Raw genomic sequence first — 144179 nt, 5'->3', positions numbered from 1 at the left:
AACAATTAGGCAGTTTTCAAAGTTAGGGGTTTCCATAGAATTGAACTGTTTTCTGCTTTAGTATAAGACAATACTAAAATGATGTTTTTTTCAAAATAATGGCAAGTATATTCTGAAAATATTATGTAGTTTGATAACATTCCAGTTGATGTCACTCTGATAAAGAAAGAGCTAATTCAAATTAGCAGCCAAAATGTTCATTTTTAAAAGATAATACACATAGAATAATACTTACTATAAAAATACAGTGAAATTATATTTTATGTAGCTCATTTTTAACTTAATTTTATTGTGAAGGTGATGTATAGAAGGAGTTGCAGTAATTATAAAGTATTGAATATATAACATGTCAAAATTTTACCCCCTCCCACTTTTTCTCACACTTTCCCTTCACCCCAATACCCCTCACAAATTGTAATGTAAATTTCCAACATGTTGTCCTGTGAGTGTGTCTATTGTATTGGTTTGCCTTTTGTCCTTTGTCTCGCCATTTTATTGTTCTGCTTCCCTTGCCAAATGAAGATAAATGTACATACAACACACAAGATACTAAAATCAAATTCAACAGTGGACAAACCATAGGGGAAAACAAAAAAGAAAAATTAATCACATAGTACATTAAAAATAACAACCACAAAGAAAAACCTCTCTTTCCATACCTAGGAGTTCATTTTGCTCAGCATCATTTTATATGGTCATTTATACATAGCTATTGAGCCATTCTGCTCATCTTCTAGGACTATCTAAGATAATTCCTAGTTATTACAAATGTGGGAAACCATAGAATCTGTTTCTTTGTGTCTGCTTATTTTTCTTAGTAGGATTTTTCCAAGTCTTTCCATTTCCTTATGAATTGGAAGCATAGACTTACTCTGTACATATATAAACCACATTTTGTCAATTCATTCATCTACTGAGTGGCATATTGGTTTAAAACATGATTGCATGTAAGTATCACTTAAGACCATTCAAAAATGACAGATGGCACCTCACCAGATATACTAATATCATGATTTCTAAGTAAGATAGTATTTTATGATGGTACAAGTGTTGAGATATAGGATGAATTTAAGGTCTATATTGCACTGAATTAGGCAGGAAGATATCCAATACATGTAGGATAAAAATGGTAGTGACAAAATATTTCCCTTGAGAAAGATATAGGAGGCTGCCAGAAGTATGAAGTAGTTCAGATAATTTTGAAGAATTTAGAAATGCAAGCTAAATTATGTCTCCTTGAATAATTGTTATGTAAGTGGAAGGGCAAAAGAAGGGTAAGAGAAGAAAATAACTGACAGTAGATCATTGTCCCAAGTTAGAGTATAAAAAGACATAATCTATAACTTCTAAGTTAAAATGGGACCAATATAATCCGTCCCACTTAGTTTAGGTACATGCAAAATATTTACTTGGCTTTTCTCTACTTAAATGCTCCAAAGTAAATGAACACTTATGAGAAAAGTTATGTGATTGCCATTGCTTCAACTTGAACACTAACTGTGATCAGCCCTCTTTTTCTCACTTTGCACTTGTAAAATAGTCCCTAAGTTGATGATGTTGTGGCTGATTAGAGTCAGACTAAGGGGCCTCTACCTGTACAAATATCCCAGAATAGTTTAAAGAAGTTTTCTGCCCAAGATATCCATCTACGTTGTCTCAACCTTTACTTTGAACACACCCTCACACCTGAGCACATTATTTGAAATTATACTTAAGCTTTTCTTGGCACATTCTACTTTGTGACTTTGTCTTCTTTGCACATTCCTTTTGAGTTCAGAGTTGCTCTATTTCCATTTCATCTGTACAAACTGCTAAGAACATTGTTCAACTACCACTTCTTGTTTGTACATGCCCAGTCTATGAATGAAGGTACTTTGTCCATGTTAAGCAATACGGTAATACTCAGCCTCTGAGGAGAAAAGTTCCACAATATAACTCTATGACCACATTAAAGGATGTAGAATTTAAAGCATTTTCAGACAAACAGTAATATTAGAATTGAAAGGCTTCTTAGGGACATTATCCTGGAGTTCATTAGTTTACCCAGGAGAAATATAAATATCCACAAAATCTGGAGCTATTTAGTAAGTAACCGAATTAACATTAGATCCTAGATGTTGTGTTAATACAAGTTGGGATTGTATTATTGTTAAATCAGAATCCTTCACTTCTTGACAATGTGTATGAGAAAATGAAAGAAAGGCATTAAAGCAAAATGTCTTATCATTTTAGGAATTTAATCCTAGTGGTGAGAGTAATATCAGAACTTTTCCATTCAATAAAAGCTTGAAGTTTATAAGATCATTTTCCTACATATAAGAATTTGTGTCAGGTTGGTTGACAGGGTTATTTCAGCATGGAGATAAACCTAACAAGAATTTGATTTCAATAGTGTATATGACAGTTATGATGTGTCAATGGCTATTGAGGCATTTTCTATTCTAAAGAGGAATCAATTTCAGGAGCCTTCAGTCACATCAGTAAAGCTGTATGTTCAACCTAATACTTGGTGTTACTTTTACTACATTTATAATGAGTAGGCTGATAAGATATCCAAACATATCTAAATATATTTCAATAAAATCCCAAACTGATATGGATAGGTGGGTCACTAATTGGAACTGTAGGAAAAATTAGGCTTGTCTGTGCTGTAGTTCAATCTATAGTCTCCTGGCTAAATAAAGTTTTCAAAAATATTCACAGAATACCACTAAGAAATGTTCATGATAGTTATATGTATATAATATTTCTAAGTTCAGGATTAAAGCATTTGTTCCCAACATTTAGAATCAACAGGACATGTTGAATTTATGGATCCAGAATTGTATGTCTTCACATTCATATCTCTACATTTTATCAGTATGACTTTCACCAAAATACTGTTCTTATTGAACTTGTCTATATCCTTTTACTTTTCAAATCCAAATAGTAGATTTCCTTCAATATCTTCCTGAAAATTCTTTCCTTCCTTTTCTTCTGTAAATCTGTGTTTATTACTTTTTTGTTTCCTTATTTATCTCTTTCCTTCAATCTTCTCCACACTGGTACTCACATTGTTCACACTTTCGTCAAAACTTTCCTTTTCCTCTTCCCTTTAATAATGTGCCTGATTTTATTATTATTTTTCATATTCATGGTCGTGAATATTTTGATGATGTCCAAGCAGACCTATCTTTGAATCTGTTTAAAATAAACCTTAGAACTATCAGATAGGTTTTTTCCTCTAAATCCATCTTTTCCACCTATAATCCTTATCACCAAGAATGTAACTAACACAGTTAGGAGACAGAGATGTGGAAAAACTTTAGATTTCCTCTTACCCCACCACTATCCATTAGATAAGATGAATGATCAAGATTTTCTGTTTCTGTCACTAATGTAATTTCTATGTACTCCTTTATATGCCCCTGACACCAGCCTATTGCAAATACTCAACACCAGTCACTCAGTCCTAAAACAACTGTTTACAAAGTATGCATTTCTCCCCATAGTCTTTTCATATTGATCCTCTCCATCACCCAGTGACACTTCTTGTAAGCACACAGAGTGAAGAACTCAGACAAAAATTCTAGTATCATTATTTACTCACAACATTGATTGTTGGTCTTACATTTCTCATCTGTAAATGGATGTAATCTACCAGAAATATTGAACAATATATTTGTTGAATTCGAGAGCAAGGAAAAGGAAAAGTGAAGAGTCCTTACATTTTCTACTTTAGCTTTCAAATAAGGAAAGAGTCGAATTCAGTTTGTTGGTATAAAGTCAGAAATAGTTTCATGCAGAAGTAAAAATAAATTTTAACTTCTGGCTCTACAGCCTGTGTTCTTTTATGGTAACTTCAGATATGTAAGTAGTATTATGTAAATTGTGTCATGTCTTTACAGCTGTACTGAAGAACATACTCTTAATATATCATTGGAAAACATTGGTTATTGAATGGTATCTAGAGGAGAATGTTATTTGATCTAATCACACTAAGTTGGAACCCACATCTTAGTCCATCAAAATGTGGAAATAGATGATTTTAAAGAAAATAATACCAACAACAACAGTGAGTATACATTAGAATGACTCCTGGAATAACATTAGGGTTTTTACTGTCTCTACCTGTTTATGAGATTTTATTCCTTGATATTCAAACTCTTCTTTTGTTATTCTGTTTTTTTTTTCTTTTTTGGTTCGTCATGGGGCCTGAGCCACAGTGCCACTTCCTCTTATTTCTGCCTATGTGGTGCTGAGGAATCAATCCCAGAGCCTCATGTAGGCAAGGCCAGCACTCTGCCACTGAGCCACCTTCCCAGCCCTTCTCCTGTTATTCTTATTGTATGTAATCCAACGCTGTTTATACCTATGCATTCAATGTGGGAAATCCAGCTTCAAAGATGTCTAAGTTTTTTATTTCCTTTTCAATCACAACATCGTCATTATCAGGCTACACTGTGGTCATCATCTTCTCCATCAAAATTATTATTAGCATTATAAGTGCTTATTATTGAACGTCAGATATATGTCTATGATTTTATTATTATTTATCTTTTGATTAATAAGTTTAATGTTACCACTGTGCATGCATCCATATTGAAATTTTGGACAAATGAACAAAAAAATTAAACCATATCAGGTAGCTTGACTATGTGCTTATAACAAATTATGGAATAGAATTTTTGAAACATTGCAAATTCCTAATCAGTATGATTTAACTTCCTCTCTCCCCCTAACTACAATCAAATATTTAAGAGTTTGGGCAGAACCCTATCAAGTAATATACTGTAAATGTTACTAAAATATCATGTGTATATCTAAAACTCCCTTGAAAGTAATAAAATCTACTTTCTATAGAAATATTAATTATTTTAATCTAGGAAACTTTTAGAAAAATATACTGTATATCTTTGAAATGAAAAAGGTCAAAAAGAGTAGCATAAATATTTTAGAGGGAGTTTGTCTCCGATATATATACATATATATATATGTATATATATATATATATATATATATCTGTCTTCTATATATATGTAAATGTTATGTGTAGAATAGTACATTTTTAGAGATTATTTGTCCTCAGAAATATATACATATATCTAAATTTATGTGTAGAATGATATACATTATAGTGAAACAAGCATCTTAAAATATAATTTTAACAAAAACTTCATGAAACCAAGTGCCGGTAACTCACCCTTATAATAAGAGCAATTCTGGGTTCTGAGATCTTAGAATTGTTTGTGAAACTAGCCCAGACAGAAAAGTACTTGTTAGATTCTTATCTCCAATTAACCACTAAAAACAACACCCACAACAACAAAATATATCACATTAATTTTACAAAAGCATCTTTTTTTTTTTTTTGGTCAGTCGTGGGGCTTGAACTCTGGGCCTGGGCGCTGTCCCTCAGCTCTTCAGCTAAAGGCGAGCACTCTACCACTTGAGCTACAGCGCCACTTCTGGTTTTCTCATGGTTTATTGGAGATAGGAGTCTCAAGGTCTCTCCTGCCCGGGCTGGCTTTGAACCGCGATCCTCAGATCTCAGCCTCCTGAGTAGCTAGGATTACAGGCGTGAGCCACCAGCGCCCGGCCCTACAAAAGCATCTTTTAACTGCTGTGAACATTTCTTAGAAACATGAATACATACCCCTGGAAAATGTTAAGTAAAAAGTATAGAATATTTACGTCTATGTTAAAGACTTGACTATTTAGATTGTTTAAGATTTAGGTAATGATTAGAAGTTAAGAATAATGATAGGTAGGTCATATATTGGGACTGGTTTTTATTATTCTATTTTACAATACTAATAAAATGATATTTATAATGATTATATAAAATTACTCTGGCTTGGTATTTGAATTATCATAAGTGATAAATATTTTTAAATGAGTATCAAAGGAGTATCAATTTTTTTGTAATTTCAAAACAAGTAAGAAAATGATTTCAAGGCTGGTTCACTCTAAGTCTATATTTGTTTTCTTGTTCTAGTTTTCATGTTAATAGAAATTGAAATTCCAAAATTTAATGGTTATTGGCATTCAGGAACATCTTCACATACACTAATATTGGAGTCCCTTAAGTGGAATTGTTTTATTTCATTTGTTACTTTCACAAATAAATCAAGATGATTGTGTATTTTGTTCTTTTCACTGCTTTTGGCTCTTATCTTGAGAATACGTTTTTCATAGCAAAGTAGAGATAAGCAATTGGATTGAGAATTAGCATATGACTTTCAAAAAGTGCAGATGGATAGATTTGTGTCTTCTGTCATTTCCTAAAAGTTTCTTCTAGAAAAGTTTCTCAATTACTTAAAAGTTTTTCCCCTTCCCCTCCACAAATTATACTGACATCAAATACAGTGAAAGCAGGGGTTATACTGTGGGGGAGGGACATACAAAGCAACAAATAAATAACCTTATAAATGTGTTAGAAACAATCTCATGAAAGAAAGAAAACATTTGAATTCATGTCTTAGGGTTCATTTCCCTAACATCACCTTATCTGATCTTTTCTGCTTGACTCAGACATATAGTAGATATTGTAAATAAAGGAAAGCATGGAGGAAAAAATAGGGATACGGGTGGACCCATTGCAACAATGAGATGTACAAGTCGTTATGTCAAAAAGAACTTTACAACTTTGGTGGGGGAGGTAGAGGGGAGGATTGGGTGGGAAGGCGGGGGAGGTTGGGAAGGCATAGGAAGGGGAAACAAAGGAGGAGGCTACAAAGCTTGATAAGAAATATACTCATTATCTTGTCCATATAATTGTAACACCTCTGTACAGTATTTTCACAATAAAAAAATAAAAAAATAACTTAGAAGTGATGCATAATTCCTAGGTATTCCAGTTATCACATATACTTTTGGATTGAGTTATCACTGTATAAACTCAAACGGACAAAATACCCTCAAAATAAACAGAAAACATCTTTGTTTTAAATGCAGTAGTTTACAAAGGGTTTTTCACCAACACCAAAAACATCTTTTTAGCTATTCTGCATTTTGTGTGAAAGAAGTTTTAACAATAGTTTTTTTTTCCTGACATGCAATTCATTTACAATATATTATCTCCTTTTATTGTATACATTTTAGTGCTTTGGAAGTGAATTGTACCTTCATAGGTTTTCAAAGCCTAATTTTCACAAACTTGCATTTCTTCAAATAGAAATGCTGTAAATTTTAGAACAGACATTAAGATAGATATAAAATTCAGATACAGGAATTTGTCCAGCATACATCCTCTATAGTGAGTCTTTTCAAAATATGTTTTTGGGTATCATTTCCAGGGTCTCACACATACTATTCAAGTTCACTGTCAATTAACTACATTCTCTGTCCAAAAAGTTTTTTACTTCTGGTTAATTCATTCATAGAAGTGTAATGCCTGGATCCTTTCACCTTTTGAAGACTTGAAACCTTGTTTGCTAAAATGATTGCAGTATTATACAAATCGATCACTATGAGAAGTATATCAATTTCTCCACAAATGCATGGCTATATTTTGCATCCTCTTTTTATATTATGGTCATACTAGTGAGTTTTCTATTTATTATTTCTTAGACACTAAAGAGGAGATTATTTCATATGCTCCTCCTATTAACTATTAATTTACATATGTTATTTAAAGAAATATCCTATTCAGGAAAAAATTTTATATAGAATTAGAAGATATAAAAATACTTAAGTTTCAGCCAGGCGCTGGTGGCTCATGCCTGTAATCCTAGCTACTCAGGAGGCTGAGATCTGAGGAACGTGACCGTGAGACTCCTATCTCCAATAAAACCACCAGAATGCCGGAAGTGGCACTGTAGCTCAAGTGGTAGAGCACTCGCCTTGAGCTGAAGAGCAGAGGGACAGCACCCAGGCCCAGAGTTCAAGCCCCACAGCAGACCAAAAAAAAAAAAATACTAAAGTTTGAGAATCATTGTAGCATTAACATTGTAGCATTAACAAATATGTGTGCTCTATCTTTTGGATATGGTTTCACTTCTGTTATAGTGGCCTTTGAATTATGAAAAGTTATGACTTGATATAATCTCGTTCTTTCTTTTCTTTAGCCACTAATGTTTTCCATGTCAAATTTTTAGAAACCTTACTGATCCAATGTCATGAATTTTTCCATTTAGGTTTTATAGGTTTTTACATCTCACATTTAGTTTGATAATCATTCTTTATAAGGTTTGAGGTAGGCCAGGTGCCGGTGTCTCACGCCTGTAATCCAAGCTACTCAGGAGGCTGAGATCTGAGGATCATGGTTTAAAGCCAGCCCAGGTAGGAAAGTCCATGAGATTCTTATATCTGATAAAGCACTAGAAAATCGGAAGTTTTGCTGTTGCTCAAGCAGTAGAGTGCTCATCTTGAGCTGAATAGCACATGGACAGTGCCCATGCCCAGAGTTCAAACCCCATGACCAACGTACAAAGAAACAAAGGATTGAGGTAGTAGTCTAAGATCATTCTTTAAATCTAGAGAGGCAATAGTGCCAATACAACCATTTAAGATTCTGTTTTTATTTCACAAAGTCATAGCATCCTTTTCAAAATCTGTGGACAATAAAATTAAGAAATTATTTTTGAAAAATCTGTTACCTTCTTCTATGTGTTTGTTCTTATAGTACAACTATGTTATCTTCACTAAACATGGTAATACGATTCAAAGCTACTATGAAGGCTCAAGCTACACCATTTTACGAGATTGTTCTGATTGACTTGTATTCCTTGAATTTACATATGAGATTATCGAGCAGGTGGATCAATATTCTCCAGAGATATCTAGACGTTTGAAAGTCACTAATATTTCGCACCTGGTGAAAACACAAACCCTGATATTATATATAGAAAAATGTCTTTAGAGATTGCTCAAAGCAACTAAAATTAATTTAGGAATGAGTTAAGATTTAGATAACATTATAGCATAACAAAGTTGAATGATAACGACTTGAACTGTACTGCAGAAGTGAGAGAGAGGGGGAAGAATGGTGGACCACATAGGAGCTGTATTTCATTGGTATTGTTTCAAAAAACAGAAAAACTTTAGAGAAGAGAAGGAGAAAAATAAAGTGTCCTGATTCTAGTTTCTTTTTAATCCACCTGATAGTTTAGACTGAAAGTCAGATAACATGGAAAAAATAAAATAGAAAATAATGCATTGAATAGAGCTGTTACAATGTAAAAAAGTTGTAATAGGAATATAATTAATTTCCAAAGAAATAAGAGAAAGAATAACAATAACAATTGCTAATGTGGATAGAAGATGGATCACATTTTATCATATATAATTTTGAAAAAGCATACTAGGAATGACAATTTAAAAATCATAACGTAAAACACAATTTGTATTATTACTAGACAGTATAGTTCAGTGGTAAAACATTGGCCTAACATATGTGAAGCAATTGTGTGATCTCCCAAGCTTTACAAAGTACACACAAAGCACACACACAAAAAATAAACACACACACACACACACCAAATACACACATTTGGAATATTGTTATTATCATATTAAACAGAGGAAATTATCACAAATAATAAAATTATTTTAATATATGAAATCATAAGATTGTTCATACAATTTAAAAGTTTAGTAGAAATAAAATAGTCACAAGATACTTGGATCCTTATAGATTAAGTAAATTGAAAATTAAGAAATAAAAGACGTGAAATTTGCAAACAAGTTTTAAATAATAACCATTTTGAAACATGTATCCTTTTATTTTAACCAAAGATTGATGTTACTGGTTTTTTAACTCAAGATTTAGAATATGATAACCAGGTGCTCTATATCTTGCTAGGGATGGCTATATCTCTAATCATTTCACTCTGAAAATGTTATGATAAGGTCTCATAGTTTCCCAGTCTCTCCCGAATTACAAACCCTATTTATACATCCCACCATAGTTAAAAAATGGAAACCACAAATCACTATGCACACCTCAAACATTTTTTTTTAATTGAAGTACAAATATTTCCAAAAACTCACCATGTAATGAAGCCTTTTTTAATAAAGTATGTGATTCTTGAAAATACAGTATTTATTACCTGGAAAAATATGTTTAGAACTATAAGAAAATAAATTTATTTAAATTCGCCAACCATATAAAATTTAAGAAAATAATCTTTAAATATTCACATGTTAACTATTTTGAAAGCAAAATATATGTCTGAATAATTTACATGTGTTAAAATTATGCAAAACTAAATTTACTAATCCTACAACTCTGAAAAAAGAATTACCCTAAAGAAACAAAAGAAAATAATTAAGTTCAAAATTTGAAATTTAGAAAATAAAATGAAGTATAATCTTTAGTTGACTTAAGTAACTGTAAGCCCTCTGTATATCAACTTTATAATAAAAAAATGCATGAACAAAGAAAGAAAAGTACCCAATGGGCAATAGCGACAGGAAAAGCATCAGTAGTTTTTTTTTGAGTGTGTAAAAAAATCAATGGAAGAGATAACAATGTTCCTTCCATAATAAATGTACTCATTACCTTATTTATATCATTGTATCCCCTCTGTACATTTCCTTTATAATAAAATTAAATTGAAATTAAAAATTAACTAAATAATATACCTATTAAGAATTTGTAGAGAGCTAGGAAGTTGTCTCAGTGGTAGAGCTCTTGCCTTGCATACTTGAGTCCCTGTGTTCGTTTCCTCAGCATCACATAAACAGAAAAAAAAAAAAAAGCCAGAAGTGGCGCTGTGGTGGAGTGCTAGCTTTGAACTAGCCTTGAGGAACAGCGCCCAGGCCCAGAGTTCAGGTCCCACGACCGGACCCCCCACCTAAAAAAAAAAACAGAATTACTAGAAACCATTTGTTAAAAACTTTTTAAAAAACTGCCCTAAGTACCCAAGTAATATAATTTGATGATACTATTTAAATACTTCAACTTCAGCAGAGAAGCCAAAACTTTAAAAACTGTTACAAAGTAAAGTAATAAATCAGAATATATTACTACTAATAATAATCATAAGATGAATTTATAGTGGTAGTCAATATGTAAGAAATGAGGCAATTTGCCATTCGTTTGCACTTAATAAGTGAGAAAAAATTTTCTAGGTCTTTTTTTCTTTCTTTTTTTTTGTCGGTCGTGGGGCTTGAACTCTGGGCCTGGGCGCTGTCTCTCAGCTCTTCAGCTCAAGGCGAGCGCTCTACCACTTGAGCTACAGCGCCAGTTCTGGTTTTCTGGTGGTTTATTGGAGATAGGAGTCTCATGGTCTCTCCTGCCCGGGCTGGCTTTGAACCGCAATCCTCAGATCTCAGCCTCCTGAGTAGCTAGGATTACAGGCGTAAGCCACCAGCGCCCAGCTCTAGGTCTTTTTAAATATATAATAAGTTTAATGAAGAAACTATTCACCATATGATAATTAGATGAAGCAAAGATATTAGAGCAAAGAGCAGATTGTACTAAGTTTTTGCATGTTAAAGTATATACTTATTTTGGTTGTGGGAAATTGTGTTCAAATTGGGGTATTGTTTTTGGTAGACTGGTGTCATATCAGTGGTTAATTTTAGGATAAGGGTTCCCTTTCCACAAGAACATGCACCTGATCTGTCTTTTTAGCCTACCCATTATCAAAGGCATAGGAGTTGCACACCAACTTGTCTAGATTCCTACCTTGGCTGGCCTGGATTCTGCAGTCCTTCCAATCTTAACCTGTAGATAGTGCAGGGTGGTGGAAATGATCCAATGCACCCAGCTATAGATTGAGAAGGAAGTCCACTAAACTTTTGGCCTGGGTTCTGTTCTCCAGCCTCCTTAGTAGGTAAGAGTTCAGATGGGAGCCCCTGGTGCCAAGCAGTAAGAGTATTTCTTAAAGCAACTAGACATATATATGAATATATATGACTTAGGCATGTGAACACCTCAGGACAAGAATAAAAGAGCAGTGAAGCGTAGAGGATAGCCCCAATTTTAACTAGCTACTTGGAGGCTGAATAAGCTTAGCTAGCTACTCTGGAGGCTTAGATATGAAGACCACTATTCAAAGCCAGTCCAATCATGAAAATACATGCGATTATCTCCAAAAAACCTGAAAGAGAACAATGGCTCAAGTGATAAACCCCATCCTTGGTCACAGAAACTTAAGGATGATGAATGAATGAATGAGCACTTGCACATGTGTGTGTGTATATACACATGCATGTACACACACACACACACACACGTGAGTGTTTCAATGCGAAGTTCTTTTTTTACCTTGCTGTACTCTATTTCCCTGTATTAGTTTACAAACTAACAAAATCAACTAAGCATCTATTTACATACAACTCATCATGTTTCTCTAAGTCAACTCTCTTTTTGGAAGCATGCTTTTATTTGACCCAAATATAAACTATTCAGGAGTTTGATTATTCTCCCTCAATTCTGTAGAATTAGGTGATTGTTTAGCTTCCTCCAAGCTATATAATTTTGTGAAATCCTGCATCAAGCAACGTATTTCTTTCACTAGAAGGGAAGCCTCTGTCAAACAATTAATAATAGGTTTTTCTTCTCTTTGCTTGCATCTGTAGTTTCATTTTCTTCATATATTTCATGATCTGTCTGTGTATGACAAAGACTGCTGTGAAAATAAAAAGACCCTTCACAGCACTTATCATTTACATACCATCCATAGATATGAAGGTGTTTAAATATTACTGAAATTGCTTTGGAAAAAATCATGTTCACCTTGACTATCATGAAAAAGAAGAATTGATTTCTCAGCACTTTAGGTAAGAACTTGATTGAAAGAAACAAAAGGAAAAGTGAGGAACAACTCAACACATACATTCAAATGGAACAAAACAACCCAAGAAAACAAATTAATTCAGTATTCAAGAACTGCAAAGACTTAAAAAAAAACATCAGCTATGACAAGCTTATGAAAATCCTGACTACATGGGAGTCTACTGTTGTGAGAATAGAGGTTAAAGCCCAGACTGGACAGAAATATCTGTAAACAATGCCATGCACCTATTATTCTAAATTCCAGGAAAAATAGCATAACGTGATCTGAGCCCAAGGTCATACACAATTATATGAAAAATAACCAGGAGAATTTAGGGCTACAGATATGACAAAATGGTAAGAATACCCATTTAGGAGGCACAAGACACTCAATTTAAACTTTAATATTTGGGCATTGAAGTAAAAAGCTATGATTTTAAGTAATTGGAATAATTGTAAGGTTTGAGTATTTGAGTGGAAAAATGCATGAGAGAGATAGAATGAACCCATGGTGCAATGCTTTCAAGTTAAGTGAAATTGTTTTATGGTACTTCAGACAAAACAGAGTTACCTTGCAAATGAGCATGGTTGTGCATTTGGGTGATGGGAATATTTTACTTACACAGATGTAAATTAAATAGATTTTATTTGGGTAGATTGTACTTCTTGAACTAAGAGCCTAGATGATGTCCCTGAAATTTTTCTCTCAAGGCTACCACTCTACTACTTTGAGCCACAGTTCCAATCCTGATATTTTGTTGGTTGTTTGGTGATAAGAGGCTCCTGGTCATTCTTGCCCAGGATGGCTTCAAACCATGATTGTCAGATCTCAGCCTCCCGAATAACCAGGATGCCAGGCAATAGCCTCCAATAGTTTTAATAATATTATTTGAGACTATGAATTAGAGCTGAAAATGATTTTAAATATAATAGCTAATTAAATTGCATATTTCTTACTTTTACTCTGTCATGTCCCTCATTCTCACATTAGGAAAGTATATAGAAGGTTCTCACTGAATTATATGTACAATTATGAAAAACTTGTATTGAAAGAATATGGGCATAGTGTGGTTTTAGCTTATTAAGACCTGTAGGGGGAAGTGTGTTTTTGAGGACTTGCAATACATTGTGATGAAAATGAAGGGAGGCATGTGCTTATTCTGGAAAACTGGCTAGAGGATTGCTCCCATAAAGGTAGTGATGAATTCTTCCAAATGTTTACATTAAAATGCACTATTCACCGTAGCCAAGTTACGGAAACAGCCCAGATGCCCTTTGGCAGAGTGATGGTTGGAGAAAGTGTGGCACATACACAGAATTGGATTACACCCATCCATTTTGAAGGCTTACATTATTTGCAATGAAATGGATAGATCTAAAAATATATTAAGTGAACTAAGTCAGAGCCAGACACACAAAGTACCCATGTTCTATCTCATATTTGGCAGCTAGAAATTTATGCAAGTTTACACAAAAATATTAATCAAAGCATGCTATTTGCAGAGGAGTATTTCAAAGGTGTAATTTCTTATAAAATTGAATTTTACTCCAAGAAAATGAATACCAGGAAACTATCACTTGGAAGATGTGAATGGAAGTCAAAAGGAAGGAATAAAGAGAGTTACGGAGGAAGAGAGTGAAGGTATAATATTCAATGCAGATGTATGAAACTAGAAAAAATTAAAGTGGGGTGAGGTTTGGAAGGGTGTGGAAAAGTTATATAAAATCCATTATATTAAAAAAAACTGATTTTATATTTCACACAGTGAATCTTATTGGAATTAATTGGTAATTTGACAAATTAATTGATATTTATTACAATAAATAGATTGGAATATAAATAATCAGGATTAGAATATATATTAGAATATAAAAAGTATCAATGCAATGTTTTTGGTATAAACTTGTGATACCTTCTAAGTGTTCTTGGTCTTCTGAATTCACATGGTAAAAAAAACAATGTTGTTTTCCTCTAATTTATAAGGGATTTTACTCTGCTGCTCTGTTTATTGTTTTAACTCGCTGGTCTCAAACTGTTTTTCTCCATATTTCTGAAGCATTCCTACTGATTATACTCAAATTTTGCTGATATGATGTCTAAAAGGCATTATTCTTCTACAGGTTCCACGGGTCCTAGGATCCCAGTTATCTGCATGATCAGATAACTAGGGCAAGAGATCTCACCTAGGCCCATGCAACATGCCAACAGAAAGTAATTGAAAACCCATTTCAATGTCTCATTTCCTTTATTTCAGGGCCCCAATTCCTTGAAATGCAGGAATTAACAGTAAGTAATTGGGAAATGCAAGGCAACTTAAAATGCAAGATGAAATCACAAAATGTGAAAGTACAGTAATTCAAACTTTCAATTTTCAGATGACCACTCCATATGAGTGAACAAGACCACAAATGTCACAAGATTATTTGTAATATCCCTCTCCTAATGATAAATGAATGATTTCAGTCTAGCATCAACAGGCCAAAAAATAGTTCCTGGAATGATAGATCCATAATTGGTCTACCAATGCTAGGAATACTTGACATAGAGGTCAAATATAATTCAGAAAAATACATTAATTGAGAAGATCCTTAGTGCTTCAAAACACTGGTACTTCAGGAAACCTTGGTTCTGTAGTGTAAAAATGTTGTCATTCTCAAACAAATGATAACCTACATTTAATCTCCTGAAAGTATATTCCTTTTCAAATAAACTTTTTAAAATCACATTTACCAAAATAACACTTTACAAGTAGATGATATTTAGTGACTTTACTTGTTTTTCAAGTGTAGGGACAAGTTACAATAGAGTTGATTTATTTACCCAGCAATAATGCCAAACAGGTTCAACCATTCATTAAAGTGTAGAAATAGGACCCCCTCCCCCACCATTTGTGTTTTTCAGTAGGTGCCTTCGAAAATTCATTAAATAGATCAGCCTCCCATATTTCAAACCAAAACATTAGCTAATAAAGTAAATTTCATCACATAATAAGTACATTTATAAAAGTCATGAATAGTTGCCTTATCATATGGTTTTTTATGTTTTCCCTATCTATCTAACATAGTAAGAAATATGACTTTAAGTCTTGAATATGGGTACTCATCACAGATTTGACAAATATAAAATCTGTCTTCTATTTCTATCATATTCCTCTTCAGTAGTAAATTTCAGTTTTCTTCTTTTTCCAAAACTTATAGGTAGTAGAAAATTTTATCACATGTAAAATAAAATAATCACAAACCACTGTACAAAGCCCTTTATAAAACTGATAGGAATACATTCTAAGCCATTTTTAAAGTTTCTTGTTGACTACAGATTAATCTTCCAAATAGAGGAGAATAAAATCATGTCTAGGTGCTTCATGTCTCCAGTCTTGCAAATTGTTACTTCAGATGAATGAATTATGGAAATATAAGCTGACATCAGTTTAAGTATATGCAGAATTGAAACTCCGTGGAATGTATATAAACCTTTCAAAGGACTAACAGACACTTTAAAAGAATGACTATCAGGAAGTTGAAACCAGAGAGGAATAATAGTCAAGTCATAGAATGAATGAAAAATGGAACAAGGGGCAAGTACAGTTAGAATACTCATTGTACACATGTGAGAAAGGAAGTGGTAAATCGGAAATAAATCTTGTAGAACAGGTTGGTTGAAAATGATAGAAGGAGTGACTCTGATCCAGGAACATTGAACAATTAGATGGACATATTTAATTGTAACACACTAGAACAACTTTTTGAAATTCAGTGAAAAAGACACAACAAAAAACAAAAACTCAATAAAAGCACAAAGAAACAGCAATCTCTATAGAGTATTATTATGACCTCTCAAAATTTTAAATAGTTAATGAAGGACAATCTTGAGAAAAGCATACAAAGTTGTTTAAAGTGGGCAGTTTGGGGTAGAGGCGAAATTTTAACAGATTTAAATAGATTGTCTAAATCACCTACATTTGCTGCAAATATTTTCCTCTGTGAGTTCTCTTGGTCTGAGCAGGATTCTCCAGTCCTGAGCCACACTTGATAGCGTGTGAAGATAGAATGGAAGAAACAAGATCAAGAACCCATTACTCCACTGGAGACGAAACAGTTCTCTATGTTTTCTCTCATTTCTATTGACTACTTTTATTCATAAGTTTAAGTCAAGTGATTTGAATTATATTTTTCCTCCTTTGTTCTGGCAAAGTAATTGTTCAAAATAATTCACTAAATATTATTTGACATTTTTTTTCTTATGCTGTTTACTTATCCAAGCGAGTCGATTAAACTTCCCCCTTGCATTTGGTTGTCACGGAATCCCAGCATCAATACTAATGAGGACAATCTCTAATGTAAAACTTTGTCTCCAAAATACCAGTCCAACAAGCTGTGATCACAAATATTTAGCTATATTTTTTTTCATTTTTCTTTTACCTTGAAAGTCTTCTTTTGTCTAAAGTGCCCTCAAAAATAAGTATTCCACCAATTTTTGGTTCAATCACTTATAACCTCAAAGATATATTTTGCTAACAAGATGCTTAGAGGAAACCGAAGAATACTGCACTTTTATCTTCTCTCTTAAGACTCTCCTTAGATACAATATCAGGAATAGTGAAGTTATTTTTCCAAAATTATTTCAATAGATTATTTTTCTCTTGTCTTGCATTTGCTCAACAAGATGTATGGAGAAGAATAGAGTTAAATTGCCCATATCTTGGATGACAGTGTCTGTTACAAAAGTACAATGCTCCTATGTCCTATTTCTCTGTCCTCCTCTTAGGTCTTGCCTGATTTCCAACTTATCACAGATTCTTGGCTTCAAGTCTAGTGAAGTTGAAGGACTATAAGGCCTCCCCCATTGCTACATTGTAGGGCTAGATCTGCGGCAGGAGGTAAGCATGAACGATGCACACAAGGAACACATGTTGGGAGAACAAGCTTAAGCATATCTGTTTATTTCTGCACAAGGGTTGGGATTTTATAGCCCCAGCTTTCCCAACCTCCTGAGTCCTTCCCAGCCAATTACTTAGTGGGGAGTTGATGATGGGCACTGCTTGGGGACAGGCACTGTTTGGTCCTCGGGGGGCATGTAGGGAGCGTAGACAGCTCATGGATGGCAAGCTAGGCAGACATGCCTGTGGGTCACGTCTCTATGAGCAGGAAGTGTGCTTCAACTGCTACTCTAGCTGACTCAACCAGATGTGACCGGTTCTACCCACAAATTTCCCCTTTTATTTTAAAAGGACCATCATTATGGTGATCCGTCGTTGGAGGCATTTTTGCCAGGAGTGCAAGCATTTAATAATTCCTAGGAGAGTAAGCCCTACAAGTGCAAAGCCTCCCCAGATGACCAGAGAGGATGGCAAAAACCATTGTTGTAACTTTTTAAGCACATCTTCTAAAAAGGAGGGACCTGGAATAAGCTATATGGTGGTCTGGTTTAGGCAGGTAACATCATGCAACAGGTTTTGGGTGAAGTTTAAGTACTTAAGAGACCAAGGGCCTTTGATGTAGTTACTAAGTTCAGTGACATTGGGTGCGGGAGTGGAAAGCTGACAGAAGTAATCATAGCATTATATAGTCTTCCTTGTTGTAATCAAAGAAACGTAATCTGTTCTTGGAGCAAGTCTATTTGTTGTTGGAGCACAAGGAGGCCTCCCCTAACATGATTGGCAAATTGCAAATGTTGTAATTCAATGGATGACAGTTGAGGGATGAGCTGGTTTATCTGTTGCACGATGGGCACGCTTTGGGACAGCAATATAGCGACGGTGGTAGCTGAAGTCACTGTAGCGATGATTGCAGACCTGATTGCAATGATCAATCCTACTGCTCTTTTAGTGTGCAGATGAATCAATTGAACCTGGGAAAACTGAGAGTCATTAGTAGCCAGAGCAATAAATGGGGGACACGTACCAAACCTGCAATAGGATATGAGTCATTGGGTTGCCAGTGATTGCTGAGAGTGCAAGTAGTGGAGGAGTTGTCTCCTAGACAAAAAAAGAACGGTGCTCTAACCACTACCATTCCTGACACCTGGTCATATCCAGATTGGTTACAGCAACAAGTATTGGCCAATAGGAAAGGGATCAAATCTAGACAGGAATGTGAGGAGCAAACAATTGGCATGGGGGGGGGGGCGTCCTAGGTCTCCCAATCGTCCTCTTGAAGAGTCATAAAACTCATTTAGATTTTGAGGTTTGGCTTCTTTTTCAGACTGGTTGTATATATCTGGGTAGAGAGACAATGTGGGGTCCCCAAATACATTGCCTTGCCAGGAATTGGCACAAAGGCTAATCACTAATTCCTCAAGAGGAGTGGAAATAGTGCCAAAGCTATTAAACTCCCTGAGTGGGCACAACTGCATATGAAAAGGTATGTCAGTAGCCTGATTTCAATTTTTTCCAGTGGGACAAATGGGGTAGGGTCATGTGTAGTTCCACCATCCCATCCCATGCGTTACTGTTGCAAGGGGGATGATACAGCCATTAAATTGCTTTATCATCTCGTTTGAAAAACAAAAAGAGATGGCTCCCTTCTATCTAAAAGTAAGGTTTGTTTTTTGATGCCATAAGGCATCTGCTGATAAAGGAAGGCCAACCGTGCCATTGGAAAACAGCATTGGAGGGAAGATGGTGGTAACTTCACCTACCATCATTAAGATTTGGGGGCTGGGCACTAAGGTTATCTTACACTGCCCTGCAGCTGATTGAGAATTGGCTGTAAAAATGGCACACAATAGGGAGAATAGAGTACCATGCCCCGGGTCAGTGTCTGGGGCCATAGTCTGGGCTTGTTCTACCAATCCCTTTAGGTCTCCCCAAGTGATGGCATGGGCTCGAGTTTTATGTCTCCTCCTCCTCGCGCTGTTCTAGCATAGCTGACACATCTTGTTTGTATGTGGAGACGGTTGGTCACACAACTCCAGGTGGGATCCAAACAGGTATATCACTCGTGTCTGGAAAGATACAAGCAAATCCTCTCCCTTGTGCCATTAAGGGAGCAGGGCCCTCCCATTTTCTTGTGATGGGGTCCCTCCATCTAACCAAAGGGAACAGAGTAGGTGTTTTCATGAGTCCCCAATGCAGGGACACTGGCGTCCCACATGTGGTGGGTGTGAACGTTAAAAAAGTTTTTTACTATAAGGCAATAATTTAATTGTGTTTGGGGATCTTTAAGCTGTAGTCCCTCCAGTTCCCCCTTTTCTTTTAAAAGAAGTGTCTTGATTTCTTTATGACTGCGTTCAACAATGTCTTGGCCTTGTGGGTTACATGGAATATCTGTCTGGTGGGTAATGTTCCAAAATGTACAAAATTCACGAAAATGTTTGGAGGTGTAAGCAGGGCCATTGTCTGTTTTAAAGGTCCAAGGAACGCCCATAATTGTAGTAGCATCTAGAAGTGACTTAATAGTGTGCCTTGTTGTTTCACCTGTTAAGGCTAAGACTTTTATAAAGCCTGAGAATGTATCTATGCATACATGGACGTATTTTTGTTTACCGAATTGGGGGATATGAGTTATGTCCATTTGCCATGAGCTATTGGGCCTAAGGACTCGTGGAATTGTTCCCATGGGTTGAAGTGGTCCTAAGGGTAAAAGAGTTGCACAGGAGGAGCAGGATTGAATCATGTGCTTGCATTGCTGGTGTGTTAAATCAGGAAATAACTGCTTGATAGTAGCTGCCGATAAATGACAATGACCATGTAATGTTAGGGCCTGGTCCATGCACATATTGGTGAGTAGTATATTTGGTGTGACAGCGCAATCAATGGCTTCATTACCAGCAGCTAGGGGTTCAGGGAGGTTAGTCTGAGATCTAATGTGTTGAATGTACCAGGGTTGGACACGATTGTCTAATACATTTTGTAGTTTACACATTATTTGTGTTACATCATGAGCATCATCTTTTAATAAAGCTTCAGGAAGAATGGCAACAGTTTGTACAGTATATAAACTATCAGAAAAAATATCAAGAGGTTCTTTGGGAAAAGATGTAAGGGCGAGCAAAATTGCCAGTATTTCAGCAGCTTGACCAGACAGGGAAGGTTGTTGAAGCATATATTTTTTAGTATTGGCATTGTAAAATCCATAAACAGTTTGTTAGCATCGGTAAAAAATACAATGGCTTGATGGATAGGTTGCCTATTGGAACAAGTACAACATTTCCATGAAAGTGGGAGTTCTTGGGTAACTTTTAAAAGGGGGAGGGGTTGGGGCATATGATTATCAATGTTAAAATAGTAGTGGGTGACTTGTAAGGCTAATGCCTCTTCGGGTGTTAGGAAATCAAAGATTGTTTTTGTAATGGGCCATATAAGAAGGTCGGGGAATCCGCCATAAGTTTGAGGGCATCCTTCCGTGCCTTTGATGGCCAGGTTGCATAGCATGGTATTGGGTGTGCTAATTTTTGGAAATTGGGAAGTGGCAAGGTGTACCCATGGTAACACACCATGGGTTTGCGTCAGTGCTGCCATTAGGCCATTATTATTTAATATAATTAGGATGATTCTTTGGGTGGTACCTAAAACACCAAGGGTATTGACCATAATTGATCAGCGACTTGTGAAACTTGTTGAGGATCAGGTGAAAGTATACGAAGGGAAGTTGGGTCAGAGGGTCCCTGAAGCAATTGAAATAACAGTTGGATTTGTTGGGTGAGGTGACGCATAAAATCACATGCCCAGTTGATATGTCCACATAATTGTTGTAATTCAGTTAAAGTATATTCGGATTTAATGACGATATGAGGCCCATTTGGGGTAATTGTTTGATTTAGATGGTATCCAAGATAGGCATAAGGAGCTTTGAGTTGAATTTTTTGGGGTCAATATGAAGGCCCAGCACTGTATGGCTCTCCTTGAGTTGTGTTAAACAGGTTTGGATGGTTGTAGCATCTTTATGTGCAATTAAAATGTCATCCATGTATTGGACACAAAAGCATTTGGAAAGCAAAGGCCTATTAGCATGGGCAACATACATCTGACATATAGTAGGGCTATTTTTCATACCTTTAGGGAGAACTTTCCATAGATATTTATGAGTGCGTAATTGACAATTAAGTTCCCATACTGAGAAGGGAAAATATTCTTTATCTTTGGGATGTAGGGTGGTGGAAAAAAGCAGTCCTTGATGTCAATAATGGCAATGTGCCAATAATTGGGTATTGCAGAATGGTGTGGAAGTCCGGGTTGAAGCATTCCTATCTTTTTCATATGACTATGGAACATAGATCATGGAGAAATCTCCACTTTCCTTGAGCACTTTTTTGGATAATAAAAATGGGGAATTGTGGGGACTGATGCTAGGTTCTATGTGTCCCTTTTTTATTATTTATTTATTTTTTTTTGGTCGGTCGTGGGGCTTGAACTCTGGGCCTGGGCGCTGTCCCTCAGCTCTTCAGCTCAAGGCGAGCACTCTACCACTTGAGCTACAGCGCCACTTCCGGTTTTCTGGTGGTTTATTGGAGATAGGAGTCTCACGGTCTCTCCTGCCCGGGCTGGCTTTGAACCGCGATCCTCAGATCTCAGCCTCCTGAGTAGCTAGGATTACAGGCGTGAGCCACCAGCGCCCGGCTATGTGTCCCTTTTTTAATTGCTCCTCCACTAGAGCCTGGAGATGAGGGAGCTTTTCGGAGGAAATAGGCCACTACTCGACCCAAATGGGTTTGGTGGTGTCCCATTGGAGTGGAACTGGCTCTGGTCACGCAACAGTGGCCATTAGAATTGGGGGTACTGTGGGTGATTAATGGCTTGATCGGTTATGATGTCTTCATAAAAAGCCTTATCCTCTGTTGTTATCAGAGTACCCATATTAGTGAGGACATCTCTTCCCCAAAGATTGCATGGAAGGCCAGGGTCAACAAGATGTTTAAAAACCCCGGTGGCTCCATCACAGTCTTCACATCTTACAGGCCATTGGACATGGAGGGAATCTGTTTTTCCACCGACACCTTGTATGCAGGGACCAGGAATTAGGTTCAATGCCAACCCTTCTACTTCATCTTTTCTAAGGACTGTACAGTCAGCTCCCGTATCAATGATGACCTTAAATTCTGTTCCATTGATTTTAAGTTTCATTCTAGCTTTTCCATTTTGGATAGGAATAGTCCATAACACTTGAGGTGGTGGCTGTTGCCTTTGTCCTATTGGGGTCGGGGCTGAGGACTGCCCCTTATTTAGTTGAAAGGCTGAGTCGTAGAGCAGCATTCAGAGGCTCCATGAAAACTGTTTTTGCATTTAGGACATACAGAAGGAGGTTGTTTTCTTTTGAATGAGCCCCTGCCACATCCCCAACAAAGTCGATTTCCCATTGTGCCATTAGGGGGCGCGCGAGCACTGGCAGTCATAGAGGCGAAAGGCAGCGCAAGGGTACTCATAGCATGAGTTTATGTCCCCAAATCTTTGGTGGCTAGGATGCAATCAGTGATCACCCCATTTCGTTCATGGGCAATGGCTTTTCTGCATTCCTGTGTTGCCCCTTCCCATATTAGGGTCTTGGTTAGGGCATCTCGGGCTCCAGCGTGGGATACTTTCCCGGCCACTGCTTCTTGAACACTGGCAATGAAGTCAGTGAAAGGATCATTGGGACATTGTATGAGTGATTTTAGTTGTTTGTCCCCTTCTTTACAAGGGACTGAGGAGACAGCTCGAAATTCACAGAGGCTTCTCTTTAAGTCTTTCGCCCACTTACTTATTGGGCAGTTGTTTCTTTGAGGATTTGTTGTTGGGTGGTTTAATTTTTTGAGTTCCAAGTATATTTTAGATATGAGACCCTTGTCCGTTGTATGGCTAGTAAAGATCTTCTCCCAGTCCGTGGGCTTTCTATTGATCTTGCTAGCTATGTCATTTGCCCTGCAGAAGCTCTGCAACCTTATACAATCCCATTTGTCCAGCCTTTCTTTGATTTGTTGTGTTTTCGGGTCTCTATTCAGAAAATTTCGGCCTGAGCCAAGGAGACCCAGGGTTTCTCCTATTCCATCCTGTAATGTTTTCAGAAGAGAAGCTTCTCTGAAGAAGAAAGAAGGATGGCCAATAGACACATGAAGAAATGTTCAACATCCCTAGCCATAAAAGAAATGCAAATCAAAACAACATTGAGATATCACCTCACTCCAGTTAGAACAGCAAAAATCAAGAACTCTAACAACAACAGATGCTGGAGGGGATGTGGACAGAAAGGAACCTTACTTCATTGTTGGTGGGAATGTAAACTTGTTCAACCACTTTGGAAAGCATTATGGAGGTTCCTCAAAAGACTCCACATAGAGCTCCCCAACGACCCAGCAATCCCACTTTTGGGCATTTACCCAAATGATCACAAACAAGGCCACACTAAAGCTACCAGCACAACTATGTTTATTGCAGCATTATTTACCATAGCTAAGACATGGAACAAACCCAGATGCCCCTCAGTAGATGAATGGATCAAGAAGATGTGGTATATATACACAATGGAATTCTATGCCTCCATCAGAAAGAATGACATTTCCCCATTTGTTAGGAAATGGAAAGGCTTGGAAAAAATTATATTAAGTGAAGTAAGCCAGGCCCAAAGAAACATAGGTCCCATGGTTTCCCTTATTTGCAATATCTAGTATAGGTATGAGTCAAGCAGAAAAAGTCAGATAATGTGATGTTAGGAAAACAAAACCTCAAATATGTATTTTAATGTTTTTGTTTCTTTCATGCATGTGTTTCTAATGCATTTATAAGATTATTTCTTTGTTGCTTTGTATGTCCCTCCCCCACAGTGTAACCCCTGCTTTCACTATATTTGATGTCAGTATAACATGTGGAGGAGACGGGGACAAACAAGTCGTTTAAGGATTCAGGTGGACCTGTTGCAACAATGAGAAGTACAAAATGTCATGTCAAAACCAGCTTTACAATGTCGGTGGGGGGGGGGGGAGGGGGGGTATGATTGGGTGGGAGGGAGGGGGGAGGCTGGGAAGGGAGGTGAAGGGTAAACAAAGGAGGAGGATGCAATGCTTGGTAAGAAATGTATGCATTATCCTGCCCATGTAATTGTAACCCCTCTGTACAGTATGTTCTCAAATAAAATAAAATAAAATTAAAAAAAAAAAAAAAAAAAGAAATTCACAGAGGCTTACTTGGTCAAAGTACTTCGGAGGTGCCACTGCTTGTGCGGCAGGAGACACATAAGCTCCCTCCCCTTTTAAGCAATCAGGGTCGCCCATGGTGGCATCCTGCTCTCAGGCAGTGATATTTCATGCACTTTGTTGTTCACATTCTTCATAAAAAGCAGCCTTCCATCAAAGGAAGACCCTGAAGATAATGCTGTGCTCCTTAAGCTCTTCCAATCATGGGGGCAGTTAAGATCAATGCTAAGGGTTTCGAGCATCTGTTGAGCATTTGGGGAGTGTAACCCATCTTCCCTGACAGCGGGCCCGGTATTTGTCAAGTACTTTTGGGTCATGGGGGTACCATTGGTTAGGTCATGCAGAGATTCAATGGACGATTACCGGGAACATGAACTGGGGTTCATTTATAGGCTTGGCTGTCGTTGCCACGGTAGTTGTGGGGCCCATGAACAACTTTTGTATTACATGGGGAACAAGGGATTTTTGTTCTTGGGCAAAGTTGGATATCTCTGCCCAAGGATACAAAGTTTTCTGAGGGGAGTTCCCAGGCTGGCCTAAACAGCCAAAAGAAGTGATTGGGCAGGCTTCCTGTGACTGATAGTGTGGGGAAGGCGGTTATACAAGTGTAGCTGGCTGCCCCCCTGCGTCACCTGATAGTGGAAGTTGCTGGTTATCTGTGTTCTTGCTGGAATTGTTTGCAGTGTCATAAGAAGATGGGAGTGCTTGAGCAGCTTCGCAATTTTCCTTTTGTTCTGTTTTTTCTTGCAGCGAGCTGTTAAATGCCTGCAGAGTTTCCCCTTCTTCTTTCCCTGAAAGACAGGCTTCAATAGCTACTATGATGGGGTAAAAGTTTAGGGGCAGCTCAGTGCCTTCACAGACTTCCTTTTTATGAGCTGCCTGAAGGATGTAGGTCCACCTGTCTGGATTCCAATTCCAGAATCAATCCAGAGACAGAATTCACTCACTATTTCCCATATTAAACTAGTTTCCTTTTGTGATACTTTTATCTGCCTACTCCGGAGCAGGGAAACAAGTGCTCGTGATTGAGGCTCTCGTGGTGTGGGGGGAAGATTGCCCTTGGAGACACTAACCTTGCACTAGATCCTAAAACGCCCATTTGCCAAAAGCGATCGAGCCCCTCCTTGGGTGCCACTTGTAGGGTTAGATCTCCAGCAGGAGGTAAGCATGAATGACACACACAAGGAACACACATTGGGAGAACAGGCTTAATCAGTTCTTGTTTATTTCTGCACAAGGTGGGGATTTTATAGCCCCAGCTTTCCCAACCTCCTGAGTCCTTCCCAGCCAATTACTTAGTGGGGAGTTGATGATGGGCACTTGTGATGGGCGCTGCTTGGTGACAGGCACTGATTGGTCCTCTGGGAGCATGTAGGGAGCATGGACAGCTCATGGCTGGCAAATTAGGCAGAAATGCCTGTGGGTCACATCTCTATGAGCAGGAAATGTGCTTCAACTGCTACTCTAGCTGACTCAACCAGATCTGACCGGCTCTACCCACACTACATCTTCATGGTTTTCCTTTTAAAACTCTTTTATTTGGATGTGGAATTTATTTTCATGCCTTCATTAAATCGGTTCTGCATTGCAGTGAGCTAAATACGCTCTGTAAAATCACTTTAGGTAGCAAAAATATTAAGACAATATGTCAAAAAGTTTGGCCTCCTTCCAATGCTGAAGCCAATATGCTTAGCTAGGGCTTCTAAGAACGTGTTTTGTTGTCTTTTCATTTTGCTCAATTCTTTTCTGATCCCAAAACTTTTTGGCTTATGTAATAAGAGAATTCTTCACTATCTCATGATAATGAGGATATTATATTTTGTGAGCTACTAAGAAATGTGAAATCATTTGTTTCAAGTATCAAATCAGATTTTTTTCTGTGGTTCAGTGTGTCATGTACAAAGACATTGTGGAAAGTATTACAAACAGAAAAATGTAAACCCAGTACCTTCTTTCATTGTTGAGGGCACTTTCTCCCTAAATATTTGGACCCAAATTATATTTTTCAGAGAATTACTGTTGGGTAATTAAAGTCAATTCACAAATTTTGATGTCTTTTTTCTAAGAACTTTGAATTTAAATTCCACTACAACCTTGTTTCACACAGTAAGAGTAGATTTCCTGGGTAAAGACAATTCTCAAGGGAACCTACAGGATATATAGCAAGGTTTCTGAGGTTTGTTTGTTTAGTGTGAAAATGAGCCATCTTCACCCACATTGCTCCTTCTCAACTAAGTCTCCATGGATTACTTTGCATGAACACCTATTTTCCCAGACAATTTAAAATTTTCATAATAGGCTAAGTTGTGAAAAAGTTTGTACAAATTAAAATTTACCTGTTATAATTTTAAAACACTTTTGAATTTCCTTTATTAGAACCGCGAATTCACCTATCCTAACTCCACCTTTACCATCAAAAACAGTTAACATGTTGTTTTCATGATATAGTGCTTTGTTATGCGTATATATAAGCATATAAGCTGATTCTGAGCAAAATGAACTCCAAGATATGAAACCGAGAGTATTACTTGCGGTTGTTGTTTTTAATGTACTATGTGATTTCTATTTTCTTTTGGGTTATTCCTCTATGCTTTATTCCCTGCTGTATTTGATTTTGGTAGCCTGTGTATTGTTCATATATTTAACTTAATTAGAGAAGGGAAGAGGAACAACAAAATGGTGAGACAAAGGACAAAGGCAAACCAATGCAATAGTAATACTCACAAGACAATATGTTGGAAATGTACATTACAACTTGTGAAGGGTATTGGGGTGAAGGAAAACTGAAGAAAATGAGGGAGGCGGTAACAAGTTTGAAAAGTTATGTATTCACTACCTTAAAATTGCTGTAACACCACTGTACATCACTTTGACAATAAAATTAAATTTTAAAAATAAGCTGCATGAAATAACATTTCACTGTATTGGTAGAGTAAATATTATTCTTTATGTAGTAACTTTTTAAAAATCAGTACTATTTGGCGTGTAATTTGAATTAATTACCCCATTTTAATCAGAGGACCATTAACTTGAATGCTATCTGACTGGACAATATTTTCACAATATACTTACCAATATTTTAAAAAAAAAGAATAAATATAGTACTAAAAGCGAAAACAGTTTAATTCTATGGAAACCTATAACTTTTAAAATTAAATAAGTTGTTAAGAAAACAGAATATATGTATTCTTCAACATTCCAATGACTAGTAACTACTCATTTTCAAATTCGGAAGATTCCATACCTGAGAGATTCAAAACAGTACCAGCTTGCATGTTCTGTAATTCTGCAATAGATGTATTTTCCAACATGGTGTTACAGATTGAGAGTCAACAGAAAAATAACCACATTCTGGTAGAGGATATAACTATGTAGCATCGGTAATAATTCTTCAAGAGTAAGCAATTTTTTATCACAGTAAGCTATTATTTTTATAACCACCAATCCTAATATTTATTATATAGAGTCATCCTACCCAACAGTTTAGAACTTTTAGGGTACACCTCAAACTTCCCTTAATTCACATCATGGAAAGCTTATCTCTATTGTGAAAAAAATACAACTCTGCTAATGTGATGCCATACATGTTCTGGAAAGAACACCACAATAAACTGGGTTGCATCATTTTTACCCCACTGGTATTCTTGAGATCGGAACACTAGCAAATATTATTTATATTTATACTTTTTTAACGATCATATAAATTCTGGATGCTAAGATCAGAAGATTACAGTTCAAAGCCCACCCAGGCAGTAAGTTTCCCTAGATTCTTATCTCCAATAAACATAAACTTATCAGCAAAAGCCAGACACAGGTGGCATTGAGGTTGAAGTGGTAGAGCACGAGCCTTGAGCATAAACAGGCTCAGAGAGAGTGTCCAGGCCCAGAGTTCAAGCCCTAGGACAAACCAATAAAACAAAAACAAAAATAAAAACAAACCCCACACCTAATATTTTTCTCATCGTGTACAGTGGCAAATAATTAAGGAAATTGCTTCCTGTGTTACATACAGGTAGAAGAAAGATGTCCCACTTTTATTTTCTTCATACCATGTTATACCAAAGCCTCAAAAAATTGCTCTTATTCTAAATTTATAAGTTGATATCAATTTTCTGCAACTCTGTCTACAACACTCACATCATCATTTTATACATGAACTCTTAGAATTATCTATTAACTAATTTCTAAAAAAATTATAACTCTCTTGAAAGAATATTTTAGGCAAAAAGAATGCAAAATCATTTGTGAATTTGTCAATTAAAACCTCTACTTAAAAAGAGTTTTGTAGTATCCTATAGAATATGAAATTAAAAACAAAATGAAAATATTTATTTTAAATGTAAATTCTAATTTAGAAAGATCTTCAAAATCCTACATTAGATGAACTTTGCTATTTTTTCAGGCTTAAGTTTGTGTAATCCTTCATCATTTCTTTGGGATACTACAGAGTGATGATTACTTACTTTTTAAAATTTTAGATGGGAATCATGAGTCATTTTGCATCTAGGAATGTTCTGTAATGAAGAGAGAATTTAAAACACAAGTGAGGATAAAATATGAGTTGCATTTCAACAGGAAATTTGACTTCTCAAAACTTAATGACGATTAGTTCAAACTTCCAACTATGTATTCCTTTCTTGTTTGTTTTGTTTTATTATGACAAAATTATGACAAAATTCCCTGGTCCAGGGAAAGTATCACCATGAAATTCCACTCTCTAATCTCCTGTCTTAATCTCAGTGCTAGAATTCTAGGCTTGTTTCACATTGCCCTGCCATAATTTCTTGGTTTATTTAATCTAGATACAGACTACCAATTCTGAACTTCTCCAGGGATATTATACACCATAGTGACTGTTCAGACTGCTTATCTACTATTTTCAAAGATGTTCTAACATTTGACACAGGATATAAATATTTTCAGATGCACCTGCGGGATCTCTGATTCATTCCTCCATGGATGCGATCCCATTAATAATGATTAATTGACTCTCTGACTATCTCTGGTCCCTATCTATTCAATATTCTCAAACGTTTTTGAAAGAAGTTCACTTGAGGACTTTCTAATATTAAAAATTATCCGTGATTGTAGTCTTATTCAGGACATATATTTATTGTTTTTTAACTTTTCTACACATTCTGAGAGTTGTTTCATTTGTGTATTTGTGTGTGCACATATAAGTGCCTCTGTGTGTGTGTGTATGTTTGTATGTATGTATGCAAAAGCCTCAAACCCTTATTCAGCAATCTTGCTCATAACTGTTATTCCATCACCTGAGCCATTCTTCCAATCCAGCTTTTGACTGCTTTATTATATGTACTGCTGCAAAGACTGTTCTGCCAAGGCTGGATGCAAACTGAATTTCCCAGACTCCTTTACATTCTTAGGTTTTATTTCTCCAGGTTTTATTTATATTATTTTAATTTAAACTATAAACATTTTTGTAAGGTTAATGTCTAAGCTGTAGCCCAGATTTTTAACTCAAGAATTCTCTGGGAAGTATACAATGGATTCTTGCCTATATTCTATCCTTTTCCCGTTCAATTTCCTACCACTCTCACATTGCCCCCCACTATCCTCTCTTGCACTACACATTTACTGGCATTTATTTTGTTGGGCTTCGACTTAGCCTTTTAAGAGAATTATAGTATTTTCACTCTCCATGGACTCTGACACTTCAGATAATGAATTTGTACCTCCTTGCATACCATCCAGTGTGTTTACTTTTACATTTATCGACACTCCTATCTACCACAAGTGAGGAAATTCATGCAAACTAAGTTTCTCTGGGTCTGCGTTATTTCATTTAATATTATTTCTAAGTGTTTCATTTTTCCTTTAGAATGGTGCAATATTATTCTTTCCGATGGATGAACAGAATTCCATTATGAATTTATTTATATGACTTGGAACAAACTTATATTAAGTGAAGAAAGACAGACTCAAATAAATATAGGTTGCCTAATTTCCCTCATTTGTTGTATTAGAATGTGCCTCTTCTACAAATAAACACATTTGGATATTAAAAGAGAAAACATTACACTTGGACATAATAAATTTTGTGGGATTGTAAACATTTATACAGTGAGATCAAAGGAGGATGCCCATTGGAGAGGATCACAAAGGAGTAATAGCTGTACGAATATTATCATATAAAATAATGTTCATTAAAATAATCTCCAAGAAATGATTATGAGAGTTTGTTTATTGTTTTGCTTTTTCCTTCAGTGTTCTGATGCCATTTATTTAAATTTCTGCACATTTGGTCTTATATGTACGTTTGGATAGGGCAAGGGGGAATACACAAATGGTGGGACAAAGGCTTAAATACAGCAGTGCTACTCAATAGACACTACATTGTAAATGAAATATACAACTTATGCGAGAGGGAGGTTGAAAGGGAAAAACTGGGAGAACATGAGTGAAGAGGTGACACTGTTCAAATAGAAATGTGCTCATTATCTGACTTATGTAATTGTAACCCTTCTGTACATCATCTTTACAAATTAAAAATCGACCTCATAAATACGCTAGAGTAGCTATACTAATATTAGATAAAATTGGCTTTAAAATATAGGTGGTATGAAAGTAAAAAGAGACAAAGAAGGACATTTAATATTGACAAAGAAAACTCTCCATCAGTGGGATATAACAATTCTAAATATCAATGTCCTGAATCCTAGAGCTCACAAATTCATCAAAGAAGTGCTACTTACCCTAAAAACATGCATACATCCAAATAAATTTTTGGTTGCTTGAACAAATCATTCTTACGTCTGGACAGGCCACCCAGGTAAAAACTTAGCAAAAATCTTTAGAGCTAAATAACTGTATTGACAAGCTATACCTAACAGATATCTACAGAGTATTTCACCTACCAATGTCACAATATATATTCCACTCAGCAGCACATGGAATGTTCTCCAAAGTAGAACATATCTTAGGTCACAAGGAAAATCTTTCAAAATTCAAAAATAAAAATTAAATTTCTCTTTGTATCCTGTCAGACCATGATGAAACTAAATAAGATCTAGACATCAAAAGGCATCACATAACATTCTGAAACTCACAGAGACTGAATAACACATTGCTAAATCATCAGTGAGTCACTGAAGAGATATGCAGGGAAGTTCCAACGTTTATGGAAGTCAGTGGAAGTGAACACACAAAATAGTACCTCCTCTGGGACACAGCAGCAGCACAGACAATACTCAGAGGAATATTTATAGCTTTGAGTATGTACATCAACAAATTAGAACAATATTAAATCAGCACTAATGATGCACCACTAAGTCTTTGAGAAATCAGGAAAAACAAAACCAAAAACCAGTAGACAGAAATAATACAAATTAGATTAAAGAAATAAATGAATCAGTCTCAAAAAGCATACAATCATAATTGACTTTTATGTACTAGTAGCTCAAAAATTCGCCCAATGAATGTCAATGTAGCTATTTTCAGAGATAGACTCAACCAGCTCAAACCAGTGAACAAAACAAATTTCTAGGATTCTAAGAAACAACATTTTGTTTGCCTTTTTTAACAGAAATTTACTCTGTTTTTCTTATTAAGGTGATTTACAGATGGATTACAGTTACAAGGGTCAGGTAATGAGAACATTTCCTTTTGTGAAATGTCTTCAGTTCCCTCACTTGTTCCCAGTCCCACCCTCCTGTCCCCACCCATGTGTTAAATAGTTCACTTTCATCAATGTTCAATGAACTCCAATGCTGCAATTTTTCACTCTTTTCCCTAAAGCTCTTTGCCCACCCCTCACCTTCCTGAAGACATACAATGAATATACCAGGCATAAGGTAAATAAGACAGAATTTTCACAAACTATAAACAACAACAAAAACAAAACAAAAAAGAAGCTTTCTGTTCCGTATCTCATAGTTCGTTTGAGTATATATATCTTGTTATATAAATGTAATTGTTTTTTATCATGAAGTCAATTCAGAGATTAAGGTGTGATAACATAATTTTGCTTTCTATTTAATGGTGCTTTTTATTTTAATATTAAATTTGTAAGTAACACAATTCAAGTCCTAGTGAAATTTGTAAGTTCAGATTTAAATGTTACAAATGTCTAATAATTCCATTTTGGCAACCAAAATGAAAAGCAGGCACGTTTTATCCTCAAGAATGTCATTATTTCATGTGTAAAAAATTAAAATAAATGTAATGTTAATTCAGTTGAGATAAGGAATCAAATACTTATGCAATGCATCAGTACCATAGATTATGGCATCTATTAACAAAATTAATAAAAATTGTTTTAAATAGATTACTTAAGACATGAAGCAAGCGATAATTTTCTAAGTGAAGTCATATAGAAATCACAGTCGAAAGATTCCAGAATTCTGTGTGCTTTATCCATGTCAATTTACACATATGCTAGGCTCATCTCAACGTTATTTGAAGATAACTGAAAACAGGATTAGAATAAAAAAAATCACGCAAATGGTTAGCTGTATTTTGTGACTAAATAGGTCTCTTTTATATCTCTTTACTTTATTTGAAAAATCTGGAAAATTTAAGTCACATCAAAAATAATGAGAAATAAACACCATTAGCTCCTTAAAAGACAATCAATAAAAAAAGAAATCAACATAGAAAAAAATGAACCTCATTTTGCACGTGGTCTTTGTATATTTTGGTGCTTTGTTATTGTGGATTATGTGACTATCCCATGAATCTGGGCTCAAATCACAAGGGCTACAGGAAGAAAATTTCAAAATCTAGAGCAGCTAATACACATGTGCAGTTGTTTGTAGGTTTCACTAAAGTAGCCGCTGGACATCAACTGTACAAAGGAAATAATTCTACTGCTTTGCAGGCAAGAATGTTAAGAAAAGCATACTGTTATCTTCTTAGATGAAATAAGAAGTCCACACTTTAAAAGCTGACTAAATGATCAGCCCTTTGAATAACAGTGCCATTTTTAATGCACTCTAGATAATTCAAATCCTTCATCCCACCACAACTATTAATGGCATTCACAAATCATTGCTGAGGGGAATTTCCAGTTCTATTTGATATTTCATTTGGATTAGGAGTAACATAAACAATAATTCCAGTTGTTGAGAATATTTAATTTAGAATAAGCAAACAAATCAGATTCAACTCCATAGCATAACCTTTAGGAAAAATGAATTAAGATATATGGCATGTCCTTTGTAACTTAATTAAAGACATTAGGGCAACATGCCAGAAACACTCTGCAAGAAGGAAACAGAAGTCTTTGATAAAATATATTATACATTACAAGTAATTTTACCTACAATTTCCATTATATGATAGCATATTTTTTCTGCTAATCAGAGACAGAAATATTTTGATGATATGAAAATGCATCATCATGAATAAAAGAAATCAGGGAGTAGATGGCACAAGTGCTGGTTGGTTCTGTTAAATATTCTCATTATTTTGAATGATCTGGTGTTTTTGTCTGTGTGAAATTATGAATGTATTTTATGTCTGGGCAGGAAAATTTGATTATTAGATAATTGCTGACACCCAATGTCAGGAATCTAACCTGAGTCAAAGTGGTAAAATATATATGAATGCATTTGTGATTGTGTGTGTGCCTGCAAATCTGTATTTAGAAGGAAGTATCTTATTTCCCTCAGAGTATATACTTAATTCTATTAGTTATACTTCATTAATGACTACAGATAAAAGTAATTAACATTTTGAGAAGTATGTTTATGTTCCTAGGTTTGCATGAACAAACTAAAAAGTTATATTTTGGGTATGAGTTTTGTCGAAGGTCAGCTGAAAGTATAAATATCTTGAGAAAGATGTCAATGGCAATCATTTCAGTGTAGATCAATTTTAGACAACACTTGGAAGGATATGTAATCATATATGAAAATGCAACATTTATTGACTTTCAAAAGCTACACTATTCGAGAAATATTTAGGAAAACAAGTTAAATTATGGAAACATAAAAGTAATGTGATTATTTATTGCATACAGTTTTATATTTTAGTTTGTCAAGTAAAAATGCTATTTATTTCTACTGTATAGGAAGGAAAACCCTAAATATTATAGTTTGTGCCATATTTCACATTGAGAAGCTTTGTCTATATCAATAAGTTTATTTCTTTTGTTTCTGCTTTCCTATTCATAATTCTGCTTCTTATAGTATTCTTCTAAGGACTTTCTCTTTCTGCCAGTTTGGGGCTTGAACATACTTTATGCTCTCAGTTTTTTTGTTTTTTTGTTTGCTAACAGTAGTAAGTCTACTATTTGAACCATGCCCCTGCCAGAAATTTTTGTAGTTAATTGGAGATAGAACCTCATGAACTTTCCTACCAGCCTGAAAAACATTATCCCCCAAGTCTCATACTTCTTAATCACTAGGATTATAGAGATGAGTCTTGGATCAGAAGAGTCAATGACTTTTCGTGTCTTATAGCTTCCACATGTTTGCTAGTAATTGCAATAATAAACTACCACAAATTGGGTAGCATTAACATTGTAAATACATTGTCTCTGAGTTGGTGGCATTAGAACTCCAAGATTAGAGTTGGCTTCTGATTCCTCTTTCCTTAGCATATTCAAGGCATTCTGCTTCTCTTGGAGTAGACTTCAACTTAAATGCTACCTTTGAGATTCTGTTTCCATATACAGTCACTTTGTAAGACAATGGGTTTTTTGTCTTTAGTCTGATTTCAGTGGGACATAACATATTACTTAATAGACAGAAGAAAATCTCTAATATGAAATTATTTGTTTGGGGCAGGGAAGTTATGGTTATAATTTTAAAAAATAGCAAAAGAGGTAAAGGTTTTATTAGAGCTTGTAAGACAAGTATGAAATCTTGACCTTAGACATTCCACATTTAAATTCCCAGCACTACTGGAGATTGAACTCAAAACCTATACTTGTGAAAAGGCATCTCTACTACCACCATACCTGCAGATTATAATTTGATTGCTTATTTTGAGGTAGTACCACCATGCCTGGGTCTGCTTGGACTGAGGTCCTCCTAACACAAGCATAAAACATTTTGCCTGGAACTGGAATTCTCTAAGCTCTGTTTTCCAAGTAGATAATATTATAGATTTGACCCACTTTATCCAGTAAAAGTATACCATCTCAAAATATCTTGATATTACCTATATTTGTGCTTAACATATATAGCTAACCTTAATTTTCTCCCTCTTTTGTTTAGTACTCTGAGTTGAAAATATAGGCTTTCTTGATATACATGGCTTTGTTTGGGATGGAATACCATCACAATCAAAAAAGTCTCACAAAAATTTATGTCAAAAATCATGGAAAAGAAGGCTTCAGGTTGGAAAAAACACTGATCTTTAAGTTATGATTGCAGTATTATTAATAGTGTTAGTCAATGATTGCTTAAGTATCAGGAGGAAGGCAAAAATGTGAAAGATGTCAGGTCTCTGTAGAAATTTTGTAGTTGTCACTTCATGTTATCTTCCTTCCTTAAAGTTTGTTTTATTAAAACCCTCTGGGTGTATATTGATTGGACTGATTGGTAATCATCTCTGGAAATAAAGTTAATTTTAAAAGGATGATGGTGTTGTAAATAAAGGAATGAGCAGAGATATTGTCACAGATTGAGCCAACCAGGTTAACTGCTAAACAGGAAAAAAAAAAAAAAGCAAAGTTTAAAGTTTGATGATCCACATTGGAACATATACAGATAGATAGATAGATACATATAAATATACATATACATATACATACATACATGAAAAATTAAATCTCCAGTAGAATATAGAGAAACTTGGCATAACAGGTATTAAACTATATCAAACTGGTTGCAGGAAAGGTAGAGTAAAATATAGATAGTTTAGCATAGATTTTGCAAATATTTTGTAAAGAATGAAAATTCTTCCTTCATTATATACTTTACAAATATCCTTATTATGTTTTAAGATTTTTTGTGAAAATACCATACAGAGGGGTTACAAGTACAGGGACAATGTAATGAGTACATTTCTTATCAAGCATTGTTACCTCCTCCTTTCTACCCCTTTATCATCCCTTTCCATCTCCCCTTCCCGACCCTCTCGCCCATCTTGAGCCAAAGTTGTAAATTTCATTTTCCTACATAGCATCTCATTGTTGCACTGAGTCCACCTGTATCCCTACTTAAACAACTTGGTTTTTCCCTTCCCCCTCCACAAATTATACCAACAACAAATACAGTGAAAGTATGTTAAGTATTTTTATATTGTAGTAGGAGCATCTATACAATGCTGAAAATTTGAATTACACCAAATATGCAACATGAGTAGGCACTGGTGGCTCAAGGATGTAATTTTAGCTAGTTAAGAGGCTAAGATCTGAAGATCTCAGTTCAAATCCAGCCTGCATAGGAAAGTTCATTAGATTCTTATTTCCAATTAACCACCAGGGCAAATGGAGTTCTAGTTCAGATTGTATGTCGAGCATTCCAGTTCAGATTTTATGTTGAGCACTGGCATAGAACACAAAAACACCAACCAGGCCCTGAGTTTAAGCCCTGGGATCAACAGAAACAAAAATATAAAATAAAACATGGAGTTAGATATTTTATAATGAAGCATAATTTAATATACTCTACATTGTTAGAAAGACTAGACTTCCGTATTAGCTTTATAACCTACCATAATAAGTGATGTTGTCAATTTATCAAACAGAAATGCTTATTCAGTTTTACAAGTTTGAAGGTTTCAGTGTATGTTCAGTTGGTTTTATTGCTTTGGCAGCCTGTGACAAGACAATGGCAAGGTGGGGAGTATGTCAAAGAGAAAAGTTTTTGACCTAGACTGATTAAAATATAAAATAAGAAAGTAGTTGAGAGTGTATGTTCTCATAGCTTTCACGCTGAAGAACTTAATCTCCGCAACTATTCAGATATTCTCCACAGTCTGGGAGGAAATAGAAAGTTATTTTTCTTTAACACATAGATCTTTCTGGGTTATTCTAAATTCAATTGGCAACACCTTCGCAAATGACAATAACTTGTTCAGGGGAAGAATCAAGTAGATATTTCTGTAAATTCTAATCAGAACTCAGTAGACTAAATATTTTATGGAATTCTTATTAAAATATTTTCTTGCAGACGGAGTGGGTCTTTACACTACAAATGTGTGTATCTGTGTGTTTGTATGTGTGTATGTGTGTGTTTGAATAAACTAATATAACAATGTAGCAGAGAGAAATATTAGTGGGGCTGGGAAGTGGCTTAGTTGTGGAGCCCTTGAGTTGCATGCATGAGGCCCTTGGTTCAATTCCTCAGCACCACATAAGCAAAAAGAAAAAAGCAAGAAGTGGCACTGTGACTCAAGTGGTAGAGCGCTGACCTTGAGCTGAATAGCTGAGTGACAACGCCCAGGCCAGAATTCAGGTCCCCCAATTCCCCCCCCCAAAAAAAAAATATTAGTATGGCCTTTCGTTTTTCTTCTTATACTATGAAAGTCTGTCACAATTCCCAATCAAACCCTATCCAAGATTCAAACATTAATGCTGTCCCAAAAGTTTTGCATGCATGAAAGGCTGGGAAGGTGGCTCATTGGTATAGCACTTACCTTACTTACCAAAAGTTTTGCATGCCAACCCAAGTACATCTACCTCATTTAAGATGGGCATGGTATATAAAATTTTAAATCCTCCAATTACGTTGTCACCAAGGAAACAACATATAATATTTCTTTAAAAATACCTAGATTGTAGAACACTTTACCCAGAAAATTGAAGGAATATATTTTATGGGATTTAATTTAAATTTTTAGTCACTGAAATTGATGTTTTATATCCACAACTCAGAGCCCTATTAAACTACATAATTGAAAAATTCATCTATTACCATCTTCCATGAACACAGTCCTTCCTGAAAACAAACCAGATGTGGTAAACAAATTAACATGTACGCCATTGTCAAATGCAGCTGTTCTAAAGCATGGAACTGATAGAGCAATTAATGCCTGTAAACAGCTAGTTCTAAGGAGTAAGGAAAGCGATTTTTCCACTATAAGTGGAAAAGTCCACAGATGTTTCAGATTGTGTTTCATTGTTGGCATTTGTGAGATATATTTTGGAAAGCACAATGAATGAAAGCATGCTGTTTTGTAAAAGTTTGCTGGCTGACACACCAGGGAAGGAAAACTTTTGAAATGTTTCAAATGAAAAGACAGACAATAGGGTGGGTGAGTTGTGGTATGCAGTTTAAATAGAGACTGAAGCAAACCAAAGAATGGGAAAAATTCTTTTTCCTTAAGAAATGCTTTCTGGGTATATTGTGCTATAAACTATAATGATGAAATGATCATTTCTTTGGAAAAGTAAGGAAAAAACACTCACCCATTGAACTTCTTTTTAAAGTGAATCTTAAATGACAAGGATGAAGAAATTTAAATGGGTTCATGTTATCCAAGATTGTTTTAATTTTTGTTTAAAAGTTAAAACAAACTGACAGGCTATTAGTCCATGAAGATTTACAGAGTAAGTTTCTGGCATATATTTTATCTTGTTCCTCTTTTTTGGGGGGGTAATATAAATATTTTATTTCAAAAAAGCAACTTGGTTTTAACCATTACCCACAAAATTTACGCAGTCATAGAATAAGAAAAATTTTTTTGATAAATTTAATACAATAGTAGGCTCATTTTATGCCAACTGAAAATATAAAAACCAATGACATCTTCACTGAACAACCACTCATAAAAATCATGAAATAATATAGTAAAACTCCATGTCATTTTTTTTTGTTGGTTGTGGGCCTTGATCTCTGGGCCTGGGCAATGTCCCTTAGCTCTTCAGCTCAAAGCTACCACTGTACCACTTGAGGCACAGTGCCATTTCTGGTTCATTGGAGATAAGAGTCTCACAGACTTTCTGCCTAGGCTGGATTTCAACCACTATCCTCAGATCTCAGACTCCTGAGTAGCGAGGTTTCCAGGCATGAGTCACCAAAGTCCAGATCCAAGTCAATTTTTAAAAAGCAAGCTTATTGAAACTTCTAGCTTTTTCCAGTAAACAATCTTATTTTTTCAGAATTAACTTATAACTGAGTAATTTTTAGATGTAACCGTCAATTTTTTATAGAATCAAATATAATTCTATTACTCAGTATTTCACAAAAATCCACTGTAATTGACTTTCCCCAAAATCAATTATTACATACTACCGGACACACTATAATCATTACATTCCAAATAGTTTGGACCATTTCATATAAATTCTAGGTGCTATTTTACATTATAAATTCACATCTGTGGTTTTAAACTAAGGAGAAAAGATTTTAGAGGTAAAATCACATATGAATATGTAGTGTAGCTCAATTGAACCAAAAATTGTGAATTCATACAGACAAAATTATTTTCTTTCCACTAAATACGTTGAAGTAATACCATTGGAAATATTGAGGCAGGAAGTGGCAGAATTCAAATCTCATCAATGTCTCTCTTATTCTGCTAACCCCTGCACTAAGAAGATGTCCCTTTTCCCAGTTGTCACAAAACTTGCAGTGTCTCTCTGAGAATTCTATTTGGAAAAGTTCTAAATCACTGATTCTTTTTTTTGTATTTTCTGTTATATATAACAAAATATAGGCACAAAACAATTGAAATAAAATGCACACATATGTTGAAGTCATCACATCTGGAAAAACAACCAACAAATTGGAACTTCCCCAGAACAAAAACATGTTGTGCCCAGTTTATTTTTTAAATTACAAAACCTTCAAGCATACGTTAATTTAAGTAGAGCTATAACTGTCTCTCAGAAATAAGATTGTGTTAATTTGTAATTAAATTCATCTGGATCAACCTAATATAGAAAATCCCTTGAATGGATCAAATTGTTTAAAACTAATGTAACTGTATGTAAAGTAAGATCTGCACATATTTAAAAGAAAAAATGCTACAGTATTAAATCACAAAAATCATAACATTCTTAAAAATTCGGAAATGCAATTAGTAATTCCAAAATATCCGTAATGAGAACTAAATACTACTGACTTAACAAGAACAAAAAGTGCAAATAATAGAATCTGAGCAGTGTACATGAGTGTACATAATTTAATAATACTCCAAATTATACTGTTTTTAGAACACTGAATTTGGATTATCTAAAGGAAAACATCAGCACATTATATAAATGAAATTAAAAATCTCATGAAAAGAGAGAAGAGTAGTAGTTTCTGGATAATAATATTTTAATAAATGGTGGTCAAAATCTATTCCTGACTAAATTGTGTACCTCATTAGTTAGATCTAAAGAAGACCGAAGTTACTCGAGCTGATTTGAAACTTTGGCAAATTAGTAGAATACAACTGTAACATTATTATGGATGTTGACTCTGGCATGGAATTCATTTCCTCTTTGATCTGACAAATGAATATATGAAAGAACATAACTTCTCCAACTAAATATCAAGACCTAACTAAACATATAACTAGAAAATTCATCATGTAATCCACATTGCAACTGGGATAAAAAGAAAAATCTGTCATACTGATTCTGTATTTATTTTAAATGTTAGCTTTTTTCAAAATTATTTCCTTTGTCTTGCATTTTTAAAACATTGTGTTAAATGATTTATATCTTAGTAACTAATTTTGGATGCCTCCTTAAATTTTGTTCTGGGTATAATATCTCACTTCAGTTCCTAACCCATGAAATGATGTTGTTTACAAAACAAATGCTAATAACCAGTGTTTATAATACACAAAATCTCATAAGAATGATTTCAGGAAGCATAGGTTAACATTTTGATATCGTGGTCTCATGACTGATGAGGCCTATCTGCATGAGTAGTTGTACCTAGATTCCTCAGCCTAAATTTAGCTACTGTTAAAAAATGTTTATACCTTTATCTGTCACCCATCAGAGGTTAAACCTGAGTATAAAGTCTAAGGAAAATCATAAGGCAAGAATTGAGCTCTTCTGGATATAAAGTAAACCAAAATGCAGCATACAGTAACTCATTGGACTAAAGTCAACATATTTCTCTAAAACATGTTAAGTATTCCCTTACAATATGTATTATTCTCAAGAAGGGAATGAAGAATGTGAGAAGAGGATTAAGCAAGTATTGTCTTCAAATATACATAATTTGGATTCAGGTCTTTATTTCGTTATAGGAATTTTTGATAAAAATTGTTTGAATAATTGATTTCCTGGTCAGGTATAATATATCCTAGTTACATATACCAAACCGCATTCAGAAAATGGTATATAGCAATTGAGTAGAAAAATATTCTATAAATAACAAAAAGTATATACCTATAGGATAATATTTTGAAGAGTCAATTGGAAATACTCTAATATAATAATTTGAACAATTTCACATTGACAGTAATTATCTAGAATACTTTAATGCTAATTGGACAAGATTGTCCTTCTAAATGAGCAAAACCTATTTCTCCTTTTACTTTATCAGGGAAATATCTAAGCTAAAAATGGAAATTAACATATGAATCTATAACAACTGGAATGAATTTTACTTTTTATTAGCAAATATTAATTTCACAAAAGTATTTTATTGTATTATACACATATGTCCACGTAATGTAGCTTGTTACATTTTATTCATTTTATTAATTTTCTTATCTAATTTTTATACTTATATTTTATTATGTCATCATACTAACTTTTGAAATATTTGAACATATTTACTCCACAATATTTCTCTTCATCTCCTCTGTTACTTTTTTCCAAGCTTAATCAGTTCCATCTTTTACACCTGGGTCATTCATTTTATTTTCTGGGTCTAGAGTCTGCATAGGAGAAATCTAATATTTGTTTTACACAGTATCGCTAACTGCTTTTATATGAAGGTTTCCAATTCTATTTTCTTGAAGATGATATGTTTTCATAATTATGTGTGGCTAAATAGTATATCATTGTGTGTGTGTGTGTATATATATATATTACAGTTTCTCTCTTCAATGAGTGATTAAGGAACATGTAGTTAATTCTGTACTTATTTATGCTTTTTTATGTGGGAGAAGGAAGGATGGAAATAATGATGTTTGGAATAAGAAACATGCTCTTTAGACAGGCACTCTTCTATTTGAAACATCTCTCAGCTGCTCTTTCATCAGTATTTCAATAATGCATTGTATTTAAAAATAAAATTTGATTACATTTGCAAAGGTGTTCTTTTTCAGCATATATATTATTTTTTATTTTAATGTCACATTTAGTATGTCATATGAGTAGGGGGATGTATGTGAGCATGAAAATCTAGGCATGTTTGTACATGTAGCTGACTCAAAGGAAACTGAATATATGTGAGATACAGGATTCAAATAAAAGTTTGAGACCTGTAAGTTGCTAAATTGATGTATATGTCCAGTTTGTGGAGTGTGATTTCAAGATCACATTTGGGTAGGTTTTATACCAAGTAAGTAGATGTTTCTAATCCAAAATGGTAACAAAGAAAACAGCAACTCTGTTTCATAATCATTCAGTCTTATTACTCCATACATTGTAATAAGTGGAAAAAATGATTGAAAGTATGGTGGGTTAGTAGTAAGCCTTTAGACACTCTACATTTTCCCCAAAATATTCAGATGTACTCTTTGGATATAAATTACAAGTATATTTATAAACATACAGATATAATATGATCTTATATATGTAAATATATGTATATATTATAAATACATCATATGTTTACTTGTATTATAAATGTGTATCAAATATTGATTTATATTTAAATGTAATTCTTCTCATCATAGATACATAGACAGACAGACATATAGATAGATAGATAGATAGATAGATAGATAGATAGATAGATAGATAGATAGATAGATAGATAGATGGATGGATAGATAGATAGATAGATAGAAAGATAGATAGATACTTTTTTTTGGTCAGTCCTGGGGCTTGAATTCTGGGCTTAGGTGCTGTCCAAGTGCTCTTCAGCTCAAGGCAAGAGCTCTACCGCTTGAGACATAGCGCCACTTCCAGTTTTCTGGTAGTTTATTGGAGATAAGAATCTCATGGAATTTCCTGCCTGAGCTGGCATTGAACTGTGATCCTCAGATCTCAGCTTCCTGAGTAGCTAGGATTATAGGCATGAGCCACGGGCACTGGACTATACTTATATCTGAGATTTGTTAGTGGAACAAAGGGTACAGAAACTATTATTCTTATCATGAAAGGACTTCACACTGAAAGGTATAATTACAAGAAGAAAAACAATAACTATTTACAGTGGCACAAAAATCCCTTAGGTGGCTAGCAAGACAGCATGTGTTTCCAGACACTGCATGTGGTGTGAGCAGTTTGCAACCCAAGCGACTGAGGAAGATATTGGACCCTAAACAAACCTGACAATTGCATAAACACCACCCTCTATGACAGATGTATCAAGGCCTATCTTAGAGATTCTTGTTAGGGATATGATGAAAAAATTTATATTTTAGTTGTGATTACAGAACTCTTTTACACATAACACTCAGCCATTAACTATATTTAACATAGTTCCTATTGCTCTAACTTATGTTTTCTTGGCTCAGTAAACTGTTTTTTGTTTGTGACAAATTAGCTGTTCCAAACATAGACATGGGTTTTTAATATTTTTGAAATTACTGTCTGCAGAGTGTTGCATGAGTTGAGCTTCTTTCTCTTTACCATATCATAGGAATAAACGTAATCTGATTCAAACTTGGAAAAAGGTAGCTTGTTCTCTCTCCTAGAAAACCATCTATATGGACTTCTTCACATGAAAACAGACCCTCATTTACTTGCAAAAGTCTGTCAGTGAGCCAAACCTAACTCACCCATATGAGGTGAATTCTTCTCCCATGCATCCTTTACATTAAAAATTGTAAGAACTGTTCAGTAATGTGCATACTTTTTAATATGAAGTGTGACTCCTATTTTCCATAATATGAATCAAGCAGAGGAATCAGTTTTACATGTGAAAGAGCCTTAAAAAGAGTCTTAGACCTTGAAAATTGTCCTAGGTATGAATTTTTGGAGAAATATCCCATTTCAAAGACAAAGGACTCATTTTTTTTAATCTTGTGCTGGTACTGGGGTTTGAACTCCTGGCCTTGAGCTCTATCTGGGCTTTAATTCTCAATGCTTGCTCTATACCAGCTGAGCCACACATTCACGTCTTCCTTTTACCACAAGTGCAGAAAAGAATCTCTTAGGTTTATCCACTTGTAATAGCTTCAAATTGCAATTGTCAAATTTGAACCTACCGACTATATAGGTGCAAGCCACTGGTGCTGTGCTAGAACTCACTTCTTAAGAATAAAAAATCACAAAAAGAGGAAAAAAAACTGTTCAATTATTTATGTATTGTCTGATAAACCAAAGCACTTGCTACTGGAAGAGAAAAAGAGAGAAGATAGAGATGAATATGCAGGAGAGAGACACAAAGAAAGAAGAAATGAAGGGAGGTTAAATGAGAGGAGGGGAGTGGAAGGCAGGATATGAGAGGAGGGCATAGCTGAGTAGAATTGTCTACTCCTCACTAAGGTTTTGTTGGACAATCAGTACCTTTGCTTTTATGTAGCCAAAGCTTTTTATTTTTGGTAGTAGTAAGCTGAGATATAAAATACCAATTTACGGGTAATAACCTGTTAGTGTGCTTCCTTCTGCACCAAGGAAGCCACAGTTAGGTTACTGTCAGAGAGATGGCAAGAGTAAGCAATTTCAGTGATTCTGAGAAACAATAATTGACATGCCAGGAATGCCCCCTTGTATGGTGAAGTCAAGCATCACTCTTGTTCCCTGCTCCAGTCTTCTTCTTAACAAGAACAGCAGAAACAGAAGAGGAAGGAGATATCTGAGTAATGATCATCTCTCTGTTTACCCTCATTCCTTGGTCTCTCAAAAAATAAAGCGAAAGGAGACTTAACCTGAACTAGTGGGGAACATGGGAGGAAAAAGTTCAGTCTAACTTATTGTGAAACTTTTAAAATAATTGGAGCAGCATTTCAAATACTGAAATACAACTTTTTAAATTATTAACAAAAGGTAACTCGAAATTTATCGAAAGTTTAGAAGACTACAGGGCTCACTATATAGTGGAATCTGAAAATTAAAACTGATTCCTGCTTCTATCATAAGAAATTAAAGATCATCCCTAAACTTCCAATATTAGGTAAATTGCCCTTGATATTCATTTATACTGTGTGAATATAATGCAGAAGATATGACTTTAAATTTAGACTGCTGTAGTGATAAGTGATGGGAATTCATGATGGATAACATAATGCTGAGAGCATGGAAATTATTTCCCTTCCATCTTCAATATGTAGAGAGTAAAAATGCTCTATTGGATGTCCCTGAAAGTCCAATTCTAAATTTAGGACAGAAGGTGAATAGTAAAGGAGATCTATCTTAGCCATTCAGAGATTAGAAATGTGGAGAAATATACTCATTTATGTAGGTCAAACATGGAAGAGAAGATGTGGCAAACCCATCGCCAAATGCCAAAGTAGAGATATTTAACAAAATAACATGAAGTTGAAACAACTATTAAAAGAGGATCTGGGCAAAAAAAGAGTAGGGTAGAAGAATGGAGAGGGAAATGCTGGACTAATACAGTCATAATGTTCAATGTACATATGTGAGAATGTAAGTAGGAAACATGAAGGGGTAGGTGGGGTTGGGGTAAGGGAAGGAAGAAAAATGTGAAGTTTGACAATGATCCAGATGCACTGTATATTGAAATGCACATACATTCTATTCAACACTGACTTGAAGAAGCAAAACCTCTTTGCACAACTAGCTAAACAAATTTTTTGAAGTTTTAATATTCAGAGACCAGAAGCATAAACCTTTAGAGATAAATAAGAAGAGAGAATTGACATATTTTGAGGCTTGTTTCCCTTTCGATATACAAAATTTAATATGTCAAGTCTGCTGAAAATGTAACTTTAATTTTGCCTATTCTTTTAAGCAAATCGCTTAAAATATAGAGAATCAAATTCTAATATCCCTTCATTTCCAATAAAAAAAATCTTATGCACCTTTAAGTTTCTCAGTTATTTCTAAATACCTTAATGCAATGCATTATTGGAACTAATTTCATTCCATATTTAAATTTATTTTTCTTTTTTTGTTGTGGAAATACTGTACAAAGGGGTTTCAATTACAAGGGCAAGATAATAAGTACAGTTCTTATCAAGCATTGTAGCCTCCTCCTTTGTTTCACCTTCCCATAACTTCCCGTCCTCTCCCCGCACCCCACCCAATCCTCACCCCCCACCACAAAATTTTAAAGTTTGTTTTTGGCATAATGACTTAGACATCTCATTGTTGTAATGGGTCCAACTGTATCCCTATTATTTAAACCATTTGTTTTTTCCCTTCCCCTCCACAAATTATACCAACATCAAGTACAATGATAGCAGGGAAGGTACAGTAGGGGAGGGACATACAAAGCAAAAAAGAAATAATCTTATAAATGTGTTAGAAACAATAGCATGAAAGGAAAAAAAAACATTTGAATATATATCTTAGGGTTCATTTCCCTTACATCAACTTGTCTGAGAGTTTCTGTTTGTCTCAGACATATACTAGTTATTGAAATATTTTCGATCTGAGACCCTTGTCCATTTTATGGCTAATGAAGATCTTCTCCCAATCCGTAGACTTTCTATTAATCTTGCTAGCTATGTCCTTTGCCATGCAGAAGCTCTGCAATTTTATGCAATCCCAATTGTCCAACCTTTCTTTGATTTGTTGTTTCCGGGTCTCTATTAAGAAAATTTTGGCCTGTGCCAACAAGGCCTAGGGTTTCTCCAATCCCATCCTGTAATGTTTTCAGAGTGTCTGCTTTGACTGCGAGGTCTTTGATCCATTTGTAGTTGATTCTGGTACAGGGTGATATATAAGGATCTAGCTTTAGTGTTCTACAAGTTGTTAACCAATTTTGCCAGCACCATTTACTGAAGAGGCTGTCTTTCTTTCATTCTATTTTTTAGCTCCCTTACCGAAGATTAGATGGCTATAGGTCTGTTGGTTCATTTCTGGGTTTTCAATTCTATTCCATTGGTCCTGAGGTCTGTTCTTGTGCCAGTACCAAGCTCTTTTGATTACTATGGCTTTGTAGTAGAATTTGAACTTGGTATTGATATTCTTCCAGCACTGTTCATTTTGTTAAGGATCATTTTTGCTATTCAGGGTCTTTTATTGTTCCATATGAATTTTTTGATTGCCTCTTCTATTTCCTTGAAGAATGAGGTTGGAATACTGATAGGTATCACATTTAATTTGTAGATAGCCTTGGGAAGTATTGCCATTTTCACGATGTTGATCTTTCCCAGTCCAGGAGCCTGAGAGTTTTGCCACTTTATAAGTTCAGTTTTGATTTCCTTTTTCAGTTTTTTAAAGTTTTCATTATAGAGGTCCTTCACTACTTTGGTTAAGTTAATTGCAAGGTATTTTATTTTTTGTGGGGCTATTACGAATGGAGTTGCTTTCCTAATTTCAGCCACACTTTTCTTATTGTTGGCATACAGAAAAGCCATTGATTTTTGAGGGTTAATTTAAACCCTGCTACTTTGCCAGAGTTTTGAATCAGCTTTAGTAATTTTGGAATGGACTCTGTGCGATTCTTTAAATAAAAGATCTTGTCATCTGCAAAGAGGGAGCGTTTTACTTCTTCTTTCCCTATTTGGATCCCTCTTACATTTGCATCTTATCTTATTGCTGTAGTTAGGGATTCCAATACTAGATTGAAGAGAAGTGGAGAGAGTGGGCATCCTTGTTTCATTCCTGAGTTAAGAGGAAGTAGCTTTATTTTTTCACCGTTAACTATAATGCTGGCTATTGCTTTGTCATATACAGCCTTTATTGTATTGAGAAATGTACCATGGATTCCTCATTTTTCCAGAACCATCATAATAAAGGGGTGTTGGATCTTGTTGAATGCTTTATCTGCATCTATTGAGATAACCACGTGGTTCTTATCCTTGCTGCTGTTGATGTGCTGAAGTATATTAATTGATTTGCATATATTAAACCAGCTTTGCATCCCTGAAATGAATCCTGTTTGATCATGGTGTATGATTTTTTGGATGAATTGTTGAAGTCGATTGACCAAAATTTTGTTGAAAACCTTTGCATCAATCTTAATCAAAGAAATGGGTTTATAGTTCTCTTTCCTTGATGAGTCCCTTCCTGGTTTTGGGATGTGTGTTATGATGGCCTCATAGAATGAGTTCAGTAGTGAGCTTTCTTTTTCAGTTTCATTGAAGATTTGGAGGAGTATTGGTGTGATGTCTGCTTTGAAGGCCTTGTAGAATTCCTCTGTAAAACCATTTGGTCCTGGGCTTTTCTTAGATGGGAGGTCTCTTACTGTTGTTTCTATTTGAATGCTTGATATAGGCCTTTTAAGATAGTTTGACTCATCTTGGCTTTGTTTCGTCATGTCAGTATTTGCTAGGATAAGGTCCTTTTCTTTCAAGTTCTCAAAATTATTAGTATGAAAGTTTTAGAAGCATTCCCTTGTAATGTTCTGAATCTTAATTGATTCTGTGATGATGTTTCCATTTTCATCTGTGAGTTTATTTGGGTACGTTCTCTTCTTTTTCTGATAAGATTTGCTAAGGGTCTCTCAATTTTGTTAATTTTTTCGAAGAATCAACTCTTTGGATTCTTGAATCTTTCTATTATTTTTTTACATTTCAATTCATTTAATTCTGATTAAATTTTAATTATTTATTTCCATTTTCAAGATTGTGTTTATCTTGCTGCTCTTTTTCAAGGAGGCTCATTAAATTGGTTTCAGATCTCTCCAATTTGTTGATGTAGGAACTCAGAGCTAGAAACTTGCCTCTGAATACTGCGTTTGCTGTGTCCCAGAGGAGCTAGTAATTGGTGTGTTCAATTTTGTTGAATATCATGAACATTTGAATTTCCTTTCTAATCTCTTCCATGACCCACTCATGATTCAGCAGTGTGTTGTTCAGGATCCATGTGTTACATGACTTTCTTTGGTGGCTTTTGGTGTTGAATTATAATTTTATTCCCTTGTGGTCTGATAGAATGCAAGGTATAACTTCAATGTTTCTGAATTTGGACAAGTTTGCTTTGTGGCCAGAAATGTGGTCTATTTTGGAAAATGTTCCATGTGTCTTCTGAGAAAAACGTGTATTCTGATGCTGCTGGGTGAAATATTTGATAGATGTCTGTTAAATCTAGTTGATCTATGCAGTTGTTTATATCTGCGGTTTCTCTGTTGAGTTCTTGCGAAGTTCATCTATGTAGTGGGGAAAGTTGTGTGTTAAAGCCCCCAACGATTAATGTCTTTGGATCTATGTGGGATTTGAGGGAAATTAGTGTTTCTTGGATAAATTTGGGTGCTCCGTTGTTTGGCAAATAGATATGCAGAATGGTAATATCTTCCTGAAAGAGTGATCCCTTAATTAGTATGCACCATCCTTTTCACTAACTTTAATTAAAAGTCTATTTTATCTGATATTAGGATTGCAACTCCTTCCTGTTTATGGGGGCCGTTTGCTTGGTAGATTTTGTTCCAGTCTTTAAAATTGAAAATGTGTTTGTTTTTGTGGGCAAGATGTGACTCCTGAAGGCAGCAGATAGAAGGATCTTGCTTTTTAATCCAAGTAGACAGACTTTGTTGCTTAATTGGAGAGTTAAATCCGTTAATGTTGAGAGATAGAACTGAGAAGTATTTGAGAGTTCCTGCCATTTTATCCAACTTCTTCGGGCTGCGGCAACTGTGTTCTTCCTATGGTTCTTGGATTCTCAGTTTGGGTGCTGTTTCTTGGCCTTTATTGTGGTCTTGTTGGTTTTCTCTGTGGAGGATATCTTTAAGATTCTTTTGTAGGGTTGGTGTGGTGGAGATATATAGTTTCAATTTTTCTTTGCCATGGAAGTGTTTTATTTGACCTCGAATTATTAAGGAGAGTATAGCTGGGTAAAGTATTCCTGGTTGTTGTTTGTCTTTAGGGCATTGCTTACATCATTCTAGTCTCTTCTTGCTTTGATTGTCTCTGCTGAGGAATCTGAGGTGATTCTAATTGGTTTCCCTTTATAGGTGATTGATCTTTTCTTCATGACATCTTTAAGGATCTTTTCCTTGGTCTGAATTGATCCTGTGCATATAATGTGACAATGGGAAATCCTGTTCTGGTCTGGTCTATTGGGAGTTCTAAAAGCTTCTTGTATCTGAATAGGCCTATCTTTTTGCATGTTTGGGAAGTTCTCTGCTAGGATCCTGTTAAACAAATTTCCTAGACCATGGACTTCTGGTTCTACGTGCTCCTCTACAACAATTATCCTCAGATTAGACCTTCTAATGGTGTCTTCCAAGGGTTGAATGTTGAATAAATCTATCATATTTCTTAGATTTGTCTAGGATGGTTTTATGTCCTTTCTCTATAATATCTAGGATGTCTTCTATCCTCAGAATTCAATCTTCTTCATGGTCTATTCAACTATCCAGATTTTCTACTTTTTCCTTTCTTTTCCTTCTAGTTGGTCGGCTTTTATGACTTCAAATTCTTTGTTGGATCTTTGTTTTAGATCTTGTATGAAATTCTTTACTTCCTTAATTTGGTGTTCAATGTTTATTCTCAATTCACTTAGTTGATTGTTATTATTTCCTTGGAATTCCATTCCTTCTGTTGGGATCCATTCAGCATTCCCTTTGTGGACTCCCTGACTTCTTTCAGCTCTCTGTTTATGGATTCCACGAATGCCTCTATTGATCTTTGTCTATGCTCATCCTGCTCTTGCAATTCCTGTATTACTCTTTGACTAGCTTCCTCACGTTCATGCAATTACTCTAGTTCTCTTTGACTGATCTCAGCCTGCTCACACAATTCTTTTATTTCTCTTTGAGTGTTCTCAAGCTGCTCATGCAATTCCTTTATCTATCTTTGAGTAGCTTCCTCACACCCATGAGCTTCCTGTTTTGATCTTCGGTTTGCTTCCTCTCTCTCCCTATCATGCTCAAACAGAGTCCTTTGCAGGTTTTCAATCTTTTTATTTATCATGTTTACCATTATTGTTTGTAGAGCTTTTTGGGAGTTCTCCTCTGGATTATTCATTATCTGTTCTGTCCACTGATTATCATGAGTGGGAGTTGAGATACCAGGACGTGACATTTTTCTTGTGTTTTTCCGGGTTATTTTGCCCATTTGGGATGAGAGTAACAGCAGTTTGTGCTAGAAAACTATCTTAAGGCAAGCATCAGCCAAGTCTGTAGTTGCACAGTCAAAAGCATGCAGATATAATCTAGTTCAACAGATATATTTTTCAACATCAAACAACTATGCATTTATAGGCTACGAACAGCAAAGAAGAATTTGGCAAACCAGAAGTTATTAGTTTTAGCGAGAGATGTGGGTATAAATAGGAATAGAGGGATGTGGAAAGGTAGAGGGAGAGCTAACTTAGTCCTAATCTAAAAGCAGGGAATAGGTTGGATAGAATGATTGTAGAGCCCGGGGAAAAAAGAAAGAGAAAAAAAAGACAAGGAAAAATAGTAAAACAAAAATTAAAAACTTAAAAGTGAAACACTTAAAATTATGCAAATTAAAAACATAATATTCAGAGAAGTACGGGAATAGGATAAGAGAAAGGGAGGGATAGAAAGGAGACGTGAAAAATTAAAAAATAAAAATGCTTAAATTTTATACTGGTATATAGATGTAGTACTGCTATTTAGGAATTTAATTCTAAGAGGTTTTGAATTCAGTAATGAATTTCTGGATTAAGTGTGTATACAATGGGGGATAAATTTTCCTTGTATGTTTTTAATATATATTTTTATTATAAATACTGTACAGAGGGGTTACAGTTACATAAGTAAGGTAATGAGTACATTTCTTATTGAGCATTGTTACCTCCTCCTTTGTTTTTAACCCTACCATCCCTTCCCTTCACACCAGCCCACCTCCCCCCTTCACCCATCCTCTGGTAGAGTGTCTTGTATATTTCATTGTTACAATGGGTCAACCAGTATCCTTTCCTTATATCTTAAATGAAGAAATGCTGGCTTGATTTATGCTGATTCTACTTTTGTAGACACATCTAAAATCACTGGCCAAGTACAAGAGCACATAAATGAAATGCCATCATTTTTTTTTATCAGTTGGTATAATTGTGTTCTACACATTTATTGACAGGTTAAACATTATTCTCAAACTTTAAAACATTAAAAATACTTTCTTTTTTTTCTTATTTTCTTGGCCAGGAAATCAGCAAGAACTCAGTCAGCATTTCTCATATAGGAATTTTCACATGGGTTAGTAAAATGTATATGTAGAGTCCAGTTTTCGGAGGACTCACACATCTGCCTAGGAATTCATGCTGGTTGTTGGGAAAAGAGCTCAAGTAAGGATGCCATTTAAAGCCTTATAACTTTACTCTTTACCAGGGTATTTTCCTGCTACTTTGGTGGTTGAGAGTGTCTACAAGAGTAAGCATTCTGTGAGGAGCAGGGAGACACCATATCACTTATACTTACTGAGGTTTCCAAGTGACTTGCTATCACTTGTACTGCATTTTGTAAATCCAATCTCTCTAAAACTACCAGTTTTAAGAGATAAGAGGATTGGTAAATGAACTATTAGAGACAAATACATCTTCAACATATATTGTTCCAAGTATTCCGTTTAAGGCATATTCAACAACTGGTGGAAATTGTGTTGGCTGTAATTATGTGTCTTTCTCCATGTGCGCATGTATACATGTGTATATGTATGTGTGTGACTAGTAACATACATGTGTACATTATGGCTTATATCATCAAATAAAGTAAGGAATCTCTAAATTTTTAACAAAAACTGTATAGTTAAAGTCTTAACTCTTCACTCTGCTTCTTTACACAAAGACTTTGCAACTTCTCATTAATAAAGTTTCCATATACTCTAAAATGTACATACTTAGTACTTAATGTCTACTACCATAAATCTTAAATACTTTATCAAAAAGTTTTATACCTGCCAAACAGTCCTATTTTTGGCATATATAAGCAAAATCTCAAAATTAAGCATATTTAAAACATTAAAACTGTTTTTTTGGGGGGGAGGGTCCGGTTGTGGGGCATGAACTCTGGGCCTGGGCACTGTCCCTCAGCTCTTCAGCTCAAGGCTAGCACTCTACCACTTGAGCCACAGCGTCACTTACCGCTTTTTTCTTTTTGCTTATGTGGTGCTGAGGAATAGATCCCAGGGCCTCATGCATGCAAGGCAAGCACTCTATCACTGAGCCACCTTCCCAGCCCTAAAACATTAAAACTTTAACAAACCCAAACACTTGCTGCAATGTTTATTTTGACAGGTGCCTTGTATAGAATAATTGAATCCCTCCTCCTACACATCTCTTGAACTACAAATATCTGGAATTATTTTGTTTTTGGCATGTCTCTCTTGATTTTATTCTTAAATGTGTGCTTATGTAAGAAGTACATGATTCTAAAATTTCACAATTCTTTTGAACTTATTTTTGTTGAATTGTCTAGTTTCATAAAATCAATACAAATTATACTTTATATATAAAAAATGTTCTTTGCTCAATTTAGCATCACATGCACTAACATTGGAACGATACAGAGAAGATTAGCATGCCCCCTGCGCAAGGATGACATGAAAATTCGTGGAGCATTCCATATTTTTACAACAACAGATGCTGAAAGGTATGTGGCCACAAGGGAACCGTACTGCATTCTTGGTGGGAGTGTAAACTTGTTCAACTACTTTGGAAAGCAGTATGTAGGTTCCTCAAAAGACTCCACATAAAACTCCTCTATGACACATTAATCCCACTTTTGGGGATCTACCCAAATGATCATAAACAAGACCATACTAAAACTACCAGCACAACTATGGTTATTGCAACATTATTTACGATAGCTAGTATATGGAACCAACCCAGATGCCCTCACAAGATGAATGGATCAAGAAAATGTGGTATATATACACAATGGAATTCTATGCCTCCATCAGAAAGAATGACATTGCCCCATTTGTTAGGAAATGGAAAGTCTTGGAAAAAATTTTATTGAGTGAAGTAACCCAAGTCCAAAGAATCATAGGTCCCATGATTTCCCTTATTTTCAATAACAAATGTATGTCTGGGATAAGCAGAAAAGTTGAGAAGTTATGTACATAGAACCAGATAAGATGATGTTAAAGAAATTGAACCCCAAGATAGTGACACAAGTGGTTTTTTCTTTCTTGCTATTGTTTCTAACGTACTTATAATGAGCGATGGCCTTTTTTTTTGTTTCTTTGTATGTTTCTCCCCACGCTATAACCCCTGTTTTCTCTGTATTTGAAGTTGGTGCACATACATCTTGAATGTATGCTTCTCTAATTTGGGGAGGGGAAGGGAAAAATTGCTCAAATAAGGATACAGGTTGACCCATTGTAACAATGAGATGCACAAGACACTATGTTGAAAAATGAGCTTTACAATTTAGGTGGAGGAAGGAAGGGGGAAGGGAGTGTACTTGTGGAGGTGGAAGGGAAGGGATGGTAGGGGAAATATAAAGGAGGAGGTAAGAATTTTTGTTAGAAAATGTACTAGTTTCCTTGTTCATGTAAATGTGACTCGTCTGCACAGTATTATTACAAACAAAAACATATAAAAATGTTCTGAGATGGAAGAGTTTATTTCCTCTATTTTACCCATGTAATATCGCTAACAAAGAAATTAATGCAGAACACTGATATGAAGGTAATTTGAATAAATGTACGTGATATTGAGTGCCGCAGCGTTCAAGCAAACACACATGTACCTGCTAACACATGTCATACATGTATATCATCATGCTCAGAGATAAAAATCAGGGCTTCAAGGTCTTGCTAGGCCTTTCCTATCTAGATTGGTGATCTACTATGTAAGCTACATCTCAATTCCTGGCACTTAGCTAGTTCATTAAACATTTTGAAAAATAATTTCATGAAGTTTTTTTTTTTTGGCCCTGATTGGCTCCCAAGTATAATCCACAGACCTCAGTCTCCTGAGCAAATATTCAGAGTAGATAGGATTATAAGTGTGACCAGCCAGCACAATGTTTATAGAAAAATTTTAAAAATAAAAGAAAATTTACTTTATAGGTGCCTGTTTTATCATCTCCTTATTTGAAAGCCTTTTGGAGTGATTATATGTCAATTTAATTCGTTTGGGGATTGTGAAAAGATAGTAAGTGATGATATTTAAAAGTTCTGGTACGTTTTAAAAAAGAAACTGGAACTGTGGGACAGAAGAAATTTGGCTGTCTTCGGACCTCAATTTGTAAGCTCAGCTCTGTGCATGATACCCCAATGTCACCACCACAGTCTGTGTTGAAGACAAAATGTGATAGAAAACAATCACCATTTGTAATATTTGCTACGCTATTATTTCTTGGGCAATATGAATATTGAATTGAGAGTGTAAGAGAATGGAGAGATTTTATCCACCTTTTTGGTATTGCTGAAAGACTTTTGGAAACTTTGACTCATTTTCTTCCTCACTGTGTGTGTCTTTGGGCCATGCACTTACTGTCTTTAACTATAATTTTTCCCAACACTACAATGGTAATAACATTAGCATTATAACGAATGTTATCTTAAGAATTAAGAGCATAAAACTTGTGAAACCCTTAACGTAAACCTATGAATGAGCTTTGAGTTTAGCCAGCATTCTTTTTTAAATACCAAATAGAATGTGATAAGTAGTACAGAAACCATTACATGTAGTGTGAGCAACCAGAAGTAATATCTATTGACCATGCTTTGCTTCCAAGGAAGCCCGTGGATAACTTATGCTGTAAATCAAACTGGTTATCTTATGTTGTGATAATATAAAAATAACAGGGACAGAACGATGAAGGAATGTTGTAGACTGAGGTGAAATCCATATGAAAATGTGCAAAACTGATAAAACATAAAAGTATCTGAGCAGTATAGTGTTTTGTAACATTTAAGTTACATCGCAAAGATAAGGAAGACCTAGAAGAATAAATTGTCTTTTTAATATTCTATTGTTGGTCCTTAGAAGGATGAACACTTTCCTCATTTTTGTAGAGGCATCATCAGATGAGGGGAACTATATTTTTTGTTTGCTTCCTTCCATTTATTCTTCAGTTTGAAATCTGAATTACATGAGACTGAAACAAACCAAGTTAAATTATTCATGCAGGAAAGAACAAAGTAAAATAAATAAAATATATATAGCCTTGTAAAAGATCTAACTAAATTGAGTTATAAAGTCTCAAGCGTCAACAGAAAAATGATTTAAGCAATATCATGTTATTAAAAATTTTAAAATCTTAGGAGCTGCTTATTATTTTCCTTTCTACTACCTTGAATTAATTATTGATTTTCTATAGAGAGATTAAAGATGAGATTAACAAGAAACTTGATTAAAAATGGACAAAAATTCTGAATAGACATGTTTTCCAAAAAGCCCTGAAAATCGCCTGTGGATTTACAAATTTGTATTTAATACAACGTCTATGTTGGCTTAATGCTTTGTGAGCAGAAGTCATTAGAGAAATGCAATTCAAAATTACTATGATACTACTTCTTAACTATTATAACTCATAAAAATAGCCAAAGAACCAGGTGTGGTGGTAAAGGCTGGTAATTCCAAGTGATTGGAGGTTGGAGTAAAAGGATTTGAGTCTAAGGCCAGTCTTGGGTACTGCACACAGTAAAAACATGTCCTTTAAAAAAACTAAAAAGGTAAAAATGTTGGCTGGTGACACTGTGGAGAAAAGGAAATTTTCTACACTCTTGGTCAAAATACAGGTTAGTGTTCTCGTTGTAGAAAGTTGTATGAAGTTTCCTAAAGAAATCCAAAGTTGAAATATTGTCTGACCCACCAATCGTGTGATTATTTGTCTGTGGGTAACTCATAAATGTATCTGTAGTTCATTGTTACATTATTCACCACAACAGCCAAGATATAAATCGAAGTCCAGTGTTCAACTACAAACTAGTAAAGCAACTGTGGTACATGCACACATATCCTTTTCTGGTGATCCCAAAGTAAATTTTTTATTATTTTCCTGTTTCCATGTGATTAAGCTCCAAATCAGAAATCCAGATATATGATTTAATTTAACCAAAACTATTTATTGAGTATAAGGACCTTCTACTCTCTACATTCTTCACAATAAGATCACCAAATATGATGAGTCTGAAATAATTAGTTTCTTTTTGACCTATGTTAATATTCTTTACAATGTGAGTGAAATGTTTAAAAAGTAGTATTTGTTTTAGCTTAATTGCTCTGAAGAGACAATAAATGATATTATCAAAGCTTAAAAATGATTTGATTTAAAATTTAGAATTCAAGAAATTGTTTTAACCAGTCTGGTTACTGGAGCCTTCACTACAAACTCATGAGAAAATTTATATTGATAAAGGAAAAATCTGGGGTTAGATATTTATGAATAAAAAATCATCTCATTCTGAATATGTAGAGCTGCATATAAAACATAGAAAATTTAGCTTTTAAATACCTGAATATGCTAGTACATTTAATTGCAGGGTAAGTACTTGTTCTGAAAGGAGATAAAATTGCACTTATTTTGAAATGTAAACCTAAGTATTTATTTGAATAAAAGACAATGTTTAAAATATCACTCATTCAAGAAACAAGATATACAGTTAGTTCTCTCTCATGTCAATTATGTTCTCTAAACTTACTACAAAGACTAGATTAGTAAACCTAATTCATTGCTTTGTAGGGAAATATCAATTCCGTTTCTTAAAACTCATAAGAATAACTTTTTCTCAAACAATTGCTAAGTAACTGTTTTATATTTTTTGTCAAAGAATCTTATTCGATAAATTTTTATTCATCAAGTTAAATAATTGGCAAACAATATAAATTATGCATGGACAAATTTTATCTAGCACGAGTTTTTTTTTCAAAAGTCAGATCATGGCTCTCTTAAAGAACACTAGAAGGCAGTGTGTTCTTTATTAATTTTTAGTTATTTTGTTAATGGATAGTAATTGTCAGAAGTGACAATTCCATAATATATTTAACGTATTGGATTTTACTCCCTCTATTTCCTTCTCATTACTCCTTCCTCCAAAGATCTTCTGTTTTTCACATAAAATTACATCTTTATAGATGCGCATATAAACTAATTTGGAAGATTGAAGCTAAACTGCAAGTTAATTCAAGATGTACAGAGAATTAATAGGATGAATAAAAACCTGAATATTTTTTGTTAACTTTTGAATTGAGTTATAATTATTATTATGGTTAGGATCCCCGGATTAGAGAAATAGAAAATTTAGGTTCATCAGAGGATGACCCATTGCAACAATGATACTCACAAGACACTATGTTGAAAATGAAGATTACACCATGGGGAAGGAGGGGTAAGTGAAGTGGGGAGGGATCTGATAGTGGGAGAACAAGAAAGAAGTGGGTAACAATGCTCAACAAGAAACTTACTCCGTACCTTACACGTGTAACTAATCCTTCTTTAAAGCACCTTTTCAACAAAATAAAAAATTTTTAAAATAATGAACAATAAAACCTGACTGGAAATAGAAAAACACTTAAAAATATATTCAAAATGCAAGTAAAATTTAGACCTACAGGTTGAGCAAGAGTTAGGATAAATATGAAAAAGTGGCTTGCTATTAACATGATGATTCGGTTACATCTAGGCTTAGGATTAGGAAATGTGTGCCAGTTAGAGCTGGGTTAGGATGAGAAAAACATGTAAGACATTGTGTAAAACTGCCACATATTTTAAGAAGAATGAATGGCAAGAATGAATGAAAACCAGTCTGTGTTACTTTAAACATTCAGATAAAATTTGGTTTAAAGTGAGAGATACTTTTTTGTTCCCATTAGGGTTAGGGAAGGATAAGCTTTACGGTAAATTTTAGTTTTCCAATAAGAAATAGAAGCCAAAAAAAATGTGCGATTGAATAGAATCTAGACAATTTTCCTTACATTAGCCATTTGGTGTTAAATCAGAATGTGATTTGGATTAGGTTTCTGGTTAACAGGGGTTGAGGATAGAGTAAAGAAATGGGTTAAACTAGTGGCTCACGCCTATTATCCTAGTTACTCAGGAAGCTGTTTTTGAGGATCACAGTTCAAAGGTAGCCCAGGCAGGAAAGTCCATGAGATTTGGTTATCTCAATAGATGCAGAAAAAGCATTCGACAAGATCCAACACCCTTTCATGATGAAGGTTTTGGAAAAATTAGGAATCCATGGAACATTCCTCAATAAAATAAAGGCTGTATATGACAAACCTACAGCCAGCATTATACTCAATGGTGAAAAACTAAAGCCATTTCCTCTTAACTCAGGAACAAGACAAGGATGCCCACTCTCTCCACTTCTCTTCAATCTAGTATTAGAATGTCTAGCTACAGCAATAAGACAAGATGCAGACATAAAGGGGATCCAAATAGGGAAAGAAGAAATAAAACTCTCCCTCTTTGCAGATGACATGATCTTGTATTTAAAGAATCCCATAGACTCCACTCCCAAATTACTCAAGCTGATTCAAAACTTTGGCAAAGTAGCAGGTTATAAAATTAACCCCCAAAAATCAATGGCTTTTCTGTATGCCAACAATGAGAAAAGTGTGGCTGAAATTAGGAAAGCAACTCCATTTGTAATAGCCCCACAAAAAATAAAATACCTAGGAATTAACTTAACTAAAGAAGAGAAGGACCTCTATGATGAAAACTTTAAAATCTTGAAAAAGGAAATCAACACAGAACTTAAAAAATGGCAAAACCGTCCATGAGATTTTTATCTCAAATTAACCACCATAAAACACAAAAGCGGTGCTATGAGGTAAAGAACTCAGGGATCATGCCCTGGCCCAGAGTGCAAGCCCCACGACCGACAAAAAGAAAAAAAAAAAGAAATGTTAAATACTAAGTAAAGCTGAAACTTTTTAGGTTCTAGGAATTTAGGAAAAGCTGGGATAATGGAAGTACAATGCATTTCACAATATCAGGGTTTGAGATCAATGGGTATAATGATTCCTATTATGGAACAAAATACATTCAGAGTTAAGAGTGAAAAAATCTGTAGGGTTTACAGAAAACCTGCAATTTATTTCAAGAATTACCAGTGGAATTTCAGTTAGGCTTGCACAAAACGAGCATTTTTCACACATTTTAGAATTGGGATACGAGTACTGTCAAGGTTATGGTTAGGATTCCAGCCATGGTTAGGCTTAGAGTAAAGGAGAAAAAAAATGAGGGTCAAATTGAAGGTAAATTTTAATATATGCCTGGTAAGAATTAGAATGAATGTATACTAGAGTATTGATATTAATATATGAATCTTCTTACAATTAGGCTGATGGTTATTCTCAATGTTCCAGTTAAGAAAGATTAAGTTTAGTGTTAGAAAATGACTAAGATATTGGAAAAAATTGAAACTTATGTTTGGAAGGGTGAGTGAAAACTAGTGTACTTGTGTTAGTGTTAGCATTGCCATATAATTTGGATTAAGATTAGGATCAGTATTTTCTTCTGATTTATTTACTGTTACGAATAAGAAAGCTTTTAGTATAAAATTTTGTTCACTAACAAGTAGAAGCAAATATGTGAGGCTGAATAGTAACTAAGACATTATCATTATATGTATTTCTCAGTGATCATTCTTGTAGTGATTAATGAGAGTTTTCCAGCCAGGTTTAGGTTGAGAGTTAGCGGTAAGTAATGGACCAGATGGTAAGTAAATCTGAAACTTTTCAGATACAGTGGTTCAGGTAAAGGTAGAATCAATGAAAACTACAGTATTTTTCCTGATAAGAGAACTTGAGGACAAGTAAAATAATGGCTCATGTGAGGGAACAAGATAACTTTAGTGGTAGAGTCAGAAAATTTGTGGGAATTAGAGCAAACTGAAACTCATTTCCAGAGTGAAAACTGGAATATTCATTAGAATGATTAAAAACTAGAGTATCTTCCTTAAACATTAGAATTGGATTATCATTAGGGTGAAAGTTAGGTTTTAAAGAGAAGGTCACCATCTCTTATCTGTCAGTGGCCTTGAAATTAGATGTTCAAATAGGACAAACTTATTTAGGCTTTTTGGTGGAAGAAAGGAGTATTACTAGGGTTCTATCTAGGAGTTCTCTGCTTGCTAGACAGGACTTTTGTTGTATAGCACCAAGCAGCTCAACCAATATTGCCATACTTCTAGTCCATATAATTTGCTTGAGGTCTTGCACTTTTTGCACAGGTGTGATCTTAGATTGACTGAGACTTTATTACCTATGCCTCCCACATAATTAGCTAGGATTTCAGATGTAAATCACGATGGCCAGCTCATTTGTTGAGATGGTAGATGGCTGTCTTGGCAGTTATAGCTAAGATATGGAACCAACCCAGGTGCCCCTCAGTAGATGAACTGATCAAGAAAATGTGGTATATATACACAATGGAATCCTATGCCTCATCAGAAAGAATGACATAGCTCCATTTGTTATGAAATGGAAAGACTTGGAAAAATTATATTAAGTGAAATAAACCAGGCCCCAAGAAACTTATGTCCCAGGGTTTCCCTTATTTGCAATAACTAGTATATGTCTGAGACAAGTAGAAAAGGTCAGATAAGTTGATGTGAGGCAAAATGAACCCCAAGATAAGGCTTCAAACTTTTTTTTTCTTTCTTTTGCTTGTTTCTAACATATTTATAAGATGATTTTTTTGTTGCTTTGTATGGCCCTCCCCCACAGTATAACCCCTGTTTTCACTGTATTTTATGGTGGTATAATTTGTGGAGGGGAAGGGAAAACCAAATTGTTTAAATAGGGATATAGTTGGACCCATTGCAACAATGAGATGTTCAAGATATTATGTTGAAAAACTAACATTACTACTGTGGCTTGGGGTGGGGGGACGAGGGGTGGGGGGGAATGCAAAGTGATGGGAAGGGGAAACAAAGGAGAAGGCAACAATTCTTGATAAGAAATGTACTCATTACATAGCCCATGTAATTGCAAACCCTCTGTATGGTATTTGCCCAATAAAAAAGAGAAAATGTGATATATATATATATATGCATATATGTATATTTATATATGTGTATATGTATATGTATATATATGCGTGTGTGGAATTCTATGCCTCTATCAGAAAAATGACATCTCCCATTTGTAAGGAAATGGAAAGATGTAAAAAAAATATTAAGTGAAATATTCCAGGCCCAAATAAACATAGGTCCCATAGTTTCCTTTACTTGTAATAACTAGTACATGGTACCATATGACCATTAAAGATGATGTTAATTGAAATGAACCCCAAGATAGGGACACAGCTGAATTTTTATTCCATGAGATTCTTATCTCTATATAATCCCCAAAATAAAGTTGGAAGGGGAGCTGCGGTTCATGTATATAGCACCACCCACTAGGGAAAAAGCTTAAGTGAGAAGTTAAGATCCTTAGTTTAAACCACAATATCAGTACTCAAAATAGTTGATTTCTTTTCCTTGAGGTTTTTATTAAATTGCTCAGAAAATAATCAATATTGAATTTATGTTTAACCTTACTATTAAAATCTAGTTATATTTATTGATGTTATTCTTTGTTTTCCTAAATTTTACTCACACATTAATATCCAGTAATGGAAAGGGGTGATTATTGTTTCACAAGTTTTTATGGCAGTTGAATATGTGTATGATAGATGCATACAAGGAATTTGGACTGAAAATAGATATGTGCAAGCTCTTCACATAAATGATAGTTGAAGAAGCTGTGGGCCTGTATGAAATAAATGAAAGAAACAGCAAGGGAAGATAAGGTATGATTCTGGAAAACACAATTTTGAAAGAAAAAAATCAAGTAAAATATGTAGCTTTTAGTAAGAACTTTTTAACAAACAGACACATTTTATTCCTTATTTCTACTGTAAGGCTTTTCAGTAAAGTTTATTTTACAAAGTTAAACATGATTGACAATTAATACTAACTGGCTTCCGTCTCAGGTAAGCAATTATTTTAGCCAGTTGCCAGGGGTGCATGCTTATAATCCTAGCTACTCAGAGGGTTGAGATTACAGGGGTGACCCACCGGCCCCCGGCAGTATAATTATTTTGAAAAAGAAAAAACCCACGATTGTATCCTTAAAAATTACAATCTAGAAAGTGTATCTGTAATGTTAGTTGTGTCAAGTCACCATAGGCAGCTATCATTTTTAGATCTCACTATGTCCTGTCTAATGCCAGATAATATTTCATTAATTTATTTTACTTTTTCTAACAAAGTTCATTATGAATGGCGACAGCACAATTTTCTAGTGAGCATCAACAATTCTTCAACATATTTATTTCAACAAACAGCACTTTGCATTTGGTTGTTGCTGTTGTTGCTAAATTTTGCCAGACTGGGGCTTGAAATCAGGGCCTGGGCCCTATCCCTGAGCTTCTTTGATCCAGACTAGCACTCTACCAATTGAGCCACATTACCAATTCCAATTTTTCTGCTTATATCATACTGAGGAATCAAATCAAGTGCTTCATGCATGCGAGGCCAGCACTCTACAAATAACCATATTCCCAGTTATTGGGACTGTTGTTGTTGTTGTTTTTAATTTAATTTTAATTTATTTGAGAACATACTGTACAGAGGGGTTACAATTACATGGGCAGGATAATGCATACATTTCTTACCAAGCATTGCAGCCTCCTCCTTTGTTTACCCTTCACCTCCCTTCCCAACCTCCCCCCTCCCCCCCACCCAATCATACCCCCCCTCCCAAGTCGTTTAAGGATTCAGGTGGACCTGTTGCAACAATGAGAAGTACAAAATGTCATGTCAAAACCAGCTTTAAAATGTTGTTGTTGTTTTAAGATAGCATTTTACTATGTGTCCTTCTGTTGGCCTAAAACATAGGCTGGTCTCAAGCTAACTTCTAAATCATCCTCTCAAGTTCAGAGATTACACACATTGACCACCATATTCGGCTCAGGATTCTTTGTGAGAGAATACTCTTTCAGATATAGAAAGAGTTATTCTGTCTTCCTTGGAGTCTATGGTTTTTGCATTCAGCACTTCTAATCACATTCTTGTCCTGTTGTGTTTCCAATTCTAGATCAATAGAAATATTTCAGGTTCTGAACTTGAAGCTGATCCCTGCCATCCAACAACATCACATTCTTGTGAATAGCACTAGCTGGCCTCATGAGCATAGAAGCCAGCTGGAGCTTAGCTATCTGATGGCCTTGGGCTCCAACAATGCAATCATTTCTGTGCACAGACTGAAAACTGTCATGGGTAATTTTGATTTATTCCATATTATTCTCAGCTAAATTCTATTTTCAGGTTTGTTTGCTTTATGATCTCTTAAATATTAATTACTATTGTCCTACATTCTCAATTCTCAAAAGTAACATATATGTCTTACTCTAAAATTCATTCAAACATGCAAAAATATTAATGTAGTTGCTGTCCACCTATGGCTCATATTTTAAAACCTGGCTACTTTAGAGGTAAAAATCGGGGGATCCTGGTTTAAAACAGCCTATGCAGAAGAATCTGAGATATTTCTCCAATTGAGAAACCAAAATCCAGAAGTGGAGATGTGGCTCTCATGGTAGAGTGTCAGCTTTGAGCAAAAAGACTAAACAGGAATATTAGGTCACTTCTGACTCCATTATTTACTCATGGAACACACACACACACACACACACACACACACACACACACACACAAACACATAATCTACATTCTCTTTGAGTCCCCTTTTTGAGCAGTATTCAATGCCATTAGCTTAATGCATGTTTTCTCCAAATTATCATGGTAGGGAATAAACTACATTTGCATTTATGATAATGCACTTTTTTGTACTTTTTGTTATGCAGTTTTTTTGTACTTATGTGAGAGAACAGTATTTTGTGAAGACTAAACAGAAATCAATGTGTGAGTAAATAGGTAGGTGACAGACTGAAAAATGCAGATAATTCCACTTGAAATTTTATTTCTTCAAATTTAAATATATATACATATGTATGTATTTAAAATTTCTGCCAAGATTTTATTTCCATTAACAATAATCTATATGTTCCATTATATTAATTTAACATATTGTATGTCTCAGAGTAGATTTATATTTATAGAATTTCTTTCCTTGGAGATAAGGTTCTGCAGTGTAAATCTGGCTTTCCTCAACTCCTAATTCTGTCTGCATTACCATGTGTTAGTATAGTACCATGTCCAGCTATATTATTTATATTTGTATAGTAGAATATTAATATGAACAGCTTTAAGCCACATATCTTCATGAGTATGAATGAATTTCTTGCAAAAAATGTTATAGATAGAGTTACTGAGTGAAGCCAATTATGGTACACATGCCTGTAATCACAGCACACAGAAGGATTGTAAGCTTAAGAGCAGCCTGAGCTACACAGCAAGTCCCTTTTAAAACAAAACAAAACAACAACAACTGGTGAGCTTGGAAATGGGAAAGTATTGTTAAGTGGGGTGATAGGAACATACAAAATTGTGTGTGTGTTTGTGTATGTATGTTTGTGGTGTGTGTGTGTGTGTGTGTGTGTGTGTGTGTGTGTGTGTGTGTGTGCGCGCGCGCGTGTGCACACACACGCGCGGGCGCTTCTGCTGGTCCTAGGGCTTGAACTCAGGGCCTGGGCACTGTTCCTGAGAATTTTGCTCAAGTCTAGCACTCTACAACTTGAACCAATCTCCACCTCAAGCTCTTTTAGAGGTCAATGGAGATGAGTCTGACCCATTTTCCTGTTCTGCCTTAGAACCTTTATCCTCTTTTCTCAGCCTCTTTGTAAGATAACAGGCAGGAGTCGGTATAGTTGCTGTATTACTGTTAAGTAATTTAGTAAACATCATGCCAGTTTATACTTCTTCCAGCAGTGTTTGAGTGTTTCACACACACATAAGATAAAACCCACTCCAGATTTGATAACATCCAGATCTCATAATGTGAGATATGTATTGTTATGCTCATTTTAACTATTAAGACTTTGAGCTCCAGAGATTTTAGTTAATTTTGAGTCCCTATCTCATATACAGTGGAGCCTGTATTCAAGTTCAACTAGGTCTCTTTATTTCAGAAAACATGGAGTCATCATCTGTTCTAGTCAACACGTGTTCTAGCAAGTACTGCTCCTTAAAAGCACAGTTCTGTGCCTGACAGCTTATTTTTCTCTCTCTTTAACTGTTTGCACCCCTTCTCATAAGCTAGGAAAAGCACACATGATGAGATGAGCCATTTTTGAAGGGGAAATTGATAATGGGTTTTGAACTTGGTATCACATACATATTAGTCAGATCTTCCATTTGAGTTAGCCTCCAGCACTATATTTCTGTTTTTTCTTTGTATTATTATTACAAATATGAGCTACACAGAGTTTATAGTCATATAAATCAGGTATGGATATATTTCTTTTTTGAAATATCACCCCTTCCCTTGCTCTCTCAATTTTTCTCTCTCACTGGTTTGGTTTTATTAACTTCCTCCTCCTCCTCCTCCCCCTCCCCCTCCTTCTCCTCCTCCTCCTCCTCCTTCCTCTCCTCCTCCTCCTCCTTCCCCTCCTCCTCCTTCCCCTCCTCCTCCTTCCCCTCCCCCTCCCCCTCCTCCTCCTCCTCCTCCTCCTCCTCCTCCTCCTCCTCTTCCTCCTCCTCCTCCTTCTCCTTCTTCTTCTCCTCCTTCTCCTTCTCCTTCTTCTTCTTCTTCTTCTTCTTCTCCTTCTTCTTCTTCTTCTTCTTCTTCTTCTTCTTCTTCTTCTTCTTCTTCTTCTTCTTCTTCTTCTTCTTCTTCTTCTTCTTCTTCTTCTTCTTCTTCTTCTTCTTCTTCTTCTTCTTCTTCTTCTTCTTCTTCTTCTTCTTCTCATTATTTTGCTGTAGAAGGGATAGTTACATACGTGTGGTAATGACTACATTTCTTTTGTATTTGTTTTTGTTTCAGTCAGTAATCAGGCTTGAATCAAGGGCCTGAGCACTGTCTCTGAGATCTATTGCTAAAGAATGACACTACTTCCCTGAGTGCATTTCTTTTTGGATAATATTAACCTTTCCCTTCATCTCTTCATTTTCCCATCTTTCCCCCACAAACAAGTTGCATAGGTCATTTTCAATATAGTACCAATTGAATATCACTGTTGAACATGTTCATCATTTGTCTCACTTTTAATATGACCCCTTTCACTTCTCAAAGAGGGATAAATGAAGAAACATGACAAAAATGAAAGAAAACAAAGAAAAATATCATCTTGTTTCTGTTTCCTGGTCACTGGCTATTTTTGAGATAAAATAGGTGTGTGTGTGTGTGTGTGTGTGTGTGTGTGTGTGTGTGTGTGTGTGTGTGTGTGTGTGTATAATGGAGCTTGAACTCAGGGAGCTGACTTTTAGTTTTTTTAACTCAAGGGTAGCCATCTATGACTTGAACCAACCTTCACTTCTTGATTTTGAATGGTTAATTGGAGATCAAAATTTCACAGATTTTTCTAACCTGGTCTAGCTATAATCCACTTTCCTCAGATCTCATCTTCACAAATAGCTAGAGTTACAAGTGTGAGCCACTGGCCATGATTGGCCTACCTTCTTTTTGTTAAGTAGTTGAAATGTAAAAGACAGTTTCAACCATAGTAAAAAAGAAATCCATTTAACTTTCCCAGCTTCATTAACTTTTAATACTTTGTCACAGAAAAACAGTTTTGGTTTTTGTCTGGGTTTTTTCCTCACGATGAACTTGATTTTATATAGCTTTTAACCTAGTAAATATTAATGAGAATTTGTCAGAGGGCATTAATGACCTTTTTTTGTCTTTCATAAGTTAATGGTGCAAACTAACACTTGTGATAAATTTGTGTGCAGGACCCTGATAATATATCCACGTTCTTAGCCAGAAGACAGTAGTGACTGTTACTAATCATCTAGATCTGACAAAACCTTGACTCAGACCTTATTACCACATTCCTGTATGTCCTGTTAGACTGTAATCCTGACTTTCCAGTGAACATTACAGAGCCTTGCTGGACCTTCTCAGGACACAGCTAAGGTCACCAGTCAGGCATGGCACCTACAGTGTGATGGGAGACTGGTGACAGCTTCCTAAGATGGAACAACACAGGAAATGATACCTCTTTAAGCTGTCATCAGTCCATAGGGTTCCTTATTGAACATTCGACCCTAAAATTTAAGGAGAAATCAAACTCTCACTTCCTTGTGCCACTTGTGGACCTGTATATCTTCTGCTGCTGTCATCTTCTGTGGAAGGAAATGATCTGAGCTCTATAAGCCATTTTGCTTCTTCTAGGACCTTAGTGTAAGTCTGGCTTCTATACTTAGACAAAAAGAAATGCAGTGATATAAAATAGCAAACTTAACCTTTTTCTAGTCTATTTATTACCCAAATATGTTTTCAGTTTCTACCAATAATTCTTATTACTTAGAGGCACTTAATTAGCAGTCATTTTCTCAAACTCCTAAGTTCCTCAGTAAGCTGTGCGAGAGAAACCACAGCAAGTGTGAAGGCTCTTCCAGTCTAACTTCTTGACCAGGGAAGAGTGCCTCCAAATTGAACAAAGAACTTCTTTTTTTTGTGTGTGTGTGTCAGGTCGTGGGGCCTGAACTCTGGGCCTGGACACTGTCCCTCAGCTCTTCAGCTCAAGGATAGCATTCTACCACTAAAGCCACAGCACCACTTCCAGCTTTTTTCTCTTTGCTTATGTGGTGCTGAGGAATCGAACCCAGGGCCTCAGGCATGCAAGGCAAGCGCTCTACCACTGAGCCACCTTCCCAGCCCAACAAAGAACTTCTTATATCTCAGATTACATGTCCAAGTTATATATACCAAAGAAAGTTAAGGACAAGAGATTAGTCTGACTTGGGAACAATGCAGATAACAAACACATATTCGATGTTAACAGAAACAAAAACAAATTTTCCTTTATTCATCTAACAAAATAAAAAGCACTACTTTTCTCATTATCTCTTAATTGTGGTTATATGTATTTAGGACTAGCTTGTTGAAAGTCCTGAAAATCTCTTTGACACGAACTCAGAAGTTCTGTTGATATCAGCTTGAGATTTTATGAAAAAAATAATTTTTATATTTTTAAAAATCTATTTTATTATAAAGATGCTGTATAGAGGGGTTACATTTACATGAGTAAGTTACATTTCTCATTGAACATTGTTACCCACTCCAGTGTTTATCTCCCTCTGTTCCTTCCCTCCAATCCCCCCCTGCGTTGTAAAGTTAATTCCCCCCACAATGTCCTGTGAGTATCATTGTTGTAATGCATCACCATTTATACTTATTTCAGCATTTTGTTATTTCACTTCCCTTCCCCCAATCAGATAAATGAATATACAGAATGCAGGGTACCACAATCACAGATGGGAATTGCCATGGATAAAACCAATAGGAGAAGAAAAATAACATAAAGAAAGAAGAATGAACTCTCTGTAGTACATTGGTTACATCACGCTTGACAACTAAACAAAAGAAGACCTGCCGTTTCTATATATTGGTATTCATTTCAATTAGCATCATTTTGTATGGTCATGTATGTATTCATAACTCCTGCGCTACTATGATCCACTTTCAGGAGTAATAGGCTAATGCTAATCGTTGCAAGTGAGGGAAATCATAGAGCTCATGTTTCTCTGGGCCTGGCTTGATTAATTTAGTATGATTTCTTCCAAGTCTTTTCATTTTCTTACAAAAGGGACGATGCCACTCTTTCTGATAGAAGCATAAAATTCCATTCTGTAAATATACCATATTTTCTTGATCCATTCATCTATTGAGGGGCAACTGGGTTGGCTCCATATCTTAGCTATGGTAAACAATACTGCAATGAACATAGTTGTTCTCTTAGCTTATTGCCCCCAAGTTTGAGATCATTTGGATAACTGTGAGGAGTGGGATTGCTGGATCTTAAGGGAGTTCTATATTTAGTCTTTTGAGGAACCTCCATACTGCCTTCCAGAGTGGTTGATCCAGCTTACATTCCTACCATCAGTGTAGGGTTCTCATTTAGGCATATCCACCCCAGCATCTGTTATTTGTTTTCTTGATAATGGACATTCTAACTGGGGTGAGTGGGAACTAAATGTGATTTTTGTTTTGATTTGCATTTCTTTTATGACCAGTGATGCTGAGCATCCCCCTTCTCTTTCCGAGAGGCCACAGTATAACAACTTTCTAGTGTGTCAACCGAGGCATAGAAACTTGTAATATTGTATGCTTTTTGTTGTACATTCATTTCACTTGGAGCTTCCAATTACTCCTATAACTTACAGTAAAGATTTATACTATTTACCTTACTGAAAAAAAAAACACTAATTTTCAAAAAGCATAGAAAAATGTCTCTTTGTCAGGGGTCCCAGTGAATACTAAGGAAGTTTCTTTACTGGGAAATTTTACTTGGTTGCTTGTTCATTATGTTATTTGAACACATGTTTAATTTCTGGTTTCCCCGCCAACTCTTTAACAAACTAGCAACTATGTTGTCTCATTGGATTTTGCTTCACGAGTTACAAAATATTTTGACATATTTTTGGTTTAGTGTTTGGGGGGAGGTTGGCGTTTGAAGTACTAGTGGGCCAATATTCAGGCTTGAACTGAGGGTCTGGAGCTCTTGCTTAGATTCCTTTCTCAATGCTGTCACTGTGCCCCTCGAACCATATCTCAACTTCTGGCTTTTTCTAGTTAATTGAAGATAAGGATTTGAGGATTTATTAGCTTGGGTTGGCATCAAACTGTGATCCTCAGATTCCATCCTTGTGAACAGCTAAGATTACAACAATGATCCAGAGGCTGAATATATTGTGCTCCCTATGAAACATAAACAAGGGCACATAATTCTGAAGCATGTGTGTAAGATTATGCATTTCTCTGTACAGTATTTTCACAATAAAAAAGAAAATTAGTTATAAAATTTAGCCCTTATAGGTGTGTATACATAATATAAATATGCAGAGGGAAGTGAGGATGTATCCGCTGATTTTAAGGAAAGATTTCACCTATGGCTTTTCACAGACTGGGCTACGCTGTACAGAAAACTTGAGACTAAAGGTGAGGTAACTGATGTCATCATTCCATTCATCTACATCCCTTGTCAACATGTGCATATACTGTGGTGTAATCATGATTATTTTGTGTATGAGAGGCAGTACTGGAGTTGAATTCAGGACCTAGGTACTGTTGCTTAGCTTTTATATGCTCTACCATTTGAAGCACAGCTCAGCTTTCTTTATTTACTGTTTAAATGGAGGTAAGTGTCTTTTTTGCTCAGTTGGCTTTGAACTGAGTTCCTCATATCTCAGAGTTCTGAGTACCTAGTTTTACAGGCCTGAGCTTCCAATGCCTAGCTTTTGATTATTACTTTTACAAGCTATATGCTCACACACATTCCTTGCATTCAAAAGTCTCACTGTTCAGGCTGACAGGATGTGAGGAAAGATGGTTGAGTGGATAAGTTACCAAATGGGCCTCTAACTCCATTCTGGCAGTAACTTACATTTCAGTCAGTGAGTACATATTTCCAATATCAATTTTTAAATGCCTTTTTGAACTGTCTTTGATACATCTTTTAAACATTATCTCCCAAGCAGGAGATATTACGTGAATGTATTTGATAATATTTCAAATAGGGGTGTTATTGTGTGTCTGGGTGTCTGTTGTCAGAGGCAACCATCTGGGCTTCAGGAATAGAGCTAATATTTACTGTCTGCTGGTTGCAGACAGGGAGGATTTTACTGGCCAGGCTTTGACTTGGGATCCATTCATCATAGACTTCTAAGTAGCTAGGATAACAAGCATGAACCACCAACACCCGGCTTGTTTTAGAAGCATTGCTTTTCATTCATTGAATTTTTTTCCTGGAAGGTTGATCTAGACAGACTGCTTGTACCTCATGATAATGTGATTTGAATAATACCCTTTGATCTGGCATTTCTGAAACTGATTTCCACAGTTCTAGAAAATGAAATTGTTCTAAAGCCAATAGCATTTTCCTTGTGAGATGTTAGGTCTCTTTTTTAAATCTCTTATCCTTTCCTTTGGCAAAACAATCAGGATGTTTCTGTAAAACCCTATTTCTTGAGATTATTAGAGATAGAAGGTATCATGTACACACTTTCAAATAATCTCTCCTTTTATAAACATATGTTACAAGATTGAGTGGAAGAATGATGACTATTGAATTAATTTGATAACCACTCTAGAATTTTTAAGCTTTAATGCTTATTAACTCAAAGGAGGATTATAAACACTCAGAATAGTGAAATGTGGCGACTACTCATTTGATGTATGTGGAAAGATGATAAGAACTCTTATGATTAATAAAGTATATCTTCAAATTTCCAATGGTTGACTGCTATGCTAACTGGGAAGAGACATTGGTGCTGCCAGGGGTTTGAAAGTTGGTAATGAAGCAAAATATCCGGGCAGAGCATTTGCTAAGGATATAATTTCTAAGACTCATACCAAATACATTGAACTAGAATGCTAAGTGATGAATGACTGAGCACCAAATTTTATTTGTTGGCTTCTTTGTTTTTGATGTCCTGGAATTTGGACCTAAGGCCTGGGTGCTGTTTCTTAGTTTTTTCCTCAAGGCTAGTGACCTTCCAACTTCATACCATACTTTTGGTGTTTAATTGGACATGTCTTAACAAATTTCCTCTTTGGGTTTCCTTAAAACTCATCCTCAGATATCAGCCTCCTGAGTAATTAAGATTCCAATTGTAAGCCACAAGAGCCCAGCTAGAATCACATTTTAGAAGTATTCTTCAGATGAATCAGATGTGTCTGACTGCTATTTTAGCACTTTGGTTCCAGTGGGTCATGTCAGTTTTATACTAATATCAGTACTTTTCTTCTTGTAATCCACAGTGTCCCATATCTATCTAATTAATTCTTATCTTCATTTCTGACCTCTTTTTTCTTCATTGTACATTTCCATTCTTATTTCACAAGCAAGTATGTCAGTGCTGTTTTCCTTTTCTGAAGGAAGTCAGGTCCATCCCCATCAATGGGGGATGTACTTGCTGTTCTTACTGCCTGGAGTACCTGCTCCTAGATAATTGCCCGGATGATGGCTCCCATATCAACTATCTCTTGTTCAGGGTTGTCTCCTCCCATACTCACTGTGAAGTTGTTGCTACAAAATCACCAATGTCATGTCTCTGATTTATAGGAATTATAATTATGATTTCTGGTTTTCGTTTCAGCATGAAATTGGTAAGGAGAGAGCCACATTCACTTCTGTTTCTCCAATACCTATAATAGTGCTTAATCCTTAGTGTTCAGGTGTCTTACATGGAGATCCACCTTCCCCAGCTCGATTTATCCCAGCTTCTGGTCAGGACAGCTCTTCAAGCTGAAGTCTGGTGACTAGTAGTCATTCCCTCTCATTCTTTGTGCCTGTTGGTGTTGATGAGTCCACTTCAGGGCAAAACCAGTGTCTGACACCTATTTGTTGCTGTGGCAACGGTGGCTGTGACATCATAGAAGTTATAGCCATTATTTTGTGAAGCTGTGTGAGGACATTCACCCCAACATAATGTCTTCCATATATGTGTCTCCTTTGCCCAGGAGTGCATTCAACAATTCAACAACAAAACTGTCATCCAGTTCCTGATACACTCAGAGTATGTTTCCATTTCCTTTAAAAAAAAGAAAAATTCAAGACATGCTTTGGTGATTTGTCATTGAATTACTGAAACAGAGTATATAATTTTATGTATTTGTAAGTCTTTGTCCATCTCTCTTGAGCCCTTGACATATTTCTATGTGTTTGCAGCTTGGGAAGGGAAATAAGGTTTAATTCAGTATAGTCAGAGATTATAGTTCAGAAGGCTCTTTTTAGACCCTTTTGGAGGAAATGTCTACTTTCTATCTGAGGTTCTACAGATGGCCATGTTGGTACAGAAACTGAGTAGAGTGTCATAAGAGGCTTGTCCTGATTTCTACTGACTTTCCTCTGGGTTTGGGGAGTGTGATTCCACTGCATATGTGTTTCTTTGCTACACTGAAGGGTACAGGCCTCCTCTGAAAATCTAAGGCCTTGGGGGTAAACCTCAGAACCCAGCTTCCCACATCACTAGGATTACAGGCCTGAGTCTCTTTTACTCAACTCATAGCTGCATTTTTATACATAGCGTAGTCAGTTTCATTATATTCACTTCATAGACAGATATATACAAATATATGTATATGTTTATTCATCTATTTATAATCAGTGTTAGCTCTAGAAACACACAAATATATATTCATATAATCATATAATTATAATCAAAGTATAGCTGTGTTTCCCCAAAAATATTTTACACTAATATTTTGTGAAATAATTACTCAAGACTAAAAATTTAAATGCCTTTGTAGTTTGAAAAATCATATTCAATTTCATATATTATACTATATATAACATCAAGAATATAACATGTATTTACATACAACTGATTTAATTGTGTTATTTTCCTGCCTGATTTTGTGTTTCTTCATCTATGTAAGCCTTCTTTCTTCTATTGATGACAATTTTTACTTTCCAGTATACATATTTCCTATATATTTTCTCAAATATCAACCATAAGTAGATTTTTATATTATTGGAGCCAAATTTTTCTTCCATATTTACACAAAGCACAGAGAAAATGTATACAGATTTGTACTCACTGTTGGATGAGTGTCCCACATACCACTATAAGTATTGTGTCATTTGTCCCAATTGACAGAATAGCTTTCTCGGACATTTTATCTGCTGTCCAAAACCTTTTCTAGACACCTTATTACCCCAGCCAGGTATGGCCTGGCTTCTTTGTCGCTCCCTGTGCACTTAACAGTTCCCTTTATACACAGTAGGCTCTCTTGTACAGCTCCCTGTCACTCTGTGTTTTTCCCCCAACAGCACACGTATGCAAGATGCTTCAGATTGTAGGATTAAAAAGAAACATATTTAGGATTCATGAATCTACAATATATCAAAAATATTGACATTTTAATAAAGTTTTAATGAAGTTAGAAAAAAGATTTTTCCAGGAAGGGGGAATGGAATCTCTAAATCTAGATTGGCCTCTAAGTTGCCTTCAGGCAGAAATTCTGCTTCTGAGTCCTCAAAGGGATTTATTTCCTCATTAAAGACAGGATTTTCTTCCTGAGTCCAGGGATAGACAGATTCTAATTTCTTAATTGGAAATTGGATCCCCTGCAGGAGGACAGATTGGTCTGGGTATTCTGTGAGGAAAGTTTCTCATTCTTCTAGATTTTGGACCTCTCTTATTGGTTTTCCTGAACATAGACTGGGGTCATTTTCCATTAGTACACATTTACCCTGCACACCAAGATTAGTCTTTTTGACTGGTTTGGCACTGATCTAGGTGGATTGTGAATATCAATGGGAGACATTCTGGATCATCTTCTTCCTTGGTTGTATGTGCAGGTGCACCTGCATCACATGTGGTGTTCAGAACCAGTGAGATGTCCACAAGACTCAAAACTTGCTTGGGCCTTTCCACAAATTCAAAAAAGTCCTCTATGTTCACATCCTTTCTGGAGATTAGTGATGGCTTCTGATCTCTATCAGTCACCATAGATGACATCACTGATGGGTTCTTTATCTGGAGTTCTGCAGGAGTTGTTCTACGGTGATACAAACCTGAACATGGAAATAGGTTCAGGAGTCTTAGAACTATAGAAGTTAAGGTGTGACTAAATTTCATGAGGATCTAATGAGGAAAGCTGTAGAACTTGAGTTTGGACTGAACACTGATGAGAAGGTAGGGTGTTTCTAATGAGTGATTACTTCCAAGTTCTTTTAAAAGGAGAACAGATATTACCTTGCAAAGAATATCAATAAAAGGACATTTTGCCATGTTGGTGTGTACTAAGGGCTCTTGGCCAATGAGGCACAGACCGAGAGACCCAGGTTCCATCTGTACTCACCAGCTCTGAGGCATCTAAACAAGGAATTCTTCCTCTTTTCCTTGGTCTCAAGGATCATGCGTTCCTCCAGCTGCTCCAGAAGAATATGTGAGAAGAAGAGCAAGTCTGAAGAGGGCATGTTGAGCTTGACATACTGTGCAAGTTCTTTCATGGTGTCATGGTACTTGTACTCAGAGAAATCATCATGGTAGAAGTCCATCCACATAGGAAAGATGGAACAAACCATGCTGTGATCAGACAAGGAAAATGAGAGCCCGCCCTCAACATCCTGAGCCTATAGCGTTTTTCTGGCAGGACATGCATGTTGGGAGGTGAGAAGAGACTCCTGCAAGCAGGATGCTCCTCACAATTTCTCAAATACAATACTCTAAATTTCTCCCTGTGATAGGCGGAGAAATTTGTTTCCCCACTGAATCTGACTTGGTATACACAGACCTCCTTGTCATCCATGAGAGTCCAAAACAACAAGCGCATCCACAATGTGTAATCTACTATCCACTGAAGTGCCAAGCCTCAACCCCCTGGTGAAAATCACAACTGGTGTGCAAAGAAGAATGTTGACTTTGAATCAGAAACCTCAAAGATACCCATTTTGCAAGGACAGAACTTCTCTTTGTCCCAACGTCCACTTTCTTCTTCATCTTGTTCATCATCCTCCCAGTTACGGTAGAAGGATCTGTACCAGTGGGAGGAGAGAAGGAGAATAACTCTGTGCTTCTCCTTTTTCTGAACTAACAGGACACACTTGGGACTGGTTAAAATAAGTCCACAGAGTAATGTAAACATGACAGACAAAAAGTGCAGATATGTCTACACAATTTCAAGGAAATTCTGTGAGGATGCTTATATGCATCTGTCCAAATAAGTGCACAATGGCTCATGCCTCTAATCCTACTAACCAGGAGTGTGAGATCTGAGGATCACAGTTTGAACACAGTCTAATTTGTGAAATTCTAAAGATACTTCAATTAACCAGTCAAAGGCCTGACCTGGACCTGGGAATCAAATTATAGAGTGCTACGAACAGGACAGCACTCAGGCCCCGAATTCAAGCTCAAGTTGCATTCTTTCTTCTGTCTATATTCCTTCAAAGGCCTCCAAGACAATGGTTTCCTAGGTGAGGGTGGACGTTGGGTGCCACTGGCTCATTCCTTTAATTCTAGTCTCTCAGCAAGCAAACTGCTAAGGCACCATTAGCTTCTGTGGCAAATGAAATGTTCTGGCAGCCCAGTCCTAAGGAGTTAGCTGGGAAGTGAACTTCTTTGGCGCAAGACAAGCTCCTGTGATCAGACCCCAGTGAAACAGCCTCAGAGAGATACCTAGTATTCCAATAATCTGCCAGGGTGTCTCATCAGCCCTGTTTGAAAGAGGAACACTCACTTTTTAAACAATATCCAGTGACTGCTCCATTGTCTCCTACTCTATAGTGGTGAAGGATGTTTCCAACATAGAAAAGATGACCTTTCTGATAGGCAGGGACCAGGTCCATTACCAGCATTTCCAACAAGCCTGAGTACAAGCTCCCTATATTATAAGGCATATTCAGGGTTTGGGCTGACTCATTGTAACACTGAGGTGGTAAAAAGAATGGATTTTTGAAACATGGAATTGGGAGTACACTTGAAAATGAGTAATAAAGTGGATTGAAAAGTACACAGTAAATATTTTCTCTGCATACACATATAAAAGCACACAAGAAGAAGGTTGTAATGTGGGCTAGGATGAGATTAAATAGGTTTCCTGTCATAGTTATACCTGGCCTGAGTTGCCTTGTGATTTCCTTGGTTTCTTCTTATAAAAAGGTCTGAGAATATGGATTCGTGTTTTGGCACTGATCCAATGTCTGCAGCATTGAGTGAGGCACTCACACCTCTCATGCCTGAGACCAGAGTCTCTTGAACTTTGAAAACAACACAGGAACATCTTTCTTGTTCCTGAGCTACAGGCCACTTGGCTTGAGCTAACTGTCAGTTACAGTTGCCTGGCGCTCAGAGTTCCATATTCTATTCCATTGTGAGGTAGAGAGTGTCATCTCTCAAAGCCCAATGATCTAAGCTGCTTGCTCACATAAGACCACCCCAAAGACATACTGGAGCATGAAATCTCCCCTCCCACATCACTCTATACACATGCGAACATTGCCAAATCCCAACATCCTCAGCTAGGTCTGGAAATCAGCATGCTCTCAACCTCTAGGTCAGATCCATGCCTTATTTGTCACTATTCCTCTCATCCAGCAGAAATCATTTTGCCTCTCAGGGCCCTCTCAGCCTGCCATGTACTTCTTGCATCTATTTTTGACATCTACATCCTAGGACTTTGTTAGATTTTGGTTCCTAATCTTGTTTGCCCCAGGGTGCTGTCATCTGGAAAAAAGGTAAGCACTTAGTGGTGGGAAAATCATACAAGTATTGAAAAATAAACCTTACACATATTTTCAGACCTTTTTAGAGATGTACATTCTTGTAAGATAAGAGAGTATTTTTGATACTTTTGTCATATTTTATGACAGAGGGGAAGGGGAGGAGGGAAGAGGTGCTGCATTGTCTTCTCATAATTCAATGATTATTATAGAGAAATACTATAGTTGAAGGAATGTAAGCTTTAAATATAAAAACTGTGCTCCTGTTTGTTTTTAATAAAGTAGTCATTTATAAAGAATTCCTCACTAAAGTCTTGTCATCTTTGTCCCATGAACTATCCTCCTCCTTCAAAATAATCAGGAAAAAAAACTTCACAAATGAGTGTGTTATTGCGCAATCGCTGGATAAGAATTTAATCTACAACTTTGCCAGAGAATCTGTGTGTGTACATGTGTGTTGGTGTGTGTGTGTATGTGTGTGAGGGTGTGTTGTGCATATCTGTGTTTTAGGTCTTGAATTCAGGGGCTATATGACAAGCCTGAGTTTCTTTCTGGTGACGGTAGTGATGTACCAATTTTGCCGAAGTTCCACTGTAAGCTTTCTGTAGTGAACTGGAGAGGAGAGACTCATAAAATTTCATGCTCAGGCTGTCTGAACTAAATCTCAGGTCTCAAACTCCTGATTAGTTAGAGTTATCAGCCTCCATAACTGGTGATAAAACAGTGTTATTGGAGGCAGCGGGATTGTAAGTTTCAGTCTAGATTCACAACATTCTATATCATAAAACAGTAAATGTAGAACCCTATATAAAAATACAATAATAAGATGTAATTAGAATATAATTTAATGATATAGTCTGTTAGCATAAATTTCAGGAAACCATGGTCTTAATGATTTAGCATTACACATCCAAACAAAATGAGATAATTTCAGTAGACTCTACAAATTTTCAATTCCATCATATAATAATTTCAAAACATTATAATAAACAGGAAAACATTCATATTTATAATGTAAAAAGATGTAAAAAGATGAAGATGGCAGATTATGAAATGGGAAATTCTGCACTGCGGAAAATTATTGTCATGGTGAATATATGATAATATTCTTCAGAGGAGCAATAGATAAATATATATTTACCACACATAGTCTAACTTGTCTCTTTCTCTATCAGCTTCCAATATTCTGCACATTGTCAGTTTATTCGTGTTTATGGTATATTACAAAATAGCTAGCAGAGTCAGGAGATTACCAAAATAAATTAGCTTGAATGTTTAGGGAGATAAACCTGCTGATTATATTGGCTATTTTATATATTTAACATGTAGTGTGTTATCATTGTACTCTCTAAGTATATACATAAGCTATTCAAAGTGAAATGGAATATAACATGGTTTTGCCTGTAAAGCTAGGTATTTGGGACATCAGTTCCAGACCAGTGTAAAGTTACCTGCAATGCTCCCCAACCCCTGGCTATGCGTGATGGAATATTTCTATCATCCCAGGCCCATGGGGAGTTGAGAGCAGGAGGATTTCATTTCCATGCCATTCTAGGAAAGATCGTCCACATGGCTCCATCTCAACCAAAGAAAGTTCAACACTGGCTAGCACTTATCACCCTCACCTAAGTGAAAATAAAAATAAGAGCATTGTCGTATAAGAAACAAACAATATTAAAGCATGGCAATACAAACCATCATGAACAACACTTAACTAGTGTTTGTTTCTCATAACTGTAATCCTAACTATAGCTAGGATTATATATGTGAGCCAGATGCACCTAGTAGTTCATTTTAATAATGACTATTTGAAGTCAGGTGCCAGTCCCTCATGCCTGTATTTCCAGCTAGTTATGAGTCTGAGATCTGAGGATCGCAGTTCAAAGCCAGCCCAGGAAGAAAAGTCCCCATAAGACTCTTATCTCCAATTAACAACTGATAAAACAGAAGTGACTCTGTGGCACAATGGGTAGAATGGTAACAACCTTGAGCACAGAATCTCAGGGACAGTGCCCAGGCCCTGAGTCCAAAGCCCACAACTGTCAAAAAAAATAAATAAACATTTTAAAGTCGGAATTTCTTGTAAATTAAAATGACAACTGTGGTATACAACTCCACAGACTACTACAGATTTCATTATATTTGTAGTTAGATAAAGTAGCAGCACTTGAATAAAGGACATTTTTTCATAAATTAGGGCAGATTGGTCTCTAATTTGAGGAAATTGCTGGACTCATACATAATATTTTTGGTGGCTTTTTGTTTTGTTTTAGAACAGGATGAGAAACCTTATTTCTGCCAATTGCCATTTGGATGTGTCTAACATCATTCACAGGCATTGCAAAATTAGAAATAAAGACAAGACACAGTCAACTGGCAATAAATTTACTTGTCTTTTTGCCATGTTCCAAATGATTTCTTTAGCTTATATGTCCCTATGGCCTATAGTTTCCTAATCCTGCCTTCCTCAAAATACAAGCATGTTTCACCAATTCAGATTTGAGCCAGGAAATATGTAGTATTAGTGTCAAGAGTCAAGGAAAATTGTAACACAACCAGGGAAGCATGAAACCAACACGTTAGTAGCTGGACACTGTGGACTCAGGCCTATAATCCTAGCTATTCAGGAGGCTGATGATCACAGTTCAAAGACAGCAGGAGTGAGAATATCTGTGACTCTTCTCTCCAATTAACAACCAAAAAGCCATAAAGGGAGCTGGGCCTCCAGAGGTAGAGTAACCTTGATTACAAAAACTCAGGTGCAGCAACCAATCCTGAGTTGAACCTGATGGTTAGGTACAAAAACAAAAACAAACAACAAAAACAAAACAAACAAAAACTGGGAGAAAGCTCAGGAAAGGATGGCATTGTCTACAAGGCAAATGTACACATTCATGAATTGTGATATGGTAAATTCACTCTACACACAGTAGTAACAATTACATTTAAAAAAGAATCTGAGAAATCCCAAAGCCATGGACCTTATGATGTGCATCTGCTTTCTAGTATTTCATCTGACCTGGTATCACAAATGTTGTAGCCCAGGGTGATTAGAAAATATGAAGGCAGAGATCTTTTCAGATTGTCCCAACAAATCTTTGATTACTTTAAGCTAAAAACAAAACAAAGCAAAGCAAACAGAATAGACTTTAAGGTTAATTAGGCTGCTATTAAAAATTCAGATGTTGGTAGTCTTTGTGGAGAGGAAGGGAAAAAACAAATTATGTAAATAAGGATACGGGTGGATCCATAGCAACAATGAGATGTACAACACATTATGTCAAAAAAGGAACTTTACAACTTTGGAGGAGGAAGTGGGAGATGGTAAGGGATGAAAAGGGGAAACAAAGGAGGAGGCACCAATGCTTAATAAGACATGCACTCATTATCTTGCAAATGTAATTGCAACTTCTCTGTACATTATTTTCAAAATTAAAAAATTGAAAAAAAAAAGATTCCAGGCAGAATTATACTGTTAAATGATGAGTTAGTACATATGTTTTGTAAATACTGATCTCACATATGTCAGAAAAATATCCATGAATTCATAACTAGAAACTCTGAAGTGTAAGGTATATTAATTAGGTAACTTTCATTAGGTAGCCAATGAAGAGAACACCACATGGTATTCAGTCATGTAAAGTAGTTTATTTACTGAACTGCTGCAAATGCCATATATGGTGGAGAGGCATGTGAAAAAAAGGGGGTTGACACAACCTTGGGCCAGGACATAGCTAGGCCAAGTACTGGATGAGATATGGCCTGGTGGGGGATTCTGGCCACACTGAATGTGACCTCAGGGCCTGGGAATCTCCTCTGGTCAAATGGAAAGTGTGACCAGAGACTGACCAGGTTGTGATTTAGCAGGAGGGGGAGGTGTCTGCCTCCAGGCATGCCAGATACCTAGGTAACACATAAAGTAGGGAAACTTAGCCAAGAAGAGGGGAAGTGTCTGCAAAGGGTCTGCATGGCTTGAGCAGACCTAATACCAAATACAGGTAGCACCTCTGCCATGTAACTCCTGACTCCAAACCATTCATTCTCAATTATTATCTTTCTTTTCTTTTTCTTTTTTCTTTCTTTTCTTTCCTTTCTTTCTTTCTTTCTTTCTTTCTTTCTTTCTTTCTTTCTTTCTTTCTTTCTTTCTTTCTTTCTTTCTTTCTTTCTTTCTTTCTTTCCTTCCATCCTTCTTTCGGTCTTCCATCCTTCTTTCTGTCTTCCTTCCTTTCTTCCTTCTTTTCTTCCTTCCTTCCTTCCTTCCTTCCTTCCTTCCTTCCTTCCTTCCTTCCTTCCTTCCTTCCTGCCTGCCTTCCTGCCTTCCTGCCTTTCCTGCCTTCCTTTCTTTCTGTTCTCTCTCCTCTCTTTTTTTCTATATATCTCTCCTCTCTTTCACTCACCCTCCCTCTCTCTCCTACCTCAGTATTCTCAAAACTCAAAAAATGGACACTTTGTGAGTTGAACTCGCAGGCTGTGAAGAACAGCTCAATTGGAAAATGTGAAATTTAATTTACTGTTACCTTACACCTCTACCACAGGTCACTGGAATCAAATAATGAGCACTCAGCAGGATGGCATCTCAAGCCATTTGGAGGAGGAAAGGAAGCACATTCACTGCATTCTGGAGGTCCACCCAGGGATGGTGGGGGAGACTCCTCCCTCCTCTTGAATCAGGAGAGATGACTGCCTCCAAGTGAGCCAGTTACCTAAGTGACAGAAATATTGGGCAGAGACTTAGCCTCTTGTGGTGTTCAGATTAATGACATGCTTCAACATCATCCACTAGTTTGTTGAGATTGAGACTGCCTATATTTTTGGTTAGGCTATGTTCAAATTGTGATTTATTTACTTCTGATTGCTAACTATGATTATAGATGTGAACCAGCATATTAGACCATTCAAAGATCTTTACCACGCATGGAAGACATTAAGTTTATTTTCCCAGATAACATACAAGTTGACAGACAGCAAAATAAGTCCTGAATTCTGGTCGAGATGTTTTTTAATGTGAAGCAAAATTTACTTAGCAAAATATCTGACTACTGTGATAATACTTTAAAAATGAACGTTTCCTTTCTCCACACTCATGCTAATCCCTCAACTAAAACATAGAACTTAAAATAAGTAAAATTTACCTGGGAGCCAGTGGTTCATGCCGGTAATCCTAGCTATGCAAGAGCTGAGATCTGCAGATGGTAGTTCAAAGCTAGCCCTTGCAGGAAATCTGTGACATTCTTGCCTCCAATTAAACACCAAAAAACGGGAAGTGGCATTTGGCTCAAGGGTAAAGTGCTAGCCTTGATCTAAAGAACTTAGGGGCAGCACCCAAGCCTGGAGTTCAAGCCCCATGACCTACAAAAATAAAAAAGGAAAAAAAAGTGAGGGAAAGCAACATTTTAAAAGTAATGTGCACATATACACAAAAATTGTATAGAAATAAAATTATAACAGTCCCTGAACTGCGAAAAAAGAGATTAAAGTGAAATTACCTTCAATCATTCATTTAGATAACCTATACTGAGGACCATCTATTGGAGCTCACATCACTAATAAAGGGGGAGAATTTGAGAGGATCACACCTCAGAACCAGTGTGCCAGGAAAGTAATATGATTCTCATATTATCCTAAAGTCTAGCAAGTTGGAATACATTTGTGATCCCAGTTACTTGGCAGACATAAGTAAGGAACTTAGCCTCTGTTCAGCCCTCAGCAAAATTGATAATCTATGAGCAAAGTAACTAAATTAAAAAAGGATTGTTCTAATGGTATAATACTGCTCAGCAAACAAAATATCTAAATTCATACTCATTTCATAAAAGAGGAAAGAAAAGGGAAGAAAGAAAGAAAGAGAAAGAAAAGAAAGCACAGAAGGAGAAGGAGAGAAGTGAAGGAAGGAAGGAAGGAAGGAAGGAAGGAAGGAACAAAAGAAGGAAAGAAAGAAGGAAGGAAGGAAAGAGGGAAGGAGAGAGGGAAGGAAGGAAGGAAGGAAAGAAAGAAAGAAATAAGGAAGGACAGAAGGAAGGAAGGAAGGGAACGAAAGAACCAAAGAAAGAAGGAAAGAAAGAAACAAAGAAAGATAGAAAAAAAGAAAAAGAGAAAGAAAGGAACTAAAAGAAAGTAAGAAAGAAAGAAAGGAAGGAAGGAAGGAAGGAAGGAAGGAAGGAAGGAAGGAAGGAAGGAAGGAAGGAAGGAAGGAAGGAATGAAGGAAGGAAAGAAGGAAGGAAAAAAGGAAGGAAGGAAGGAAGGAAAAGAAAAAAAGAAAGAAAGGGAGGAAGAAAGGAAGGGTGAAAGAGGGGTATAAATAAAAACCTCAGCATGTGATAGATGTTAATAATTACCCTAAATCATTTAAACTATAAATGCCTTCATTCAAATCTCTGGGCAGAGACATTTTATATCAAGCCCTCTTTTACGGACTTGGGACCCCCAAAAGACCATCAGAGAACTACGACCAATGGGAACAGCAAAAGAGTCATTTATTTGCAAGCTCAAGCTTGGTCCTCCACGCACTGGTAACCGATGACAGTAAGAGTCCCCAAGCACAAAATCAGCACAGTTTTTATAGTATTGAACAAACAAGTTTAGGGAATTTCCACACAAGCAGTTACATGATTGGTTTGAGTCCACACTAAACATACTGCCCTTTTTCTGAACTGTTGGTATGTTCTGTTCCTCAAATACTTAGCCAACTGTTCTGCTTTAAGGGTGGGCACGGTTGGTGGCAACCTGTGTTTGTTTTCTCTCTCTTGGGGTTACTCTGGGGGCAGCCTAGCACAAGATGGTGGGGTTAATCTCAAGTTGGAGTTACTTTGGCTCTTCATTCCCTCCTCTTGTAAAGCATCATGTTCCAATGTTCCCCTAATTGGCACAGTCTTCTATATTTACAGTTTGGTATTTGGATCTCAGAACTATTAGATGGACTGTGCTGATCCTCTCTTTCACAAAGGACACCAGTCTACAAGGTCCGATTGTGAGTAACAAAATTAACAGTACCAAAGGCCCTGACATTTTCTTCTAGCAATCTTGACTCTGTATATAACAGCTAACTTAATTTTATACCAGCTGTACTCGTAAGCTCCAATTTTAAGACATACTCATACCATTTGTTACATACTTAAACTTTCTGAGGTTTGTCTTCTTTACAAACATTTTAAGACAATCCTTACTTTTTAAATCCTTTCTTATCCAGAGGATACCAGTTTTCCCCCAGTTCCTTTCCTAAGGCTTTCTGTACTACCCTCATCTTCTTTACAATTCCTTGAGCTTCTTTGTGGTGAGAGTTTAAAACTGCCCATTTTTCCTTTGACTTGTGGAACCAAGTTATCTCAGAAAGCCTCAAGGCACCATTGGGATGAAAAGCATGCTAGATTTTTGGGGGAGTGTCCAGTTGTGGGGCCTCAACTCTGGGCCTGGGCACTGTCCCTCAGCTCTTTAGCTCAAGGCTAGTGCTCTACCACTTGAGTCACAGCGACAGTTCCAGCTTTTTTCTTTTTGCTTATGTGGTGCTGAGGAATCGAACCAAGGGCCTGAGGCATGCAAGGCAAGCGTTCTACCACTGAGCCACCTTCCCAGCCTAAGCTTGCTAGATTTTAAGGCTAAGATTAGGGCTGGGTCTCATTCTTCATACTAACTCCATTGATTAAAAAAAATCTCTCCTTTTTCTTTAAAACACACCCAGAAGGAAGCAGGTTATTACCATACCAGAACCAGACTAGGCTGTGACCCTGAAGTGCCTAAGGCAAGCCAGTGATATCCTCGTTCCCAATATCTACTGTGGGAGTATAGAGGGTTACTGCATATTACCAAGAGAATGTCCCACAAGATCTTAGTTGTAGCAGCTTTCAACCGGGAAGCATTTTCAGGTGATGGAATCAGGCAGGAGTGTAGTCTACTTTTACCAAGGTGGAGGTGGTCTGGGTGATGATGTAGATTTCCTCGAGGTAACTGTCAGGCTGTTGTTGAAGTTTACCCATTAGTATGTGCAACAGCAGCAACAGGGTCTCTCAGTGGTTCCAAGGGACTGTCACACCTCGTGCTGCACTGTAAATTCCTACATAGACTGGTAAGGATACATTGTATACACTTGGCAGGCTGTGACCCCACTAGTTTTTAAGACAATTTATACAATAGCCCAGGACAATTTACCAAGATGACAACTTTTTAAACAAATAGTTCTTTTAATAAGGCTAAGATTTTCTAAGCAGATATATATACAGGGCTCAGGCCTGTACTATTATTACCCATGCCTTTTCCTTCTGTCTATTTTTGCCACATTTTAAAAAAAGTGAATATTTTCCCTTGTTCTTAAAAGGGGATGATGGGCAAAGATTCATCTTCTGTCACTTCTTCAAGCTGACTCAGGAGTGTTGATCCTACCTTGCCAGGAACCTATAAACTTAGCCTATTTTACAAAGAGGTTACGAGGGTTAGATATCATTAAGAACAATATTTTAACTTTTGACAAATGCACAGACCATTTTTCTGGCTACAGCAGTGGAGCTTATTTAGCCTTCTGGTTTGCAAAAGGATCTTTATGGATGGCTTAGGAACATGATCTCTAGTAATCCTAACAATGTCTGAGATACCTATGTAGGCCTTCAGACAGATATCAATAGAAACACACTCTCAGGTTTACAAACTTTTCCTGAGCAGATTAATTTCATGTAGCTGGTGTCAGCTCAAAAGTTACTGCCAATTAGAGCTTTTGGCACATACAGGGGTTGGGATTTAAACTATCCTCCACATTTTACAACCTTAGCTTTTTACTACTATCATAGATGACTGACAAGTTCCTGTCCCTTACATTCATAGACATTAGGCATGCTTACAAACTATCTTCCCATGACCTCCTGGCTCTGACTAATTTTTGAAGGGACATGCACAAATGACTCAAGGACCTTACATTATTTCTGCCATCTAAGCATTGGCTTACGGTCTCTGGATGCTCCTCCATTACTTTCGTCCAAGGAGTGTCTTCTCCACTCTGGGAACAATGCCTCATTGGCAATTCCCTTAGTTGGTTGCTGGACTTGAACTTGGGGCCTGAGTGCTGTCCCTCAGCTCTACAGCCCAAGGCTAGCACTCTGCCACACTGAATCCAAAAGCAGGTCTGCTTGCTCTTTCTGACTTCTGCTGGCTGAGTAGAGGTGACATTCTCACAGAGACCTTTATCTGCACAGGCTGGATTCGAACCAATTTTCAGATCAATGAGTCTCATAAAAGGCCATTTTACTCCAATTAAAAGCAACAAGGCAGTCAACATAGAAGTAGGTTTTAAGCATATTCTTACCTGAAACTTATTAAGAGCCAAAGTTACATCTGACAAACTTACAAGAATCCTCACTCATTATTGTGGATCTGCTGGGAACTGTTACAAAAAATAAAACCTCTGAGACTAAACTGAAATAGGAATTAAGCAATAACTTTGGTAATTCTAATTTTTCCTTTTTTTACTTTGACACAAATGTTTAGAACAATTTTACTTTTAAACTTTATATACAGAAATCCATTCCTAATTTGTAAGCCTTCTATTTAACTCTGTTTTAATATTCTATACTTTAGTTTTTAGTTGCATTTTGAAAAACCCCTTAAACTCTCGAGGCTAGGTGTCGCTCATTTCCTTTTGGCTGCTTGTTTTAAAACAGATACACATGAAATTTTTAAGCTCAAATAACATTTTTTTCTTAATACAAAAATTAAAATCACCATCACTGTACCAAGAAGCTAGACTTAACACTTTTTGCATTAAAAATAACATATCCAATGACAGAATATCATTGAGAGCAAACCACATTATATAAATAAACTTTTTAACCCTTTTTTTAAGGCCTTCTTAATTTTAATTTTAACAGATCCAAGAGGTAATTTTAGCAATGTTATTCAGATCTTCACATCACTCATTTTTACCATCATGTTTCCAGTGTTTATCTGCAGGGTAATGGGGCAGAATAAATATGGGCCACTTGTCCCTTCCTGTGGAATGGGCACACACCCAATCCGACTCTTTAGGGTTAGTTGAACTGCATTTTTGCCAGCTTGCCCTCTTTCACCATGTGTGGACTCTTCCCAGGGCCTGTTCCACCATGCATGACCTGCTGAACTGCACTTCTGCCTGTTCACCCTTCACTCCTAAATTTCTCCTTTTTGTTAAGCTATAAATCTTGATTACAGTGTAAACAGCCTTATGCATTCTAAAACACCAGATTTTCTATTTTTTAAGTTAAAGAATCCATAAAAAACCATTTCAAACAATGTGAAAATGCTTTAAAAATTTTTTAGTAATGATCAAATCTCATAACCTTTGTAACTTCAAACTTAAACTCAGCCAATTATTACAGCATGCTGACAATTTCTATCATGAAAATGTTCACAAAACATACAAAACACACTGAAATTTTTAAGCACACAAAAATTCAAAATCAGTTATATGTACATTTTAAAATTTTGAATGAAAAATTTAATACAGTATTTATTTTAATCTAAGTAACTTTGTTGAGCTTCATTTTCTCAGGGCTTGCTTATTTAGCAAGGCATTTCAAAAATTGGTCTTTTGAATCCCTTCTGTTTGAGGAAGGCTGGGGGCCGTATTCACCTGAAATTAAACTGGCCAGATTTTTATTCAGTTTTACACAAGAGCACTTTACATTGTCAGGACTAGCTGAAAAGTCAAAGACAGGCACAAATCCTTCTCTGTGATTGAGCCCAGCTGGAGGCTGGAACTTTTATCTCCCCAAATATGTTCAAAATCACATTTGTAATAAAAGTTACTAGATGAGACCTTCATGGAAGAGGTGGTATGGGGTTTCTGGTGGAGCTCTGTCTGGTTTAAGGGAGGACTTGGTATTGGCACAGCCTGTAAGGTGGAACAGGACAGGGCATTGAGGGTGAAGGCCAGTCTGTGTAGGGCTTTGAGACATCAGGAAGGGAACAGGAAGGACTAGATTTGTTAGGGGAGGGGTTTCTTACGGAGAAGGCGGGATTTAGGATGGAGTCTGGCAGGTGGACAGGTTTTCATTGAAAGAAGGTGGGGTCACGGGAGAGGAGGCTGTTTGGGGCAGGGCTTTGAAAAGGAAGAACAAGGCTACAAAGGAAGAGATTACTTAGAGGAGGGGATCTGGTGGAACACTGTGAGCCCTTGTGGGATATGTAGGGTGAGGTTTCTGATAAATCAGGTCAGGGAAGGGAGGCCAGAGGTTGACAGAAGGTGGGGATTCTGGAGCAGGAATGAGAAGCTATGAGGGAGTGGCTTTTCAGGGTGTGGCTTTGAGAGGGCAAGGTGGTACTAGGAAGACATAGGCTAGTAAGGGGCGAGGTTTCTAATGGAGAATGGCAGGCCTTCGGGAAGTGTATTAGGGTGGAGGTGGGGTTTCCAGCAGAGCAGGATGTAGTCACAATGTATGGAGGCGTTTATCAGGACCAGGGCTTTGTGAGAGCAGTGATAAGATCCAGTGCACTAAACTAGTTAGGATGGGGTTTCTGTTGTAGCCAGTCACCACTTCGAAAAGAGGAGTAAGGTTGGATAGGTATTTCAGTGTTGTAAGGCAGGACATGGACTATGGACAGGATTTCCAGCAGGGCAAAACAACCTTCCAAAAGGGACTATGGAGGGACTGGGATTTACAGTTGAGTCTAGTGAGGCTTCCAGAGGGAGGCCAACTGGTTCAGTGGTTTCCAGTGAAGCAATGTGGGTGTCCAGAGATGGGAGAGTGTGGTGGGGGTTTTCTAGGCTTCCAGAAGGAGCCCAACTGGAACAGTGGTTTCCAGTGGAGCAATGTGGGTGTCCAGAAATGGCATAGAGTGGTGGGAGTTTTCTAGTGGGGTTTTTCAGGAGCAGGGCAGGGTTTAGAGCCATGGGGCTGGTTGGAGAAGATGCTTTGAGAAGGAGTGGAAGAGCTAAAAATGGGTAGGATAATTGTGGGCAGGGTATCTGGTGGAGTAGGATTTGGAACTGAGGGAGGAGCCAATAGGGGGCAGGTTTATCTGGAGAGCAAGGCAGGCCATTGAGCGCGTAGATGTGGGAAATAGAGAGGCTTGTGGTGGAGCAGGGCTGTCTTTCCAGGCAGGAGATGGGCTGTGTAAGAAGCTTCTGGTCAAGAAGGCAGGGCTTCAAGGGCAGTTATAGGAAGGTGAAGGTTTTTTGGTATAGCATGATGGGCTTTGTGGGAAGAGGTAGGTTAAGGGCTGTGTTTGAGAGGTTAGGCCTCTTACAAGTAGGCTAGTTATAGGCAGAGTTTCTGATGAAACCGGGGGGGGGGCACTGGAGTGAGAAGTCTAGTTGGGGGTGGGGTATAAAAGGGAAGGGAGGAGTTTGGAAGTACTAGGATATGGGAGCAATTCGACTATGAGGGACTAGATTAGTTAGGGGCAGACTTCATCTGGTGGATGAGGTGGGGATTTGAGGGAGGAGCCTGGTGTAGGCGGGGTTCTATTGCAGCAAGGTGGGAAATAGAAGGAGATACTAATGTGACCTGGTTTCTGATGGTGCAGAGCAGAGATTCCAGGAAGGTGTGGAGTAGAAGAGGGATTTCCCTAAAGCAGAGGAGGGCTATCAGGAAGGAGACTGGTTGCAGTCAGGCCTTTGAAAGTTTTTAGCAGGGCTACCAGGGGGTAGGGTAGTTAAGGTTGAGCTTTTTAAGGAGGAGGCTGACTAGAAGTGGGTTTCCAGTTGATCTAGGCAAGTTTTATGGAAAGGACAGATAGCAAATGGGCAAGACTTACTGAAGAGTGGGGCTACAATAAATAAGAAGTTACTACTAATAAATACAGTATAAGAACACCATTTTCTGTCAGTGTAGAATTATATTACTATTATGTGTGTGAGAGATACAGGAGAAAGTAACCAAGTGCTAATTCCTTCCTCGGGAAATTTTTCTTTATTCCAGTTGATTGAAAATAAAACAATAGGTTACATCATGGTCAGAGGCACACAGTAGACTAAGACACATGAAGCTAAGAACTTGATTCCCCAGCACCACCATTAAGGACCAAAAATAAACTGTTTACAATATCTCACTTGGTCATAATGGACAATATTGTCTTAAAATTGTGAATGAATAGAACTTTTACTCTAACCATTTTAGACATCCTAAAACTAAGTAAGTAGTAATGTTTTAACTTTATACAATATTGGAAAGTATACTAAAAAATTAGGAAAATATAGAATTGTACACAGAATGTTATTCTCCAGCATCAATTCTAATCTAAAAGAATTTAAAACCAGAAAATTGCGATATAGTGAGATTGCAGCATGGTTTCTTTTCAATCAACAAAATGGTGATTTAAGCAATGTGTCTTTATCATCGGATGCATCGATATTAAAAACATATCTAAGAATGTGAAGCATTACTATACAGACCCTGAAGAAACTCAGAAAGATCTGTGAAATGATGTTGGAATAAAATTAATGACTAAGTACAGCAAGGGTTGATCTTCACTAGGCCCATAAATACTTTCCAGAAGAAAAGGCTACATTGAAAAATAAACAGTGAAAAGGAAGGAGGCAGATAGACCTTGAAGTAAACATTATCCAATTAACAACATCTATGGAGGCATGATTGCAATCTTCTTTTACCTAAGTTATAGTTACTGACCTATGTTCTTCCCTAATGCCAAATAGCAAAGCCATGAAAATGCAGTAATCATTTTCAAGACATTAGACTTTACAGAAAGAATTCAATGAATGTATTGTTAGAAAGTAAAGATAGATGTCTGAGCTAAAGAGTGAAGAAAATATCCCCAACCTCTGACCCTCCGCGGTGAGAGGGGTACAAGACAAAGCACAAGGAGAATGGACAGAATTACAGTAATGCATACCAGTATTTGCCAAGATGCAATGATGAATGTAACAGGGGAGAAAATCAACATGATCATCACAGGACTTAGCGTGGGAGAGTAGAGAGAAGAACAGTGAAAATGCAAGGAGAATTACAAAGGATGTCCTTGCATATTTGGCAGAAGAGTACATGGCATTGACGTCTAAACTATGTGGAGGTATTATAAGCAAATACCTGTGCTCATATGGTGCCAGAAGAAGTGATGAACTTATGATTTACAGGAGTTGGTCAGAGCCACTGGCAACCACCCTTCCCTCACTCCATTGCCAGCCTGCTGGGAGGGACATTCAGCCAAAGGCCCAGCTAAGGAAAAGGACAAGACATCACATGACTGAACCCCACCCTTCCAGAGGTAAGGGAGAACCTACACCAGTCAGCCTTGCTGACTCAGAATCCCCTGGAGGTGGCCAAAGATATGGACAGCCGGACTTGGGCCCCAATGAAAAGCTGGACTATGCAGGTTTCTGGCAATTTAGGACTCATTGTAGACCCTGAAAGGGGGCTAAAGGCAAGGTTGTAATGGAAGAGGGGCATCATCCGAGGTCAGGAAGAGGAAGACAGGCACCCAGGAATGGGACAGAGAAAGATGAGGGAAACACAAACACACACACACACACACACACACACACACACACACACACACAACCACACACACACACAGGGGTAGCCCAAGGCCTTATCAATCCCTGAGCACCAGAACATCCCAAACCCCAAGATGATGGCACTACCATCTTCGCACCAACTGTAGACAAATCTCAGCCTCTCATACGTTTGGAATGGCTCATAACACATCATGGCATTTCCTACTGTACACAACTCTATGCAGAAAACTCATCCACCTTATTTTTGGTTGTCGGTCATGGGGTTTGAACTATGGGCCTGCACGCAGTCCCTCAGATCTTCAGCTGAAAGTGTGCGCTCTACCACTGGAGCCACAGCACCACCTCCGGTTTTCTGGTGGTTCATTGGAGATAAAATCTCACAGACTTTCTTACCCAAGCTGGCTTTGAACTGCAAGCCTCAGATCTCAGCCTCCTGAGTTGCTAGGATGACAGCTGTGAGCCACTGGCAGCACCCGGCTTCAGTTACCTTCTTATAGCCAGGTGAAACCCAACTTGTCAGGCTACAAACCTCATGCAACCCTTCACTTCAGACTTTGACACCAGCATCCAAAACTATATTTCCATGGATGGAGAGAATATAATTGACAATACCCACCCATCCCTGCTCCCATTAGCCCACTCCATGTCTAAGACAGGCCAGGAGCTCTGGAGTAGTTGGTAAGGCAACGCCCACGCTGCTGTGACTTCACACTGGGGCAAACCTGGAGAGTTTTTAGAAATTTCTGTACACTTAGGCTAGCATCTGGTCTCCTAACCACAGTACCCCCATTGCTTCACCATCACTTGCAGGCAAGGGGTGTCTTTCTGGGGTTTTTTGGTTGTTGTTTTTGTTGAGGGGCTTGAACTCAGGGCTTGGGAACTCTCCCTGATGATGATTTTTGCTCAAGGCCAGTTCTGTACCTTTTCAGCCATGGCGCCATTTCTGTTTGGAGATTGGGGATGACATTCTCATAGGAATTTCCTGCCTGGGCTGGGAAACGAGATCCTCTGGATCTCAGCCCACCCGAGTAGCCAGGATGACAGGCGTGAGCCACCAGCACATGGCTTACAGTGATTCGTTCTTTAGAATTTCCATTTAGTCCTCTTCTGTACACTACCACCTAGACACTCCTCTATCTCCCTCACAGAAAGCAAAGAGAAGTTTGGTTTCTGGTTGGGGCCATGGGCATTAAAGAGCTCCCTCCACATCTCTACCCCTCTCTAAGCTCCCATCCACCTCCTCTGGATGGACTGGTCCTCTGGAGGAGGTCAGACCCACTAGGACTTCTGGGGGCTGCCCTGTATCCCCCCGCCCCATCCAAACTGTACCTGTGGATTTCTGGGCTCAGCTACTCCATATCCTGGTGGAAGATGTTGGGAGGGTTGTTGATAACCATCTCCAGGGGTGTCCAGGGCAGAAGGAATGTCCAGCTCCCCTCTGTCAAAGAAGGAGACACTAAGCATGGATGGATCTACTAAGATCTACAGGGCATAGCCAACCACCTGTCACCAATGTCCATCGGTGTGCTTTTTTATTTTCACAGTCCTGGAGCTTGACCTCAAGGCCTGGGTGCTGTCTAGGAGCTTCTTCTGCCCAAGGCAAAGGGTTCTTCCACCTGAGCTATGGTGCCACTTCTGGCTTTTTCTGTGTATGATGGGACCGAGGAATCGAACCCACGGTTTCCTGTGTGGTAGGCAAGCCCACTACTGCAAAGACACAATCCCAACCCTGGATAGCTGTTCTTCTATGAACCCTCAGGCCTGTCTCGGGATAGTCTTGCACAGCAGTATTGAGTTTCTCACCAGCAGCCCTGGCTGGAAATAAACATGCTCAACTATGTTGTAATTTATCTACAGGATCTTTGCTCTCTGTGCTTCCTGTCAGATCCTCTTGCTAAGCAAGACCCCCTTTCAAGTGCTGCCTCTAAAAAGCCCACTCCAATCGCCCTGGCAGAGCAAGATCTTGTCCGCTCTGTAGGCTGCCTGCTTTGTCACGCTCTGCATTCCGGCTGGTGTGGGTTAAGAGCACCTGAATGAGTAGGCCTGGCTTCCAACACCCAATTTCTGAAGGTTCTGATACACTACCCACGACCAGTGCTGTATTACACTCTGTGAGAGTGCACTCAAGGTTCAGGCAGTCTGAGGGCGACAAGATGGGACCATTTTTGTGTGTGGGCTTGAACTCATGTTCTGGGAGTGGTCTCTCTGAGTTTTCATGCTCAAGGCTGGTGCTCTATCACACAGCTCCACTTCTAACTTTTTGGTGGTTCCATGGAGAGTGGATTCTAACTGGCTTTCCAGCTTATGTCTGGCTTTGATCTTTGATGCTCAGATCTTTCCCTCCTAAGTAGGTGTGTCAGACGTGAACCTGAGCCAGAGGTGATGGGTACCAGACCCTTTCTTTATTTATCTCGTGCCAACAAGCAAGCCCTAGTTAAAATAGTGAATTTACAAGGGATCAATTTTCTCTGCTAGGTCAGTTAATACAAGGAGATAAGGTGCCTTTGGAGAAGGCTAGTCTGAGTTGGCCTAGGTCAGTGTGTGTGTGTGTGTGTGTGTGTGTGTGTGTGTGTGTGTGTGTGAGTTTCGGGGATACCTACCCCCATCTCTGCAGTGCCTCATCCTCCCAGTGGTGACTATATCCAGGATCCTCACCCCAAGGAAGTTGGTGAGGGAAGGGTACATAAGGTAACATTGAGTGGAATGATCTGAATTCTATCCTGAAACTGAAGCCTGTTGAGCTAATGCAGAGAAGGAAGGTTTAGAGGAGCATCAAAGGAAGCCCTTTACTTTTGGCTACAAGTACCAGAGAGAAGACTGAATCAATTCGTTTTGGTAGTAAGGTAACAGGTGCCCGCTATTCATTTATTTTATTATTTTTTTGTGAGTCCCAGGGCTTGGATTTAGGGCTTCGGTGTCATCCCTGAGCTTGTTTCATTCAAGGCTGAGGCACTACCACTTGAGCCACAGCACCATATCTAGATTTTTTCTGGTGGGGGGAGGTGGTTTTTGGGAGATAAGAATATAACAGACTTTGCTGCCTGTGCTGGCCCTTAGTCATGACCATCAGACCTCAACCTCCCGAATAGCCAGGATGATGGGTGGGAGACTCAGTACCTGATGGCCATCATCCATTTATATTCCTCTAGGGCCAGTGCCAGCCACCTGCACTACACCCCTCTTGTTGTGAGTGGGAAGTAATCATGGGTGGGTTTGCTACTTCAACAGCCTGCCTACTTACCTTTGAGCATTGTTCCTGATCAGTTTGATGGCAGCTACTTCCTTATCCACAACAATGACTTGGCTCTGTCACAAGAACAAAGGTCAGGTCTGGAGTCTTTCCTCTGCACACCACCCACCCTCCCTGAAATGACACACCCCAGCAAAGCAAAGTAGACATAGAGTGAATTCATTTTCTTATAACCAGGGTCTGGCCAGATAGATGGTGGTGAGGATCAGAGGCCCAGGATGGTGCTGGGCAGTTGGACAACACGATGCCTCCTCATCCACTTTCCTTTAACTGTCTTAGCAGAAGGTAGTGGGGAAGTACTCAGAGGATGGATGGACAATGAATAACCTTCATGTTCTAGCCCGGGCACAGAGGGACTTATCTCATGGAGCTATTTCAACAGGCTGAGCAAGACAGCACCTGACCCACAGCCCACCTCAAGAATAAGAGGGTTACCGTGGGTCCCAGCCACATGGAGACGCTGAGCCACCTCCTCCAGGACCCATTCAAACAGTTCCTGAAATAGAGAGAGAGAGAGAGAGAGAGAGAGAGAGAGAGAGAGAGAGAGAGAGAGAGGAAGACAGAAAGAAAGAAAGGAAGAAAGAAAGAAAGAAAGAAAGAAAGAAAGAAAGAAAGAAAGAAAGAAAGAAAGAAAGAAAGAAAGAAAGAAAGAAAGGAAGGAAGGAAGGAAGGAAGGAAGGAAGGAAGGAAGGAAGGAAGGAAGGAAGGAAGGAAGGAAGGAATGGGGAAAGAAAGAGAGAGAGAGAGAGAGAGAGAGAGAGAGAGAGAGTCAGAATTGGACTTAGGCCTGTTGCCAGTGGCATAGGCATAATGCTATAGAGGAAGCTGAGATATGAGGATCATGGTTTTTAGCCAGTGCAGGCAGGAATGGTCTGTGAGACTCTTATCTCCAAAGAACCATCAGAAATCCAGAAGTGGTGCTGGGGGCTCAAGTGGTAGAGCGCCTGCCTTGAACTGAAGAGCTTGAAGACAGCACCCAGGACTAGAATTCAAGCCCCTGAACTGACAAGAAGTGGACTTTCCACCACAACAAGTGGAATAGCAGCTATTGTCATGGGGAGCATGGCAGAGAACTCAGGCTGAGCTTCCTGTAAGCTGGGGGTCATAAATAGGTCACCCAGCTTCTTCGTGCCTCATTTTATCCAGCTGCAAAACTGAACAGTGAAGGATCCCCTTCCACATGCAGATAGGGTAAGGATGAAAGAGAGCCATGTTTTGTTTCATAATCCCATACCTTTTGCGTGATAAATAACAGGCCCCATCTGAGCCCTTGCAGGGTATCTTCCTGTCATATGCTCACAGAATTTCCAAGAACCATATCTGGCAACCACTCCTTCTATGCCTGGCCCTGCCCTAGAGATCTCCCTATATTGATCCCTTGTTTCCTCGCAACTGTCCCAGGAGGATCCTTAGGTCCGACGGTCAAGGTACAGTGCTTCACCTGTGGTCAAGAATCAGCTGCTGTGTACTAAGAGTTTGGGACAATCCATCTAAACCTATGACTAAACGTGGCACTACCTGTCTAGCATCCCAATACAGAGAACCAGTCATGGTGGCCCACACTTGTCACAGGAGGATCTTGATCCAGCCCAGCCTGATCATATATTGACTCTCTATCTCGGAAATGCCCAAGACAGAAAGGCTTGGCTTTCATGGTAGAGTACCTGACTGGCAAGCCTAAGGCCTTGAGTTGAAACCCTACTATACCAAAATGAATAAGAGGCCCGTTGCCAGAGGCTCATGCCTATAATCCTAGATACTCAGTAGGCTGAGATCTGAAGATCATAGGTCAAGATTTAAAATAGAGTTGGCCTCACCCATGAGACCCATGATGAGAAGACCCAGAATCTGATACATCCAGTGCACTCCATGCAAACAGAGCTGGTATCCTTACTAAGTGCTGGCCATGCTCTCTGTCCCCCTGGGGAGCCACCCCCTGCGTGCCGCACCCCCAGGTCCTCCCAAGCTCCCTCTGCCACCAACCAGGGACAAGGGAGTAGACAGCTCCAGGGAACACCGATCCCTTGGTCTTATAATTTATGCCTTTCACCCATCCAAACCCCAAAACCTAAGACACAACATCCATGCACCCCTCCCCCAAAGATAGCAGTTAGATGTTACCCGAAGGGTCCAGTGCTCCTTGTTACAACCCACTTCTACACACACACACACACACACACACACACACACACACAAACACATACACACACACACACAAATCCGGCACAGGTGGTTCATGTCTGTAATCCTACCTACTCAGGAGGTTGTGGATGATTACAGTTCAATGCCAGCCCATGCAGGAAAGGCTCTGAGGCTCTTACCTCAGTGAACTACCAAATAGATAGAGATGGACCTGTGGCTCAAGTGTCAGAGCACTAGCTTTGAGTTCAGAAGGTCAGGAAGAACACCTATGCCCTGAGTTCAAGGCCCAGTTCTTCTAACTACAAACAGACAGACACAGACACACGACAAACACATACACACACACACACACACACACACACACACACACACACACACACACACACACACACACACACATGGACAGCCCAAGGCTTCAGCAGTCCCTGAGGACAGAACCATGAACTCATTTCATTAGGATCACATCCAATCCCAAAGAAGGTGGCACTATTGACCTCAGACCCACTGTAGACAAAACATTGAGCCTCTCACATATCTGGAACGTCTCATAGACCAGCATGGCATTTCATACCGTACACACTGCTATGCAGAAAACTTAGCCACCTCTTTTTTTGTTGTTGCTCATGGGGTTTGAACTATGGGCCAGGTCACTGTCCCTCAGATTTTCAGCTGAAGGTGAGCACTCTCTCACTTAAGCCACAGCACCACTTCCTGTTCTCTGGTGGTCCATTGGACAACAAGTCTCACAAACTTTTCTGCCCAAGCTGGCTCTGAACAATGGTCTTCACATCTCAGCCTTCTGAGTAGCTAGGATGACAGTTGTGAGCCACTGGCGACTTCCGGTTTCAGCCACCTTTACATACCCAGAGGAAAACCATCTCATAAGGCCACAAACTCCTTGCAACACTTCACTTCAGAATTTGTCACCAAGCATCCAAATCCATCCTTTATTGGAGAGAATACAGACACAGCTATCTCACCCCTGCACCCATTCGCCCACTCCCTACCTGCCACAAGCCACGTCCTCTAGAAGCTGTCCTTCAAGCTGGGATAAACTTGGGGAGTTCTTAGAAATGTCTGTACAGTGGGGCGAACACCTGGTCTCCCAACCACAGCACCCCCTTCTTCGTCCCTCCCACACCTGGACCATTCTTTGCAGGCAAATGTGTTTTACTTTCTTTCATTTTTCAGTTGTGGGGCTTGAACCCTAGGCCTGGGTGCTGTCCCTGAGCATTTCAGCGCAAGGTGAGCACTCTACTACTTAAGTCACAACACAACACCACTTGTGCTTTTCTGGTGGTTCGTTGGAGATAAGAGCTTCAGGGCTTTTTCTCCCAGGCTGGCTTTGACCCCTGATCCTCACATCTCACCTCCTGATTATCTAGGAAGACAGTCATGAGCTAGTACCACCCGGCCAATGATACTTTTCCTTGCCTGTCATCCTATCCTCTCAGGAGACTGAGATCTGAAGACTGCAGTTGGATGCCACCCTTGGCAACAAAGTCCATGAGAACTCTTTATCTCCAATTATAAACACCCAAACAAGTTGGAAGTGGAGCTGTGGCTCAAATAGTAGAGTGCTAGCTTTGAGTATAAATGACAAGGGATAGGACCCAGTCCCTAGTTTTAAGATTTTTCTAGCAAAGATGCACCCAAGAAAGGGAAACGGGTGGGCATACAGGAGCTGAAAGCTCACACATAATACTAAAGACTCCCAGAACAGACCCCATCCTGCTCTGATTCTCTTGATTCTATGTCCTACATCATGGTAATCCTAGATGGAACTTCCCATGCAGCAAGTTAGGATGTTCAAGTACAATCGCATATTCAGGATCCCCTGACCTTATCAAAGACTCAAGATCTCTCACTGCCCTGCCTCTACACTAGTAAGGAAGTAAGGTGTAGTTATCCAACCACAGGATGTGGGAATGAAAGGATTTCTCGGACATGGGACGCAGACACTAGGGCTCCAGGTCCCTCTCTCTCATGAAGCAGAAAAGGGCTGATCTATCCCAGGAATTTTCCTGGGTTCTGAGTATCCTCAAAGAAATAACCCTGCTCACAGACCAGTGCCTCTGGTTTTCCCACCAGCCTCTATACAAATCTTCCCCACCTTCAGTTTGCCCTCTCTGAATCCCAGATCTGCCATCTAGGCTAAAGGCTGAGCCAGCAAAGAGAACCATCTCTGCCTCTGAGAATGGCATTCACGGGGCCATTGCGCCCCCTAGAGGAAGTCTGGGGCAACAAGGGTCCTTACTCCCACCCTCATTCCCTGGCTGCCCTGTGCTAGTGAAGAGCTTACTTCTGTCTCTGGTGGAGGAAAGAACGGGGTAGGGGGTGTCAACTTCAGACCCAACTAGTTTTTTAAGACTATTTACACAGTAGCCCAGGACAATTAACCAAGATGACAATTTTTTAAACTAGATCATACATTTAATAAGATTAGGATTTTCTAAGCAGATATAGAGGGCTCAGGCCTGTACTATTATTTCCCATGCCTTTTCCTTCTCTCTATTCTGTCTATTTTGTCACATTTTTAAAAAAGATACTCTGGTCCCTTGTTCTTAAATGGCGATAATGGGCGAAGATTCATCTTCTGTCACTTCTTCAAACTGACTCAGGGGTGTTGATCCTACCTAACCAGGAACATATAATCTTAGCCTACTTTACAAAGAGGTTACCAGGGTTAGATGACATTAAGAACAACATTTTAACTTTTGACAAATGCACAGACCTTTTTTCTGGCTACAGCAGTGCTGCTTATTTAGCCTTCTGCATTGAAAAAGGATCTTCCAGGATGGCTTACGAATGTGATCTCTTGTAATCCTAACAATGTCTGAGTTTCCTATGCAGGCCTTCAGACAGATATCAATAGAAAAAAAAAATTAAGGTATAAAACTTTGCTGACAGATGAATTTCATGTAGCTGGTGTCAGCTCAAAAGTTATTGCCAATTAGAGCTTTTGGCACATACAGGGGTTGGGATCTAAACTATCCTCCACATTTTACAAACTTACCTTTTTAGTACTATCACAGATGTCTGACAAGTTCCTGTCCCTTACAAGCTATATAGTCATAGACATTAGGCATGCTTACAAACTATCTTTCCATGACCTCCTGGCTTTGACCAATTTTTGAAGGGCCACACACAAATGACTCTAGGATCTGACATTATTTCTTCAATCCAAGAATTGGCTTATGGTCTCTGGATGCACGTCCATTGCTTTCATACAAGGAGTGTATTTTTCCCACATGGGAAAAAATGCCTCATTGGCATTTCCCTTAGTTGGTTGCTGGACTTGAACTTGGGGCCTGACTGCTGTCCCTCAGCTCTACAGCTCAAGGCTAACACTCAGTCACATTGAATCCTAAAGCAGGTCGGCTTGCTCTTTCAGCCTTCTGGTGACTGAGTAGGAGTGACAGGCTCACACGGACTTTTTCTGCCCGGGCTGGATTCAAACCAGTTATAGATCAATGAGTCTCATAAAAGGCCACTTTACTGCAATTAAAAGCAACAAGGTGTTCAACATAGAAGTAGTTTTAAGCATATTCTTACATGAAACATATTAAGAGCAAAAGTTACATCTGACAAACTGACAAGAATCCTTACTCCTTTTTGTGGGCCTGATGAGAACTGTTACAAAAAAAATATGAGAGCAAACTGAAATAGGAATTAAGCAATTATTTTGGTAATCCTAATTTTTCCTTTTTGTATTTTGAGGTAAATGTTTAGAACAATTATACTTTTGAACTTTATATACAGAAACCCATTCTAATTTATAAGCCTCCTATTAATTTCTGTTTTAATATTTTATACTTTAGTTTTTAGTTGCATTTTGAAAAATCCCTTAAACTTTCAAGGCTAAGTGTGTCACCAATTTCCTCTCGGCTGGTTGTTTTAAAACAGATACACATTGAAAATTTTAAACTCAAATAACTTTTTTTCTTAATGCAAAAATTACAATCACCATCACTGTACCAAGAAGCTAGACTTAACACCTTTATGCCTTAAAAAAAAAAAAAAACCATACACAATGACAGAATATCATTGAGAACAAATCACATTATACAAATAAAATTTTAACTCTCTTTTTAAGGCCTTCTTAATTTTAATTTTAACACATCCAAGGGGCACTTTTAGCAATGCTAATCAGATCTTTACATCATTCAATTTTACCATCATGTTTCCAGTGTCCATGTGAAGGGAAAAGGGACAGAATAAAGATGGGCCACTTGGCCCTTCCTGTGGAATAAGTACTCACACAATCCGACTCTTTAGGGTTAGATGAACTGCTATTGGGCCAGTTTGCCCTCTTTCACCATGGGTGGAATCCTCCCATGGCCTGTTCCACCATGCATTATGAGCTAAACTGCACTTCTGCCTGTTCACTGTTTACTCCTAAAATAGGTTTTTTGTTAGCTTCTAAGTTTCTCTTTTTTGTTAATCCAGATATCTTGATTACAGTATAAACAGACTTATACATTCTAAAATACCAGATTTCCTATTTTTCAAGTTAAAGTATCCTTAAAAAGCTATTTAAAACCATGTGAAAATGCCTTAAAAATGTTTTGGTAATGTCCAAACCTCATAACCTTTTGAATTTTAAACTTAATTTCACCCAATCGCTACATCATGCTGACAATTTATATCATGAATATGATCACAAACACATACAAAACACACCCAGATCTTTAAGCACCCAAAAATCAAATCACTTGTACATACATTTTCTAAAGTCTTCAAACAAAAAGTTAAGACAATATTTCTTTTGAACTAGGTAATTTTTTGCAGCTTCATTTTCTCACGGATTGATTATTTAGCAAGTCATTTCACCAATTGATCTTTTGACTCACTTCTGTTGGAGTAAGGCTGGGGGGGGGGGGGGGATGGTCACCTGAAAATAAACTGTCCTGAATTTTATTTTCATTTTTTCTTCTTAATGTTATTTTTAATTGTGAAAGTACTCTACAGAGGGGTTAAAATTACATGGACAAGATAATGAGTATATTACTTATCAAGCATTGTAGCCTCCTCCTTTGACTCCCTTTCCCATCCCTTCCCATCCTCTCCCTGGCCCCCACCCAATCCTCCTCCCCTTCTCCCCTTCACCACCCAAGGTGTAAAGGTCGTTTTTGACTTAACGAATTATATATCTCATTGTTGAAATAGGTCCACCTGTATCCCTATTTAAATGGTTTGTTTTTTCCCTTCCCTTCCATAAATTATACTGACATCAAATACAGTGAAAGCAGGGGTTATACTGTGGCGGAGGGACATACAAAGCACCAAAGAAATAATCTTATAAATGTGTTAGAAACAATCACATGAAAGAAAAATACATTTGAATATGTATTCAAATTATCTGACTTTTCTGCTTGACACAGACATATACTAGTTAGTGCAAATAAGGGAAACCATGGGACCTATGTTCCTTTGGGCCTGGCTTACTTCACTTAAAATTTTTTCCAAGTCTTTCCTTTATCTAACAAATGGGGCAATGTCATTCTTTCTGATGGAGGTTTAGAAACCCATTGTTTGTATATACCACGTTTTCTTGATCCATTCATCTACTGAGGGGCATCTGGGTTGGTTCCATATCTTAGCTATGGTAAATAATGCTGCAGTAAACGTACTTACGCTGGTAGCTTTAGTGTGGTCTTGTTTGTGAACATTTGAGTAAATACCCAAAAGTGGTATTGCTGGGTTATAGGGGAGCTCAAGCTGATTCAAAACTTTGGCAAAGTAGCAGGGTATAAAATTAACCCTCAAAAATCAATGGCTTTTCTCTATTCCAACAGTGAGAAAAGTGTTGCTGAAATTAGGAAAGCAACTCCATTTGGAATAGCTCCACAAAAAATAAAATACCCAGGAATTAACTAAACCAAAGAAGGGAAGGACCTCGATGACGAAAACTTTAAAAACCTGAAAAAGGAATTCAAAAGAGAACTAAGAAAGTGGTAAAAACTCCCACGTTCCTGGATTGGACAGATCAACATTGTGAAAATGGCAATACTTCCCAAGGCTATCTACAAATTCAATGCGATACCTATCAAAATTCCAACCTCAGTCTTCAAGGAAATAGAAGAGGGAATCAAAAAATTCAAATGGAACAATATAAGACCCTGAATAGCTAAAACAATTCTCAACAGAAAGAACAGTGCTGGAGGAATAAAAATACCAAGTTCCAAACTCTACTACAAAGCCATAGTAATCAAAACAGATTGGTACTGACACAAGAACAGACCTCAGGATCAATGGAATTGACCCAAAAACCCAGAAATGAACTCACAGACCTATAGCCATCTAATTTTTGATGAGGGAGCTAAAAAAATAGAATGGAAGAAAGACAGTCTTTTCAGTAAATGGTGATGCAAAATTTGGTTAACTACTTGTAAAAAACTAAAGCTAGATCCTTATATATCACCCTGCACCAGAAACAACTCCAAATGGATCAAAGACCTCGGAGTCAAAGCAGAAACTCTGACATCATTACAGGATTGAGTAGGAGAAACCCTAGGTCTCCTTGGCACAGACCGAAATTTTCTTAATAGAGACCCAGAAACACAACAAATCAAAGAAAGGTTGGACAAATTGGATTGCATGAAATTGCAGAACTTCTGTATGGAAAAGAACATAGCTAGCAAGATCAATAGAAAGCCCACGTATTGGGAGAAGATCTTCACTAGCCTTAAAACAGACAAGGATCTCATATCTTAAACATACCTCGAACTGTAAAAATTAAATTCCTCAACAACAAATCTTCAAAGAAACAACTGCCCAATAAATAATTGTGCTAAAAACTTAAAGAGAAACTTCTCTGAAGAGGAAAGAAGGATGGCCAAAAGATACATGAAGAAATGCTCAACCTCCCTAGCCATAAAAAAAATGCAAATCAAAACAACATTGAGATACCACCTCACCCAGTAAGAATGTCTATAATCAAGAACTCTAATAACAACAGATGCCAGAGAGGATGTGGACAGAAGGGAACCTTACTGCATTGTTGGTGGGTGTGTAAACTTGTTCATCCACTTTTATCCAATTTTAAACAATAGCACTTTCCATTGTCTGGACTAGCAGAAAAGTCAAAACAGGAACATATCCTTCTATATGACTGAGCTCAGCTGAAGGCTGGAACTTTTATTTCACCAGAGATTTTCAAGTAAATAACAAAAACACTAAAACCCAAAACCCACATTTAAAACTAGTATAAATTTTAAAACAGAACTAGAGAAGGCAATAACCAAAGGCTGAGTTTATCCCTACCAGACCTCTGTGCCGTTCTCACTCAGCAAGCTGAATCCAGAATCTGCTGAGTGAGCCTACCACTCTCAACCAGAACTTCCCTATCTCCAGAAACATACAACAGAGAACAATCAGTTCTCAGTGAATGGGGTGACATCTCATCAATATTTGTAGACCCAGGGGCCTTCCAAGGAGGAAGAGAAATCCAAGTCATTTTGGGGCTATGGAAATCAGTCCCTAGAGCCATCCCCTCAGACTGGCAGAATCTCCCCCATACGCCAACCTCCCTGGGCCAAGGCCTAAGGTTAAGATAAACCCCAAATGACAAACAAAACACTCAACACAAAGACACAACTTACAAAGGGACACTGCAGCTTTGTAAATTGCCAACCAAAAAGTGCCAGACTTAGAGTTTCCCAAAAATGTCCGTCCTAAACAGCAATCTACCCAGAGGGGTCTGGGGACGTCTTACTCACAGACCCCATTGGCAGTCTTATTGCGTGTCTACCAAGACACTTTGCCAACCAGAGAATAGACCCCTTGGGAAACTAGAATTAGAGATACAGAACCTGCTGGCAACCGAATATACAGAAAGGCAATGCCTTGTCTCAAGAGCTGGGCTTTTTGGGATTCTGTGGTGAGGTGTCTAGAGGGTCCTATGAGGAAGGTTCCAGATGAGCCCCCAGAAATGTTGTTTGGACTTGGGACACCCAAAGATCACCGGAGACCATGACCAATGCGAACAGCAAAAGAGTCGTTTATTTGCAAGCTTAAGCTTGGTCCCCCACACACCAGGTAACCAGTGATTCTAAGAGTCCCCGCGCACAAAATCAGCACAGCTCTTATAGTGTGAAACAAACAAGTTTAGGGAATTTCCACACAAATAGTTACATGATTATTTTGAGTCCACAATAACCACTCTGCCCTTTTTTTGAACTACTACTATGTTCTGTTCCTGGAACACTTGGGCAACTGCTCTGCTTTCTTAAGGGTGGCAAGGGCTGATGGCAGCCTGTGTTTTTTTCTCTCTCTTGGGGTTACTCTGAGGGCAGCCTAGCAAAACATAGTGAGGTTAATCTCAAATTGGAGTTACTTTAGCTCTTCAGCCTGAATAAACCATACCATACCACATACAAAGCTCGGTAAAACACACGTCTGGTTTACACTGTTGGACCAATAGGAGGGTACGTCTAGTGCTGTTGCATGTGTGTCTTAAGGTGTGTGGAGTTTTTCATCCTGATAATCTTGAAATGATGAAATAGACTAACTACAGAATTAACTGGGCCGATACCTGCTGAGACCTATTTTAAGTCACAGCTTAACAAAAACCAATATTTACAATGAAATATTCTGAACAACAAGACACCGCAACCGAAATCATTCACACATTTTCACACAATATGTATCTGCCGGGTAACAGAACCCCAAACTAGACTAAGGCATCTAAGAGCTATCTAATTGTTGTTGCCTTTTTGCAATACTGCTTTCCTATCATATTGATTAGTAGGAATTCTATGGCCAGTATAAAATCACATTTGTAATAAAAGTTACTAGATGGGACCTTCATGGATGAAGGTGGTGTGGGGTTTCTGGTGGAGCCCTGGCAGGTGGACTGGTTTTCAGTGCAAGAAGGACTGGTCACTGTGGAGGAGGCTGTTTGGGGCAGAGCTTTGAGAAGAAAGAAAAAGGCTACAATGGAGGAGGTTAGCTAGAGGAGGGGTGCAGGTAGAGCACTGTGAGCCCTTGTGGTATATGTAGGGTGAGGTTTCCCATAAGGCAGGGCAGGAAATGGAGGCAAGAGGCTGACAGAATGTGGGGATTCTGGTGCAGGAATGCAGAGATATGAGGGTGGGGCTTTTCAGGCTCTGGCTTTGAGAGGGCAGGGTAACACTAGGAAGATGTGCACTAGTAAGGGGTAGGGTTTCTGGTGGAAAATGGCAGGCCTTTGGGAAATATATTAGGGTGGAGGTGAGGTTTCTGGTAGAGCAGAATGTAGTCACAATGTATGGTGGTGTTTTTCAGATCCAGGGCTTTGTGAGAGCAGTGATAGGATCCAGTGCACTAGACTAGTTAGGGTGCGGTTCCTTGTGTAGCCAGTCACCACTTCGAAAAGAGAAGTAAGGTTGGGTGGGGATTTTATTCTTTCAAGGCATGACATGGACTTTGGTCAGGGTTTCAGGTACGGCAAAGCAATCTTCCAAAAGCGACTATGGAGGGACACAGATTTACAGTTGAGCCTGATGAGGCTTCCAGAAGGAGGCCAACTGGTGCAGTGGTTTCAAGTAGAGCAATGTGGGTGTTGAGAGATGAGACAATGTGGTGGAGGTTTTCTAGGCTTCCAGGAGGAGCCCAACTGGAGAAGTGGTTTCCAGTGGAGCAATGTGGGTGCCCAGAAATGGCATAGTGTGCTGGGGGTTTTCTAGTGGGGTTTTTCAGGAGCAGGGCAGGCTTTGGAGCCATAGGGCTAGTTGGAGGAGGGGTTTTGAGAAGGAGTGTAAGGGCTACAATGGTGCAGGATAATTATGGGAAGGGTATCTGGTGTAGTAGGGTGTGAATCTGAGGGAGGAGCCAATAGGCGGTGTGTTTATCTGTGGAGCAAGGCAGGGCATTGAGAGAGTAGATGTGGAAGGTAGAGAGGCTTGTGTTGGAACAGGGCTGGCTTTCCAGGCTGGAGATGGGCTGTGCAAGAAGCTTCTGGCCAAGTAAGGCGGGGCTTCAAGGGCAGTTATAGGGAGGTGAAGGGTTTTTGGTTTAGCAGGATAAGCTTTGTGGGAAGTGTAGATTCAGGGCTGTGTTTGAGAGGTTAAGCCACTTAGAAGTAGGCTAGTTATAGGCTGAGTTTCTGATGAAACCAGGAGGGGCTTGAGGGAGAAGGCTGTTTGGGGTTGGAGTATGAATGGAATGGGAGGAGCTTGGAGGTACTAGAATATGGGAGCAATGGGACTATGAGGGACTAGAATAGTTAGGGGCGGGGTATCTGGTGGATGAGGTTGGGATTGGAGGGAAGACCCTGATGTAATCTGGGTTCTTGATGCAGTAAGGCGGGACATGGAAGGAGATATGGATGTGGCCTTGTTTCTGGTTGTGCAGAGCAGGGATTCCAGGAAAGGGTGGAGTTGAAGAGGGATTTCCCTATAGCAGAGGAGGGCTTTCAGGAAGGAGTCTGGTTGCAGTCAGGCCTTTGAAAGTTTATACCAGGTCTACCAGGAGGTACGTTAGTTCAGGTTAGGCTTTTTAAGGAGGAAGCTGCCTGGAAGTGGGTTTCCAGTGGATCCAGTCAAGTTTTATGGGAAGGGGGAATAGGAAAGGGGCCATACTTAGTGAAGAGTGGGGCTACAAAAAATAAACATTTACCACTGTATATACCATATAAGAACACCATTTTCTGTCAGTGTAGACTTATATAACTTTTATGTATGTGAGAGATATTGGAGAAACTAACCAAGTAATAATTCTTTCCTAGTGAAATTTTTCTTTATTCCAGTTGAGTGAAAATAAAACCACAGGTCAAATCACGCTCAGAGGCACTCAGTAGACTAAGACAAATGAAGGACTAGAATTGATTCCCAAGCACCAACATTAAGGACTACAAATAAAAGTTTAAAATGTCTCACTTGGTCATAATTGACAATATTGTCTTAAAATTGTGAATGAATAGAACTTTTACTTTGACCACTTTAGAAATCCTAAAACTAAGTAAACAGAAATGTTTTAACTTTATACAATATTGGAAAGTATACTACAATAATTAGGAAAATATAAAATTGTACACAGAATGTTCGTTCTCCAGTATCAATTCTAATTTAAAAGAATTTAAAACCAGAAAATTGTCATATAGTGAGTTTGCAGCATGGTTTCCTTTCCATCAACAAAATGGTGACTTAAGCAATGTGACTGTATCACTGGATGCATCGATGTTAAAACATATCTAAGAAAGTGAAACACTATTATACAGACCCTGAAAAAACTGAGAAGGATCTATGAAATGATGTTGGAATAAAATTAATTACTAATTACAGTAGGAATTGCTCTTCACTAGGTAGGCCTATGAATACTTTCCAGAAGAAAAGGCTACATTGAAAAATAAACAGTGAAAAGTAAGCAGGCAGGCAGACCATGAAGTAAATATCATCCAATGAACAACATCTATTGAAGCTTGATTGCAATCTCCTTTTACCTAAGTTAGTTACTGACTTATGTTCTCCTCTAATGCCAAATAACAAAGCCATGAAAATGCAGTAATCATTTTCAAGACAGAATTTACAGAAAGAATTCAATGAATGTATTGCTAGAAAGTAAAGATAGATGTCTGAGCAAAAGAGTGAAAAATATATCCCCAATCTCTGGCCCTCCGCTGTTAGAAGGGTACAAGATGAAGCTCAAGGAGAATGGACAGAAATACAGTAGTGCATAACAGTAGTTCCCAAGATGCAAAGATGAATGTAACAGAGAGAAAATCAACAAGATCATCACAGGACTTAGCATGGGAGAGTAGAGATAAGAACAGTGAAAATGCAAGGAGAATTACAAAGGATGCCCTTGCATATTTGGGAGAAGAGTGCATGGCATTGAGGTCTAAACTATGTGGAGGTATTATAGGAAACTACCTCTACTCATATGGTGTCACAAGAAGTGAAGAACTTAAGATTTACAAGACATTGAATAACCATAAAGATCTTGCTTCAGTAGTGCATTTAAACCTTGATAAATTCTGTTTTGAAACACTTAACAAAATATAAAACCAAGACAAGGAGGTTCAAATTGTGTGTAAGTGACTTGACTGCAACAATAGAGTTCAAAAAATTAATTCACATAATGTGGATGCAAAAGCATAACATTACATAAACCTACAGACCTATAGCCATCTAATCTTCGATAAGGGAGCTAAAACAATAGAATGGAAGACAGACAGCCTCTTCAGTAAATGGTGCTGGCAAAACTGGTTAACTACATGTAGAAAACTAAAGCTAGATCCTTATATATCACCCTGCACCAGAATCAACTCCAAATGGATCAAAGACCTTGAACTCAAAGCAGACACTCTAAAAACATTACAGGATGGAATAGGAGAAACCCTGGGTCTCCTTGGCTCAGGCCGAAATTTTCTGAATAGAGACCCGGAAACACAACAAATCAAAGAAAGGTTGGACAAATGGGATTGTATAAGGTTGCAGAGCTTCTGCAGGGCAAATGACATAGCTAGCAAGATCAATAGAAAGCCCACGGACTGGGAGATCTTTACTAGCCATACAACGGACAAGGGTCTCATATCTAAAATATACTTGGAACTCAAAAAATTAAACCACCCAACAACAAATCCTCAAAGAAACAACTGCCCAATAAGTAAGTGGGCGAAAGACTTAAAGAGAAGCTTCTCTGAAGAAGAAAGAAGGATGGCCAATAGACACATGAAGAAATGTTCAACATCCCTAGCCATAAAAGAAATGCAAATCAAAACAACATTGAGATATCACCTCACTCCAGTTAGAACAGCAAAAATCAAGAACTCTAACAACAACAGATGCTGGAGGGGATGTGGACAGAAAGGAAACTTACTTCATTGTTGGTGGGAATGTAAACTTGTTCAACCACTTTGGAAAGCAGTATGGAGGTTCCTCAAAAGACTTCACATAGAACTCCCCTATGACCCAGCAATCCCACTTTTGGGCATTTACCCTAATGTTTACAAAAAAGACCACACTAAAGCTACCAGCACAACTATGTTTATTGCAGCATTATTTACCATAGCTAAGATATGGAACCAACCCAGATGCCCCTCAATAGATGAATGGATCAAGAAAATGTGGTATATATACACAATGGAATTCTATGCCTCCATCAGAAAGAATGACATTGCCCCATTTGTTAGGAAGTGGAAAGGCTTGGAAAAAATTATATTAAGTGAAGTAAGCCAGGCCCAAAGAAACATAGGTCCCATGGTTTCCCTTATTTGCAATATCTAGTATAGGTATGAGTCAAGCGGAAAAAGTCAGAGAATGTGATGTTAGGAAAACGAACCCTCAAATATGTATTTTAATGTTTTTTTTCTTTCATGCATATGTTTCTAACGCATTTATAAGATTATTTCTTGGTTGCTTTGTATGTCCCTCCCCCACAGTGTAACCCCTGCTTTCACTATATTTGATGTCAGTATAACATGTGGAGGAGATGGGGACAAACAAGTCGTTTAAGGATTCAGGTGGACCTTTTGCAACAATGAGAAGTACAAAATGTCATGTCAAAACCAGCTTTACAATGTCGGAGGGGGGGGGTATGATTGGGTGGGGGGGAGGGGGGAGGCTGGGAAGGGAGGTGAAGGGTAAACAAAGGAGGAGGCTGCAATGCTTTGTAAGAAATGTATGCATTATCCTGACCATGTAATTGTAACCCCTCTGTACAGTATGTTCTCAAATAAAATAAAATTAAATTAAAAAAAAAAAAAGATAAAGCGTTTCATAGGAAGTAGCATTTTTCAATGGAGAAGCCTTAGTGTGAGTAGAGTTGGAGCCAAAAAATATAAAGCTCCTCTTTTCCACTGAATATTGAGTAGATTGTGGAGGAAAGTGGAATAAAAATGGTACAAATCAATATTCATTATATACAATAGTTTTATTGTCTGCAAAGCAAGGAGAAATTCAAATGACATTTATTGAACATTTATTTTGTCAAACATGACAATAGACTAAAAGGAAAGAATGAATGTACTTTTGAAGAGTCAGCATTAATGATCATATTTTGACTAGAGGCAGAGCTTTCCTTTGGCCAAATGAAGACAGAAGGATTTCCTGTCCCTTTTGCTTCTTTGCTTCTTTGTGTTTCTTTGCTTCCTCTTTCATCTTCCAGTTTTCTTTTTTCTCCATCTTGACCTACACCTGTCTACTTGCAAAAGAATTTGCAAGACTTTGAAATGTTTTCTCTTTCTCTCTCTGTCTCTCGGTGTTTGTCGCTGTCTCTGTCTCTGTGTGTCTGTCTCTCTGTCTGTCTTTGATGCAGGGTCTTGTTGTATAGTCCATACTGGCCTCACCTTTACTTTGTTGCCCAGGCTGGTCTTGAACTCGTGATCCATCTCCCTGGGAATACAGGCATGAGTTCACCCTGCCTGGCTCAAATCAAACTTTCTCTTCACATAAACAGCAACTTGATTTATTATTAGATTGTCTTTCCATGGCCACCTCAGGAAATGTACTATTATAATATTTGTGAAGTGTAAATAAATGTCTTTTTTCCCCCAAAGATGATAGAGAATTACTTCAAAAGGAGAAGTGAAACCTGAGACTCAGATATCTTGACTAAACTTAGTCTTGGCCAGAACAGTTTTTCTGTCTTTTTTTTGGGGGGGGGGAAGGCAGGGGGTTCCGGTCGTGGGGCCGGAGCTCTGGGCCTGGGCACTGTCCCTTAGCTCTTTAGCTCAAGACTAGCGCACTACCACTTGAGCCACAGCGCCACTTCTGGCTTTTTTCTTTTTGCTTATGTGGTGCTAAGGAATTGAACCCAGGGCCTCATGCATGCAAAGCAAGCGCTCTACCACTGAGCCACCTTCCCAGCCCAGAACAGTTTTTCTGTTACAGGAAAAGAAAGAAATAAATAAAACTGGAAGACCTTGAAAAATCATCTTCTTTCCCAGGTAAAGGATGCTTTATAATGTTAGTGCTTTTATGTATTAAGATACATGGGAAAATATGGTTAGTGAAGGCTTACCTCTTTGAGTTAATAAAGAAGTTGTGTTTTCTTGTTCTTAATGTACTATGTGGATTTTTTTTTTGTTTCTTTTGTATGTCCTTCCCACTATGGTATATCTCCTGTTGTCACTGTATTTGATTTTGGTATCCTGCATCGTGTGTGTGTGTGTGTGTGTGTGTGTGTGTGTGTACATATATCTAATTTGGGGAAGGAAAGGGGAATAACAAAATGCTGAAACAAGGACACAAGATGACCCATTGCAACAATGATACTCACGAGACTATGTTGGAAATGATTTTCAACTGTTTTGGGGGGGGCAGAGTGGGGAAAGGATGGGATAGTAGGAGAAAAACAAAGGAAGGGTAACAATGCTAGACAAGAAATGTGCTCATTACCTTACTCATGTAACTGTAACCACTCTGTCACAGCATCTTTACAATAAAATAATTTTTTAAAAAAGAAAAAAAAAAGCATAACATTATTAAGGTAATCTTTAAACAACACACATTTTATGGGAATAGTCCTGATTATAAATGATTTGTTTTCCTTACAGATTTTGGATGTACAAAATCAACAAAAAACAAAAACAAAACAAAGCAAAAGACAATAGAGGATACCAGTGCCTCATCCCTATTCTTAGATAGTCACGAGCCTGATATTGGAAGATCATGGTTCACAGATGGCTGGAGTAGCAGTCCATGAGACATTTATGTTCTGTTATTCAATGAAAGCACAGTGAAATCTTGGTTTAAATAGTACAGACTCAGTCAGGCATGAGTGAAGAAACCAAGCAAGAGTTTGAGTCTCTGAGTCAAGTTTAATTACTGTGTGTGCGTACGTGCACGCTCACACATGCACACACACACACACACACACACACACACACACACACACATAAATGGAATGAGAGAGGAAGAGGGAGAGAGGAAAAAAGGGAATATTAAGAGTTTAAGGACTCTTCTAAGCATATATTAATTAATAAAATGAGGAGTCTGGCTTCCTTCACATAATATGATTGTTTTCCAAATCTTTCCATTTTTTATGAAAGGGGCTTTGTCATTCTTTCTGATAGAAGCATAAAATTCCATTGTGTATATATACCACATTTACTTGATCCATTCATCCATAGAGGGGCATTTAGATTGGTTCTAAAAATGCTGCCAGAAACGTAGTTGAAGATTTAGTGTATTTTAGCTTGAGATCATTTCGACAAATGCCGAGGAGTGGGATTTCTGGTTCCAGAGATATGTACTTTTGACATTACAAAATGATGCTAATTGAAATGAACTCCAAAACGTGGAAAAAGTTCTTTTTTTTCTGATGTCAACCTTGATGTCGGTAAAATAGAGCATCTAGATCTTATTTTATTTCATTTGTCTTTTGACATTGGTTTATCCCTGGCAATCTGTCTTGATTCTGGTACCTTCAACTTTGTATATACATTTATCTGATTTCGAGAAGGAAAGGGAAAAATTATAGTGATGAAAGAAGTACAAAGAGTGACCCATTGCAACAATGATATTCAAAAGACACTATGTAGGAAGTGAACTTTACAACTTTGGGGTGAGGGGGAGGTGTGGGCGATGGGAAGGGATAGGAGAACAACAATGGAGTGGTTAACAATATTCAATAAAGAATGTACCTTACTCAAGTAACTGTAACCACTCTATTTTTGAAATAAAATAAAATTTAAAAATTGAACCTATCCTAGAAAAAATATAGTTTTCAAAATAATACATCTGTCACAGTACTTGTGAGGGATTCTGAAGTCAAGCTGTTAGACTTGGAAAAGTATAGATTGGGAAGCCATCGCAAACAACAATCAAAAGGCTGAGAGTTGTTCTCTGGAAAGGTCAAACAGTCAAGGGAAGACAGGGGTATGAGTTATTATCTCAAGAGTATTTAAGTTCAAGCAGTTGGACACGAAAAGATTAAGATGGATGTCTGTGTTATGGTTCTAATGACTATTGCTCTCTTCTGCTCCCTAGCAATAAGGGATTCAATTATCAGTATGTATACAAACAATACTTCATGTTAATAGTTGTAACCACAAGCTAGATTGATGCCTTAGTTTGTGGACATACCTATAGCCACTGACCACCCCCTTTGCAAGTCCCTGCCTTTTTTCTTGAAATTCTTCAGCCACTGTTTGTCTCATTTCTCATTGCCTATTTGGGTGGGATTTGAGACTTCTGCCTCTCCTCACCCAGCCACGAGGCCCCAGGGGCCAAACTCCACACCTCACAGACACTATCCAGAACCCAGCTGCCTTTGGGGCTGTTGATTCCTGAGCCATTGGCCTACTGCCTCCTTCCTCCCTTCACCAGCCTCTGCCAGGGCCTCCAGTACTCTCCCTACTACCCCCATCCCCAACCCCAGCTCAGTCTCCCCCGCCGCCTCCCCACCTCTCCACACAGCTCCCAGTGCCAACCCCAGCAAGGCCACTGCTCTGGGGAAGACAACTGTGGGCCTGGCCCAGCAGAATCAAAGGTTCCACAATGTGCAGCCGGCTTAGAAATGGAGGCAGCATGGGTTTTTCATCAGTGTCTTTCACTTCATTTACACAATATTAGTTGTACTTACTTACACAACTATTAGTTGTATTAATTTGATATTTAATTTTTGATTTTGTAACTTCTTATCAAGCCTTTGAAGAATAGCTGGTAGAAGTATAGTCCCAAAAATTCGAATTGTCTCTTGTTTAATTCTTTCAAGATTCAGAGATGTTTAAGTAGTTATAACCATCATGAACTCTCATTTCTATAGCAGAGTCTATTCAGAAAATAATTGCTCATGCATCTGTTATCAATTATTTTCAAGACTTGAAAGTTTTAAAGTTTCCAATATTACAGGAAGATCTTTGATTCATGTTGAATGGATGTGAGTAGGTTGAGCTGTTGCATACATTCCTGTGTGTTTGTGTTTGTGTGTGTGTGTGTGTGTGTGTGTGTGTGTGTGTGTGTGTGTGTGTGTGTGTGTGTGTGTGTGTAGAGGGGTGTATGTGTATGTGTATCATTGAAATCAAGGATAAGGACGTTGAGCCCTGGTCAGAACTTGTCTCCTTTTTCTGAGATATAATTATGGTGTTTTTTGGTTGGTTGTATGATCTGATTGCTTGCTTTGCCTGGTGTGCACATTCCAGATCAATTTTTCAATTAAAATTTCTTATTTATTATTGAGCATATAGGGCTCTGATATTGCTTTGTCTTTGGTCTGCCATCTAGGATCTTTTCTACTTCTTCAAAAATTAACATTCAATATAAATTTTACCTCCTTACCGATTTTCCCTTTAATTTGCAATTTGAAATAAGTATTATAAGACCTTTGATATCTGCATTCAAGAAGAAAAATAATTTTGAATTCTCTGTTTAATGTAATAACACCTGGACAGTTTTGTTTGCACCAAGATCTTAAAATTTATTTTGTAGTTTTAGTTTAAAATATATCCTCCATGTTTTTAGTGTGGGGAGACAAACAATTCCTAGTAACAATGTTAACTGTTTTATTTGTTAAAATATCTGATAATTCATAATTTTGAATATGTCTAGTTTCAAATGAATGCATTTGCTCAATAGGTTTGCTTGATATACCCATGCACAAAAATACCAGTCCTAGGGGCTGACGACGTGGATCACTGTTAGTCAGCTTATCTTGAATGTATGAGACCCTAGGATTGATTCCACAGCACCACCTAAGCAGAAAAAGCTAGATGTGGTACTGTGGCTCAAGTGGTGGAGCACCAATTTTGAGCAGAAATGCTGAAAGACAGTGAACAGGCCAAGAGTTCACCAACAACAACAAATTAAATAAATAAATGAGACTCATACTCAAGTACATTAATTTCAAAGGTTGATTACCATTTTGGGTAAGGGCAGGGTGCCAAGATAGAGCACCTGACAAATACTCAAAACAGAAAGTAAAACATTAGCTCTGTCAACAACATGTATAATTGCCACTCAAAGAGAAACCAGTACTAAAAATGAAATATTTTTTATAACATTTCTTAAGAAATTATGGCTTTATGTTAATTATCAAATAAATTGACCTTCAAAAACTCCATTGGTGGGCCTGAGTCTTAAGGGAACCTACAAAAACTGGAGAAGAATATCATCAACCTGTATTTTTAAAATTATTATTGTTAAGGGAGTGTATATACAGATAAACCTATTGTAAATCAAGTAATGAGTTCATTTCTTGTTTGACAATCCCATCCCTCCTGTCCCTGTCCTCAGTGGTATAGCTCATTGTGAATACAGTATATACAGTGTACAAGTGCTGCCTTTGTTTCCCTGTTCTCCTTGTATATCTCTGACTCCCTCAATGCCCATAAATGGATAAACAAGAACTGAAAAATCTCTCTTGTTTCCAATCCCTGGAATACATTTCAATATAAACATCAGTAGTTTTATGAGAGTGTCAGGCTCTGTACACACATCCCAAACACGTATACTTCCTGCACCCAGTCATATTTCCCACCCGATTCTAAGGTCCACAAAGTAATTATTTCACTTTCCATCCAGGAAGAAGCCGAGATTCAGAAAGATTAAGTAACCTACTGGAAATACAGTGCTGAGCATAGTGGCTCACTCTTATACCTTACCTACTCCAGAGAGTAAGATCTGAAGATCATAGTTTGAAACCAACCCAGGTTGACATATTCATTACATGTTTATCTCCAGTTAAACAGAAAAAAGTGAGAATTGTGTGTTTCAAGTGGTAGAGCTACAACGCCACCAGACTTGAATGGGAAACATAAAAGGAGTGTCAATATGATGATTTTCAAGAACCAATGCTGTTCCATACATAATCTCAGACATCACACACACACACACACACACACACACACACACACGTGCATTCACACACACACACACACCACAATCACTCCCCTTAAGGAAGATGTTAGTAAAGAAATCCAAATAGTTTTTTTAATTATATAAGTTTTATATTTAGCTTTATTGAGGTTTGATCTGATAGTTTCTACTGAGGAGCCACAACTTAGAACTTTGTTATAATTATACCCCTGTCTGTATTAAGAAAAACGTTCTCCTACTTAAGTCTTCCTCCTTTTCCAGCAATGATATGTTTTCTCTTCTTGGTCTAGTTTCGTCATTTGGAATTCAATCTCTTAGACTTTTCTGCCTTGCATTGTCTGTAAGTTCATTGATCCAGTAGATCTCTGCCATCCTAATAACCTGGACAGAACCTGCCTTGGGAAAAGTTTTCTAAGCTCACCATTCAGTGGAGATTGTTAGTATTCACACATAATCACGTTCTCTTCAGAATTGGGAATTTGTTAGGTCCAGGAATTCAGGTAAAGCACTCACTGTGTGCTATTAAATACTTTTTGATTTAATGGAAGCTTCCACCTATTGTCTACTTTAAGCATTGTGTGAAAAGAAAGATTGCCCCTAAAAGACAGAAGCACTGTACTAACTGTTGCTGTCAAAACATAGAAGGAGGGAAAGAAGTTCTGAAGGAACCATAGAGCCTAGAAACTGATTTTGTAGAAACCCAAACTGACTTTTATCTTACCTTCAAAATAGAAAGTCAGAGACTGAAGTTACTTGTAAGCTCCATTTATATTCCTGAGCATGGGGCTCCCTTCCTCTTTGCTCTTCTGACCATTTACATCAGGGTCAGGTGGGAAGATGTAACAGGAACACGTAGAGTTTGGGCCTAGGATTAAAAACTCCTTTTTGTGATCATAAACATTCCACCTCTTCCTGAATTCGACCCAAGGGGCAGAAGGAAGTAAGGTTAGGAATTCAGAAACTTATAGTTACTTCTAGGTTTGCTATCTAAACTCATCTTTTCCCATCCCTCAGAATCCTATTTCCCAACTGTGTAGACACCCTTACACTCTGTTCTCCAGGTGCATTTGAGTGTAGGGCATCTTCTGCTTCTTATGTGTACTGTTTTATAAATGGACATTTTCTCCTAGGCTCAAAAATATTTCATTGATTGGGACATTGTGCAATATGCTAAACAGAGAGTTACCTGGAAGGACGGTCCTAGAAGGCAAAGCATCTACTAGGACATTGGAAACCCATGGTTTGGCATGCTTAATGTTTTCCCTTGTGCACTGAACTAACAGGAAAAAATGACACACTAGCAATCTGCCAATTATGCCAAATAAAGAGATAAGGTTTAAGTCAGAGAAATGACATTGATTTCATCATAGTCATGACAAGACAAAAACTTAGCACACTATCAGAATACTAATCCATACTCACCGACTTTCTTATTCACCCATATCATTAGGTCTTAGTTGTATGTAGGAGTCCTCAGGACTTGAAGAACAGCAAGATCTCGAGGAGAGCCTAACATTGATCTGCCATTTTGGACATAAAATAACTAGTTTGATGAAAGCCCTTAGTAATATACACAAATATGTGCATTTATCCTACTACACTTGATAATTATCCCCTCACTATATTATCTTTGGTTTGGTCACTTGCTGACATAGCAGCTGTCTGGTCGGTCCATTGTGACTTCACTTTATTCACCAGAAATGGAGAAGGAGAGACTGACCAGAACACATTTGCATTTGTCTCAATGAGCAGTGAGTGGCAGGGGGGTATTTAAGAAGCTCCCCATGTTCTCAGTTAGCTAGTATCACCTAGATTCTAGCTCAAACCTTGATAAACAGATACAGAACATACATGTAACTTATTGTGCCAGATTCACAGCTAGAGAGGTAGATGAGAAAGTGGAAGGGCTTGGTGTGAAAGCCACAGGTTGATATGCAGCAGAATTCAAAGAATGTGGAGATGAAGCAAGCTACCTGGAGGGAAATGGAAAAGCAGCTGAAACAGAAGAGCACCTAGAGAGAGAAGATAGAGCACGTTTGAGGCCACCTGGACATCCAGGTAACCAATCTGAGGTATAACAGTCTGGTTGTGCAGAGCCACACAGAGAGAAGTTGGAAGAACATCAGCAAGTGCTCTTGCCTATTTCTAGGGAACTCCCAGAATGACAACGTAAGAATTGATAGCTTCCCAGAGCACTGCTGCTGAGCACATCTCAGATCCCTTGCTACCATTATAATTGACATTGGAGAGGAGCAGCAAGAGTTGTATGAGGTGATTGCAGCTCACTATGTGGAGCTTGTTCTATCGCATTGTGGAGTGTGGTCTCTCAGGCTGCTTAGAGCAAAGATTCTATAGCTGGTGTCAAAGAATGCAATCTACTTGAAGTAGACATTTATAGATGGCACGTGCCTGAACACAACAAGCTGATAATGAGCTGCTAGAGGCAGTTTCCCTAAAGATCTAACAGCCAAAACTGGACAGGCAAACCCAGAGTTCTGCACCACATCAGGCCACCATGCTAATTGCTTCTCCCATAGTACTGGCTACCCAGTTTGCACACCCATGACCTTGTTAGCCTGATTGTGCCCCACAGTCCCTCACAACTTTTACTCTTTCACTTTGTCTATGCTTCCTTTTCCCTGCTAAACAGTTCTGTATGCCTGTATTAGCTCACCCAACTCGTGCAAAAATGTTGCTTCTAACAAATTTCCTGACTCTGTAACTCAGTAATTACAGTCACAGTTACCCTTTACCTGGTATCCTAGTCTCTACTACTCTTTTCTGCTACTCATAATTCATAACACCATGGTTCCAGTCATCTGAACCCTGACACCCCTGTCTCTGATACTCCATTCCCAAACAAAGCAAGGGAATAGTGGGCACACACAGTCGAGTTGGATACTCCTTTTGCAGGCACATTGGGACAAGTTATTCTTCAGGTATTTAACACGAGGAACTAACTGGTGGTGGAAAGAAAACAGCTTACTCAAAGTTGACTAAAATCCAAGGACATGACTTATAACTTATTGCTAGGAAAGAAGGACTTGCAGTGAAAGTTAATGAGAAAGAAAATTTTACAAAAAATATTGGGGATGATGCAAAAGTTGAGCTTAGCCTCTTCTACTAGTGGTCTGAATTATTTTATGACATAGATATGTAATTACTTTGCATTTAAAAATTATATGAAGATGCACATTTATGTGGTACTTATATTAATTGATGTAATAGTTGCATACTATCATTATGATATGCTCATGAGTCTGCCTTTGGCAATATGAATTGAGCTCTCTAACAACAAATTGAATTTCATTCTCAAATACTACAAGGAGATTACAGATGCTAGTACCAAAATGAAAGCTTGAACAATAAAACTGAATAAAGCTACAAGTTTGAAGTGAGGGGGTGAGTGATAAGGGTTATGATAAAAGAGAAATTCTTCACCATGGAATCTTGGAAAAATAGAAGGTGTTTTCTTGAATTACTAGCTTTTAAAACATTCTTTGAAAGCAAAACTTTGTTTTTTATTCTTGCTATTTGGAACCCCTTTAATGAACAGTTTAACAAAAAATTTATCAAAACGACTTTGAAAATTCAATGATGTGAATTATCACATTAACATTATACTCAAAGTTGCCTTGAGATGCAGTAAGGCTGTATTCCTTTTCTATTAAATTAATGGAATAAGCTTCCTTTTGAATGATTGGCCAGACGTGACACTTGTTCCAAAACAAAAAATATACAGGAGAGGTAAAAAAAGAGGAGTAGTTCCAGGAAAATGCCCGAGAAATGCTGGAGGCTAAACAAGCTCTTGCATAGAAAGTAGTTTTAGTGTTCCAGTGAACAGTCTTAGGGGGAGAATTAAACCAAGTGTGCCATAACAGTACAGAGAGTTTGGCCAGAGAAGGAAAATCCAGGCAAGGAGGCAGATCTAAGCACTTGCTGGTAGCCGCGGTTGTGGTGGCTACCTACAACACAGAGAATCCTGGACAAAGGTGCCAGACACAGCAAGCTAGCAGATTCTACTCAACACCAGCAAGAACTGACAAGGAGCAGATACCTTCATCCTACAGATCGCAGACCAGAGACTACAAAGGAAACAAGACTCTGCTCCACGGAGGAGAAAGTCACTCAGCCCAGGCAGTGAAATCTCTGCCCCCAGAGGAGTGTCTTTCTTCACTGGGTAAACAGAGCCAGAGACTGCCCCTCCTTATAGCAGCCTAGATAACAATTGAAATTCAGTAAACATAAACCTTGAGAATGGTTCCAGGCTGGGCACTGTGAATGTCTCAGAAGCTAGCCTCTCAGGGAAAAGCTACTGTTTGCTGAAAGGCCTCAACTCTACCCAGAACCTAGCCTCATCACAGCATCTCCAAATTAGAGGAAACAGCCACCTTCCTCTTTTGTGACACTCAAAACAGATCTTCCTCCTGGGAGGGAGGAGGATCACAAAATTCTGGGTAAAGCAGAGCATTTTTCTGCCTGCCAGAACAAACTGATTTAAGAAACCAATCAAGCCACAGGAAAACCAAACAGCACAAGCAGACCGGAGACTCCACCAAGGGACAGGATCTTCCTGTTCACCCTTCCCCCCCCCCCCGCCCCCCGAAAAAAATCTAAGAACCCTATTTGTATACCTATTTTTAATTATTACTTTTTTTTAAAAAATGTATTCTAGTAATCTTTTTTTCCTCTTATAATTTTTATTTTAGGTGAATATGCGTGTGTATATTTTTTTGTTTTTATTTTATTTCTACTAAACTTTTGGTCCTTTTTCTTTCTCATTCTTTTCATTTTTTCTTCTCTTTCATTCTTTTTTGGGTGATTTAATTGCTGTTCTGCTCATCCTCAGATATACCTGTTATCGATTATTAGACCTTATCCCTCGTTGTGTACACATATAATCCAGAAATTTATTACTTAATTCAAAACCTCTTAGGCTTAAATTCCTTAATAACAGTATTATCTCTTTATCTGTATACAATATTTTAAGTATTTTTATTTTTTAATTTTTCAAATCTTCTTTCTACTCCTCCTGTCCTCTCATCCTATCTGCGTTTTTCTCTCAATAATACTTCCTTAAACTTGCATAATTTTTGTGTTTCACTTTTTAAATTTAAATTTTTGCTTTTCCATTTTTTCTTGTCTCTATTTTACTCTTCTCTTTCTCCTATCATTCTGTCCAATCCATTTCCCTCTTTAAGATTAGGACTTAGTTAATTTTACTTTCTTTTTACCTTTCCACATCTCTCTAATTCTATTTTTCCCCACATTTCTCCCTAAACCTAGTAATTTCTGGCTCGCCAAAATCAAATTTGCTGTTCTTATACCATTAATACATAGTTTTTGACATTCAATAGATTGTTTCTGTTGAACTAGATTGTATCTGCAGACTTTTGACTGTACAACTACAGGACTTGGTTGATACTTGCCTTAAAATTGTGTTCTAGCACATAGCTAGTATTACTTTCATACTAATTAGAGGCATTCATGGAATCCATTAAAAGACAGCTGAAAAAAGTCAGGGAGACTGGAAAGTGAATGCTGAATGGAGCCAACAGAAGGAATGGAAGTCCAAGAAAAACATAACCAATAAACTAAGTGATTTGAGAATAAACACTGAACACCAAATTAAGGAAGTAAAGAAATTCAAACAAAATCTAAAACAAAGCTCCAACAATGAATTTGAAGCCATCAAAGCCAAGCAATTACAAGCAAAAGAACTGAAAAAAACAAAATAGAAATTCTTGACAGTAGGTAAGACCATGCAGAAGATCAAAACTCGGGGATGGGAGACAGCTTAGATATTATAGAGAAAGAACGTACAACTATCCAAGACAAATCCAAGTAATATGATAGACCTATTCAACATTTGGAAGACACCATCAGAAGGCATAATCTGAAGATAACAGATGTAGAGGAGCACCTAGAAACAGAAGTTAATGGTCTAGGAAATTTGTTTCATAGGATCCTAGCAGAAAACTTCCCAAACATGCAAAATGATAGGTCTATTCAAATACAAGAAGCTATTAGAACCCCAAATAGACCAGACCTGAAGAGGACGTCATATCACCACCTTATAATCCCCACAGGATCAATTCAGACCAAGGAAAACATCTTCAAAGTTGTCAAGGAGAAAATATGAATCACCTATATGGGAAACCAGTTAGAATCACCTCAGATTTCTCAGCAGAGACAATTAAAGCAAGAAGAGCCTGGATTGATGTAGGCCATGCCCTAAAGACAAACAATTATCAACCAAGAATACTGTACCCAGCTATACTTTTCTTCATAAGTGAAGGTCAAATAAAAACCTTCCATACAAAAGAAAAAGTGAAACAATATATCTCTACCAAACCAGCTTTACAAAAGATACTTAAAGTTGTCCTACACAGAGAAAACCAACAGGACCACAATAAAGGCCAAGAAACCACATCCAAACTGAGAATCCAAGAACCATAGGAAGAACCCATTTGCCGCAGCCCTCAAGAAGGTGGATTAAATGGCAGGAACTCCCAAATACATCTCAGTCCAATCTCCCAACATTAAGAGATTTAACTCTCCAATTAGGCAACATAGACTGTCTAGTTGGATTAAAAAGCAAGATCCTTCCATCTGCTCCCTTCAGTACTCACACCTTGCCCATAAAAACAAATACATTTTCAAAGTGAAAGGCTGGAACAAAATCTACCAAGCACAAACGGTCCCCCAAAAGAGGCAGGAGTTGCAATCCTAATATCAGATAAAATAGATTTCAAATTTAAATTAGTGAGAAGAGATAAAGAAAGTTGCTACATACTAATTAAGGGATCTCTCTTTCAGGAGGATATTGAAATTCTAAATCTCTATTCACAAGACAATGGAGCACACAAATTTATTCAAGAAAAACTACTTTTTCTCAAATATCACGTAGATCCAAAGACATTAATTGCTGGGGACTTTAACTCACCACTCCCCCCACTAGATAGATCAACTCGGCAAAAACTCAATAGAGAAACCGCAGATATAAACAACTGCATAGATCACCTAGATTTAATATTTCACACAGCATTATCAGAATGCTCAGCAGAATATGGAACTTTTTCCAAATTAGACCACAGATTTAGGTCAAAAAGCACACTTGTACAAATTCAAAAACATTGAAGTTATACCTTGCATTATTTCAGACCACAAGAGAATAAAATTAGAACTCAACACCAAAACCACCAAAGAAAGTCCTGTAACACATAGAAGCTGAAGAACACACCGTTTAATCACCAGTGGATCATGGAAGAGATCAGAAACCAAATTCAAATGTTCATAATATTCAACAAATATGAGCACACAAACTACCAGCTCCTCTGGGACACAGGAAAGGCAGTAATCAGAGGTAAGTTTATAGCTCTGAATACCTACATCAACAAATTGGAGAGATGTGAAACCAATAATTTAATGAGACATCTGAGCCCCCTTGAAAAAGAGCAGCAGGATAAACACCAATCCAGTAGATGGAAAGAAATAATTAAAATTAAATCAAAATTAAATTAATTAGAATCCATAAAAACATAGAAAGAATCAACAAAACAGAAGTGGTACTTAAAAAATTAACAAATTGACAGATCCTTAGCAAATCCTGTTAGAAAGAGAAGAGAGGTGCTGGGAAGGTGGCTCAGTGGTAGAAGTCTTGCTTTGCATGCATGAGGCCCTGTGATCGATTTCTCAGTACCACCTAAGCAAAATGAAAACAGCCAGAAGTGATGCTGTGGCTCAAGTTATAGAGAACTAGCCTTGAGCTGAAGAGCTGAGGGACAGCACGGAATCTAGTATTAGAATGCCTAGCTGCAGCAATAATATAAGATGCAAATATAAAAAGGATCCAAATACGGAAAGAAGAAGTAAAACTCTCCCTCTTTGCAGATGACATGATTATATACTTATAGAATCCTACAGACTCTACTCCCAAATTACTCAAGGTGAATCAAAACTTTGGCAAAGTAGCAGGGTATAAAATTAACCCTCAAAAATCAATGGTTTTTCTGTATGCAAACAATGAGAAAAGCATGGCTGAAATCAGGAAAGCAACACCATTAATAATAGCCCCACAAAAAATAAAATACCTAGGAATTAACTAAACCAAAGAAGTGAAGGACCTCGATGATGAAAATTTTAAAAACCTGAAAAAGATAATCAAAACAGAACTAAGAAAGTGGCAAAAACTCCCATACACGTGGATTGGAAAGATCAAAATCCTGAAAATGGCAATACTTCCCAAGGCTATCAACAAATTCAATACAATACCTATCAATATAACATCCTCATTCTTCAAGGAAATAGAAGAGGCAATCCAAAAATTTATATGGAACAATAAAAGACCCCGAATAGCTAAAATGACCCTCAACAGAAAGACCGATGCTGGAGGAATAGAAATACCAAATTTCAAACTCTACTACAAAGCCATAGTAATCAAAACAGATTGGTACTGACACAAGAACAGACCTCAGGACCAATGAAATAGACTTGAAATCCCAGAAATGAACCTACAGACCTATAGCCATGTAATTTTCGATAAGGGAGCTAAAAAATAGAATGGAAGAAAGACAGCCTCTTCAGTAAAGGGTTCTGGCAAAATTGGTTAACTACTTGAAGAAAATTAAGCTAGATCGTTATGTATCACCCTGCACCAGAATCAACTCCAAATGGATCAAAGACCTCAGAGTCAAACAGACACCCTGAAAACATTACAGGATGGAAGAGAAGAAACCCTAGGACTCCTTGGTACAGGCCGAAATTTTCTTAATAGAGAACCAGAAACACAAGAAATCAAAGAAAGGTTGGACAAATGAGATTCCATGAAATTGCAGAGCTTCTGCATGGCAAAGGACATAATTAGCAAGATCAATTGAAAGCCCACAGATTGGGAGAAGATCTTCACTACCCATACAACAGACAAGGGTCTCATATCTAAAATATACCTGGAACTCAAAAATTAAATCTCCCAACAACAAATCCTCAAAGAAACAACTAACTCGAAAATAAGTGGGCTAAAACTTAAACAGAAACTTCTCTGAAGAGGAAAGAAGGATGGCCAATAGACACATGAAGAAATGTTCAACCTCTCTAGCAATAAAAGTAGTGCAAACCCCCTCTTTCAATATATTTGATGTCAGTATAACTTATGGAGGAGATGGGGAAAAACAAGTCATTTAAGGATTCAGGTGGACCTGTTGCAACAATGAGAAGTACAAAGTGTCATGTCAAAAAGGAGCTTTACAATGTCGGTGGGGGGGGGGACGGGGGGGAGGGAAGGATTGGGTGGGGGGGAGGGGGGAGGCTGGGAAGGGAGGTGAAGGGTAAACAAAGGAGGAGGCTGCAATGCTTGGTAAGAAATGTAAGCATTATCTTGCCCATGTAATTGTAACCCCTCTGTACAGTATGTTCACAAATAAAATAAAATTAAAAAAAAAAAAAAACAACATTGAGATACCACCTCATCCCAGTTACAATGGCTATAATCAAGAACTCTAATAACAACAGATGATGGAGGGGATGTGGACAGAAGGGAAGTTTACTGCATTGTTGGTGGGCATGTAAAGTTATTCAACCACTTTGGAAAGAAGTATGGAGGTTCCTCAGAAGACTCCACATAAAGTTCCCCTATAACCCAGCAATTCCACTTTTGGACATTTACCCAAATGGTCACAAACAATACCATACTAAATCTACCCGCACAACTCTGTTTATTGCAGCATTATTTACCATAGCTAAGATATAGAACCAACCCAGATTCCCCTCAGTAGATGAATGGATCAAGTAAATGTGGTGTATATACACAATAGAATTCAATGCCTCCATCAGAAAAAATGACATTGCCCCATTTGTTAGGAAATGGAAAAACATTATATTAAGGGATGTAATCCAGTCCCAAATAAACATAGGTCCCATGGTTTCCCTTATTTGCAATAATCACTGTGTGTCTGAGACAAGCAAAAAAGGTCAGACAAGTTGATGTTAGGTGAAATGAACCCCAAGATGAGGATTCAAATGATTTTTTTCTTTATTGCAATTGTTCCTAACATATTTATAAGATGATTTCTTTGTTGCTTTGAATGTCCCTCCCCCACAGTATAACCCCTGCTTTCACTGTATTTGATGTTGGTATAATTTGTGGAGGGGATGGGAAAAAACAAATCATTTAAACAGGGATATTGCTGGATGTATTGCAGCGATGAGATGTACAAGTCATTATGTAGAAAAGGAACTTTCAACTTTGGCTGGTGAGAGTGTGGGGCGGGCAGGGGGGTATCTGGAGAGCCGGGGGGGATGAGAACAGATGGAAAGGGGAAAAAAAGGAGGATACAACAATGCTTGATGAGAAATGTTCTCATTATCTTGCCCATGTTATTGTTACCCCTCTATGGTATTTTCACAATAAAATAAATAAACGGATGCGCTAAAGAATAGATTCTAAATGTAATAGTTAATGCTATTGGATTACTTGAAGACAAAGGTTTACAGAAAAATTTAAATTTCAGATATACTGTAATATTCCAATAAACACGTTAAAGAAATATAATTTAAAATTTCACGGCTCAAGGCAAACCCTGACAGGAAAGTCTGAAAGAATCTTATCTGGAAACAGGAAGTGACACTGTGGCTCAAGTGGTAGAGGGCTCCTCTTGAGCTAAAAAACTCAGGGATATATTTACACCCAGGTCCTGAGATTAAACCTCATGACTGACACAAAGACAATAAAATTTAAAGAATTAAAGCATTAGAGCTGGGAAGGAGATTCAGTAGTAGAGTGCTTCTCTTGCATGCATGAGGTCCGGAGTTCAATTCCTCAGCACCACATAAGCAGAAAAAAACTGGAAATGGCTCTGTGGCTCACGTGGTAGAGCTCTAGCCTTGAGCTGAAGGGCTCATAAGGGTCATTGCCCAGACCCAGAACTCAGGCCCTCCTACCACCACCACCAACAGCAACAAATTAAAGCATCAAACAATCTGAAGATGTTGTCCAGAATAATGAGTGAGGTATCATCCATTTACATGACTTAGTGACTTTAAACTTAGTTTACCAGGGGAGGTGGTGGGCAATTTGTGTGTTTGCCAAAACCTGCAAAATTATTTTGTACTTTCCCAAGGAGGAAGAAAGGAGAGAATGGGGGAGGAGGGGAGGTGTTTGGTGAACTTGCCTTTTGGTTCAGTGGTTGTTTTCTGGAGTCAAATTCAGAGAAATTCTGCTTGCAATCCTGGTTGCATGGGGAATGAAGAAGCCATGGCCTGGAAGTGGTTTTGTCCTGTCCTTGGCCTGGTTCCAACCACCACTGGCTAATCCATGTCCCACTTCAGGACCAAGATGCCTTGAAGACTACTGATCCACTGGGAAGGTAGAACTAACCACAGCCAGAAAAGGCAAAAATGCAATGCTGAGGGCAACACTGGAAATCTACCCCAGGGAGAGATTTTTAAAAAATATTTTTATTGTAAAAATACTATACAAATGTTTTACAGTTACATGATTAGGGTAATGAGTACATTTCCTATAGAGCATTGTTACCTCCTCCTTTGTTTTTCCCCTACTACCCTTTCCCTCCCCAACTCTTCAACTCCTCCCTCCTTGACCCCTGCCCAACATTGTAAATTCATTTTCGGCTCATTGTCCAGTACATCTCATCGTCACAATGAGTCAACCTGCATCCCCATTTCAGCATTCTGCTATATCCCTTCCACTCCCCAAATTACAACATATGTATATAAGGTGCAGAACACTGGAATCAAATACAGTGAAAACAGGGATTATATCATGGGGGGATAAACCTACAAAAGAATCACATAGTGCATCATAAGTATATTAAAAACAAAAGCAAGAAAAAATAAAACACTTGTGTCTCTGACTTGGGGTACATTTCGCTTAACATCTTCTTATATGGTCATATTACAATAGCCTTTGATCTTCTTTGCTTGTCCTAGACATGTGCTAGTCCTTGCAAACAAGGGAAACCATGGGTTCTATGCTTTTAAAACTTATTTATATCTCCCACTTCTTTTTATCTCAGTGAAAGAAAATGTTAGAAAGTAGAAATTATATGTGGCACCTCTTTCTTGCAGTACCACGAAGGGGAGTGGCACTTCCTAATGGGAGTCCTGGGATGAAAACCACACCAGTCCATGTAGACCCATCAGAGGTCTGTGTGCTGACTTTGAGGAGATTCAGGACACCTCTTTGTTGTTGCTGCATGGACAGCACTTGTTGCTGTGGGCTGTAGCCAACGAAGCTCCATGAGTGACCAAACCAAGCAACCCGGATTCAGGTGCCAAAGCCAGGAGGGAAGGCAAGGCAGACCTTAACTCCTGCCTTCCATCTGTGCAGCCTACACTGACAAGGCCAGACCCATTGCTGCCCTGCTTTAGAGCCCAGTGAGGTTAGGGGGTGAGCTCATTGCCTCCTAACGGAGCATCCCCGGAATGGCACTGAGAGCTGGGCCCATGTGGACCAGAAAGACAATGGAGGAAGCTACACAACAAAGCCAAGGGGGCTTCAGGCCCCAGGTGCTGTAGCTGGTGCACTGCAAGTACAGGCTCATCTGGCACTGATGGGCATATGCAGCGATGGCCCTATACTCTGAGTCCACAGGGACCATAAATTGGAGGTCCACAGAGATGCTGAAGGGGCTCCAGTTTGCTGAGCTGCTGCAGCTGTCTCAAGCTGGCTGGCAGAGCGGCCAGCACATGGCTCCAGTTCCCAGACCGCCTTACAGACTGATGAGGTGAACCAAGGCTGGGCTGCCTGGCCTCAAAGGTGCAGACTGCATGTGCAGCCTTCCTTCTCCCATGGATCATGCATTGTACAAGCATGGTGTCCCCCCACTCCACACTCATGGGGGCAGGGAGTGACCCCAGAACACAGTGTCCTGGGATGGCCCACATGCTCAGGACCACCGCAGACTAGTACCAGCACAGCTGGAGGAGGATAGGGCAGCAGTGGTCTCAACTGCAGCCCCATGGCTGCCAGCTACTGGGTGAAATTGAGCAACAGAGACCAGGAAGTTAGGTGGGCAGGGTGGGCGGGGCTCATCCAGCAATGCTGGAGAGCATGCAAACACTTCCACTCACTGCCCGTGCACCACAAGGGAAGGCGCCCCACTTCGCAACGGGTGACCTGGGGAGGCAACCATACCTACAGGGACTACAGAAATGGAGGTTCACGCTGTGATTTGAAAATTGCTCCAGGGCACAGGCTTGCTGCAGCACTGAATAACTGGCAAAAAAGAAATAAAAAGGAAAGACATCTACTAAAATTTTTCATCAATGATAACCTATTATAATTTAAAAAGAGTTACTTCCCTCTTGTCCTATATTTTTGCATGGGGCCCTATGAATTAACCAGAAATCTCCAGAATTTCTTCACGCACAGTAATACAAATAAATATAGCTATAAAAATAAATATGTACTACTTCCTACATTGTAGCTAGTAGGTTTTGATTATGCTTTCAGTAGCAGCCACAGTAACACTAATCCAAGGATTGCTGGGGATCAGAAGATTAAGTCCAGACAGGAAAATACATGAGATATGTATCTCAAATTAAGTACTAAAAAGACAGAAGAAAACCTGTGGCTACGTGGTTTAGTGTCATCCTTGCACAGAATAAGCTGATGACATAACCCAGGCCTGAGTTGAAGACCTGTGGTGACTTCACACACACACACAAACACACACACACATTTCCCAGTTAGAGCAAGTAGAATATCTGTTTTCCCGGTAACATTTCTGAGTAACTATCCTATATCTTTGGATATTTTTGAAAGCTGTAGCATCAACTTACCTAATTTTAATAAATGACACCCTGTTCATTATTATTTAATCCTGGTTGCAAGACACATTTTCATGTAGAAAACTGTTCCCAAAATCCTGACTGTTTTGGTTTGTAAGAATGAAATAATTGTGCCTTTAATTCAGTAGTTCATAAATTAGAAAAGTAACCCTAACCTTAGAAGCAATTGCTTTTGGATTCAAAAAGCCACACAAATACATTAGATTTTATTCATCCTATCTTTGTTTCAATTCATCTTTCTTAAAACAGTTTGTGGATTTACTCCATATAGTCACATTTTACTCCATATCATGCCATAACCTGAACTCTAACTGGAAGTTTTAGGCTAACCCTCACACTAATCATACCCTAATCCTAATATTATTAGCAGTTTCCTATTTCATAGTCATCCTAATTCTAACTTGACTTGTTATTCGAAGATATACTTCCAGTTTGACCCTAAATTTTCCATTTTCCTAATGCTAAAACTAAGCACAGCTGGAACTGAAACCTAACTTTCCACCTAATGAGAGTCCAAAATTAATTTTAAAAAATACTCTAATTTTTGTCATTCTAATGAATACTCCAATTTGCACTCTGGAAATGAGTTTCAATTTGCCCTAATTCCAACAAATTTCCTAACTCTACCTCTGAAGTGATCTTGTTCCCTAATATGTACTATTATATTAATTGTCCTCAAATTCTCTTATCAGGAAAAATACTGTAGTTTCCATTGATCCTACCGTTTCCTAAATCACTATATCCTAAAACAGTTTCAGATTTACTTACCATTTAGTCCATTACTTAAAGCTAACTCTCAACAAATACCTGGCTGGAAAACTCTCATTAATAATTACAAGAATGATTACTGAGAAAAAAATATAATGATAATGCTATAGTGACTATTCAATCTGACATTTTTGCTTCATTTCTTAGTGAAATCTTAATTTTATAAAAAAAACTTTCTTATTTATAACACTAATTATAATTAGAACAAAATACTGACCCTGATCTTAATCCAAAATATATATCAGTACTAACATTCACACAAGTACACTAATTTTCACTCATCCTAACTTGATTCAAATAAGCCTTCCAAACATAGGTTTCAATTTTTTTTCCAAAATCTTAGTCATTTTCTAACCATAAACTTAATCTTAACTGTAACATTGAGAATAAACAGAAGCCTAATTGCAAGGTGATTCTAATATTAATAGCATTACTCTAGTAAACATCCATTCTAGCTGGGAAGGTGGCTCAGTGGTAGAGCGCTTGCCTTGCATGCCTGAGGCCCTGGGTTTGATTCCTCATCACCGCATAATCAAAATAGAAAAAAGCTAGAAGTGGCGCTGTGGCTCAAGTGGTGGAACACTAGCCTTGAGCTGAAGAGCTGAGGGACAGTGCCCAGGCCCACAGTCCAGGCCCCAGGACCAGACCCAAAAATAAATAAATAAATAAATAAAACATTCATTCTAATTCTTAAAAGGATTATTCTAAAATTTATCTTCAATTTGAGTCTCATTTTTTTATCCTTCACTCTAATCCTAACCATGGGTGGCATCCTAACCATAACCTTGACACTAATGCCATCCCAATTCTAAATTTTATGAAAAATGCTCATTTTGTGTTATTCTAACTGAAATTCACCTTGGAATTCTTGAAATAAGTTGCAGCTTTTCCAAAACCTTATAGATTTTCTCACTCTTATCCTGAATCTATCTTGTTCCATAAGAGGAATCATCATACCCATTTCCTCAAATCCTCATCTAATGAAATACATTGTATTTCCATTATCCCAGCATTTCCTGAAGTCCTAGAACCTAAAATAAGGTCAGATTTACTTAACATTTATCTCATTCCTTTTTTTTTTTCTTTTTGTTGTTCGTGGGGCCTGATCTCTGGGCCTAGGCATAATCCCTGAGTTCTAGGCATGGGCATGATCCCAGAGTTCTTTCGCTCAAGGTATGCACTTTACCACTTGAGCCACATAACTACTTTCTGGTTTTCTGGTGAATAATTGGAGATAAAATTCTCACAGACTTTCCTGCCCAGGCTGGATTTTTCCTCAGAAATCAGCTTCCTGAGGATAATAGGTGTAAGCCACCAGTTTAATCTATTTATTTACTCTATCCTCAACCCTCTTTAACATGAAACCTAATCCTAATCACAATATGAATTAACACCAAATGGTTAATGTAAGGAAAATTGTCTCTATTTTATTTAATCACACATTTTTTTACTTCTACTTCTTAGAGGAAAACTAAATTTTACCTTAAAGCTTATCTTTCTTTAATCCTAACAAGAACTAAAACAGTAACTCACACTTTAAACCAAATTATATCTGAATTTTTAAAGTAACACCAACACTGGTTTTCATTCATTCTTACTTTGATGTCATTCATTCTTCTTAAATTTGTTCCAGTTTTACACTATATCTTACATCTTTTTCTCATCCTAAGAACAACTCTAACTGCAACACCTTTACTAATCCTACGCCTACATATGACTGAATTATAATGTTAATAGCAAGCCTCTATTTCACATTTATCTTATCTCTTGCTCAGCGTGAAGGTCTAAATTTTACTTGCATTTTGAAACTAAATATTTTTATCATTATTATTTTAATTGTGAAAATACCGTACAGAGGGGTTACAATTACATGGGCAATTTAATGAGTTCATTTCTTATCAAGAATTTTTGCCTCCTTTATTTCCCCTTCCCATCCCTTCCCATCTCCACCCCCCATCCCCAGCCAAAGTTGGAAAGTTCGTTTTTGGACATAACATCTCGTACATCTCATTGTAGCAATGGGTCCATTATGCAGCAAAAATATCTCTAAGAAATATATTTTTCAATAAAATACATTTTACTGAAATTTATTGAAAACATGTGCATTACACTTTTTAATTTTTTACAAATAAAATAGTCCCCAAACATTTAATTTAAAGTGATAATGGGGAAGGTATCTTCCTATTCCAATCTTTATGTGTACTTCAGTAAATGTACTACAAATACATGATGTTTACTGGAGCAATATAAAAGATGAGAACTTATTTCTAAGGAGAATGGATTTATTGATTAAACCATAGAAAAGAGTAAAAAAGTCAGGTTTCTTGCATAATTTTCGTATGAATATAGCTCAAGATGAGACTCAAAGATAAATTCATATTTATATTACTGAGATTTACATCACAATCTAAACAATATAGGTATTAAAGATTTGGTCATTCAAAGCCCTAGATACCTAATGGATGAAGAATGGAATAGAAAATAGCAGAGGAAAACAATTCAACATGCAGCTATTATGATTTTATAATGCTAATATGAAAGAAATGGAGCTTTTGTTTTTCTGAAAAATAAAGTTTAGTTTAGTAAGTGTTCAGTTGCAATGAGTCTAAAGTCTTTTCCTCCAATATATCAAAGAGTACTATACTAATCCTCAGAAATGTACATCAGTAATTATTTGAATTAGCTTTGGTTAATATTAATTTACTTGTGTAACAAATATGTTAAAATATTCGCTCTCTTTCCTTCAATATATTAACATACATTTCATAATTTACTGTCTCTTAATACAAGCCTGAAATCACTATCTCAAAGTAACACAAAGAGAAAAACAAAAATAACCTGATAGAAAAATCAGAAACCCTAAATTATGTGAAAAAGTCCACAATGTAAAAAATAAATCTGAGGAAGAGAAAAACAATGGCAGAAGATCAACAGAAGTTTACTCTAGCTCTCTCTGATAAAATAGAGATTTAGTATCCTAGCAGGTACTCCTCTTCTAGAGGGTCACACCAAGTCAGCTATAATATACAATTCAAAAGAAGATTTTATACTGTTTTCACAAGGAAACAGAAATCTATGAAAAGGTGTCCAGCCAGGCAGGTGACTGCTGTGACTGTTTTGGCTAACATTTTCAAAAACTCATTTGCAGTGTGAAAATAAAAAGGTAACATGGAAAAAAGCAGGAACAGAAATGTACATGAGAGAAAGCCACATCCATTCAGAGAGACAATCCACCATATCACTGGACAGTCCGAACTGTCACTGGAACCACAAGTTTGATCATCACAACATCTCATCACAACTGGTTTCTACTCCTACACTTAATGGTCGAAACAAAAACCTAATTCCAGAAAAGCAAATCACAACAGAAGACTAAACCAACACTTGCAAATCAACCAAGAACATAGAGATTTACCTATTAAGATCATAGATCCCCCCAAAAGAAAACCTCCAAATGGACAGAACAAATCAGAAAAATACAAGAAAAGTGATGTCAAAGTAGTATAATTCACACAGTAAATAACCAGGCATTAGAACAGACAATCAAGGATCTAGAAGATAGTTACCAAAATACATTACATATATGGCTGAAAAATGTGAATAATGGAATGATAGAAAACCTCTATAAGAAAATTGTGAACAAGATGAGACCAACCAATCATTAGAAAAATAATTCACGGAGACTACAAACAGAAAGATAAATAAATTCTGAAAATACAAAGGAGTCCAAGAATAAAATGGATGCCTAGTTAAAATATATGAGAGAAGACAGAGCTAAGAAAACAACCCTTGCAACTCCCCCACCCAAAGATAAAAATGTACAGAAAGTCCATGCAAGACCTAAAACAAAGCATTAATAGGATAGAACCCCTAAAAATGACCAATTAGAAGACAGGGAAATCAAAAACAAAGTAGAATGTCTCCACAGTAAATAGATGACATAGAAGATAATCTCATGGTCAAAGACAGAATAGGCCTAATAGGAAAGAGGAGATAATCATTTAGAAAAACTCCAAGAAATAAGAAATGATCTTTCCAGAACTTCAAAACTCAGAAGATCAAATTTCAGGGAAATAGGTATCAAGAAGGAGAAGAGCAAGAAAATAAATGGATGGGAAGCATATTACAAAATTCTAGCAGAGAACATGCCAAACATCCAGCAAGATAGGCTCATTCAGAGAAGAGAAGGCTATAGAAACCAAAGAGAATTCTAGAACTGAACAATCCACCACCACATCATAATCCATTAGAGGATCATTAATGATCAAGGAAAGGATTCTTAAAGCTGCCATAGAAAAAAGATTCATTATTTATATAGGATATACAGTCAGAATAAATACAGATTTCTTAGCTGATATGGTAAAAAGAGAGCCTGGCATTATATATGACAAACATTAAAGGTAAACAACTACCAACCGTGAGTATGGTCCCAAGCCAAACTCTCCTTTACATTTAAAGGATATATAAACATATTTCATGAAAAAGAAAACTTGAAACAATGTTTGTCCACCAAATTATCAGGATAGAAGTTAATCAAATATATCCTACATAGAGAATGTCAAGAAGAAGAGGAACTGGTTATATAAAATGCTCCCTACTAGAGAACAAGGTAAATATATTAAGAGTAGATGAGGCACAGCTCCTAACAACAGATGTATAACATAGCAGGATTTATCAGATATTTCTCAGTCTTAACTCTCAATATCAATGGACTTAAATTTCCAAATAGAAGACATAGATTAGATACTAGTATCAACAAACAAGACACATCGATATAGTATCTAAAAGAGACTCATTTTATTGACAGAAACAAACACATACTCAAACTAAAAAGCTGGAAGGAAAATTTTCAATCAAATGGAGACCATATACAGGCCACAGCAGAATTACTAACATATGATGAAATAGAATTAAAATTAAAATTAGTAGGAAGAGACATTTATATATTGATAAAAGCAACTCTCCATTAGGAGGATATAACAAGTCTAAATATTAATGCCCTGAATACTGCAGCATCCCACTTCATCAACCAAATACTATTTAACCTAAAAAGACATCTCAACACATCATTCCCTTCCATGGATTGGTTATGCAGGAAAATCTCAACCAAGAAACTGCAGACATAAATAACTACATTGACCATCTATCCCTTACAGACATCTACATGATATACATTCAATGTCAGACTATACATTCTTTGCAGCAGCTCATGGAAGATTCTTCAAAATAGAAAATATCTTATGTCACATAGAAATTCTGTCCAAATTGAAAGAAAAATTAAATGAATTCCCATTTCTTGTCAGACCAGAACAGAACAAACTTAGTATTAAACAGCTAAAACCAAAAAAAAAAACCTCAAACCCATGAAGACTGAACAAAAAGTTACTGAATGACCAGTGCAACACTGAAGTGATTAGAATGGAAATCTGAAAGTTTCTAGAATTTAACAAAAAGGAACACACAAAATACCAGCTACTCTGATATTTGCAGTACTTACGCGAAAATTTATAGCTCTGTGTGCCTACAGCAAGTAATTGGGGAAATCTCAAATGAATATTTTAATTATGTAGCTCAAGCTCCTTGAAAACAGGAAGAAGCCCTAACCCAAGGCAATAGACAGAAACAAATAAAAAGTTTAAATCAGAAATAACTAAATAAAGACAAAACAAAACATAGAAAGAATCACTAAATCAGAGTTGGTTTTTTAAATAAATTAACAGACTTGACAGACCCTTACTAAATCTGACTAAGATGAGAACTTATATGGATAAATAGATAAAAAGCACACAGATTGGGAGAAGATCTTTAGTTGCTCTGCAACGCGCAATGGCCTCATATCTCAAATATATTTAGAGCCCAAAAAGTTAATGTCACCCAAAAAACATATCCTCCAAGAAATAACAACCCTCTTAATAAGTGGGCTACAGATGTAAAGGGAGACCTCTCTGAAGAAGAAATATGCATGGCCTAAAGACACATAAAGAAATACTCAACATTTCTGGCCATAAAAGCAATGCAAATCAAAGCAACATTTAGATTCCACCCTCACCCCAGTTAAAATGACCATTATGAAGAAAACTAATAATAAGAGATGCTGGGCTGGTGGAGATGTGGCCAAAAAGGAACATTACTACACTACTGGTAGAAATGTAAACTTGTTCAAATACTATGTAATGAAGTATAGAGGTTCCTCAATAGAGCTCCTATATGACCCAGCAATGATGGATCAAGAAAATGTCGAATATATTCACAAAACTCTTTGCTTCCGTCAGAATGAATGACATTGCCCCATTAGTAAGGAAATGGAATCACTTGGAAAACATAATAAGTCAAACATGCGAGACCCAAAGAATCAGAGTCTACAGGTTTTCACTCATTTGGAAAAAATAGAATATGTCTAGGATATTCACAATAGCTCAATAGCAATATGCATATCACCATATAAAATGATGCTTATTGAAATGTGCTCCAAGACATGGATACAAGATGATTGTATAGTGAACAATTTTTAGTTATTTCTATTTAGTTTTTACCCTTTGGTTTATTCCCTGTAGTCACTGTTTTTTTTTTTTATTTCTGTACCCTTTGTCTTATAGATAAATTAATCTGATTTGGGGAAGGGAAGGGAAATCACAGAAATGGTGGGACAAAGATTAACCAACGCAGCAGTGATATACAGACGATATGTTAGAAATGAACTTCACAACTTTGGGGGAGTAGGATGTCAGGGTTGGGGGAAGGAGAACAAAATGAGGAAGGGGTAATACTGTTAAAAAATGTACTCATGGGGGTGGGAAGGTAGCTCAGTGGTAGAGCACTTGCCTTGCATGCCTGTGGCCCTGGGTTCGATTCCTCAGCACCACATTGGTAAAAAGAAAAAAACCAGAAGTGGCGCTGTGGCTCAAGTGGTAGAGCACTAGCCTTGAGCTGAAGAGCTGAGGGACAGCGCCCAGGCCCAGAGTTCAGGCCCCACCCCACGACCGGACCCCCCCCCACACACACAAAATTTACTCATTACATATGTAACTGTAACCCACCCTTCAGTATATCACCTTCATGATATAAAATCCCCCCCCCAAAAAAGAGAACTCACCCAAATAGAGAAAATTACAGACAAAAATGAGACATCAGAACATAAATAAGAAAAAATTAAGAAGTTTACAAGAGAGTACTTTGAAAACCGTATGCCAATCACCTGGAGAATCCTGGAGAAATTCATGCTTTCCTATACTTGATCTGAACCAAGAGTAACACATAAGAAGTAATGAAAATGAAATGTCAATAAACCACTTTCCATTCCAGAAAAATCTAGGACTCAATGAATTTACCATGAAATTAAGGCCTGCAAAGAACTTATAGTAGTTAGAACTAACTCTTCAATGGAATAGAAAGAGAAATGGAATTATCAAAACATTCTATGAGGCTAGAATTAGACTCTTTCCCAAATCACATAGGGACTCACCAAAGAAAGAGAACTATGAACCCAGTTCTTTGATCAGCATTGATACAGAACTTCTTAAAAAATTCTCACCAACCAATTTCTGCCACTAACAAAAAAATCACATCGTATGATCAAATAGGATTGAGCATAGGATACAATTGGATTCAATATTCTTGTCAGTAAACACAATACAAACCATCAGCGGAAGCCAGGACAAGAAACACATCATTGTCTATTTGGATATAGAAATAGCTTTTTAACAACCTGCAATACCCCTTTATGATTAAAAAGTTATGAGAAGCTAGGAATGCATGGAACGTTCCTCAATATACTACTGAATATGTATATGATAATGATAATTAGCAATTACGTAACAGTGAAAGTATGGAGACATTAAAATCAGGAATGAGACAAGGATGTCCACTCTCTCTACTACTCTTCAGTATGGTTGTGGACTATCTAGCAAAAGCAATAGGGAAGAGAAAAACATAAAGAGGATCCAAATAGGGAAGAAGTAAACCTATCCCTTTTTACAGATGAAATGACCCTATAGCTTCCTGCCTTAAGATAGTAAAAGTGATGTTAAACTTCGGCAATGTAGCAAGGTATATAGCCCACAAAAATCAGTAGTTTTTCTGTTACCAACAGTGGGATGAACCAGGCTGAAACCCAAAAAAAACCTCATATGTATTAGCCTCAAAATCAAAACAAATCTAAACAAAAGACCAACAACAAAACTGAGAATTAATTAATTTAACTAAAAATGTGAAGGACCTCTACTGTGAAAACTTTAAAAATATAAAAAGGGAAACTGAAGGAGATTCAAGGAAATGGAAAGTCTTTCAATGCTCCTGGTTGTAAGAATTAATATAGTGAAAACTGCAATACTGTCCCCAAACTACTAACAATGCAATACTTATCAAAATCCCAACAATATTCTTCAGTGCATTCGAGAAAGCAATTCAAATTTAATATGGAATTACAAAATTACAGATGAAACAGAAGGCTTAGAAATGAACTCATGGGCTTATAGTCATCTTACACACACACACACACACACACAATAGAATTCTATTCACCCATTAGAAAGGATAACTTTTCACCAGTCTTAAGAAAAATGAAAGGCTTGGGAAAATTCTACTAAGAGAAAAGAGAAAGGAATGCAGACAAAATAATGTAGGTTTCATGGATTCATTCAATTTTGGTATCTACAAGTAAACAAGACAGATTCTACCTCTTCCCAGTTAGAACGTTCATTATGAAGAAAGCTAACAATAGCAAATGCTGGCATGGATGCAGCCAATTGGGTACTCTATCACACTGTTGGTTGGAAATTAAATTGTTCAAACACTGTGGAATGCAGTACGGAGTTTCCTGAAAAGAGTAAATACACATCTCCTTTAAGACCCAGTAATTCCCCACATGGGCAGTAATCCAAAAATTAACAAACAAGCTCACATGAAAGCTACAAGTATAACTATGTTCAGTGCCCAGGTCCAGAGTTCAAGGACTGGAAAAAAAGTTACCACTGCTGGCATTTGTTGCCACAAAAATGAACCCTTTGACATAAGATACCAAATCACTCTATTTGCAATAGCTAGCATAGGACTTAAAGGTAGTGGGTGACAAAATGGCTTCTTTGTTGAATATTAGGAAAAGATGTAGTCAGTCCAAGAAAAGGGAGATTTTGTTGTTGTTGTTGTTCAAGGGGCTTGAAGTCTTGGCATGGGCACTGTTCCTGAGCTCTTCAACTCAAGGTGGGGTACTTTATCTCCTGAGCCACAGTGTCACTTCTGGTTTTTTGGTGGTTAAATGGAGATAAGTGTCTCAAGGACTTTCTTGCCCAGGCTGTCTTTGAACCGCAGTCCTCAGATCTCAGCTTCATGATTAGCTAGGATTACAGCTGTGAGTCACTGGCACCAGGCTAAAAATGGAGGATTTTTAGAAAAGAAAATCCACCTCTTCACTTGTGTGAACACTTCACCTTCAACTCATTTCATCAGACATTTGTAAATTTTCTCTTTTCCTTCATGCAGGAATACTGCAGCCAGTATCAACTCAGCTGTGGGACTGAACAGTTGTATGGCAATTGCTAGCACCTAAATCAAGAACTGTTACATCAAAACTAATGAGACCCACTTTTGGAATAATTGTTTTCTCTTTTTATAACAAATCTTTGCTTGATTACTTCCTAATGTGACTAATGACATTTTCATTCTCTTCAGCCTTTTCCCACATGTGGTCAAATATTTATGAATTCAAAGATTTCCATTGATAATTCATTAAGCTGACCTCTAAGAAAATGTGGATTTCTGGAATTTGGTTTTCTGCCTTGTTCTTACATGCATAGGCTTTCTATGATTTATTTGTTCTACAAGGAATTTTACTTTCTAATCTTTGTGTGATCAATTTTAGTCTCTCTGTTCAGTCTTTCTGACTCTCTGGAGTCTCATTTGAGTCTGCTTCATAAAAAATATGTTATTGACCAGCTAAATGACTTTCAGCTTCTGTTTTTTGCCTGACTTCATGTAGTCTGTGATAGCAGACCTGACTGGCTGTGCTTACTGGAGTTTTTGTTTGTTGGTTGGTTTTGTGTGGTTTTTTTTTTGTTGTTGTTCGTTTGTTTTAGAGGTCTAGGATTACTATTCAAGGTAGTAGCTTCTCTGGGTCCCAATAATCCCCTGACCTAGAGTCAATGAGTTTTTCTCCTGAAGATACAAAGAAACAGCTAACTAAATTCCTGTTAATTGTCTCAAAATGAGTCAATCTGGCATTCTTGCAAAGCCATCAATAATCCTCTGTAACCACTTATAGAAATGGTCTATCAAGATGGCTTTTCAAGGTTGACTGTGAAAAATGTTCATTTCCAATTCAGCACCATGAAACAGATCACATCCCATGGAGCAGACTTTTGGAAGAAAGGTCCCCTTCCTTCCTTCTCTTATGATTCATCAAACCATAATATTCTGCAGTTGTGGCCAGCCTGGAGCACATTTTCCCAAGAATATTCTGTAGTGTAAAAGAGGACCAACTATGAAAATAAATGTGAAAATACTTGTCTACTACAGAGTGATTTATCTTGCTTTTATCTGTTGTTATTTTCATTACATCAAACACATGGATAAATTATATTGGGATTAGACAAGTGGCAAAAGATTAATGGAATAAATATTCAGTTTACTTTCATATATCCAATATAATGCACTTAACCCCTTATGGAAATTTAAATCCGACTTAGAAACAATGTCAGAAATATAAAATAAGCCTCAATATGAATAATCTGGCACACATACACCATCATCTACTCAGAAATTCAGTCTCTCTTTAAATATTTATTTAGTACAAAATAATAAAAATTTAATTAATGAATGTGACTTTTAAGTATCATCTGAAATACTCCTCATGTATATGATTGTATATGTTTTAGATGTCACCTAGACAGGAATTAAACATGCATGTAAAATTCAAATTTCCACAATTTAAGCTAGATTAGAGGAGTCATACCCTCCTGTATTGTGTGGTGTGAATTTTACTACAATGCTGAACCCTTCCACCTAATACCAAGAGTGAGGTGCAATAATTTATTTTT

General features: G+C 37.4%; 1 non-coding gene across 1 annotated transcript; it reads left to right on the top strand.

Moving 5' to 3' along the window:
- The first annotated feature begins 54291 nt into the window (after positions 1–54291).
- LOC122121088 lies at positions 54292–54398 on the top strand. Its single transcript, XR_006149877.1, has one exon. It is a non-coding gene; the product is annotated as a U6 spliceosomal RNA (small nuclear RNA).
- Positions 54399–144179: the final 89781 nt, after the last annotated feature.

Source organism: Dipodomys spectabilis, unplaced genomic scaffold, assembly GCF_019054845.1.
Source record: "Dipodomys spectabilis isolate Male_0828 unplaced genomic scaffold, ASM1905484v1 ptg000183l, whole genome shotgun sequence".
NCBI classification, from domain to species: domain Eukaryota; kingdom Metazoa; phylum Chordata; class Mammalia; order Rodentia; family Heteromyidae; genus Dipodomys; species Dipodomys spectabilis.
This window is presented reverse-complemented; position numbering and strand designations above follow the sequence as displayed.